This window comes from Pinus tabuliformis, chromosome 9, assembly GCF_031772625.1.
Source record: "Pinus tabuliformis cultivar Carrire ecotype Pingquan chromosome 9, CPIR1, whole genome shotgun sequence".
Taxonomy (NCBI): Eukaryota; Viridiplantae; Streptophyta; class Pinopsida; order Pinales; family Pinaceae; genus Pinus; species Pinus tabuliformis.
In genome coordinates, this window is record NC_142307.1 from 1,812,718,741 (window position 1) to 1,812,862,919 (window position 144,179).

Genomic DNA, 144,179 nt, shown 5'->3' on the forward strand with positions numbered 1-144,179 from the left:
CATCGTTATACCCCAGATCCACTGATGATTATAGAGCCTGCCATATAATATTTCAAGTCTGGCCTAATGGCTGGATGCGGGTTTTCTCGTATATTCTTGCATTTTTTGGGAAAAACATTAAAGTCAAGGTTTTTCAAAGGGAAGGCTTACATTGTGGACGCGCCAAGATTATTAACCACAATATATATATTATCGGGTCCAGAAGCCCCAATCACATATCGCAATCGAAGGAACCCAATAGTTTCATATAAGGTGTGCTGCAATATTCCAGACCCATCGATAATTATTAATTTGGATACATAAATTTTGAAGTCCGACTGTACGGCCCGACTGCACGTTTTCCCATGTGTTCCTTTATATTTTCGTTAAAACACCTTGGACCCGATTTTCAAAGGGAAGTGTTATACTGAAGACCCGTTGGTGATTATAGGCTTTGATACATAAATTTTGAAGTTCAGCTGTACGGCCTAGCTACAGGTTTTCACGTATATCCGTATGTATTTGATAAAACATTGCGGTCACGATTTTTAATGAAAACCCATATGGCAGACCCAGTAGGGTATAAATTCCCATCTATAATGTTTCAGGTCTGGCTATATGACATGAACATAGGGTTTTCTATGTTTTCCTGTGTTAAGCCCCTCCACCATTGATCCACCCCTCGTGGATCCAACAATCCACACAGATTTCCAGTGAAAGAGCTTCTCGAGGAATACCAGCCCGAAAAGCGGTATCCTCTTCCCTCATATATGCTATGTGTCACTTGAAGAATGGAATCGGGGCCTTCCTCACAATACTGGTTACCACTCAAACCCTTTTTGAAATACCATCTGGTTATGTGTTATTCCATGATTTTCGATATAAATCTGATTTGCACTCACGGGACTTAATCTAGGCATAAATTTAAAATCAGGGGCCGATTCTTTCACATTTGATGTAATGAACGTTCAATGGAGGTAATACTTATGTTTTAAAGCATTTTTGACTTATTTTTATAAGCTTGAATGGTGTATATTATCTCTGCAAGAAAGGAGTAACGGATGCATAAGAGGATCTGGAGAACCCATATATGCGGATGTGTTCTATTGAAGGAGCCGACCTTTGGAATTCTCGGTCAGTTTCCAGGTGTTTCCTGTGTATTCCGAAAGCAAAACTGCCCCAGATCTCATCATGAAGAGATGACACATAGTCATCCTCTTCTAATCAACACCTACTCATTTCCCCAGGAAATGAAGCGTTCCAGTGACATGAAACCCCTTCTATGTGTCAGAAATGACACTGGTGGCTCTACCTCATGTATTCTGATCAGTATATTGAAAAGAATAGGGGAAGATGAAAGATCATGGGGCCTAAGGCATAAATATCACCTCCAGATAGGAGATAAGGGATTTTTGTTTGCAGAAAAGCAACTTTGATTTATTGTGAATAAAGAGGACTGTTTGGTTTAAGAAGAAGCCTGTTGTTTCAAATTTGTTTCCCCTTTTCTCTCATATGTTTAGGATCAGTGTGTTGTTGTTGGAACGAAGATAAATGTGATTTTCTTTGTGCATATTGTTAACCACTAGTTCATGGTTGTTCTTGGTTAATTGAATGTAATTCAATAGCATCGTTAATTCACGAGAGGTTGTTGATTCCAGAATTTGTTAAACATCATTTGCAAGTGTTATTTGTATGGAAAGGAATGTATATTCCTGTATATGTAATTTCTTTGTGATTAGGATTTAATACAGCCTTGTTCTTATGTGGACTAGTAATTGATTCATTTAGACTTGGGATTTATATATGATGTTTAACCTCCTTTTGTTTTTCTCCTACAGGATAGATTAGGATAATTAGTATTAGATTAGAGTAGTTAGAAGTAGTGTAGACATGATTTAATACATAGTGGTTAGCTATTTTATTTTGTTGATTGAATTGAAGTCTTCTTCCTAGAAGCAATCTTTCAACACCTATTACAGTTCACGGGGTCCCTTCAAACCCGTTGGAACTAGCCATTCCAAATGAAAGCAGGCCTAATTGGGGACTGTGATCAGGTTAGTTCCCATTGTTGGTATAGTGAAAATTCGTCATGTCAACAAATTGGCGCTAGAAGGAGGGCCTGAACCATCGTCCACGGCTTTTTATGATTTCATTTATAAATGTCTACATGCACTTGAAAAGATTAATGCATGGATGGTGAAGGTCGAAAAGACCCTTCCTCTCATTCAAAAAACCCTCATTTCGAAGAAGAGACATTGTGGGAGTATCCTGTCACTCAGGAACAACTAGTTAGAAGACTTACTTGGGCTTATGCTCATTCCCTATCACAACTCCTATCTTTGAGTCATTACCTCTGCTAGCAAAAATAAAGCCAAGGGTCTATCACATAGATGAAGAGACATCCTTAGCCCCTTGTCTTGAAGATATTGTGCTTGATTCTTTGCAGAGTATCGACTGTCCTTAGGAAGAAATTCTTGAGGATTCCCCTTCTGAGGGCAATCCCTGGCCTAATTTTGAAAATCCTAACAAAGAAAACCTCAACCAGAACATCCCTATCGTCGATATGGCTAATATTCCTCAACCTGGTGGAAACCAACTCCCACCTCTTCCAGGAGAACTTCCTCCTTGGCTCGCTCAAGACGTCGTAGCAGTACCTTGGTAGCATTGTCCCTTACCTAAGAATGTAGAAAGAGTACTGCCTAAATTTGACCCTGAGTAGGGAGACACCGCTGAAAACCATATTCATTCTTTCTTCCTGGCCATGCGCATGTTGGGGGTAGCTGATGAAGATATAGTTTGTCACCTATTTCCTTTTACCCTAATTGGTGCAGCTTCCACATGGTACTTTAGCTTGAGAACAGGATCAATCACTTCGTGGGCTACGTTTCAAGAGGCCTTTTTAGACAAGTATGGCGATGACAAAACCCCTATCATGTTAGTTCTAGAACTATCCCATTTGAAAATGGAAACCAAAGAAAAGGTCAAAGATTTTAACATCAGGTTCAACACCCTGTTCAACAGAATCCGGCCACTGCTAGACCTAGTGAGGAGGTTCTCATGGAATTCTACATCACTACTTTGCCCGTCCCTACTTCGATGTGAGTCAAAAGGAGTAATGCACAAACTTTATAGGGTGCTATCAATGAAGCGGTAAAAGTCGAGAATGAAATGCTCAATCTTACAGCATGCCATCATATAGCTAAAGAAAAGAAATCCTCTCAAGCATCCAAGAAGAATAATGGGAGTGATAACAAAGGGGATAAAACCAAAGAAAAGGATACAACAGATGTAGAAGGTTTGCATCATATTATTAAGAAGTTGACAAATACAGTCATCGATATGAAAAGGAATTCTGGAGAGAGTACTAGCGGGAGTGGAGCAGGCTATAACAACAGAAAACCTTTCAAACCTTTCTATCATAAGAAGGCAGAAGGTGGTCATGGTCCACTTGCACTACCTGCTCCACCCAATGAAGGGAATTTAAGTACAGAAGAGCTGGCTCTTATTGGATTTCTCCTTAACCAAGAAGAACCTATAGTGGAGCTAGAGCTAGAACAAGAAGATGAGGAAGAATACCAAGTAGAAGAGCCCTTGGAAGAGGAATCTCAAATCAACGTACTATGGGATTTCTATACAAATGAGAATGATGATGACCAAGGAGACAGTATGGCAGAGATCCACACTAATAAAATCCACACACGAAGCAAGGGGCCACTTGCAGGTCTGATGAAGCCTGTAGATCAAACCAAGAAAGATGCCTGCCCTGTGAAGACACCCACTCCCAAAGTTCCTTTTGAGATGGGTAGACCTAGTGGTAAGTCCAAGAATATCCCATTGGAAAACCATCCAGAGAAATAAAATGTATCTCCCACTACAACGAAGGTGACTCAAAATGGTAAACTCCCACCTAAGGATGGAAAAACTCGTATGTTTACTCTGCCCTATCCTGTTTATAACATTGATTACGATATTGTGGATGATCTTAAGAAATCTAGGGCTAATATCACATACTTTGATTTGCTGAAATTAATGCAGCAAAGATATTTTCTCTTGAAAGCTATGAATGAGCGGAACTGCAAAAATACCACCATCCCAAGTAGTCAAACCCAAAAGTCCGTCTCTAGACCTATTAGTACTCCTAGCATAGCCCAAAAGTTAGCAGCCATGGAAGCCACCCTATCAAAATTGAATCGAAAAACCCAAGATGTCAGTGCAACCATGATAGGAAGGAAATCAAAATCCATGACTCCCCCTTTCCTTATCACATTTGAAATCTTTAACATGAACGTACATAATTGTTTGGTAGACTCAGGTGCCTCGTCCACTATGATGCCTTACGTTGTTGCTAAAAGACTTCATGTGATACCTGAGAAAACTACAACTTGAATCATGCAATTAGACAGGACGAATGTGAAAGTAATTGTGGAATTGAAAGATGTATTGATCTGGATGACTGCTAAACTACAATACACACAAGTCGTTGATATAGTGGTAGTCGATATACCCAAGGCTTATGGAATGCTGCTTAGTAGGGATTGGTAAACAAAACTGAATGGATATTTCTCAACTGACTGGTCCCGTCTCTTGCTGCCCCTAAAGGGGAAGGGTGATATGCTAAGAATTGATCATGAAAGGTACATGAAGCATGTAGTAATGGAGCTAAATGGCCCCAATGAACCTGTAATGTTTACCAACTCTATCCTTGGGAATTATATTTTCAATGCTTTTGTCACAGAAACCTGTTTTGGAGAATTTCATGCAGAAACAACTGAATCTGCAATAAACACACAGTTGGAAGCTCTCCCCTGTAATCCAACTGATGAACCACCTTGTAATATAGTAGATAATAGAACTAGTTTTGTAGGAAGCAATTCAATTAATGTGACACTAGACTCTATATTTTGGACACTCTATTTTGATGGCTCTAACTGCCTTGAAGGTGTAGGTGTCGGGAGCGTTATCATTAATCCACAAGGGAACCAACATCTGATGGCCAGCCGTTTGGAGTTCACATGCACCAACAACACGACAGAGTATGAAGGCTTGCTGCAGGGCCCGAAGAGATCCATTGATATGAAGGTGAAAAATCTTAAAGTCTTTGGTGACTCCCAAATAATCGTGGACCAGGTAAGGAAGAGGATACGCTGCAATTCGCCACACCTAGTGAGGTACCAACATGAGGTATGGGGCTTAATTGACAATTTTGATTCTTTCAATATCACATACATACCTCGAGGGCAAAACCAAGATGCTGATTTGATGGCTAGTATGGCTGCTAAACTTTTCCCAGATTTTGGATTGAAGAAGAATAAATGTTATGTTGAATTGATCTTCAGACCATCTGTGCCCGATAACATCTCAAACTGGTAGGTGTTCAAAGATGATGAGAAAATCCTTGAGTTCTTGCACTGTGAGAAGACATTCAAGAATGTAGTCATTGATGAAAATGAGCATGACAAGCTTATGAACGAGAGGGAAGATGAGAAAAGGGATCAGTTCAATACAATTCTCAAATCAGATGTCAAGATGGAGCACTTGTATGACCTGTATAGTAAATTCAAGAAGCCAACTAATTACAAAACACATATCTCATCCATGAAGTACGAATCGATCAACCTTCGGACCAAAGAAGACAGAAAAACTGTTAATTTGGGCTTGGGGTGTTCCCCACAAGAAAGGGCTGCATTTGTCAAGCTATTCAAAGAATACAAGGATGTGTTTGAATGGATATATGGAGACCTAAGAACCTTTGATACCAGCATTATGCAACATGTAATTCCTTTAGAAAAGGAGGCTAAGCCTTACCAACAAAAACTTCGCAAAATGCATCCAAGCCTGGAATCGTTGGGAAGAAATAATTGAACAAAACGATGGATGAGAAAATCATTTTCTTGGTCAGACACACCCGTTGGTTAGCCAATCTCATGCCAGTAAGCAAGAAAAATGGAGATATCAGACTATGTATCAATTTCAAAAACCTAAAAAAAGCATCGCGAAAGGATAACTATCTTGTCCCCTCTATGGAACACATCCTTCAGTGTGTTTCTGGGTCTAAACTGTTATCCTTATTAGATGAGTTTTTAGGATATAATCTAGTATAGGTATCTAATGGGGATGAGCTGAAGACAACCTTCAATACTAAATGGGGCACCTACACATATCATAAAATGCCTTTTGGACTTATTAACGTGGGCACCACATTCCAGAGAGCTATGGACATATCTTTCTGAGTTTTGATTAACAGATCAATATTGGTTTACATGGATGACATCACTATGTATTCATATCACAGAAGGGATCATATTTATCACTTGAGATAGATTTTTGAAAGATGCTGAAGGTATGGAATATCATTGAATCCTAAGAAGAGCATCTTTGTAGTCACAGAAGGGAAACTACTAGGTCATATCCTCTCTAAAGAAGGGATTGTTATTGATCTTGAAAGAATAGAGACCAACATGAGAATACAACCCGCTGCAAATAAGAAGGCCATGCAATTTTTCTTCGGGGAGATCAATTTCATTAGAAAATTTGTCTCAGGATTCGTGGAAATAGTACACCCCATGTAGTTGATGATGAAGAAAGACATTGTGTAGAAATGGAGCGATGAAGCTAAGAAATCATTTCAGCGAATCAAGGAAGCCATCGCAGAAGCTCCTGCATTGGTTAGCCCCAATTTCAACGAGTTCTTCTTGTACACCTTTGCTTTTGATCTTTCATATGCCACAATTCTCACTCAAAAAAATGATGATGGCAATGAAGTCCCTATTTCTCACATGATTTCTAATCTCCAAGGAGCATAACTGAACTACCCATACGTGGAGAAACAAGGCTTTCTGGTCTTTATGGCCATAAAACATTTCCGCCCTTATTTATTAAAGGCCAAGACTAAAGTAATCATTCCCCATCCTGCTGTGAGAGTCCTCTTCTTGCAGAAAGAAATGGGTGAACGGAGACGGAATTGGATCACCGCACTTCAAGAATTCGACCTCGAGATTAAGCCAACAAAGATAGTCTAAGGGCAGGGGTTGTGCAGGCTAGTAGCAGAAGCCTTAGCGGATAGAGAAGGGGCATTCGAGGAACCAGAAGTGCAAAGCATGTAAAACAAATGAGCAGAATGCAGGGAGGAGCCCCTATGGATTAATGAAGTGCTGATATATGAATGTGAAGCGTCAGAATCCCTTTTGCATCTTGAGTCGTGGTATTATGACATACGCTTCTATCTCACACGGGGGTCATGTCCTCAACACATGGATGCATCACAGAGGAGAGTGCTAAGATTGAAATTTAATTAGTATCACTTGGCCAAGGACACATTATACAGAAAAAATTGTGATGGAATCTGGCTGAGCTATTTGGAAAAGGATGGTGCCGACCATGTGTTAAAAGAAATGCACGACGGCCCAGCAGGTGGTCATTATGGCAGAGAGACCACTACTCACAAAATATTAAGAGCTAGATATTATTGGCCCATAGTGTTCAAAGACTCGCATGCCTATGCTCGCAAATGCAATGTGTGTCAAACTACCGTAGGATGAGAAAGAAAGCCAATTGTTCCCCTCAATCTGTTATGATTTATCGCCCATTCCAGCAGTGGGGCCTAGATATCATAGGAAAGATCACTCCAAACTCCTCATAGTAGCATAAGTATATACCCATAGTGACTGACTACTTCACCAGATGGACCGAAGCCATCCCACCTTGGAAGGTGAATGAGGATGAGGTAATATAATTTATTGAGAAATTCATTATCAACAGGTATAGCATTCCTGATGCTCTTATATTTGATAATGCTTCCTACTTTTCTTCATTGAAATTGACCATATTTTCTATTGATAAATAAATTAACATAAGGTATGCCTAAAACAATTACCCCTAGGGAAATGGAGTTACAAAGTCCTCAAATAAGAACCTCATATGCATAATATGTAAATCTGTTGCTGACAATCAGAGGAACTGGCACAACGCTCTAACTAATTCCCTTTGGGCCAATAAGGTCACCCCTAAAGTGGCCTTAGGAAACTCCCCATACTTCCTCATCTATGGATATGAAGCCATGTTGCCTCCAAATGTTACCCTTCCCTCCTCACAACTCTCACAAGCTTCAAGAGGAACCCCTTCAGCTTTGCTTCAAGAAAGGATCAACCAACTGATGAGGTTGGAGGAATTGAGAGATAAAACCAGAATTAAATTCAAAAATCACCAAATGATTGTGAAGAGGTGGTTTGATTTCCATCTGGTAGGAGATAGAGATTACCAAGTAGAAGAGCTAGTCCTGAAATGGGACAAGTTAAATGAGCCAAAAGGTAAACACACGAAATTTCAACACTTATGGCTGGGTCCATTCCAAGTTGTGGAAAGAATTGGTCAAGGAACTTAAAGGCTAAAACTTTACAGGGAGAAATTGAAAAACTCCCTCTTAATGGCCAACATCTCAAAAGATACTTCTAGTAGCCACCACATGGTGGTTACCTCCTGAGTAGTTTAGGATTTATTTTATTTTGCTGTTAGTTTAGTCACATTTCCACCTTTTCCTTTCTCATTTTTCTGCAAAGTTCATTTTCCTTCTACTTTGAATTATAGTCCTTTTCAGCCAACTAATTTCGGTCCTCTAGTCTCGCTTTTACCTTTTCAAATTTTCCATCATTCACCACCTTCAGGCTTTCCCTTCCTCATTAACCTGCTGATGATTCTGCTATTTCTAAATCCATGATTACCTTGCAAATCAAAAAAAAATTCAGTCAGCCCATCGGAACTTGAAAATTAGCTGTGGAATTCAAACCAAAACCACTCATTGGCATCTGTTGGGAACTGGGTAAGATCTGTTGATAACTTGGATATCTGGAGCATGTAGGGGCATCTTTGTAGAACAAAGATGTGTAACTACAGGTGGACTGGCATGGAGGGATGCTGCATTTTTAGTAAATCCCACTTAGACCAAGCCTATACTTAGCTGTAAGGTTTGTAGTGATTCTCCATTGGTTCCATCCACCACACTAAATTGTCCAATACTTGTTACCTACAAGTAAATCTCCTTTCATGGGCTAAACTCACTATCATATACCATGTGGCAAATCCAATGGTGCTCTACTCCTTGTGCCTGAAACTAGAAGGAGTTATTTAAAAGAGAATGAAATATCAAGTCCTTGTGTCAATCTGGGAGGACAGGTTGTTTGGGAAGCCAGTTAGAGTAAGGACTGTTACTGGGCTCAGAGTACTGGTTGACACAGCAAGCACAACCTTGCTTAAGCGGTTTAAAAATATGGCATGATCCATGACTGCGCCCCATTCCATCAATGAAAATATAGCACTAGAATTCTCATATAAAGTCCAGATAAACATATCTACATCAAGTTTGATGAGAAATAAATAGTTGAGGTACACACCTAAGCAGGTATGGACAAACCAATAATGGCCCCGAAAGGATTTTTGAAAGTAGGAAACAAGTAAACAAAGGTCAATAAATTCCATAAAATCACCACTGGAGAGTGCCTATCAAAACCCTATCAGTAAGTGGAAGCTATTTGTCTTTATCCCAACTGAAGAAACTAATGTTGAAGTGGAACCCATGCCTATTCATTTGTACAAATTTCATTTCAAGTTTATCATAACACCCTGATGTTTTATTGATCTGAGGTTTATTTGGAAACATAGATAATTGGTTTGCCTAGCTGTTCGCCATTTGTTTTGGCCATAACTACCACCCTACCAAAACCTGCCTTGGCCATAACTACCACTCTTCTGGACCCGATGGCTTTATTAACCACAATATATACATTATTTGGTGTGGAAGCCCCATCGCATATCGCAATTGGCGGGGTCCAGGTCCTATATATAAGGCACATCGTTATAACCCAGACCTGATGATGATTGTAGAGCCTAGCATATAATATTTTAAGCCTCGCCTAGTGGCCAGACGCTGGTTTTCTCGTATATTCTTGTGTTCTTCAGAAAAATCATTGAAGTTGGGGTTTTTCAAAGGGAAGGCTTACATTGCGGATGCGCCAAGATTATTAACCGTGATATATATATATATATATATATATATATATATATATATATATATATATATATATATATATATATATATATATATATATATATATATATATATATATATATATATATATATATATATATATTATCGGGTCCGGAAGCCCCAATCATATATTGCAATCGGTGGAACCTAAGAGTTTCTATAAGGTGCACTGCGACATTCCGAACCCGCTGATAATTATTGATTTGGATGCATAAATTTTGAAGTCCGGCTATACGGCCCGGCCACAGGTTCTCCCATGTATTCCTTTGTATTTTCATTAAAATGCCCCAGACCTGATTTTCAAAGGAAAGTGTTATATTGCAGATCCACTGGTGATTATAGGCTCCGATATGTAAATTTTGAAGTCTAGCTATACAGTTCAGCTGCGGGTTTTCACGTATATCCCTATGTATTTGATAAAGCGTTGCGGTCACGATTTTTAATGAAAAAAATCATATGGCGGACCCAATAGGGTATAGATTCCCATCTATAGTGTTTCAAGTCCAACTGTATGGCTCAACCATGTGGTTTTCTATGTTTTCCCGTGTTAAGCCCCTCCACTGTTGATCTACCGCTCATGGATCCAACGGTCCACACAGATTTCGGGTGAACGAGTTGCTCGAGGAATATCGGCCCGAAAAGCGGTATCCTCTTCCCTCATGGTTGTTATGTGTCACTTGAAGAATGGTATCGAGGCCTTCCTTGCAATACCAGTTACCAATCAGACCCTTTCCGAAATACCATCCGGTTACGTGTTATGCCATGATTTTCAATATAAATCTGATTTGCACTTGTGGGACTTAATCTATGCATAAATTTAAAATCAAAGGCCGATTATTTCAAATTTGATGTAATGAATGTTCAATGGAGGCAAGACTTATGTTTTAAAGCATTTATGTCATATTTTTATAAGCATGACTAGTGTTTATTATCTCTGCAGGCAAGGAGTAACGGATGCATAAGCGGATCTAGAGAACCCATTTATGTGGATGTGTTCTATTGAAAGAGCCGACCTTTGGCATTATCAGTCGGTTTCCAGGTGTTGCTTACATATTTCGAAAGTGAATCTGCCCCAGATCTCATCATGAAGAGATGGAACACAGTGACCCTCTTCTAATCAGCACCTAGTCATTTCCCTAGGAAATGAAGCATTCTAGTGACAGGAAACCCCTTTTATGTGTCAGAAATGAGACTAATGGCTTTACCTCTATGTATTCTAATCAGTATATTTTAAAGAGCGGGGGAAGACGAAAGGTCATGGGGCTTGAGGCATAAATATCACCTCTAGATAGGAGAGAAGGGATTTTTGTTTGGAGAAAAACAACTCTGATTTATTGTGAATAAAGAGGATTGTTTGGTTCAAGAAGGAGCCTGTTGTTTCAAATTTGTTTCCCCTTTTGTCTCATATGTTTAGGATCAGTGTGATGCTGCTGGCATGAAGATAAATGTGATATTCTTTGTTGTTAACCACCAGTTCATGGTTGTTCTTGGTTAATTGAATGTAATTCAATAGCATCGATAATTCATGAAAGGTTACTGATTCCAGACTTTGTTAAACATCAATTGCAAGTGTTATTTGTGTGGAAATGAATGTATATTCCTGTATAAGTAATTGCATTGTGATTAGGATTTAATACAGCCTTATTGTTATGTGGACCAGTAATTGATTCATTTAGACTTGGGATTTATATCTGATGTTTAACCTCCTTTTGTTTTGCTCCTGCAGGATAGATTAGGATAATTGGGATTAGATTAGAGTAGTTAGAAGTAGTGTAGATAGGATTTAATACATAGTGGTTAGCTATTTTATTTTGTTGATTGAATTGAAGTCTTCTTCCCAGAAGCAATCTTTCAACACCTATTACAGTTCACGGGGTCCCTTAAAAATTGTTGGAACTAGCCATTCCAAACGAAAGTAGGCCTAATTGGGGGCTGTGATTGGGTTAGTTCCCCTTGTTGCTATAGTGAAAGTTTGCCATGTCAACACGTTCTAAGGTTATAAGAAGGGGTCCTAAGGCTACAAAGCTCAAAAAGGAAGTGGATTGGTGAGGTGGGCCATCCTACCTCATTAATCACTTAGACACCAAAATGAAATTATAAAAGCACATGGAGGAGCTCATTCACACTCATTTGCACGTGTCTACCATACTAGCATCAAGATCCTCCCTCTCTTGTGCAAAAAAATGTGGTTCCATATTCATCACTGGAAAAAATTGACTTTTAATGTTCACAGAGAGCCTTCTTTGCGCACGTAGACAACACGTTGCGCAACAGAAGTCTTCGCTGCATACCTGAACAACACGTTCAACACAAGAATCCTTCATTGCGCACTTGGATAGCACATTGTGCATAGGAAGCCTTCGTTATGCAAGGGGAAGAGTTGTCCAAAATTGTTATTTGACCACCAAAATTCATTTTTCAAAGCTCCTCTTTAGTTGTTTCATCCTCCAGGCTCTATAACAAGTAAGTTTAATCATTTGCATGCCCTCCTTTGCCTCATATGTCAATAAAATGATCAAATACTTCTTCTTCTAGGGTTTACATCATTTCCATGGTTTTGATCCTCAAATAATGAGTTCTTGCCCTAGACCATATATTCCTTGTCCCTACACCTCTATTTGTAGCTAATACACCATTTCCATCCATCACAAAACCTTATCCCCTCATTTTCTGTCATTTTCCTCTAAACCGTAATCTACCCTATCTCTTTCTACGATAGGCTTGTGTTTTGGACTTTTCCACCTTCTCCCCTCACTCATTTCCCAAAATTCCCTTTTCCCCTACTCACTGACATCATCACCTACCCTCTTAAATTTCCTTACAAATTTAGGCAACTCCTATGTCCATCATACCACCCCATTCTCTCACACCATAAGATTTCACTTTTTTTGCTTGCCTTTCACCTAGGGTTTGAAGTATGGAGCCTAACTCATCACCATCAGAGAAGAGGGAGTGCAACAAGGGGGGAAGATACTGAGGTTTGAGACCTCTAATTGCAATGAAATAACCTCCTCCCCATTTGTCATAAAATGCTTTGAAGATGTCAATTGTTTAGGGTTTTGCAAAAGAGTGCTAGAAGTAGGTTACCATGAGCATCTCACATGTATATTTGGCCTCACCTTGAAGGAAGACAAGATCACCATTGCAGGGACTGATTTCATGTTTTTAGTGGATGCCATATTTCAAGCTATAGGCATACCAAACCATGGTGAAAACTGGTTCAAAGGCATGAACCTAGACCTACAAGAGTACAAACCCTACCTGAAATCACAATACAAAGGAGCTCACTCACATGTTTTCCCATTCAGATACTTGTTCGAGAAATATGTGATGAGCCGCAGAAATGGGTAATTCTATGGGCTCATTTTGTCTCTTAATTCGACTTAATCCACCATTCTCATTATTTTATTGCATGTTTTTTATTATATTTATGCTAATAGAGTGAACTGGGTTAGTCATTATGCCAAAAAGTCTAATGTGTGCTTTATGCATATTTTTAGTCAATTTTGAGACAAAATCAAAGGTTTAATGAGCATTTGGAAGCCAAATTCGAGGAAGAACAAGGGAGAGGATTTGTAGGAGGGTTTCCCCTTCATTTATGAACCCTTACTTCAAATTCTCCATTAGAAAAAGGAAGCACAAGCAACCACATTAGTGCATCCAAGGGGCAGCCGAGCAAGTAAAGAAGGAATGTTGTTTATCTCCAGTTTTGGGAAGCTCAGCTCCTTGATTTTAGGAGAGCTGTTGGAGGCTCGAGTTGTATAAATAGTAGGGCTTAGGTGCTCAGTTTTTTTGGTTGGATTTTAGCTAGTCATTAGTAGAACTTTCTCACTTTTGGGCAGCACTTGTTTAGCTCATTTTTGAGCTTCCTTTTTTAGAACAGTTGATGTAATGTGACTTCTATTTTTGATAATGGAGATGAAACAGTTTTTAAGCCAGCACTGATCTTTTTTTCAGAGGGCTGAAACTCTTGGGTTAGGGCCCAACCCAAGCTTCCCAGAACCTCTTTCTTTGTACTTATATGTTTTTTCTTCAGTTCATGAGTTAATTTCTGCTACATAGATTCATTTTGTTTCATTTAGATTAGGTTGCTTTTGATGGTTTGCATAGCTATTTTTGTTTCAGTTGCTCAAGTAGGTTACTCCAGTGACGGAATAAGATTCAAAGAGGCCAACAGTAGGCCTTGATCTCCTTTCTCCCTTTCTAGGACTATGATTTGAGGTCAAGGCACTACTGCTGCCACCAAAAACATAGTTTTGCTCTTCCACGCAATTTCTAGTGTGATGACTTGATTTGGAAAGATTGATATATTGATTTAGATTCAGTTGCCTAAATCATTTCCTGTTCTTTTACAATAGATCTCTTTACATGATTTTCTATTCAAAGGTTATTGTTCAACGTTTTCTGTTTGTAGGTCAGAAATTAGGTCAAGCTAGAGAAAGTTCTGTTTTCATGGTATAGTTAGTCCTTTCTTTGATCAGTTTTTGTAAGTAGATGTGAAAATATCTTGCAGGACACCTCAACTCACCATACAACCATAAAGAAGCTAGCACCAGCTCACTTCCCACAGATTTCCCAAGTCATTCGCAACATTTCGCCAATCTCCCCTAATTTCTGCATTTTTCGCCACAAGCTTCACTCTTGCCATTTGAACAAATTCAACCATCATGTTCCCTCTTGATCTACCTTGACAAGCTCCAGACCACTCAACACCTTTATCTAGCCTTCAGTTACCCTTTTCCATCATTTTTCCATGTTCAAAACTTCCAAAAATAGCTCTCGGCCTCCTCCTATAGATCCCCTGCAGCCTCCTGTATAGTTCCCTCTAAGTAGTTTTTGGAAATCCGATTGCAAGGGAAGTCTTTAGAAGGGTACTAGGGACTTCTTAGGACCTCTCCACACCTTCCTCCACCTCTGCAAAAACCAAGTCCATCTTCCTTCGCTACCAAACCTCTGCACAATCACAACCAGATAAATTACAAACATAATAATTTCACATAAAAACACTCAAAAGCACAAAAAGATGTTTTCTTCTCATTTATTTTTAGAAGTAGCTTGAATAAATGTAATTTACCTTTTCCAGTAGTCATTGGCACTCATCACATCAGTTTCTATCTATTTTTCTGCAAAAGTAGGGTTAGTTGGGTAAATTAGGGTTTGCTAGGGTTTGCCTTACATTCCAGTCTTCTTTCTCTTTTTGCAAGTAGAATAGTCATTGTAGAGTTAGCTTTCTTTCATCATGGTTAAAAGCTTCTTCTAGAAATCCATAGAAGCTGGTTTGAGCTCCTAGTGATCTTGTGCCAGCTTACCAAGTGACAGCCTACAGTAAGAGCTAGTACTTGTGCATACAACACCGTCACTTCCAAGTTTGTTACGAACTATGGGGTTGATAAAAGTAAAGCAGGAAGCCCCAGGAATTGTTGCATTATTACTGCAATACTGTTGCTCACCACCTTTTGGCGGCATTGCCGGGGAAGTGTCAGAGTATTTTGTGATTACTTCTTTCCTTCTATTTTCTAGTGCAACATTTTGCTAAATAGTTTATGTTAGCAAAAGTAGATTAGTTGTTTCGATTTTTGCATTTCCTTGCTTTCATTTCAATTCTGCAATTTCCATTTCAAAAGAGGTAGATTAGTTGTTTCAATTCTACAATTTCCATTTCAGAAAAAGTAGATTAGCCCTTTCAATTCTACAATTTCCATTTCAGCAAAAGTAGATTAGTCATTTCCTTGCTTTCATTTAAATTTTGCAATTTCTATTTCAGCAAAGTAGATTAGTCATTTCCTTGCTTTCATTTCAATTTTACAATTTCCATTCCAGCACAAGTAGATTAGTCATTTTCTTTCTTTCATTTCAATTCTGCCATTTCATTTCAGAAAGTTTGTTTCAATAGTTGCAATTTTTTGTTCAATCAATTTTAGTTTTGCAAGTACAAGAAGACAAAAAGAAAACAAAAACCAACCAAAAAGATTTCCTTTCATGCCTCGTAGGAGTAGAGATAATCCAGAAAAATGTTTGCCAAACACCCCCACTGCTTCACACGACCAACCTTCTCTCTTCTTCAGTGGCTGTAATCAAGAAACACCCTTAGGTAACAGCCAGACATATTTGAAGAACCTATAGGGGAGGAAGAAGAAGAAAACATTCCTCTCGAGCCAATGGCTGAAAACAAAAAACTTGGGAGCAATACCTTTTCTTCCAACTCATTCATTAAAGGTGAAATTGGAAACATGTGGGAAGACTTCAAGAGTGAGATGTTGTAGATTCTTGGCATGCATACCAAAAGAAAACAAGAGGAGGCAGAGAGGTCTTTGGCCATTTTTTTCCCTAGATGCACCAGGAGGCATCCTAAGAATGAATGCCCATTGAAATCTATAGAGGTTTGTTCTATCTGTGAAGAAAATCATTCTACAAACAAGTGTCCGTCCTTACCCGGACTTAAAGCTGTATAACAAGGGGCTAAAGGAGTCACTGAATGGATCTATTACATAAACGAAAGGAGGCCACATGGACCTAGACCATACTAGCAAGGGATGCAAAGCACATCCCAGGGATACTACAATCCCAACCAAGTCACTTCCATACCTTCTTGGGGTCCCCCTGCTCATCCTTCCTAGTCCACGCCTCCTCCTTGGTCCTTCACATCTCCATATCATGCCCAACCAGCCCCCCATTCATTTCAACCCTATCCTCAGCCACAACCTCAATGTAATGCATCTCATCAAGGGTGGAGGCCCCAGTACAACTCTCCTCCCACTCTTTTGCCTCCACCACCTGTTCAACCACAACCATTGCCTCCTGCTCCACCAAAGCAACCCCAAATTCCTACCCAGTCGAACTCGAACATGAACCACCATTTCCAAACCCACACATTGGAGTAGCTCAACCCAATTACAATGCTGAGGTACAACACTTCCAAACAACTCCTCTTGAGCTCAATGATATTCACCATAGCTCAGGACGAGTATTGTGAAAAAGAGATTATATCGATATCATTGAAGGACCACATCTAGCAGAAGAAGATGTAAAAGAGAAGATCAAAGAACCATGGGCTGCAATTGATGAAGAGAAGACATCAGAATCAGAGATCGAGAGAGCTCCCTCATGGTTACCATCAAATCCTCTATGTATTCAAGAGAAAAATCAGCAAAAATAGGAAGATGTGAAGGTCATGATAGAATAAGACATGAAGAATGATCCAAATCAGCAAAAGGACCAAGGACATCACAACTATATTCAAATATGGTTCCAGAAAATCATTAAGTTGCATCATCACTCTCTTCCTCAACTATGCTTGATCCCTTCAAAGTCAAATCATTTGGTCTCTGAAATCCAGATACCTATCAAAGAATGTCTTTCAAGCCTCCACATCATTTTTTCTATCATCTCAATATGCACATGGCTGCATTGGAAGTATTCTTATACTTGAAAATGATTTTGTTTTTCAAGTAGGGTGGGGTGGAGGAAAAATCTATGGTGAAAACCTCCTCAGAGGCGCCTCAGATTGGCTCATTGATTGAAAAACTCCATGAGGCGGTCAATGGGTTGGAAAGAAAAGAAAATAAAAAGAGAATAAGTCCCTGGGTGAAAACCTCCTTGAGGTGCCCTAGTCGTTTTCAAAAAAAAAGAGAGAGAAAAAGAAAAAGACAAATGAATTTCTAGTTGTATTGCAGGTTTGCAGGAGAACTTCAGGAAGCAACAGTAGGTTCCAAGAAAGCTCTGAAACCAATAACAACACCTATCCTACCTTCCCTGACCATTCTCCATCATTCTTAACATTCTTTCCACCTCACTGTGCTTCTAAAAACTGTGTTTTCTACAAGAGGCTCCTGTAGAAATTACAAAGAGCTAGAAATGGATTTTAAAAGCAGTTTGAGCAACGGGGAAGCTTCATAAAGGGTTTATAAATCCTCCTGTTGTCTTCAAACCTCTCTTCCATCATCTCCAAGCTTGCATCAAACCCAAAGCTCATTTTTCTTACTATCCAAAAACTGCACGATGCTCTGATACAAAAATACATAGAGAAGAAATTTATTTTTTTCCCTAATTTGAAAACCGTGCATCCATTTAAAAAACTATTTCATGGGGAGTTGCATAGGGATGATGAACATACCCAAGCAATTTTAGCCAATTCCAGTGCACGATTTCCATGAAATCAACCTCCATCACCTTTAGCCATTTTTGCATTTTCTCCATATCCGTGCATCCCCAAAAACCTGTTTCATGGGGAGATGCATATGGGTGATAGTAACATGCCCAAGAAATTTCAGCCAATTCCAGTGCATGGTTTCCAAGAAATAGACCTCCATCACCTTCAACCATTTTCAGTTTATCTGGAAATCCGTGCATCCATTAACCAAGAGTTTTCTATGGGAGGTGCATAATGATGATGGAAACATGCTTAGAAAATTTTAGGTCAATCCAGTCTACCGTTTAGGAGAAATGAACAAAACAGGTAACTGCCCCATTAAAATCTAGCATCAACAGCATGAGGGTGCAAATTTGAAGGTTGAAGCAGACTCTTGAAGATCAAATCGAGCCAAGAAGGAACCTACACACAACAAACAATCCACACATCAGGAGCAGAAATCATATAGTATAGGAGATATAGGCATGCAACAACTGAAATACGATCACGCATCAGCAAAAAAGAACCAAAAGGATGCCTCACAACTAATACATTCAATTTGCAGGTAAGTGTTTAAACATGTTCCTCTATTGCATCAGTATAATTCAAAACTGTATAAATGAATGGAATGGCTGAAGATTAAACCTGAAAGGTGGCCAGTTAACTGGCCACCCTCATCCAGTTCGACCATGCTCATCCAGAGATCACACTGCACGTGTGTCTAGATGTTGGGTCCCTATAATACTAGTGATTACCCCATTACTATTGTAGTTGTACCCCTTATTAATATTGTTGTGCCCCTATTATCCCCATATTGTTATTACTATGCCCCATAGAATCCCTCTATTGTTATTTTTGTGGCTTTATAATATTATTGTTAGGTCGGCTGGGTTATCTTGTGACTCCTTAGATTCCTATATATAGAAAGGAGGTTTTGTCATTTGAATCATCCAAGAGTTGTTCATTTATGTAATGTAAAGGAGGTTTCCCCCTCGAAGAGGCTGAATTCTAAGAAGTTGATCTATCTTTTCTATCTTTTTCTTGAGCTGGTTTCATAACATTTGGTATCAGAGCTTTGGATTCTAGGGTATCGTTGCTCCAAACAGGTCATCGTGGAATTTTCGCTATAACTCTTTTTCTATGACATTTCAGATGTTGAAAAAAAAACCTATTTGAGAAGAAATTGTGCTGAACCTTGGATCCGAATTTTAGAGTTGTTTGCGCTATATTTGAAGAGATATGATCTGAGGAATGTGGTCTTTTAGTAGACTCCTGAATTACATTCCAAATAGGTGACCTGGGGAAAAGCATCATAACTTTCTCTCTGGGGATCAAATTGAAATTTCGTAAGAAGGTATAGAAAGAGAACGGATTGTAGTTTCTTGTATGCATTTTTCATATCCAAAGGTCGAAACATTGACTCGTGGCAAGTCGTACAAGTTCGCTCTACTAAACTAGTCTATAATCAAGTCACTGTGGGAGATTTCGCATAAATCTGCCTTGGAGAATCCAATTTGGGTCAGACTTGTGGCATTGGAGAGAGGACACAGAGGGATACTTTAGGTCACAAATTCAGATCTAGATGATTGGAAAGTACAGAGATACATCAGAGGCAATATCGAGCTCCTACAAAGTGAAGAAAGGTGTGTAGATTTTCTCAAAATTTTGCTTAAGCTTGGTTTGAAAATTTATTTTGAAGGAATTCAAAGGGCATAGTAGAGCATTATTATTGGTAACTGATGCCTCGAGGAAAGAAAATGCAAACACCTAGTAAGGAATCTGAAAGCTCTAGCATGACTCATGAAGAAGAGGAAGAAATGCAACATGATATATCAAAATTACAAGACCAAGTGCAACAACTGTCCCTTGCACAAAAAGGAACAGAATCTAAGATGGATGGTTTAAAGAAATGCATAGAAGCTAAGATGGATTGTTTAAAGAAAGGTGTAGAAGCTAAGATGAATGACGTGGAAGCTAAGATGGATGATTTGAAGATAGATTTGAAAACGGACATGGAAGAATTGAAGATAAATATGAATAAGTTGCTACAAGAAAGGGTCACTAATGGTGAAAGGGTAGTAAAGGAAACTCATGATGAGAACAAAAGAAATGTTAATCATGATTCCATAGACTCTAATGTTGGATCAAAGACCCACCATATTCCAAGAATCGATATGAGGAAGTTTGATGGCAAGCATCCCGCAACATGGATATTATAGATGGAGCAATTTTTCGATCTCAATAATGTGAAAAACACACAAAAGGTACGTATTGCAACTTTATATTTGGAACCAAATCAGGTTGTATGGTATCAATGGGTTTGCTCTTATAAACAATTTATCACTTGGGCAATTTTTACGAAAGAATTGATAGAACATTATGAGGATACAAAAAGCAACACTTTTTTTAGCCAATTGATAAGTCTCAAACAAAAGGGTTCAGTAATGGAGCACATTGAGGAGTTCCAAAAATTGAACATAAGGGTAAAAGATATTCCAGAGGAGCATAGGATTGATGTGTTCATAGGGTCTTTAAAGGATAATATCCAACATGATGTTCGCTCTACTGAACTAGTCTATAATCAAGTGACTGTGGGAGATTTCGCATAACTCTTCCTTGGAGAATCCAATTTGGGTCAGACTTGTGGCATTAGAAAGAGGACACAGAGGGCTACTGCAGGTCACAAATTCAGATCTAGATGATTGGAAAGTACAGAGATACATCAGAGGCGAAATCTATTTCCTACAAAGTGAAAAAAGGTGTGTCGATTTTCTTAAATCTTTTCTTAAGCTTCGTTTGAAAATTTATTTTGAAGGAATCTAAAGGGCATAGTAGAGCATTATTATTGGTAACTGATGCCCCGAGGAAATAAAATGCAAACACCTAGTAAGGAACTTGAAAGCTCTAGCATGACTCATGAAGAAGAGGAAGAAATGCAACATGATATATCAAAATTACAAGACCAAGTGCAACAACTGTCCCTTGCACAAAAAGAAACAGAATCTAAGATGGATGGTTTAAAGAAAGGCATAGAAGCTAAGATGGAATGTTTAAAGAAAGGTGTAGAAGCTAAGATGAATGACGTGGAAGCTAAGATGGATGATTTGAAGATAGATTTGAAGACAGACATGGAAGAATTGAAGATAAATATGAATAAGTTGCTACAAGAAAGGGTCACTAATGGTGAAAGGGTAGTAAAGGAAACTCATGATGAGAACAAAAGAAATGTTAATCATGATTCCATAGACTCTAATGTTGGATCAAAGACCCACCATATTCCAAGAATCGATATGAGGAAGTTTGATGGCAAGGATCGCGCAACATGGATATTACAGATGGAGCAATTTTTCGATCTCAATAATGTGCAAAACACACAAAAGGTACGTATTGCAACTTTATATTTGGAACCAAATCAGTTTGTATGGTATCAATGGGTTTGCTCTCGTAAATAATTTATCACTTGGGCAATTTTTATGGAAGAATTGATATAACATTATGAGGATACAAAAAGCAACACTTTTTTTAGCCAATTGATAAGTCTCAAACAAAAGGGTTCAATATTGGAGCACATTGAGGAGTTCCAAAAATTGAACATAAGGGTAAAAGATATTCCAGAGGAGCATAGGATTGATGTGTTTATAGGGTCTTTAAAGGATAATATCCAACATGATGTTCGCTCTACTGAACTACTCTATAATCAAGTCACTGTGGGAGATTTCGCATAACTCTTCCTTGGAGAATCCAATTTGGGTCAGACTTGTGGCATTGGAAAGAGGACACAAAGGGCTACTGCAGGTCACAAATTTAGATCTATATGATTGGAAAGTACAGAGATACATCAGAGGCAATATCGAGCTCCTACAAAGTGAAAAAAGGTGTGTAGATTTTCTTAAATTTTTGCTTAAGCTTGGTTTGAAAATTTATTTTGAAGGAATTCAAAGGGCATAGTAGAGCATTATTATTGGTAATTGATGCCCCGAGGAAAGAAAATGCAAACATCTAGTAAGGAACCTGAAAGCTCTAGCATGACTCATGAAGAAGAGGAAGAAATGAAACATAATATACCAAAATTACAAGACCAAGTGCAACAACTGTCCCTTGCACAAAAAGGAACATAATCTAAGATGGATGGTTTAAAGAAAGGCGTAGAAGCTAAGATGGATTGTTTAAAGAAAGGTGTAGAAGCTAAGATGAATGATGTGGAAGCTAAGATGGATGATTTGAAGATAGATTTGAAGACAGACATGGAAGAATTGAAGATAAATATGAATAAGTTGCTACATGAAAGGGTCACTAATGGTGAAAGGGTAGTAAAGGAAACTCATGATAAGAACAAAGGAAATGTTAACCATGATTCCATAGACTCTAATGTTGGATCAAAGACCCACCATATTCCAAGAATCGATATGAGGAAGTTTGATGACAAGGATCCCGCAACATGGATATTACAGATGGAGCAATTTTTCGATCTCAATAATGTGCAAAACACACAAAAGGTACGTATTGCAACTTTATATTTGGAACCAAATCAGTTTGTATGGTATCAATGGGTTTGCTCTCGTAAACAATTTATCACTTGGGCAATTTTTACGGAAGAATTGATATAACATTATGAGGATACAAAAAGCAACACTTTTTTTAGCCAATTGATAAGTCTCAAACAAAAGGGTTGAATAATGGAACACATTGAGGAGTTCCAAAAATTTAACATAAGCGTAAAAGATATTCTAGAGGAGCATAGGATTGATGTGTTGATAGGGTCTTTAAAGGATAATATCCAACATGATGTTTGCTCTACTGAACTAGTCTATAATCAAGTCACTGTGGGAGATTTCGCATAACTCTTCCTTGGAGAATCCAATTTGGGTCAGACTTGTGGCATTGGAAAGAGGACACAGAGGGCTACTGTAGGTCACAAATTCAGATCTAGATGATTGGAAAGTACAGAGATACATCAGAGGAAATATTGAGCTCCTACAAAGTGAAAAAAGGTGTGTAGATTTTCTTAAATTTTTGCTTAAGCTTGGTTTGAAAATTTATTTTGAAGGAATTCAAAGGGCATAGTAGAGCATTATTATTGGTAATTGATGCCCCGAGGAAAGAAAATGCAAACACCTAGTAAGGAAACTGAAAGCTCTAACATGAATCATGAAGAAGAGGAAGAAATGCAACATGATATATCAAAATTACAAGACCAAGTGCAACAATTGTCCCTTGCACAAAAAGGAACAGAATCTAAGATGGATGGTTTAAAGAAAGGCGTAGAAGCCAAGATGGATTGTTTAAAGAAAGGTGTAGAAGCTAAGATGAATGACTTGGAAGCTAAGATGGATGATTTGAAGATAGATTTGAAGACAGACATGGAAGAATAGAAGATAAATATGAATACTGGTGAGCTCCAGTATTGTAGCAATAATGCTACAACTCCTGGGGCTTCCTGTCTCTCATTTTATCAACCCGGTAGTTCGTACAAACTTGGAAGCGACGGTGCTATATGCACAAGTGCTAGCTCTTGTCGCAGCTGTCACTTGATCAGCTGGCACAAGTCCGCTAGGGCTCAACCCAACTTCTATAGGCTCTCAGAAGAAGCTTGCTAATTGATGGACGAAAGCTATTCTCAAAGGAAAACTACCCTACTTGACAAAATGGACTGAAAGCAAATCAAAGCATGTAAACCTAGGAAACCCTAATTTAACTAGTCTAACCTCTACAATGCAAAACATGTGAATGAAACTTCTACCAATGCTGCTGTTACCTCTAATAAGTGCAAATGCATGGATCTAAACTACTTGCATCATCAAAGATATGTTTTTGTATTTTTCCCTTAAGTGTGTGGAATGATTGTGATTTTGTGCTAGCTAGGGTTTGATTGTGCAGATGGGATGGAGAAGGAAGGAAAGTGTGGGACAGGTTGGGGAGGCTAGGAGAGGTACCTAGGGATCCTTAGCATCCATCCACAGAGGTCCCTCACATTCAGGAGCTTGGCAACCGAGTGAGTGGCCTCCTACAGGACGTCTGCAGGGGATCCTACACGATACTCTGGTTTCTACAGGATGTCTACAAATGGCTACAGGATGACCTACCGTGAGTGTTTGGCGTGATGAAGGAGTGATGAAATGGTAGGGGGACATGTGTAAGGTAGGAATGAGGCTGGTGATGGCTGTAGAAGTGGAGGAATGGGATAGGGAGTGAATGTAGGGAGTAGGTTGGAAGATAGAGGGCTATGTCAACGAAAAGGGCTAGAGAATGGAAGTACGAGAGGAGTGAAAGACTTTGGGAGTTAACAGAGCAAAGTAGAGGTCAAAGATGTGTTTGCATGCGTGATCAAGATGGAGGACGAAGTAATGGAATGAGAGAAAGCAGTGTAAGTGAAACAAATGCTTATGATTGTCACCAAACCAAAAATGCATTAACCTGAACTACCTGTGCTTGTAAATTCAATGAACAGCAATCCAAAGCGCGAAGGAGAATGTGCATGAAGCTGTGATGAAGGAGTATGGTGCAGGTGTGAATCATGTGGAAGCATCTAATGTAACGTGACTGTGTTTGCAGCAATCATGAAATAAAGAAATGCGTATTTTTGGTGGCTAGTCATGGACTGCACTCCAATCCCAGATGAGACGGCAGTGAGCCTTAACAACCTTTTTGTTGGAGCTCCAATCGATTATATCTATCCTCTGCTACACTAAGCAAGTGAAAAAAAATTCATCATAAGCAACTCCTATCTAACTCATGAAAAATACCAACTTAACAACCTGTAATTCGAATTGCATGTGCAAATGAAAAGCTCAAAGTGCTGAAATGAAATGGAAATAACACTACAGCAGAGGGGATCTATGGCTCTCAGGTTGGGCCCTAACCTGAGAGCCATAGTCTCCTTAAGAAAACTCAGAGCTAGATCAAAATCTGCCTTCTTTATTCATAATCTGATATCATGCCAAATTGGCTTACAAAAAGGAACAAAAACTGAGTTGTGCTCGAAAATTACAATAGCAATACGAGAGTTTCAACAACCTATCCAAGGCTAAGGCCTCTACACTTATACAAAAACGATGATCCAACAAGTGTCCTTGATTTTAGGAGCTCGGCTGTCCAACTAGAGTTTAACTGCTGATCCTGTAGGACGGTCATAACTGCTGTTCTTGTAGAGCAGTTTATAACTGCTGTTCCTGTAGAACAGCTGGCTGCTTCTAAGCTCGGAGGGGAGATGGATTGGAGCTCGGAGTTCTTGGTGGGAATCACGAGGAATGTCCCCAAGACCGTGGACATCCTCTCCTAAAAGTCAGCAGTGCAACCTCATTGTCTCCTTGTCTCCTTTTTCGTTGTCTTTTGCTCCCTTTTAATGCCAAAACCTGGAATCACAATGCATTAGTCACGTAGATAGAGTGCCTACCCTTCTTCCTACAAACAACATGAATAAACTAAGAAATGCATGCATAAGCAGTAAAAAATGAATGGTTTGAGCAAGTAGAATAGGCCAAAATGAGCCAAAATTGTACCAAAATTGGGGCTCATCATCACCCCCCAGCTGAACCATTTGCTCATCCTTGAGCAACTTAGTCAAGATCCTCATCCTTCATGGCTTTCACTGCTCCCCTTACATCCCAAGCTTCTGTGGTGATGTCTTCTTGGTCGATATGAAACCCTACTGTGTTTTCCACTTTTTCCCATTGTGCCTGGTCATCCTTTCATGTACTTCCTTCACCCAATCCTAGCAGCAATGGAGGGCTGAGTTTAAGGCCAATCCAGCTGGCCTGAAGTCTTTGCACGGATTTCTTGTAAAGGTCCACTCTTGCCAATGCTTCCCTCATTCTGGTTGGGGTATGGTATTCCCGGATCTTCAAACTATGTGCCAAGGCATGCCACCTACGTGCACAAGCCTGGGCAGCAATTTCTCCCAATAATCTGTCCATGTCTTCAAAGTGGGCTATTGCTTGGGCTTGCTGGTCCATAAATTTCAAGGAAGCTGTGGGATCATTGGATAATTGTTGGCGGGCTGAGATGAGGGCAACCGGATCCTCTGGTTTTGCCCGAATGTATAGTGGCTCACTCACTTCTCGGCTCATGACCGATTTTTCTTCAGTGGCTCTTTGATCCTCATGATTCAGCCATGAAGCAAAAGCCATCAACTGCAGATCGCCCAAGGCGATATTGGGATCCCAAGAGACCTCATTGGGCAAAACTAGATTGTGGATGTAGAATTCTGCTAGCTTGGCTTTGTCCTCTGCTGAGCTAGTATTGCATATTTCAGAAAATTGCTGTGGGTTATTGATTTGCTCAATACCTCTTTGTGCTAGTGTGTTTATCTGGAACTGTAGCCACTGATCCTTTAAGTACAATTGGCCATGCAAGCCAATTGTGTTTCCTTTTGTTGCAGCTGTTCCTTTAAGGCTTGCACTTCAATTCTTATATGTTGTTCTTCTTCCTGTAGAAGTGTCTTTGGCCCTTCAAGATTGGTGGTCAGCTCCTTCTTGCCTTCTTGTTCATTTGTGATGCCCTTGGAGGATGTTTGTGCCCCTGCCTTGAGTTATTGTAGCTGCAACCTTAACTTCTGGTTTTCTTCCTGTAGAAGTGCCTGCTGGCAACTAGCCACATGTTTGGCCATGGTGAACTTGCTCCTGACCTCCCTGAGCTGATCTTGTAGAGGGCCTATGTCCCCCACCCCCTTTGATTTGGCAATTTGCATCCATGTATGGGAGCGGACTCTTTCTTTATCTAATTCAAAGAATAGGGGTACAGTAAATTTTTGTGGGATGACCTTGCCCACCTCCAAGAAGGTATAATATGAGTTCAGATTGGGTGAAGGGCTAGGTTTGGGTATATGTTCTCTTGCTATTTCTTGAGGTAGTTCTGCCTCATCCGCCCTTGGTGATGAGGGTCCTCCTTCTTCTCTTTGTTCGGTTTCCTGTAGTCGAGCGAAGGTATCCTGTAGGACGTTTTCAGCTTCCTGTAGCCTGGTTTTCTCGTCCAACAGGTCCACTCGGTCTTGCCATGTGCTCTTCTTCGGGCTTCCCTTTTCGTAGGTAACTGTGACCTTTGAGGGGGATTTTTCTTTGGGAGAAGCAGGGGTGCCCTCAATGACAATTGGGCTGCTGGACTGCTGCTGTGGTTTCCCTGTTTTTATCCGAACACTTCTCCGTGCTTTGAAGTAGAGAGGAGGGTCCCTCTTCCTCTTTCCTTTTGGCTTAGGTGGCGGACTGAGGCCAGCTAATACAGCCGCTACCTCTCTGGCTAAAACATCCACCTTCTGCTTCTCAGATTTTGGTTTTGCATGGCTTCCTGTAGAAGCCTGTTTTTGCACTTTTGTGCTTCCTGTAGAAGCTGTTATCGGGATTCCTGTAGAAGCCTTGGTCTTTGCTTTTGGGCTTCCTGTAGAAGCCTGCTTCTCACTGATCTTCGGGCTTCCTGTAGAGGCTCGCTTCTCCTTTCCTGTAGTGGTAGGTGTCTTTACTTTTACTTGCTTTGCTGTAGGGGTTTGATCCTTTTGTTTGCTTGTGAGTGCTGAAGAGGTAATTGGGCTGACATGGCCTGCCCCAGCTTTGTCTCTTCTGCTTTTTGACCTTATTTCTCTTGTTGACAGGATGGGGGAGTCAGCTTTTTCTTCAGCCTTCTTTTCCTCAGCCACCGCTTCCTTGTCTTCAGTGCTGGAGGAGCCACTATCTTCGATCAACATTTTAATGTCCCCATCTCGTGTTAGATTCCTAAATGACTCCCAGGAGAGGGGAACTTTATATGAGTGCAGTGCATCCTCCACAAGAAATTTTATTAACCCATGATGGGCTATCTGATCAGGGATGCCCTGTCTTAGCTTTGTAGCACACTCCATTAGGGACTGCAGGAGATAATAAGGGATGCTTAGTTTTTGCTCTACAGGAAGGTCAATTCCGTGCCTTAACTCAGTGAGGAGCCGAAAGTGATATGCATACACGATACTGAACCAGCCTTCACAAGTAATATATTTCATAATGTGCAAACTGACTTCGTTCCATGGTGGTGACAGGCTGGTCCTCCTCACCCCGTTTTTATCCTCAGAGAATTCTTCCTCAGGTGGGAAGAACTCCTTCTTTTCCTGCTGGCTCTGCTTCCGCTCTTCTTTATCCCACGGCAGACCCATGGGCAGTTCTGTGATTTGACTTATATGCTCTGGGGTGAGTTGGAGGCTGAGACCTCTGAAGCTTACTGTGCCCAGTGTCTGGGATTTAGGCTTCAATGCCTGCAAGAATTCCTCGGCTACTTCATCATCGTAGCCCTGTAGTTTATCACAAAAAGGAATCCATTGTGCTCTAGTGAAGAGCTCAACCACTGCCGGGTTTCTCCTTAATGCATTTGAATCACTGGGCTCTCGCCTGATAAACCCACCAGGCATGATGAACACAGTGGGTTTGACCAAAGGCGATAGATACAAAGGAAATTCAGTCTTATAGACAGAGCATGCAATGAATTCACAGACCACAGTCTAATTATACTGCTATCCTGTAGAAGCGATAGTATAGGCACGGTAATCCAATATTTTTTTATGACCAGACTGTGAATAATGATCTTGCCACCTTTGAAAGCCAATTGCGGAAGGAGTTTCAGGGTTACCTCTTTTCTGCCACCTTTTCTTACGTGAAGACTTTTCCTTCCTGTAGAGCTGCGTTCCTGTAGAAACTACTTCCTTTAGGACTGCGTTCCTGTAGAAACTGTTCCGGTAGGAGCAGTGCGCAGGCTTCGGAGAGAACGGTAGTTGGACTGCGGTTGAGGTGCGCTTCACTGGTGTTCAGTCGGCCGAAAGCTTGGCGTATCAACATGCAGAGGTATTCAAAAGAGTTACTCAAGTTTTGAAGTGGAGGTGGATGGATATACGTGCACAATCTAGCCGATTAGATTTTGAATCGGCGCAGCTCGTGGCGCGGAGGGTGAGCTGTCCCCACCGGACCATTGGGTGACGTCACCCATCATCCTCCTGCACATTCACTTGCTGCCGCATTCATTCCCACAGATCTGCCACCGCCCTTTTCGGTTAAAATCGTTTCTCGGTTGACGGGACTGATCTTCACGTGCGTGCTGCGTGTTCCCTTTGTCGTGGCTGCCACCCATCATCTGACTATCCCTTTACTAGCCAACGTGGCCAGTCAACTGGCCTTACGGCCGCTCAACCATTCATTTCTACGCCATGCAAACAAATCAAAGTGATACTCATGCGATTTGATGGAAGGAAGGATTAGAACACTTACCTGCACGCGTCTGCACATGATTTCCAGTTTTTGGACGACGGATCTACCTGCTGCATGTGGCTCACACAGTCCCGGAGGCTCGTGGTTACAGGATTCTGGCGCTGTAGTGGACGCTCTGGTTGCCTGCGCCCGTGTGTTGTTTCCAGATGGCTGGGCGATGAATTGTATCCACTCCTGCAGGTTTGACTACTACAGGATTCCCGCGGGGTGCCTTGTAACAGTCTCACCTCCTTGGGTGCATGCTACTTGACAATGGAGATGACCTGCTAATCGCGCTCACGAAGCTTCTGATGCTTGACATGGACATGGTATGAGCTCTCGGTGTTCGTTTTTCTCTGACAACTGATTTTTTCCACGAGAACTCATTGATCTGGTTTGCTGGTGCAGGGATCTTGGTTGCATGGCGACGAGGATGGTGGAGCAAGGTATCAGCGTCGTGCATGGGCCCAAAAGAGGTTTGCATGCGTCCACACCAACCCGTAGTCATCAGATCCGCTCATGAAACGCATTCTGGCTCGTTCTGAGCTTCTACAGGAAGTTTCCTGTAGAAGTACAGAGCTTCCTATAGACAGGCAGCTCTTCCTCTAGAAATTTGCACCTTCCTGTAGAAAATCTGTGTCTTCATGTAGAAAGACAACAGTTTCCTGTAGAAGATTCAAACCATGATAAAATTGCACATATCTTGAAAAACATAAGCATTCTTGGAGGAGGAGCTTATGAGGTGTCCTGGCTGCATGAGAGGGACCTTTGACTTTGACTTGAGAGGCTTCCTCTCCTCCATAGAACACTTGCAATCTACATGCAAATTTCACATAATAGCTTATTGATCTTGTTTTTTTTCTTTTTGTTTTTTTTTTTTTTTTTGAAAGATAGCAGGGGCGCCTCAATGAGGTTTTCACCCTTACCACCTGCCTTAAGCGCCTCAGAGAGGTTTTCACTCAAGGATCTTTATTTCTTTTTTTTTTTTTTTTTTTTTGAAAGATAGCAGGGGCGCCTCAGATGAGGTTTTCACCCCTACCACCTGCCTTGGGCGCCTCAGAGAGGTTCTCACCCAAGGATCTTTATTATTTATTTTTATTTATTTATTTATTTATTTTTTTATTTTTTTAGATGCTTCAGGGTGTGCCCAAAGCAGGGGCAGGACCCTTCTCTATGACCAATACTGCCTTCTCCATTGTTTTGATGAACTATTGTCTTGAGGGAGGCTTCCTGTAGATCTTCAATCGATGCCCATTGACATGCATGGGAATGGCTTCCTCATCAATGGTTCGAATGAGGACAGATCCATTGTCATGACACTTTTCCACTGAATATGGTCCTAGCCATCTGGTTCTCAACTTCCCCTTGAAATCTTTGTATCTGGAATCATACAACAAAGCCCAATCTCCCGACTGAAATTGCTTGTCATGGAGATGTTGGTCATGCCACACCTTCCTCTGAAGTTGAACCACTTCTGAGTGAAGGAGGGCCTGCATGCGGTGCTCATCCAGTCCATTCAGCTGCAATAACCTTTCTTGCTGTGCATGGCTGAGATCTAGGTCCAGCTGAGCTGCCATCCTCAAAGTGTTATACTCAAACTCAATGGACAGCAAAGCTTTCTTCCCATAGACCAGCTCATAAGGTGTGAAGCCGGTGGTGGTCTTCCAAGTGGTGTTGTAAGCCCATGTGGCTTCAACCAGGCGATCTGCCCAGTCCTTTCTGATGCTGCTCACCACTTTAGTCAAGATCCCTTCTAATGCTCTATTGGTGACTTCCACCTGCCCATTTTCTTGAGGATGATAGGGGGTGGAAGTCCTATGCTTGATCTTGTGATGAGCTAGTAGATCTTCAACCAAGTTGGATGTGAACTGGCTCCCTTGATCGGTCACCAGCTCTCTTGGGTAGCCAAACTTGTAGAAGATGTTCTCTCTTAAGAACTCGACCACTTTCTCTTCTGTTGCTGCTTTGATTGCTTTAGTCTCTGCCCACTTTGTCAAGTAGTCAGTACACACAATGATGTAGGATCTCTGCCTCGAAGAGGGATTGATTGGACCCACAAAGTCCATGCCCCACTTCTCAAATGGCTCAAGAGTCACTTGAGGTTGGAGAGGCATCTCATCCCTTTGGGTTGGTTTCCCCATTCTTTGGCATTGGTCACACTGGCTGACATATCTTCTGACATCTTGATGAAGTGTGGGCCAATAGTAGCCTGCCTGCAGGATCTTGAAGGCAGTTCTCTTTGCTGCAAAATGTCCTCCACAAGGCCCATCATGACAGGTGAGGAGGATGTCAAAGACTTCCTCTTCCCTTACACAACGCCTTAAGATCTGATCGAGGCCAATCTTGAACAGATTTCCCCCAATCCATGTAAATGAGGCACTCTTTCTGATGATTTTGCTCTTCTCTTTTGAAGAGAGGTGCGGAGGGAACTGAGCTGAAACAAGGTAGTTTGCTATATCAGCAAACCATGGAGAGAGTACTGAGATAGCAAACAGATGCTCATCAGGCATCTGGTCATCCACCGTCCCATCTTCATCTGCAGACAAATCCAATCTAGACAAGAAGTCAGCAACAACATTTTCTCTCCCTGCTTTATCAATAATGGTTAGATCAAACTGCTGCAATAAAAGTAACCATCTAATAATACGAGCATTCACATCTGGTTTATTCATCAAATATCCAATAGCAGCATGGTAAGTATGTACAAAAGTCTGGTAACCAGTAATATAATGTCGGAACTTGTTCAGTGCATGAACCACAGCTAAGAATTCCTTCTCGGTTACAGTGTAATTCAGCTCTGCTTTGGACAAGTTTTTGCTAACGAAGTAAATGGAATATGGAAGTTTTTGCTCAACTTGTCCTAAGGCTGCACCTATGGCTTTGTTCGAGGCATCAGTGTGGATGTGGAAAGGTAGGGCCCAGTTTGGACCTCTCAGGATTGGAGCTGACACTAACTTGTCTTTTAATTCATTCAAACTCTTCTGACAATCGTCAGTCCAATTAAACTCCACATCTTTTGCCAACAGACCAAACAATGGTGAGGCTAACTTGCTGAAGTCCTTAATGAATCTCCGGTAGTATCTTGCTAATCCCAAGAAACTTCGGACATCCCTTACTTTTTGAGGAGGTGGAACCCTCTTGATGAGAGCAATTTTGTTAGGATCCACCTGCAATCCTTGGGAAGAAATGGTATGGCCTAGCACGGTCCCTTCAGTCATTAGGAATTCACATTTCTCAGGGCTAAGGGACAAGTTCATCTCGATGCACTTGGTTAGGACCTTTCCCAAGTTGGACAATGCTTCCTGGAAGTTGGCCCCATAAGGAGTAAAGTCATCCATGTATATTTCCACTGCATCATGGACCAACTCCGAGAAGATGCTCAAGACAGCTCTCTGAAAAGTAGCAGGAGCATTACATAGCCCAAAGGGAAGGACTCAGTAGGCAAAGGTACCCCAAGGACAAGTGAAGGTGGTCTTATCTTGGTCTTCCGGGCTGATTTGGATTTGATTGTACCCGCTAAACCCATCCAGGAAAGAGAAGAACTTCTTTCCTGCCAGTCCATCCAACACTTGATCTATGAAAGGTAGAGGGAAATGGTCTTTCTTGGTAGCTTTGTTCAGCTCACGGTAATCTACACAGATCCTCCACTTCCCATTCTTCTTGGGAACCAACACTAGAGGGGACACCCATTCACTATCTGAGATGGGGTAGATGAATCCGGCATCCAACAGTTTTTGCAACTCTTCCTTGAAAATGTCCTTAAGGGCTGGATTCATTCTCCTCTGGGGTTGCCTAACTGGTTTAGAATCCTCTTTGATGTATATATGATGGGTACAGACCGAGGGATGGACTCCTTTCATCTCCTTATAGCTCCAAGCAAAAGCATCTAAGTGGCTGGCCAATAGGCTACACAACTCTTTCTCCTGGGAAGGAGATAGGGAGGAGCTGATCTTTAATGCTCTCTCAGGGCCGAACTCCACACTTTTGACTCTGGGAGTGACAGGGCTGGTTGTACAAAGGTCCACTAAGGTGCTAGCTTGGGCATCCTCCACCAACTTCTCTAAAGATAGTGAACTGGAAGGTGGATTCTGGATCAGGGTCTCAATCAAATCATCCTCGGTAGGAGGGTCTCTTCTAGTGGTATCTAGGGTGCACAGAGGTGCAGAGTACACCTCGTCTTCCTCTCCTTCCTCCAACCAGAGTGGTAAATCATGCTCTAAAGAAGGTTGGGCAGGAGGGTATAGGACTAGCTGCTTGGACATGGGACCATTTTTGATGGTCATGTTTCCTGCCCGACAACTTATGTAAGCATCTTCAGTAGCTAACCAAGGCCTTCCCAAGATGAGAGGATATCCAGTAAGTTTGGCCTTTGGTTGCAGAACCAGGAAGTCTGCAGGGTATTCCCAAGAATCGATAGAGACCAAGACATCCTCCACAATCCCTTCGGGAGTCACGGTGGAGCGATCTGCTAATTGCAGTACTGTCGAGGTCTTCCTCAAGGAACCCTGAAGATTGAGTTTAAGCATGGTATCCCTGGTCATCACATTGATGGCCGCCCCCAGATCAATCAAGGTGTGGGGGATAATGGTGCCATTGATGTGAACATCTACTACAGGACTTCCAGGATCTAGGTACTTTGGGCAGATGACTTGTCCTAGCATAAGGTCAGACAGCTGTCCTATGACATTGATAGTTGAGGCATCTTTCTTCCGTCTGCTTGGGTGTTTGAAACACTTCTCCTTAACCAGCTTGTTATATATTGGCACATCCTTGATGGCTTGGAGAAGTGGGATTTTTACACACAACTGCTTGAGCTCACCCAAAAGCTCATCTTCTTCTGGGTTAGGTTGTGTGGTGGCTGTTAGTCTCTCAGGAAAGCGTGGAATAGGCTTTGGTTCACTCTCCTGATGGTTTTCCTCATCCTCTGGGGGAGGAGGTTGGCGATCTGGAAGAGTCTTTCCAGATCTAAGATTGATCTCCTGGATCTCCACAGCATAGGTAGGGCATGAGGTCTCCCCAGTATATACCTGCTGGGCCTGTCTATTGTTGGGGTTCGGGTTCGGTTGAGCAGGCATTTGAGGTTGCCTTGGAGGAGCAGGAGGTAAAGGCTGAGGTTGAACTGGTGGTGGAGGCAAAATGGCAGGAGGAGTGTTGTATTGCGGCCTCCACCCCAACTGAGGAGCACTCCATTGAGGCTGCGACTGGGTATGTGAGTGATATGGATGAGAAGTAGGTTGAGTAGGGTACTGAGGTGGATAAGACCATGCAGGAGGCATGGACCAAGAAGGGTGAGCAGGGGGACCCCAGGAAGGCATGGGAGTCGAGTGGTTGGGGTTGTAATAAGCTTGAGATGCCCCTTTCATCCCCTACTGATAAGGTCTAGATCCTTGAGGCCTCCTTTGGTTGATGAAGTAGAGAGGTTCAGTGGGGGCTTCGGTTCCTTGGTACATGGCTTTAAACCCAGGTAAGGTTGGACACTGATTTGTTGGGTGGTCCTCCTCACAAACGAAACACACTTCAACCGAATGCAATGGACATTCGTTCTTAGGGTGTCTTCTGGTGCACCTAGGACAGAAGACAGCCAAGGCTCTCTCAGCTTCTTCTTTCTTCTGCTGGATCCTGAATGTGTCCAGCTGCATGGCAATGGTCTGTCTCACCTCACTCTTAAGATCTTCTAATTGGTTTGTAAACTCATGTTTGGAGAAAGGGACACCGGTGGAGAGGAGATTTCCTCTACCTAGTTTTCTAGCTGCCCTGGAATGATTTCGAAACACAGTCTTGATGTCCTCATAAGGCAGTTGGTAAATGTCCCCCCCAGCTAACATGTGAACGGTGTCAAAGAGATCTTGAGGGACTACTCAGAGTAGAACCAACTTGAGGGATTCAGGGTCAAGTGTGCACCTGGCCCGTTTATAGCTAAGTTGGAACCTCTCCTCATAATCCTCTAAAGACTCATCATTCCCCATGGTCATTCGAAAGATCTCTCCCTTGGTTTCCTTGGACCTACAATAATCCCTATAGTTGGTATTGAAGGCTTGCTACATCTGAGCCCAAGTAGCGATGCTATTCCCAGGTAATCCCATGAACCAGCGTAGTGCTGCATCCTTAAGAGTGGAAGGGAAAAGCTTCAGCTTTTGCTCATCTTCAGTATAGTCATAGGTTCTACAAAGGTCAACAAACTCAAACAAGAAGGTATCAGGATCCTCAGTGGTCAGTCCATGGAAGTGAGACAAGGCGGAGGGGCTAATGTTTTTCATTTTCATATCTCCATTGGTCTCTCGGATGGGGAAAGCTCCTTCTATTCTCTCATCTTCTCTCCTATTATCAGCCATGGCTTCATATGGAGTGGTTTCTAACTCTTCTTCTTCTATAGGGTCTTGGTATATCTCAGGATGTTCACCTATAGGTTCCTCTGGGTCACTGTCACCAAAGAAGAGAGAAGGGTGACTCAGTGATGTGGTGGGGGTGTTTGGTAGGAATTTGCGTGATCTATCTCGGTTCCTACGAGGCATGAAATGGAAAGGACTTTTCTTTTTTGAGTGCTTTTGCTTTTTCTTTGGTACCTGCAAAACTGAGACAAAGTGATCTACAACTAACTATATTGCTCAAATGAAATTGCAGAATTGGAAAGCTAATCTAGGAAAGCAAGAAAAATTACTCTAGGAAAGCAAGAAATATTAGTCTAGGAAAGCAAGAAATATTAATCTAGGAAAGTAGGAAATGCTAATCTATGAAAGCAGGAAATGCTAAGCTACTTTTGCAGAATGGAAATGAAATAAACTACTGAGCAGAAGTAAGAGTACGAAAGTAGAAGAAAAGAAACAATTACTAATACTCTGACGCTTCCCCAGCAACGGCGCCAAAAAGATGGTGAGCTCCAGTATTGTAGCAATAATGCTACAACTCCTGGGGCTTCCTGTCTCTCATTTTATCAACCCGGTAGTTCGTACAAACTTGGAAGCGACGGTGCTATATGCACAAGTACTAGCTCTTGTCGCAGCTGTCACTTGGTCAGCTGGCAGAAGTCCGCTAGGGCTCAAGCCAACTTCTATAGGCTCTTAGAAGAAGCTTGCTAATTGATGGACGAAAGCTATTCTCAAAGGAAAACTACTCTACTTGACAAAATGGACTGAAAGCAAATCAAAGCATGTAAACCTAGGAAACCCTAATTTAACTAGTCTAACCTCTACAATGCAAAACATGTGAATGAAACTTCTACCAATGCTGTTGTTACCTCTAATAAGTGCAAATGCATGGATCTAAACTACTTGCATCATGAAAGATATGTTTTTGTATTTTTCCCTTAAGTGTGTGGAATGATTGTGATTTTGTACTAACTAGGGTTTGATTGTGCAGATGGGATGGAGAAGGAAGGAAAGCGTGGGATAGGTTGGGGAGGCTAGGAGAGGTCCCTAGGGATCCTTAGCATCCATCCACAGAGGTCCCTCACATTCAGAAGCTCGGCAACCGAGTGAGTGGCCTCCTACAGGATGTCTACAGGGGATCCTACAGAATACTCTGGTTTCTACAGGATGTCTACAAATGGCTACAGGATGACCTACCGTGAGTGTTTGGCATGATGGAGGAGTGATGAAATGGTAGGGGGAGATGTGTAAGGTAGGAATGAGGCTGGTCATGGACTGCGCTCCAATCCCAGATGAGACGGCAGTGAGCCTTAACAACCTTTTTGTTGGAGCTCCAATCGATTATATCTATCCTCTGCTACACTAAGCAAGTGAAAACAAATTCATCATAAGCAACTCCTATCTAACTCATGAAAAAGACCAACTTAACAACCTGTAATTCGAATTGCATGTGCAAATGAAAAGCTCAAAGTGCTGAAATGAAATGGAAATAACACTACAGCAGAGGGGATCTATGGCTCTCAGGTTGGGCCCTAACCTGAGGGCTATACTCTCCTTACGAAAACTCAGAGCTAGATCAAAATCTGCCTTCTTTATTCATAATCTGATATCATGCCAAATTGGCTTACAAAAAGGCACAAAAACTGAGCTGTGCTCGAAAATTACAATAGCAATACGAGAGTTTCAACAACCTATCCAAGGCTAAGGCCTCTACACTTATACAAAAACGATGATCCAACAAGTGTCCTTGATTTTAGGAGCTCGGCTGTCCAACTAGAGTTTAACTGCTGATCGTGTAGGACGGTCATAACTGCTGTTCCTGTAGAGCAGTTTATAACTGTTGTTCCTGTAGAATAGCTGGCTGCTTCTAAGCTCGGAGGGGAGATGGATTGGAGCTCGGAGTTCTTGGTGGGAATCACGAGGAATGTCCCCAAGACCATGGACATCCTCTCCTAAAAGTCAGCAGTGCCACCTCATTGTCTCCTTGTCTCCTTTTTCGTTGTCTTTTGCCCCCTTTTAATGCCAAAACCTGGAATCACAATGCATTAGTCACGTAGATAGAGTGCCTACCCTTCTTCCTACAAACAACATGAATAAATTAAGAAATGCATGCATAAGCAGTAAAAAATGAATGGTTTGAGCAAGTAGAATAGGCCAAAATGAGCCCAAATTGTACCAAAATTGGGGCTCATCAAATACGTTGCTACAAGAAAGGGTCACTAATGGTGAAAGGGTAGTAAAGGAAACTCATGATAAGAACAAAAGAAATGTTAATCATGATTCCATAGACTCTAATGTTGGATCAAAGACCCGCCATATTCCAAGAATCGATATGAGGAAGTTTGATGGCAAGGATCCCGCAACACGGATATTACAGATGGAGTAATTTTTCGATCTCAATAATGTGCAAAACACACAAAAGGTACGTATTGCAACTTTATATTTGGAACCAAATCAGTTTGTATGGTATCAATGGGTTTGCTCTCGTAAACAATTTATCACTTGGGCAATTTTTACGGAAGAATTGATAGAACATTATGAGGATACAAAAAGCAACACTTTTTTTAGCCAATTGGTAAGTCTCAAACAAAAGGGTTCAATAATGGAGCACATTGAGGAGTTCCAAAAATTGAACATAAGGGTAAAAGATATTCCAGAGGAGCATAGGATTGATGTGTTGATAGGGTCTTTAAAGGATAATATCCAACGTGATGTTTGACTTTGGGAACCTAATTCATTAGAGAAGGCATTGAGGTTAGCAAGAAAAATGGAAAGAAAAATTATGGCAACCAGGAAGCATACCACTCACAACTATAAAGACGGAAGTGTTGATGCCGCTAGTCTTTCACAACCTATAAGGTTGACACCACAACAATTGGAAGAAAAAAGAGCAAAAGGGCTTTGTTACAGTTGTGATAGCAAATACACTAAAGGTCATAAGTGTGCTTAGAAGAAATTATTCTACATAGATTGTGAAGAGGAAGAATAAAAGGAGCAAGAAAGATCAAAAGAAGAGGATATACTCCAGGAACAAAGCCTAGATAAAGAAGAAATGAATCCGACCATATCTTGTAATACATTGGCGGGAATTACCACTCCTCAAACCATCAAGATAGAAGGAAAAATCAAGAAGAAAAAGGTAATAGTGTTGATTGATTCAGGAAGTACCCACAATTTTATTCATTGTAAGGTAGCAAGAGAATTAAATTGCTTCTTATATCCAGCACCAGAGTGTCAAGTGATGGTTGCAAATGGAGGAACAATAAATTTCTCAGGAAAGTGCCATAATATCATGCTATCCATGGGAGAATATGTATTGACTAACCCAATGCTTTCCATTCCAATGGGAGGTGTTGATGTTGTACTAGGAGTCCAATGGCTACAATCCTTGGGTACAATATCTTTTAATTTTCAAGAAATTTTAATGAAATTTTCTGTGGAAGGAAAGGAAGTTGAATTAAGGGGTATTGCAGGGAAACCCGGAAAGATAATCAGCTCTAACGGTATGACAAAGCTTCTAAAAAAGGAACAAAGAGGTGTAATTGCACAATTATGTTCGCTAGATGTGTCCACAGTGGAATCATCTATTTCTCCAGATCTCCAAAAAGTCTTGGACAATCTTTCCAAGGTATTTGAGACTCCCAAAGGTCTCCCACCTATTCGTGATCATGATCATGCTATTCATCTGATTCCAGGAAGTGTTCCTCCAAAAATCAGGCCGTACAGATATCCCTATGCCCAAAAGAGTGAAATTGAATGTATGGTTGCAGAAATGCTAGAGGCCGGTATAATTCAACCAAGTCAAAGTTCTTTCTCTGCTCCAGTCGTATTGGTGGACAAGAAGTATGGACCATGGCACATGTTTTTGGATTATAGGTTGCTCAATAAGCTCACTATTAAAGATAAGTTTCCCATTCCTGTCATTGATGAATTACTGGATGAATTGCATGGATCAATTTACGTCACCAAGTTGGATCTTCATTCGGGATATCATCAAATTAGAATGAAGATTGAAGACATTCCAAAAACAGCATTTAGAACTCATGAGGGTCATTATGAATTTTTGGTCATGCCTTTTGGCCTTATCAATGCACCTTCAACATTTCAAGGTTTGATGAATTCAATTTTCAAACCATTCCTTAGAAAATTTGTGTTAGTATTTTTTGATGATATACTAAAAAAGTCTTGGAAGGATCATGTTGAACATGTTGACAGGGTGCTACAACTATTGGAGGAGAAACAATTATATGCAAAAAGATCCAAATTTTGCTTTGGAGTACAAGAGGTGGAATATCTAGGTCATATTGTATCTCATGAAGGAGTTAAGGTAGACCCTAGAAAAATTAAAGCCATTAAGGAATGGAAAATTCCCACATCCATAAAGCATCTTTGAGGATTTCTCGGGTTGACAGGGTATTATCGCAAGTTTGTTAAGAATTATGGAAGAATAGCAGCACCTCTAACAACATTATTGAAGAAAGATGCATTTTCATGGACTCCAGAAGCAACAAAGGCATTCGAACATCTTAAAGAGGCAATGTGCCAAGCACCGGTCTTAGCTACACCGAGCTTCAAAAAAACCTTTATTATGGAATGTGATGCTTCAAGAAATGGAATTGGTGTTGTTTTAATGCAAGATGAAAGACCCATTGCTTTTGAAAGTCGTCCAATCAAGGGAAAGTTTTTACATAAAGCTATTTATGAGAAGGAAATGTTGGCAATACTCCATGCACTTGAGAAATGGCAACCCTACCTAATGGGAAGACACTTCAAGGTAAAAACGGATCGTGATAGCCTTAAATACTTTCTAGAACAAAGATTATCCTCTGAAGAGCAATGAAAGCGGGTCACAAAGATGTTGGGTTATGACTTTGAAATCATCTACAAAAAAGGGAAGCAAAATGTGGTGGAAGATGCACTCTTAAGAAAGGATGAGGATGTGGAAGCATTGTTGTGTGCCATTTCTATTATCCAACTTGATTGGATAAACGAAGCAAGGGAGGAATGGAAGAATGACGAAGAAGTGTGGGCACTTATTTGAAAGTTACAACAAGATTCCAGTATGTTTGATACATTTAGCTGGCAAAATGATTTGTTATGGTACAAAGATCACTTATACCTCTGTAAGAATTCCCATCTAAAACAAAATATCGTTATGGAATTGCATACTTCTCCCTTAGGAGGGCACTCAGTATTTTTAAAAACTTACCACAGGGTTAAGAAGGAATTTTTTTGGGATGGCCTTAAAGCAGATATTCAAAAGTTTGTGGCGGAATGTTTGGTTTGCCAACAAAATAAAGTTGAAACAATTAAGACACCGGGTCTATTACAACCTTTATCCATTCCAAGCCAACGTTGGGAGGAGGTTTCAATGGATTTTATCACAGGTTTACCCAAGTCTGAGGGAAAGAGTGTCATCATGGTGGTAGTTGACAGACTTACCAAGTATGCACACTTTTGTGCATTATCACATCCATTTAAAGCCAGTACAGTTTCTACTACATTTATGGCAACAATTCAAAAGCTACATGGAAACCCAAAGATTATTGTAAGTGACAGAGATCCCATTTTCACTGGAAATTTTTGGACAGAATTATTTTCTTGTCTTGGTACTCAGTTAGCTCATAGCTCATCTTATCATCCTCAATCTGATGGGCAAACTGAGATAGTAAACAAATGTTTGGAAGGATATCTTCGTTTCTTTATATTTGATAAACAGACACAATGGGTCAAATGGTTGCCTCTCGCTAAATGGTGGTATAACACTTCCTTCCATACAGCAACAAAAATGACCCCATTTATGGCACTTTATGGGTATCAGCCACCATCCATCACATCATATTTAAGAGAAAATTCTAAGGTTCAAGCAGTGGAACATCACATTGAACATCAACAACAAGTCCTCCAACTCTTAAAGGATAACCTCGTGTTGGCACAGAATAGAATGAAACAACAGGCAGATCAAAATCGTAGTGAAAGAAGTTTTGATGTAGGTGATTGGGTATTCCTACGGCTACAACCATATAAGCAAATGTCCCTCAAGCAAGCTAAGAAGGATAATAAATTATCACCAAAGTATTATGGTCCATACAAGGTGTTGCAAAAGATTGGTACTATGGCATACAAATTGGAGCTTCCTGCAGCTTCTCGATTGCACCTAGTTTTCCATGTTTCATGTTTAAAGAAGGTTACAGGCGACAAGATCCCAGTTCAAACAATATTGCCAGAAACTTGACGAGGAAGGAAAAATTATATTGGAACCCGAAGCAGTCACAGAAACAAGAACTCGACAGCTACGAAATCGATCAATTTCGGAGTATCTTATCAAGTGGAAGAACTTATCCGCTGAAGATTCCACATGGAAGGATGAGAATTTTATACAGAAGCATCCAGAACTTCTCAAGTGTTGAGGACAACACTTTTTTGAAGGAGAGGGGCATGTTGGGTCCCTATAATACTAGTGATTACCCCAATACTATTGTAGTTGTACCCCTTATTAATATTGTTGTGCCCCTATTATCCCTATATTGTTATTATTGTGCCCCATAGAATCCATCTATTGTTATTTTTGTGGCTTTATATTATTATTGTTAGGTCGGCTGGGTTATATTGTGACTCCTTAGACTCATATATATAGAAAGGAGGTTTTGTCAGTTGAATCATCCAAGAATTGTTCATTTGTGTAATGTAAAGGAGGTTTCCCCCTCGAAGAGTTTGAATTCTAAGGCGTTGATCTATCTTTTCTATCTTTTTCTTGAGCTGGTTTCATAGCGCTAGTCAACTCACGGAATATCCAAAATGATGGGTAGTGGTAGATGTTGAACTCCAATGCAAATAATGGGAAGTGATTGCAGGTAGAAAGCATAAAGTCTCATGATGACACTGTAGTAGGGACCAACAATCCAAATAATGCCAACGCACATTTTTGCCAGCTCACCATCAGTGGAAATATATCAAAGAAAACATAAGTATGCCTCCTCGAAACTCCTTCACGACCTTTTCTTCCATTTCATCCTCGTCCACTTAGCTAAAATAAGCACTATACCACCACCATAACCTCATAATCATGATCCTCTATTGTTTTTAGCCATTTTTCTACTATCAGCATTCTATAGGAGCAGTAACAGGTTCTACAAGAGGGCCAGTAAGCTATTTTGGAGAGGAAAAACACAGTATTTAGCACAATTCTCGGGCTACAGAGGTAGGTTCTTGGAATACCTCCATCGAATATAAAAATATGCTAACAGTGGTTTAGCTTTTGAGGAGAGAATACAACTGTTGGGTGGAGGAAATTCATAAAAAAATTGTTGCTTATGGTTGAAAAATACAGTCTTTGTTTCTCTGTTAAAAAAATAAAAATAAAATCTCTCCATTTCCATAGTTGGTTTTCCAAGGAAGAATAAACAAAACCACAGGAGGTTTTATGAGAAGGTGAAGAAACTGATGATTTAGAAGAATAAGAAGAGAAGAAGGAAGAAACCAAGATAGAGGAGGATAAAGCTGAAGAAACAGAGCAGGGACAGATAGAAACAAAGAAATAGGCAGAAGGAGAAAAAAAGGCAGAAGAGTAGACCAAGGGGTGGAAGACATTGCGCACATGGAAAACAAGTTGAGAGAAATGGCCAAGGAATTGAGCATGGTAAGACATACAGAAGCCATCAAAAGATCTCACTTGGAAGCAGAGAATGAAATATTAAGGAGACAACTACAGGAAAGAGAAGCCCAATTAGCCTGCATGGCTAGCTAGGCTATGGAGGCACTACAACACAGGCAACCAACCAAATCATATGCAGTTTACCTCAAAGACCAGTGGCTACAGTTTCAAATCAAGACCCTAGCACAGAGGGGCAGCATGCCTTTCCAGGATTATAGGCAGTTCATGGATTTATGCGAGCACAGTTCAGTAGAGGACAAGGCGAAGTTGGCAGAATTTTATTTACATAACATGGCCCTTACTGATATGAACTTATGGGACCCCAATGCTAGGTTGGGAGACCTACAGCTGATGGCCATGGCATCATGGATGAGTCATGAAGAGAAAAGAGCAACAGAAATAAGGAAGTTGATGAAAAAAGAACAAGATGAACCCTTGATAATCAAAGCAGAACCAGAAGACCCTATGGCTCTAATTAGCACTCATCAGCAACTTGCAACTGATCCTCAAAGTGCCCCTAAGTACATTAATGATCAGGCCTATGCTATTGCACATTTTGAGGACATGGAAGAATTGCGTGGAGATGACCGCATTCATGCCTACATGAGGAGGTGGAATACACTGGCACACAGCTTGTAGATCAAGGAGTATCACTCCCCAACCAGGATGAAAGAAGTATTGAGGAGAGTGCCCCTGTATAAGAACTCTATGCAAAGTTTGAAGGTCCATTGGATTGGTCTGAAGCTAAGTCCTCCACTGCTGCTAGGACCACTAGAAGGCACAAAGGAAGAAGAAGAAAAACAGCAGTGGGAAAAGTTGGATGCAAAAGATGGATTCCATGATAGGGAAGAGGATCTCAGATCTGAGCCATGGAATGTCAGGGAGGCCATCAAGGCAATCAGGGTTGAGAAGATGGATTAGTTGCTCAGAGGATGAACGACACGTTTAGTAGGGGGTAATGATGCGCCCCAAAAATGGGTAATTATATGGGCTCATTTTGCCTCTTAATTCAACTTAATCCACCATTCTCATTAGTTTATTGCATGTTTTTTATTATATCTATGCTGATAGAGTGAATTGGGTTAGTAATTATGCCAAAAAGTCTAATGTGTGCTTTATGCAAAGTTTTGGTCAATTTTGAGACAAAATCAAAGGTTTAATAAGCATTTGGCAGCCAAATTTGAGGAAGAACAAGGGAGAGGATTTGTAGGAGGGTGTCCCCTTCATTTATGAACCCTTACCTCAAATTCTCCATTAGAAACTTGGAGCACAAGCAACCACATTAGTGCATCCAAGGGGCAGCCGAGCAAGTAAAGAAGGACTGTTGTTTATCTACAGTTTTGGGAAGCTGAGCTCCTTGATTTTAGGAGAGCTGTTGGAAGCTCGAGTTGTAGAAATAGCAAGGCTTATGTGCTCAATTTTTTTAGTTGGATTTTATCCAGTCATTAGCAGAATTTTTGCACTTCTGGGCATCACTTGTTCAACTCGTTTTCGAGCTTCCTTTTTGAGAAGAGTTGATGTAATGTGACTTCTATTTTTGATAATGGAGATGAAATAGTTTTTGAGCCAACACTTATCTTTTTCAAAGGGCTGAAGCTATTGGGTTAGGGCTCAACGCAAGCTACCCAACACCTCTTTCTTTGTACTTATATGTTTTTGCTTCAGTTCATGAGTTAATTTATGCTACATAGATTCATTTTGCTTTTTTTAGATTAGGTTTCTTTTGATGGTTTGCATAATTGTTTTTGTTTCAGTTGCTCAGGTAGGTTACTACAGTGATAGAATAAGATTCAAAAAGGCCAACAATAGGCCTTGATCTCTTTTCTCCCTTTCTGGGACTATGATTTGTGGTCAAGGCACTACTGCTACAACCAAAAACACAGTTTTGGTCTTCCATGCAATTTCTAGTGTGATGACTTGATTTGGAAAGCTTGATATATTGATTCAGATTTAGTTGCCTAGATCATTTCCTATTTTTTTATAATAGATCGCTCTACATGATTTTTCAGTTCAAAGTTACCTTTCAACATTTTCTGTTTGTAGGTCAAAAATTAGGTCAAGCTAGAGAAAGTTCTGTTTTCATGGTATAGTTAGTCCTTTCTTTGATCATTTTTTGTAAGTAGATGTGCAGATCTCTTGCATGACACCTCAGCTCACCATACATCCATAAAGTAGCCAGTACCAGCTCACTTCCCATAGATTTCCCAAGTCATTCACAACATTTCGCCAATCTACCCTAATTTCTACATTTTTCTCCATAAGATTCCCTCTTGACGTTTGAACAAATCCATCGATCATGTTCCCTCTTGATATACCTTGACAAGCTCCAGACCCCTCAACACCTTCATATAGCCTTCAGTTACCCTTTTCCATCATTTTTCCACCTTCAAAACTTCCGAAAATAGCTCTCAGCCTCCTCCTGTAGATCCCCTGCAACCTCCTATAGAATTCCTTGTAAGTGGTTTTTCGGAATCTGATTGTAATGGAAGTCTTTAGAAGGGTACTAGAGGCTTCTTAGGACCTCTCCACACCTTCCTCTACCTATACAAAAACCAATTCCATCTTCCTTTGCCAGCAAACCTCTACATAATCACAACCAGATAAATTACAAGCATAATAATTTCACATAAAAACACTCAAAAGCACACAAAGATGTTTTCTTCTCATTTCATTTTAGAAGTAGCTTGCATAAATGTAATTTACCTTTTTTAGTAGTTAGTGACACTCATCGCATCAGTTTCTATCTCTTTTTCTACAAAAGTAGGGTTAGTTGGATAAATTAGGGTTTTCTAGGGTTTGCCTTACATTCCAGTCTTCTTTCTCTTTCTGCAAGTAGAATAGTCCTCATAGAGTTAGCTTTCTTTCATCATGGTTAAAAGATTCTTCTGGAAATTCATAGAAGCTGGCTTGAGCTCCTAGTGATCTTGCACCAGCTAACCAAGTGACAGCTTGCAGTAAGAGCTAGTACTTGTCGATACAACACCGTCACTTCCAAGTTTGTTATGAACTACCAGGTTGATAAAAGTAAAGTAGGAAGCCTCAAAAGTTGCAACATTATTGCTGCAATACTGGTGCTCACCAATATGCACCATTGATGAAGGTTGTCATGAATTTCTTCACATGTGAGGGCATATTTTCTAGGCTATATCAATACCACATAAGACTACTCATGAACTTTACAGCTAACAAGTCTCTAAATTTGTCTAGCTACTTGTAAAGGAGCCTAACCAAAATGTTTGAAATGGTGAAATTGAAAGTAAAAGTGCATTATCCCACCCTCTTTCACCATAGCCTGGTAAAGGTTATCATACTCCATTAGTTGCAAGAGAAGAACATGACATGGGACACCTTCATTGGGGCGTCCTTGAAAACGCATATAACCACTTCACCAAGCCAGGATCAAACCATGTCTGTACAACCCATGGAGGTGGTGTCACTAAGCAAACATGATAAGGTTTCCAAGGCACTAGGCCTAAGGTGACCAAAAAATATCAAAGAGGTAGAAGACTTGTGTTTTCTCCTCATATTGAGGAAGGGGCCAAGCCTGCTACATCAACAGAACAAGCATCACCATCACATCATGAGGCTTCCTTTCATGATGAGGAGCCCATTGAGCATGAATTTGACCTAGTTGACTTGGAGGGACATGATGAGAATCAAACCCTTCAACAATTCATCAAAGAGAAGGATTCTCAAATCATGGAGCTCAAGGAAAATTTGGAACATTTCATTCCCTGAGCAAGAAAACAGTGAACTTAACGCAGAACAACTAGTCATGGAGAAAGAGCAATTCAAAGCCAAGAAATAAGAGATGAAAGGAAAGTCATTGGTGGACCATGAGGACACTGAGAGCATGAAGGACATGTGGCAAGGAAGATACCAAAGACAATGGGTCTTAGGAAGGCACTTCAAAGGGAAAGAGAACAAAAGCCACCAATGGAAGAATTGACCTTTGAAGATAGGATTGCCGGGGAAATAAGTGAGGACAAGGAGTTTTGGCTTAACAAAGTAAATTTACACCTTGAGAAACTCCTTCACAAGGCCAAAAGGGATAAAAAGTTTCAAAAGAAAATGGCCATCCATTATTACATAAGGAATCAGGTTGCCAAGGTCAAAATCAAGCAGTTGAAGGAAAAACTCAAGGAAACCCTAATCAGACAAGGGGAGAAGGCTAAGTTAGATTTGCTTGATGATGCATCCATGGTTGCATAAAATACCTCATCAGCCATCTCTAGAAAAATTTTGGGAGGATTTGGAGAAAATTTTGTGTTTTGGTGCAGACTAGTGCAGACTTGCAATTTTTTTGCAATTTTCTATCTAGGAGCGCAACGAGCTCACACTACGCTTCTTCCTTAGGGCTCCAAATGATGGAAATTCATCATTTTTGGAAATCTTATGACCTCCTCTCAAAACCCATTTCCCCACTTTCCTAGTCCAGGGGTTAGTTTCTGAGAAATTTGCAAAAAAGAGGCTAAAAATCCCCTTTCTTCCCCTCTTTTTCCATTTCGTCGTGCACCTTGAGACATCTTGCGAGAATGGCCATATATCAACCAAAAATGGGTCATTTTGAGTGAAAAAAATACTCTGAAGACATCTAAACTCTCCCAAATTTCCATAAACGGCTTCATATCTAGATTTGGACTTCAAAAAGGCACTCAAAAGTGGCCTCCAACATCTCGTTGCACAGTTGTAAATTTCTGAGATGCTTGTAAAATTTTCACTGTGTAACTTTTTGTAATTCCTAGTTTAACTTTGGTAAAATTCAAAGGGGTGAAGTAGATGAATGTGAGGGGTAAAAGTAAATGTAAATAATGGTTGTTTATTCTTTTTAGGTTGTTTTTATTTAAATTTTACCTTATTTATGAGAGAGTTTGGAGTCAAAGTTAATTACAGAAGCTGTTTTTAACTTCCCTAGACATTAGGGTTTGGTTAGAACACCTCATGGAACAGTTCTTGGAGTTATGGATTCGACCCCTGAGAGTGGGGAGATTTTTTTTTGGTCTTCATGTATTAATTTCTCAATGATAAAATGGGTTTGCCTTCAGAGGATAGAATTATTGTAGCTTGTACTTGGACATTTTTTGGAAATCAAAGGACAAAGTTTTCAACTATTATCTAGGAATTCATGTGTAGTGAGTTTGTGATGTTATTTTTTCTTTGTTATAGCTTTATATGAAATATATTCATCTTCTCTTTCCATTCATCAATTATTCAATGGTTTTCCTTACTGTTTATAAACAAAATTCTTTGCATAAAGCTCTATTTTGATGGAAAAATCATTATCATGTGCTACTTTCTTTCTTTCTTAATGAATTCATGTTTCATGCTCATTAAGACCTTTTGCTTCTTCTAAACACTATACTACATCAAAAAACCCTAAGGTTCATCACTAAAGTAATTCTACCATGCTGCTTTATATCTTTGTTGTTGTAACCCTTTGATCCTTTGACCTAGCTACCTAGTTTTTCTCCCTTATCAAGCAACACAACCATAAATTTTCCAAAACCCACCTGAGCCTAGCTATCTATCCTTAAATAATTTACATTGCAGTCATCTCTTGTTTGTGATTTCATAAGGAGAGCCCTCTCTGGTTACCTCTATCAGTCTCCTCATCAGCTTGGGACATCGTGGAGGATAATAAAGGGCATGACAACTAGGGAGTGCCAAGGTGTTCTAATGACTGTAAGGTTACAAAGTCATGGAAAAATATAATTCTAGTTGTGAGATCATGACTGCCAAGGTGTGTAAGGGAATGATAGGGAATGCTAACATGTACCAGATAGTACGAAGACATGTCAAAGAAGCTAAGATGTGCCAAGTGCTGCGACATGCCAAGATGTATAATGGTGTGACAATGCATGCCAGGGACTGTCAAGGAAACAGAAGGGAGGAACAAGTTAAACTACAAGGGAATGAGCACATAATAGGGTTAATAAGTCATCGATTTGCCTTTTCCATGAGGGGCATGCTAGGCACACCAACACTAGGTGCCAATAGGTTTCAAGTGCTAATTGTCAATTCATTCTACATGCCAAATATTCCTTTGTTTCTTCTCATCTAGTTTCCAATAATTGATCTCAAATAAATTTAATATTAAACCATGCCAAAGCATACCAAGTCATCTCAATGCATGCCAAACATGATAAGACTTTCCAAGTGCCTGCAACACATGCCAAGTGCTAATGTTTGTTAGGGAGTGTGATGCATGCTATGAAGTGTTAGAGCATATTGAAGAGTGCTAAGGTGTGCTAGAGAGTGGCAATGAATGTTGAGGAGTTTTAGGGAGTACTAGGACAACACAAGGGAGCACTAGGTCAAAATTCATGGAAGTGAATGAATACGAGGGTGTCTCGGGGAGTGTCAAGAGTGTTAGCTATCATGCCAAGGAGGGAGTGACAAGGTATGCTAATCATGGGTAAGGCATGCCGGGGAATATTAGGGAATTTCAAGAAGTGCTAGAGTGTGCTAGGTAGTTCCAGGGTGTGCTAACATATGCCAAATAGTGCCAAGGCATGCCAGGTGCTAAGACATGCTAGGATGTGCAGGGTCCCAGAGTATCTCAATATGTGTCAAGAAGTTTCAATGCAACAAAAGGAATAACCAAGCTAAAATGCAAGGAAATGAACAAATAAGAGGGTTAATAAGTTAGGACTTTATATTTTTCAAAAGGGGCATGCTAGGCACACTAATAATATGTTCCAATACATGCCAAGTACCAATGTGTGCCAAGTGCTAATGTTTTTCAATGCAATATTATGCCAAGGTGTTCTAAGGCATGCTAGGGACTACAGGGCTTGCAAAAACATGATAGGGGAGTGCTATGATATACTAGGGCATGTCAACATGTGCTTGGGCATCCTACTCATGGAAATATGTTCTATGTACAAAGATGATCCATGTACAAAGATGTTCCAAGACATGCGAGGTGCCAACGAATGTTAGTGTACTATTCCAAAACATGTTAAGGTGTGTCATGAGCATTGAGGAGTGCTAGGTCTCTCTCATTAAAAAAATTGACAAACATTGATTATGTATTAAATAATATAGTTCTTACACACACTAGTGGAACTTTATTTAAAGGAAATTTGCTAGATAATAAACCTAATAGAGATAAATCATGTGTTGAGTCATAGGAAAACTATATTCTTATGACTTGAGGGAAATGATACACACTAATTACTTCTTAACAATTTGACTCACTATTATAACCACTATGACCTTGGACACATAATGAAAAATACTCCACAACAATGGTATTAAATCGTTATATTTTGACAAAAAATATATTAACAGGTACATAGCGTCATCAAAAACTCATTGGAATGATCAATGGTAATGAGCCTTTTTTTAGCGTCACCAAAAGTAACCAAAAAGATCATTGGTGAGTGTCAATAAAATATCATCACTAGAAGTGTTACCAAAGAGCAAATTAGTGATGGGCCTTTAACGACCCTCACAAAAAGTGTCACCAAAGACAGAATCAGTTATGGGCCTTTAACGATCCTCACCAAAAGTGTCATTGAAAATGACTTTGGTGACAAACCTTAAAGGACCATCACTATATACACTTACAACAACAATTTTTTAAAGACTGTCACCATATGAGACATTGGCAACAGACCTTAATGGTTCATCACAGGCTTGAAGTGTCATCAAAAACACATTGGAATGATCAATGATGATGAACATTTATTGACCATCACCAAAAGTAACGAAAAAGATCATTGGTGAGGGTCAATAAAAGATCATCACTAGAAGTGTCACCAAAGAGAGAATTAGTGATGGGCCTTTAACAAACCTCACCAAAAGTGTCACCAAAGAGAGAATTAGTGACGGGCCTTTAACGACCCTCACTAAAAGTGTCATTGAAAATGGCTTTGGTGACAAACCTTAAAGGACCATCACTATATACACTTACAACAATGCTTTTTTAAAGACCCTCACCATATGCGACATTAGTGACATACCTTAAAGGTCTGTCATAGACATGACCCTCACCAACGACCTTTTTCCTTGTAGTGTATTATACTAAGACTTTAAAATTGATTTATGACAATAACATTCTTAGTGATCATGACAATGCCTTAATCATCATTCTAGTAACAATTTAGCTTCAAAATGGTGGCTGTCAATTTTTCTTTTGTCCAAACCTATGAACACTTAAATTTATATGATTGGAAAATGAAGAGAAAGAAGGCCTCCAAATGCTAGAGGGTAGGAAATTGGACGAGTGGACATGGTGAACATTTGTGGTGAACATTGGTAAGGAAGAAATTTGTTTAGGGTGTGTTCTTCCATGTCTAAGTACTCTTCAGTAACATCGTAGGTAAGTTGTTTCTCCCACATTACATTTTGTTTTTCCATGTCCTACGTTACAAAGAAATTTTTTCCAGATTATATTTAGTGTGGGTTATCATTTCTTAGAAACTATATGAGAAGAAAAGGTATAACTAATTATCAAAATTTTAGTGGGTTTAAGTAGTTGCAAGGTGTCTGCATTGTGGCTTATAGATTTTCTTAACTTAAAATTTTTTGTACACTCACCAATGGTAATCGTTCCACACACAGGGTTTTATCATTATACAGAATGGGAGCATCATCAGCATTAGCTGTCATGTTCAGCCAATTTAATCCTGTTCAGGTCAGTTGTGTCTATGGTTATTCTGTTTCTCTGTTTCTTATTCTGTTGCAACATATTTTATCATGTACAATAGATTTAATTTTAGAGTAGAAAACAAGCCCTCTCTTCTTTGCAAAAGCGTCAAAATCATTTGGATAACAAATCCATGTGTTAAAAGAGTCTTCTTAAAAGAGAAACAAGCCCCAAGGAGGTATTTTATTGTCTTTTAATTTTATTTATCTTCTTTCTTTTGTAATTTTCATTTTTAGTCAACAAGGCATCTTTAGTCTCTGGAGTATTGTAAAAATTTCCCTTTTTGTTGGCTCTAATCCGTCTTTTGCCAAATCATACATCATTTTTTGGTAGTGCATAGATCCATCTCATAGACAACTATGTAGGAACAAGTCCATATATTTCTCTGTCCCTTGATATTGAAATTTCTCAACTTCCATTAGGCTTCAATTAGAACCGAACACCCAATCCTATAATTATGTCATAATTATTATACTAAGCCTTTAAAATTAATTTATGACAATAACATTCTAAGTGGTCATGACAATGCATTAGTCATCATTCTAGTAAGAATTTAGCTTCAAAATGATGCCTGTCAACTTTTCTTTTGTCTAAATATGTGAGCACTTAAATTTATATGATTGGAAGATGAAGAGACGGGAGGCCTCTAAACATTGAAGTGTAGGAAATTGGAGATTTCCATTGTGTGTGGTCTCAGGTCCTGAGAAGTTTCAAGTTCATCTTCTCTATCTCACATTAGAAATGATCCACATCGATCCATCCATGATCACGGGTCCCAAAAAGTTTCAGGTTCCTCTTCTCTATCTCGTATTAGAAATTCTCAACATTGAGCCAACCCTGATCATTTTGATGCAACATCCAAGAGGCGCCATGACAAGAGGAAGTTATGTATCAAGACACCCCTAAGCACTCTACAATGAAAATGCTCCACATTGAGACACCCTTGAGCACTGTGATGTAGTAGCCAAGAGGTGCCGTGGCAAGAGCACTTTGCAATAAAAATGCTCCACAATGAGCCACCCTTGAGCAGTCCAATGCAACATCCGATAGGCATGGGGCAAGAGGAAGCTCTTCTTTGAGCCACCCATGAGCACTCTACAATGTAACTATGCCTCATGTGCTTTTGGCATCTCTAGTCTGCTTCTGCTACCCCAGTATGTTCAATGGCATCCCTGGATTGGGGGAAGTTGGTAGGAGAGAAACTTCATAGCCCTGGTGCCCATGTCAAAATCCATTTTTTTAAAATAAAAAAATCATGCTATCAATTTTTACAACACTTTGGAATATAGACATGTACTAAATGTGCCTTCCCTGGGAGATGGGGCTCCATAGTACCCTTGACACGCAATATGATGTATAGAGCAAAACGAAGCCATGACAAAATTGGTAGCAAGGATCATGGGTTAGTTATGCCTCAACACACTAGCTGGGATTAACATGTGAGGCAACTATTACTTCACCAAAACAATGAATGTGGATGGAGCTTGTAAGTACTATTTTTTCTCTCTTCTTATTAATTCTTAGCTATAAGCATCTTGTTCATATGAAATTCATGTATATTAGGTTCAGAAACAAAACAATATTGTATGGGATTAATGAGAGACTAAAGTTTGACCACACACTTTACAAAATTAATATTTGTTGGATTACTTCAATTAGGAAAACAATTGCCACAAGCTGAATATCATTTTTGAATTTGAACATTCATAGTTTCGCCCTAGTTCTTATATTAGAAAAGGAATTTTATCAATGTACATTGAACAGGGACCTGAAATAGGGTTTCGTTATATTTTATTGGGAGAAACTTAGCATCCCAAAATGGTACCCTGATATCTGCCTATACATGGGAAAATGCCACATTTTCTGATTTAGTTATCAAAGGTTAAGGCTTCAACTTGACTCCACGTGTTTACCTTACATTGGCATAGGAGGAGTCCCTCTACCGAAATATTTCTTCCACTCCTATTCCTAAAAAATAGGAAAATTATCATCACGTGGCCAGTAGTAGAGACTTTGCATGAAAATGGGCTGTTGGTGGAGAATTCTTCCAAGATTCATATGGAAAATCATCGATTAGGGATGACAATTTTCATTCTACAAAGAATCCTTTCAACCCTAAAGATAATCATGCTAAGATTAAGTGAAAGTCCAAAACTGGTAAGGATTTCAAGAAACCCAAGCAGTGAATCTCTCCAGGAAAGAAGCTCACAAAATTTCTAAGTTATCTCTTTATGGCATTCTCTCTCCAAATTGTGATAATCCAAGCATCGATAATTTGTATAGAATACTAGTCAAATATGGTACCAATAAAGTTTGAAACTTCTACAAAGTAGAAGATTAAACAAAAGGACTTCTACAAAGTAGAAGTCCTTTTGTTCCATTTCCTTGACCACATTCCAATGAAAATCTCTATACTTATAAGGATTTAAGACATCATACCCTTCCTAAGAGAATGATAAGAATCTACATTTTATACCCATGATCTAGTCTACATACTCTAATGTAGTTGTCATCTTTCCTAGCAGGAACAGAAATGTGTCTATCCATGACTCCTAGTCTCTTTTTGAAGAAACATGATCTTGATATTACCAATAGGTCGTGAAAAGGATGATAGTCTGCTCATCCAATCAACAATGTTGGGTCTTGGAAGCTTTCCAATGTACCATATCAAAATAAAGTAGTAACCAATACTTGGAGCTGTTGTGGAACATGGTTCTCTAAAAAATAAATCCCACTTGAGAATATCACAGTTATACAACAATGGATTTCAGGATGTGCACAAAAGGCTCATTTAATAGCTTCTTCAACCAACTAGCTTCATAATAAGTCATACTTGCTGCTATATACATTCAACCTCAATAGTGATTCTAGAGCAACCGAATCAAGAGATATAGCACTATATGTGCTCTTTCAATTCTTTATACTGCCAGCTTAGACAACAATAGGCTCATCCATAGATAGATTCAGAGTCTTTATAGCGAGGCATATGATAGGTGTTTGTCAAGAACACCAGGGATATCTATATCTATATCTATATATATATATATATATATAGATATATATAGATATATAGATATATATCCAGACAAGAAAATTCCCTTTGTCATCAGAATTTAGAGTACAGGGAATAGTGCATCAAGGCTAGGTCTTCCATCTGGAAAGTCAATGTCATGTTTGATAAATGAGAGTGTAGACATCTCCAATAACTACATATTTACAATATTTTTTCCATAGTACCTTGTAAATGAAGGGAGAGTGACCTTGCCAAAACATAGACATCGAGCAATCTACAACCTACTACATTTCTTGTTATTATTCCTTTGGACATTGAGGCAAGGTCATCCAACTGTTCTGACAGGGATTTTATAGCTCCCTCTGAAGCCTTGCTTCAGTTGGTCATTTAGCCTTCATCAACCTATTCCTTATCTTATCACCAAATTTCCAATGCACTTGGAAGTCTCTTTCACGTGATCTGCCTGACAAACCTTAACAAAAGTATATTAGATGCCTGCTGTAAGGGAGGATGCCATACACTGTTTCTACTTGAAACTATTTCTGAGGAAGTAGTTTAACTGAAAATAGGCTAGACCTTTTCCTGTCACACTCCCTTGATTATGACTCTGATATTCCTCAGTAGGTGATGATACTTGATAACAACTCTTGATAGTTGTATATCAAAACAATGGACTAGTACCAATCTTCAAAAATTCAAAAATAAAGAGAATTCCTTGTATGTTGGTAATTTCCTTGCTGGATGATACACCTTGGATTAGGTCAGCTCCAAAAGAGCTCATACATATATGAATATGTATAGTACTATCATTGTTTGATGCTTGGAACAGATACGCCAAAACCACACCTCAACAGTTATAAAATTTATTCTTAAAGAATGATTATGAATTGATCACATTCAGGACTATAATAATTCACAGGGGTTCCATAACTTTATTGGATATAGAGAAATGAGATGAATATGTCGTAGACGTAACCACTTCATAATAGTTTCTTACTCTACCAACCAAATTGACATCTGCTTATGATGATATGCCAGAGAGGGTGAAGGGTCACAAGTACCTTTGCTATTCACAACTCTTTTGATGTTGGAACTGGTGCTCTCGATAAGGGTTGAGAGTTTGTAAATGAAGATATTGTGCCTTGTATTCTTTGATATTCCACAGACAAGGCTTCATTGAACCTCTACTCTCCTTGCAAAGATGGTTAATGGATGAACCTTTCAAAAACAAACCTTTTCTTTTTCTATGATTTCTATGCACGAGGTTATAGGGACATGTTGAGATCACTTAGGTTGTAGATATAACACGTTTCTTCTCAAAGATTAAAAAGGATCAATATTGTTGCAAAATGTAATTGGTGCCTCAGGATTACTATTGGAAGAGAATCTTTGTAAGATGATAAGATCAAGAGATGTTGGAAGACTGATGCTATAGAAGATCATCAAGACTAATTTCCCAACTGGGATAGTGACGTTAAATCTCATATATGGCTTACAATAATTTGATTTCTGAAGTGGCCAGTGAATTCATTGATTAGAACCATACAATATCAACTTCAATGAGTCATCAAACCCTTACACATAGCATACTAGAGCTAAACCTCAGTGCAACGATTGAGACTATTTGTCCTTGATAGAGGTTTCCAACATTATCATACTTAAGGTGATAGATGACATCTGAATCAATCTCAAAAATGGATTGCATCAGAAGCTCAACATCACTTCTCTGGAACCGGACCAGATTTAGCTTAGAACCGAAAATACTCCACAAGATAGCTTTATGAGCAAGACTTTATTGAATTGAATATGACTCAGAAATGTTGCAGGCCTACAATAAAGCCATACATGACTATAATACTTATGATCCTTTATCAATACATATCAAGTTATGTTGAACCAAAACTGATACATAATGCCAAAAGGGGTCATCCAATCATTATACTCATTCAAGATATATTATAGTGCCAAGGAAGACAAGAATAATCATTATACTATATAGCTTGTTGTAATAATGAACACTGATACCATTGAGATGTGGATCATACCAATATAAAAGATATGGATAGAAATACCCAATCAAATTCCTTACGAACTAAAAGGCTTGTAGTTGTTGAACATGCAAGACTGTCATAGGGGAGGGAATAGCTCAAACACAAAGATGAAAAGAGATATCTATAGTGCAAGCCATAGTCTAGAAGAGAGTGTGAGATCCTGAGGTAAATGACCCATAGATCAGAAACAAATGTGAGCTATTGTTATTAAATATTGGTCACTGGTATGAATTTGAATCACTATTCATATCAACACTTCTTTCTTTGATAAGATGCTTAGCCTTGAATGACAATTTGACATGCTCCTCAGAATTCTAGCCAAGAGATCATGGGAACTAGAACTTTACATATTGGACTGTGATTGAGTCTGTGATCAGTGCTATCAAAATTAAAGGGTTTCTCCCTTTGCTTCCATTCTTTCATATTTGAAGATTTCAAGACCCTCTTCTTTTATAGTCATAGAAAATGTGTATTCCACAACCTATAGGGTCTTTTCAAGAAAGTTCTTCCACTAAACAAAGTTCTTCCAATGATTTCTTTCCTTTTCACTCTTGCTTGGGCTTGTCCTCTCCTAGCTTTGATACCTTGTTAATTTTAGGTTAACATGTTCTTTGCTTAGGAAATTTACTTCAAAGATCCATATAGCCCATTTTACAGTCCATTATACTTCCATTAGCAATAAATAATTTTGACAGTAACTGAAGAAAGAACATAAACGAAAAATGTTGAAGACAAGCCAAGACAAGAGAACACAAGAATATCGTTCAAGCTAGGGGAAAAACCTTGATCAATTCTTTTTATTATTAATGTCAAATGGTCAGCAAAGAGAGAGAGTATAATAATACTAGGTCAAGATTGACTTGCCAATTAGGAGATGCACTATCACTACCCTCAATCATAGATGTACTTCTGAAGCTGACAAGATATACCTTCTTAGGTTGGTGACATATTGTAGAAGAAGTTTGGACTGGTTACGGCTACTTCGAGTCTATATAGGAGCTACCATAATCCAACCAATTAGGTCAATCATCCAACTAGCATTAAAGGCTACATAAATACATCAGATCTCAGGTTGTAGAATATTGTTGTTGCTAGCTACTCCTGGTTAGAGCATGTGGCACACTGCTTCTTCCCTTACGTATTCACCCAAACAGCCTTCTACAACTACAACTCTCCTCCAAGACAGTCAATCCTCTATCAGCTACAAGATAGGGCTTAGACCAGCCCCAAAAACACCTTGACACCAATCTGCCTTCACCAAAATAGGTTTGTTGTTTACCTAGGTAGGAATTTACCCTCATGGACCACTGTTCAGCAACATAATGTCTGCGGCCTGCCTGAGAGGAACTTTTGAAGGTATGACCTAATTAAGAGGGGGTTTTCACATCATAAGAAATATATCTAACCAACCCATCTTTGTCCTTATGCCTCGGTCAACCCCAGGGATAAATCGGACCTGTAATGGAAGATAAACATGCTCAGAATAGTTCATACATAAGCCCAAACTTTCCTCTAAGAAGCTCGACCTTCTGCCTAGGAGACTCAGCCCATCAAACAATCCTGCACAAACATCAACCAATCCCTTCTTCCTTCGCTGGAGAAACCTTCCTTCTGCGGCCATTTCAGAGAGAAGAAAATGTGTGATTGATGTGTCCAAATGAGGATGAAGGACACCTATATATATATATATATATATATATATATATATATATATATATATATATATATATCTATATATATATATATATATATATATATATATATATATATATATATATATATTTCCTTATCTAGGTGAAGCCGACTTTGACAATTGGAGGCAAATTTGAATTTCAAATTTTCAATTTTCCCACCTTAATAAAGTTATGACTTGTAGAATTTCTTTTAAATAAATAAATATTTTTCCTTATCCAAATTTGGTGTTCTTTAGGTCGATTTTGGTCCTCTCGAAAAGAGGAATTCAATGCCACAATTATCTTCCTCAAAGGAGCTGTCCAAAGTGGGATTTGTCCCTAGTTTCCAATTTTAAGAAATAGTCTGCGGATTGCAAATGATCAAGCCCTGTGACGACAACCTCCTAATTGCTTCCCAACTGGTTAATGGAGGAACACTTGGGTCATCTTCCATGCCTGTAGTTACATTTTTCAGGGTATTGCAGCTCTCTGGAGTCCCTGAAGGTTAGTGAGGTTTCCTGAATCTCTTGAGCCAGTAGGAGTGGAGAAATGCCGTCTCTAGAATCCCTCAACAATGATTGGGTGGGGGAGCTTAGCTTTGGAATCCTGGTAAAGTCCTAAATATTGGTACAGGGTGTAGCCATTATGAACCTTTAGAATCCCTAATTTGTTCCCCAGCTTGTTGGTGGCAGCTACATTAGCGATGTAGGTTTTAACCCTATACAAAAATCACTTGCATAAGAATTCTAAAAAATAGAAAATAAACAATAGTGAGAGCATAACACATAAAACAAATATACACAGAGATTTCCTCTTGGATCCCAAAACTAGGACTACCAAATTTATTTTTCATTATGTTCCTTTCAATGTTACAATACATATATATACATGCCGAAGAATCCAATACCATGGATGGAAAACCATCATGCCCAAAACCATGTGCGAAAACCATGCACAAAACCATAGGTAGGTCTACCCACCTAATATAGGGTCCAAAAAAAATTCCTCGGGGCGCTACCCCAAACCCCATAGAGGGGGGCTAACCAACCCCCTGGAACCCTCTATGACCCCCCACTATGCAATGGGTGCAATGAAAGGAGGGGGCTCCACCCCGCCTCTATCTCCTAGTTAACTAGGTGGGCTAGTCATGAAAAGAATATAACACAACCCAACATTTTCGCACTTGTTGTTTTATTTCCACAGTGAGGCACAGGAGAGATTAGTCATTTATCCAGCCCTGCAATTCCCTTTGTTTCTCTACACCAAAAGAACTTCTCAGAGCTCACAGAATTTTTCAATGCATCAACAATATTCTTCAAAGTGTCCACCTTTACCAGTAACACCTTTCTGCCTTCTATCATATCCCTCACAAAGTGATACTAAACACCAATGTGATTTTTCTTTGAATGATAAGTAGGGTTCTTTGGCATGAAAATTTCACTTTGGTTGTCACAGTCTATCCTTATAGCTCCCTGTACTAACCCCATACTTGAACACAATCTCTGCAACCAAACGGCTTCCTTGCTTGCATGAGTGGCTGCCATGTATTTTGCCTCTGTAGTTGATAGTGCCACTATAGATTGTTTCTTACTCATCGAACTAATTGCAACTCCAAATAGGTTAAACACATACCCACTTGTAGATCTTCTCTGATCCATATCTCCAGCCTAGTCTGCATCAAAAAAACCACGAATATCCAACACTCTGTCCAATCCTGATCTTCCTTGGTATCACAAACTATAATCACCGGTGCCACAAAAATACCTAAAAACCTACTTCACTGTTGTCCAGTGCTCCTTCCCTGGTTTTGACATAAACTTGCTCAATACTTCCACTGCATGTGCAATGTCTGGTCTAGTATAGACCATCGCATACATCAGGCTACCGACTACACTTGCATATGGAACACAGGACATGTCCTCTTCCTCTTCTTGTGCCTTGGGACACTGTTCAACATATAACTTTACACCTATAAGAATAGGAACCTTCACCGGTTTACTATCCTATATATTAAACCTTTGCATTATTGTCTCGACATACTTCCTTTGGCTTAACCAGAGCTTCCTCTTTTCCCGATCTCTCTTAATTTCCATGCCCAAAATATAGTTTGCAACACAAAGATATTTCATCTTAAATTTGGAGGACAATTAGGTCTTCAAATCCTGGATAATCGTTGGGCCTCGAGTATTCCCATTTTTCCATCATACAAAACTGCCATTTATAACCTAAATTCCGATGCATGCATACTCATTTCACATCATAATTCCATTATTTTTCACCAAATCACATCCTATGCCTCGTGGTTGATTATCATTATTTTTATTTGCTTTTATATGATTAAAGATTATTATGCCATGATTTACTAATGATGGTCTTGCTAATCTCATTTTCACAGGGTTCCATCGCCGAATTTCTTCACAAGCCAATAGAGTACGAAAATGAGCAATTTGGGGCCTTGACAATTTCGGCATGCTTCCGGAGAAACTGAGAGAGGTTATTGTCAAAACTAAAGTTTTAATACCTTACCATAACCTAGATTTCACCCAGGTCACTCATGTGGGTCTATAGAAGGAAATTCACAAATTTGCCAAATTTGCAATAATTTTCAATCTTCCAAATTCCGCCTAGATTTCTGTGCCAGTGAAGGCAAATGAAGCAAATCTGGAACATCTATTTTGGTCCCAGTATAGCCAATTTACTAAGCCAGAAATAGTTTTCTACAATTCCTTACGGTTTGGAAGATATGTGGAGTTCTCTACGGCCCATTTATATAAATATCTAGATTTGTACTTAATAGTCAAATTCAGATCTACCCATTTTTATGCCATAGTTATAGTTTTACATGTTCTTGTCCTCCATCCATGCATTGATCAACATGAACATCAACCATTAGCTATTCGAAGGCCATATAGAGAAGTCAAAAACAACATGAATTTGTTTGTTGTCCCATTTCATTTAGAATGTAATTAATCAACAACATGTATAAAAAGCAGAGCAATAAGCATAAGAAGGGAGGGGAGAGAATAGAAGAGAATATTGTCATTTGTATCTTTCATCTACAGACTTATTATTTTTAATTGAAAGGTTGTTATGTTGGCTATGTATTGAGTTCAGATCAATTTGTTCAATGGTTCGTTGTGGATTAATGAGTTAGTTGTGATTGAAGTTTCTCATTCTCTGTAAGTTAATAAGCTCCCCAGGTGTTGCCAGGCCCACCCATCTAGGAGCAACTCTGTACCATTGCGTAGGAGCACAAATGTGTGATAGACATAATCACTTTTTGTTTATATTTGGTTCATCACTTGTTTACATGTGGTGTGGATATTTCTATTGATTTCAAATGATTTTATTGTGCTTATGATATTATGTGTTTTCAGATCCCTTTGCTTCAACAATCCGAATATATGACTCTCTTGTGATTAGCTCTCTTACTTCCAAGGTAGGGACATACTTTGTTCTCTGAAACCACAAATCATATTACCTTGACTGTGTTGTCATAGATGCATATAAAACTTGTTTGAATCACATTGTCCATTGAATGCCTATGACGAGTTGGTCTAGTTATTGAGATTAGAGAGAAGCCCTTTAATGTCGAAATTGGATCACATAATGAGTAATCAGAGTTGATACGATATGAGATTAATTATAAATTATATTGTATTCAACCAATTTCGTAATCGCATCTTCTTGTTTCTTTCAGTGATCGAATTGAGTGATTTCCTTCTGAAATTGTTTCCATAGATGCGTGTTGGTTAATTAGAATAGTATGACTTGTCGTGAGTTTGATCTAGTCTAAAATTGATTGGTTTTTCTGCTAAGTTATTTACATAAGTATGTATACCATAAATTCCCTTCTTTCCAGAGTAATTGATTCAAATGGCTTATCATAGTTTAGGTTAGCTTCATTTATAAAATGGATTCTCTGTTTGTTAAGTAGAATTCATGGATTGATTTTAGAGTGCAAAAGAGTGATCTAGTTTTAGTTTTCAAAGCGATTCCATTTATTTCATTAGGAATGCTTGATTCCCCTTGTTTCATTTGGAATGCTTCATTATATTTCCATAGCTTAGAATCTTGATTGAGTCAAAACGTAGCTCAAATTAATCCCCGTCAAATGCATGCTGGATTGGATTTTGAAAATAGAGTGTTGGTTTGTGAAGGTTTCAAATAGGTTTACTTAAATTTAATTTGACTATTTATGCTACTGTAGGGTATTTCTTGAGTAAAATTTTTCATAGTTGCTTCATCTGTTTTCCATTTTTTAATAGAGTTAATGGTTGAAGTTCTTGTTTGGGTCATGATCGATTAGGAACATGTATGCAGCTTAGTTGAGGGTAAGAAGTCAAGTTTGTTTGGTTAAGTGTGAAACAGAGTATCTAAATTAGTGCTCAACATCAAGATTTTTGGTTTTTTTTCAAGCTAGTAGGGTTAATGAGTCATTGAATACAGTTTGATTACTTAGCTAGAGTAAAATTACCATTACAAGTAGGGTAAATCTTTAATTCTTTTATGTGAGAATTGTAAGGATTAGAGCTTGGGTTTTGATTGATTGAGTTTTGTGTGCAGTCTGTTTGACTAGGGATTCATTCTCATAATCTGGAATCTATGCTAACGAGTCAAGTCACCTTTTAAGTCCATATTTCAGTTCCAGTTCTGAACAGGTTAAGTTTATAGAGGTTTTGAAGTCTTTGAATTAAATTTTATTATTGATTCTGCATGTGCTAGCAAGATGGTTTGATTTCTTTTGAGTTTGTGAGCATTTGTGTGTTTTATTACCCAGCTGATCATCATAAAGGAAACATCAAAAATCTGACATAGAATTGAATGTAGAAAGTGCAATACAACTTGTGTTTACGAGCCCAGATTGACATATAAATATTAGAGGATTAATTCACCAATTAAATTTCTCAACATTTTGGCGTCGTTTCCGGGGAAGTTGTAATATATTATTCAGGTAACTATTATCATCAGAGTTTCAGGATTTTGCAGGACTGTCAGAGGGTGGAGAGTGTACGGTAATATGTGAGTGAAGGGCCTTGCGTCCACTTTTGTCGGGTTGCTCCAAAGTCTGACCGATTACTGCTTGTTCTTGAGTTTCTATTTCCTTTATCTTTATGTGTAGAAGTAGAAGTGGTTTGATTTCATTTCCATATTTCATGTAATTTATAGAGTTTTTAAATCTCTCAGACTTATTAAGACATATATACAGGAACCATAGGTAAGCCTCACAAGCAACATAGGCCTCAGAATAGTCTGAAATACTTCATGAGAAATTTAATTTCCGAATTGTTTTTCTTTTAATAGATTAAATAGCGTTTTGATTCACTCTTAAGTGTGGTGAGAATTAAATCAGTCAATATAGCTTTCAAATTCATCTTCAGATTCCAATATTTAATGTTATATGATTTTTGGGTGCTGTAAGAACCCCCGTTACTAATATGTGTGTGGAGACAGGGACTATCAATCAACCAAATCGACTTGAAGATGATAAATATGAAGGACCTCTCACAAGCCCTTGCAGTTGCTAGGATCTTGACCTCTACCTCTTAGGAAGAGAACTTCATGGCAATATTCAAGAACTTGTCCATTTATCCACCAACACGAGAGGATTTGGAAGTCTCTTTTGATTTCCCTTACTAGTCATTTAAGGAGACAAGTGAATCATTCACTATAATCAACGGAGAACACCCACTAGAACCTAAGATTGAGGAGTTCTTGACATTTCTATTAGCAGATATGGAATGTAATCAAGAGACTACTCACCCTACGGAGAACAATCAACATGACATCGAAGAAGAGGATGAGTAGCATGGGCCAAATCAAGAAATGGACCAAGAATACCATGATTACATCGAACATTGGTTTCAAAAAATTACTCAGGCAAGGAAGTATTCTCATCTTCTAAAACTCTTGTTGTCATATCAAGTACATTCGTTGGCTCTTCATGCTCACGTACACTTCCAAGTTTATATGTTAAATCTAAGCATGAATATCTATTTGTACCTGCTCCGCACATGGCTTCATTGGAAGTAATCCTTCACTTGAAGGAGTTCATCTCCATTTCTTCAGTAGAATAGGGAAGTTTGTATTGTAAATAAATAAATGAAAATAGTAAAGAGAAAATAAGTCCTTTTGTGAAAACCAGCTTGTCTGGCGCAACTAGGAAAGGACTTTGCTTGAAAACTAGGTAACTGGCAGGCAAAGTTCCCAATAATGGTTGTAAATTTGTATGAGCTTCAAATCATTATGTCTTGTACTTGTATTGGTTGATGTGGGATCCCTTAAGGCCCACTTGCCAAGAATATTTGTCCCATCAACATCATCAAATTATCTGGGACCAAGGCTAGATTTAGATCAGTTATTTAGGAGCTTGCATGCCTTAATGGTAGGTATCCTTGTCATCTACCAAGGGAATACATCAATGTTTCTTGGTGGGTGAATTATGCAGTCCATTCAACTTTGACAAATTTATTCATGGCTAGCAGAATGTACCTAGTGCCTTGATTCCCATTAACATTAAAGGTGGGATATCTCGCATTGGTTAACAATCTCCTCAATGGTCGGTAATCCAATGATTCTTGCTTATGTTCGACATCAACACCATTTATTCACATAACTAGGATTGCAAACGTTGTGTAGCGGTTGAAGACTATATGTTTTTGTGATCTCAATACAGATTTGAAGCAGTGTGAACATTTGCAGTAGCATTTCCTTTCCTTGTAGCAGTCATCTTCTTTCAATAAAGGTTTCCATATAGCAGCTTGATCATCATGTGCAACAATCATGTTCCTTCTTTGTTTAGGGACATAAAACTCCTTAGGCATGTGGAAGAAGGGATCCTTCATTTTTCAGCCTCCTTTACTATCTCCAGTTCAGCCTCCTTCAGCAGATCCATATTTTTACAGATCCATTTGGGCACATCACTCCCATCATCTAGATTAGTGTTTTAGGGCTCATCAAAACCTAATTTCAATTGCTACATGCCCTAAACAAGTCAACCTTTTGGATGCTTCCTTCCCAGACAGTTTCATGGCCTGAAGACATCCCGAAATGACCTCTAGAGGGACTAGTGTAGGTAGGCCCATGAAAGGGTGCACTGTAGAGCAGTTGAGGTCCATGCAAGGATTCTCTACAGAGCACTTAGGCCCTCCTTGACCTATGGTAGGTGAGATTGATTGAAATTAACATAGGATTTGGGGAATATTATTATCTTCTGGAGCCTTCTAGATGATTCCCACACTTATCATCTCCTATGAGCTTGATAGTGGATGAGGAATGAATTAAGATACATCCTATCCTCTCATCCCTTCATCCATGGAACTACTTCTAAGTATGAAAGGCCATTCAATACCTTCATTGATGACAAAACCTCCTCCATATTCCTATAAATTAACCACTCATCTAAGTGATCAGGGGATGTAGGTTGATGATTGTAAGGAGATAATGTTAGTTTGAGAATTGAAACTATTGTAAGTGTCATTATGTTGTCGGATTGTCATGCTTATGATGTGATGTGGATGGAAGCAAAGCCGGAGGAGTGACTTCGAATCAGGCTTCATGGTTGTAATTCTTCCTTCTATTCAATAAAGTATTTTCGCCTTTTTCCATATGCTTATCTTGATATGTGATGCTTATATGTGTGAATGTATCTGATTCCTTTTACTTATAATCAATAGATCTTTTGCTTTGATTGATTCTTTGTCTTCTTTTGATGTTTACAGGTACTTCTCAAGCATGTTAAGTACGGGAAGGAGCAACAAGAACGATAAGGAGACAAGAGGAAAATGAAAGTACAAAATGGTCCTCTCATTCTCTTTGTCTTATCTATTGTTTATAGAGAAAGGTTAAAGTGCTTTAAACTGTTGTTCAAGATATAGCTACTGTCTAGGGAATTAATATTTATCCTTACATAGCAAATTCTTCATAACGAATTGGCAACCATACTGGGGAACGATCCTCATTCCAATAAGATTATCACATCCTAGGACACTCTAGCAGACCTTACTCCCTTTCATTGATTTCATTTCAGTCTTGTTGAAGTGAATTTTGGTCAAAAATTGTGTTTAGTTGCCTCTTGAAATGGCTAACTGTGACCAGCGCATGCTTGTGAGGGACATAGTGAACTAAAAAGCACCCTTGTCTTAGGAATAGTGCTCTGAAGCACACTGTCTCCCATTCAGGGCTGCATTGATCCTCCTTGGGTTAGTTTTCCACCTTTGGATATGATTTTTCACCAAATTTCTTCTGTTTGATTACTTGTTGAATGATCAATGAATGTCATGTCTCTAAAATCAACATTGTATCTCCTTTGCTAGCCCTACTTTGACTTTATTGATTAATGTTTCTTAAATGATTTCTTTGTCATTGTTGATTCATCTTCAAAGTTAGATTATAGTCGATTAATCTTTGTTTGAAAGAAAGTGTGGTAAAAGTCTTCTTTTCCTTCGAAATTTAACTTTCGTAAAGTGTTCATTCTTATAAAAAGATTGATTTATTGTATGTGCATTAGTTTCCTTTTTGTTCATCATAACATTAAGGGAATCAAAAAGAGAAACTTGCAATGTGCATTGAAAACGTTTGTGTGTGCTCATAGGAATAGTTTAGGGAAATTGCATTAGGTTGTGCTCTTTGCTCTTTGATGGAAAGAAATCTAATCACTCTATCCCTACTAGATAAGATTCTCATTGATAAATTGAATGGAAAGAATGCTTATCATGTTAGTTGCATTCTAGGAATTGAAAATACATCACTTGGTGAATTCTGAAAGGAGAATTCTTAAGCAAGATCAACTTAAAATTAACATCAATTTACTTAATGGAGCATTGTCACCTAATGAAAAACATTTAGAGGTTCTAGGCTAGAGACGTGTTCCGGCATCATAAAACATAGCAGTTGTTGCTAACTTGTTTGCAATACATCCCGAGTGCGATATATCATTCCACGTATGTGAGTATATCATAGCTCGTCCACATACCTTCGGGTATATATGGCGGTGCTACAGTACGTAAAATATATGGGAATGCTCTCACTATGCGATTTTTCATTAGAAAATGCTAATACGGATTGGGCCTCCACGTACTTTCAGGTATATATGGGAGGACAACACTAGGTTACTATCCATCCTCAGGTAACCGAGTCAGATTCCTTGTACACTGTGATAAACCGAACAAAACATTTGGGGAGATTGTCTACTCGTACTTCTTGGTTCGCCAAGAGATATTTTGCAGTTCACAATTGCTTGGTAAACATTTTGCCTAGCATACCCCTTTTTCTTTATTTATTTTTTGTAATAAAATCAATCAGTAACCATGGAGGAAAATCAAACCATACCCCTTTGTTCACAGAGAGCAGTGAGTAAATTGACTTTACCACCTGAAGCTTCACCTATTCAGTCAAAGTGGTCTCATTTGACTGGATCAAGTACTTCAAAAGCATATAGTTCTTCATCTAAATTACCGATAAGTACTGACCCCAGTTACTCCTATGGTTACTGGTACATCTGTTACTGAAGTGGAATTTCCATAATTATCCGAGGAAACTAGAACTGAATCTACTGAAACAATAACCCAAGTCATTCAACAACAAATTGATTCTCAATCCGAAGTTGTTCAACAAGAAATTACTTCTGAACCTGAATCTGTTCAACTAGAACTGGATCCTGAACCCATCACTGTTCAATCAGAAGTTACTTTTGAACCAAAAGTTATTCACGAAGCCCAACCTGAATTTGTTCTTTTACCAGAACATTTGGATCTTGAGGTGGAACAATCAAAATTTTTTACCCTACCAGAAGAAGATTGACCGTAGATCCTCATACATCCGTAACTATCAAGACTTCCTCTTTACCTCGGCAACAACCATAAATCTATTACAGACTAGATGGTGAAGTTCTTCCACCTGGTTTGGTTTCAGTTGAAGAGGAACTTGAGGTAGAATCACCCAGAACTCCATTCCATTTTGGAACTAGATTGCATATGTATCCTTATACTCCTCATTTTACTGCTCCTTTTTATATTCGTTACTTTCAAACACCTTTTGATTCATTAGGAAACTTATTTGGACATTTGAATATGGCAAAGTTGACATCCTAGACCATACCATTTGTTATGGCTATGACATAATCTTTTGTCACAACCTCTTCGATTTTTAGTATGACACCTGAGTCAAATTTGTATGGTGTTCCTCCCGTCCCATCATGTTACCAATCTTTATCGGGAACCCACTCAGTTTTTTCTTCTAGCCCTTGGTCTTCACCAATGTCCTCTACTAGAACTTTATCTGGTTCCTCATTTATAGGTACCAAACAGTTGGACCCAACAAGTTCATATCAAGTTGGTTCATCTGTTTATCATCCTCCATATCCTCCTAACACTGGACTACCCCCATACAGAGAAAAATATGCATATTCTCCTTATCATCCATATTCTGGGGGGGAAACCATATGTTAGTATGCATCATCTTTAGGCCAGCTTAGAATGACTGTTTGTCAGTGGCAGCCAATGCTGCTCGTTCAACCTCGGCTTGTGTATCCATCACAACCTATGCAATCTATCTCATCCACACCTACAACACATGTTGTTACAAGTGTGCTGTAGTCACAAGCCCATATTGTTGTATCACAACCTGTGCAAGCTGGCCCTTCAACCTTAGAACCCCAAGTATCAGGTATATAGATCCAACCTTCTTAGGTAGTTTTACAATAACCACTTGTGTCTGGAGCCCAAAAACTTTAGGCTAGTTTACCTCTTACTGGAATGACATAGACTTACACTGGTTTAGTGTATTCACAACCTTGTCAACCTTACATTGGTGGGCAACAACAACTATTAAACAAACAACCATTGTACCAACAACAACAACAATTGATTCAACAACCTTGGCAGCCCCAATATGAACAACAACAATTCTAGCAATACCAACCTCAACATGGACTTAGACAACAATATCAAGTTGGGTTTGGTCAGCAACAAGTTTATCCAAGCCCTGTTCAACAAGCCTATGCTGGGTTTAGACAACAACAAGTTTACAATGGTGCACAACAACAACCTTGCACTATGTTTTCTAAAATAACTTACCCATATCAAGGTTACCAGCAACAGATGCCTTATGTTTGTATGAAAAGGCCCATTCCCCAGGAAATTCCATCTTATGCAAGATATGCTCAACCTGACCTTAATAGATAGTTTCCTTTTGTTGCGACACTTGAGTTACCATATCTAAATTGGCTCACCAATGACCCAATTATTTATGCACCTTCGTGGTCGGTGATTCCCCATAAGTTACCTTCTGATATTCCAAAATTCAATGCAAATCATGGAGAAGACCCGTCCAACCATGTTATGACTTTTCATTTATGGTGTTCATCAAACTCCTTGAATGATGATTCTGTTAAACTTCGTCTTTTCCATAGAACGCTTATTGGTCTAGCTGCCAAATGGTACATCGAATTACCATGAGCTTCTTTCGATAACTTCACTTCCTTAGCTACAACGTTTTTAACCCACTTCCAGTTACCCATACGATATGATACTGGAACGGAACTATTAATGATATTTAAACAAACTACTATTGATATCTCTCATCATGTTCATGAGTGGTGTCGTCATCATCGGATGGTTAAAACTTATGTTCCTGGTCAGCTTTTGGCTAAGTGGTTTATAAAATCCTTGCTGCCATCTATCGCTGAGGATGTTGCAAAAGGTTGAGTTGTCACAGAAGAGCAAGTAATTGCTCGTGCCCAATATTTGGATTTGATTTATACACAATCTGGCTCACACTATGACAAGATCCCGAATGCACACCGACCAACTTTCACTGTTCCTCCTCCACCATCGATTAAGGACTCTCATGCCGGTGATGGTGTGATTGGTTCTTCGAGCACACAAACTACAAGTAGACGATATCATCAAACACTTTCCATTACCATTGAAGCTACAGATAAACCTGATAAGACTCTTACTTCCAAAATAAATACCATGTCATCTGACAAGGGAAAGAATGAAAAACAACCAAGAGGTAAGAAAAAGGGTAAAAACAAGAAAAAACAAAATAACTCCCCTTAAGAGAAATCATTTGATTCCTCTTATTCGGCAAGGAAACCTCGTTACCCGTGTTTGATCTGTAATGATGAGCATTTTACGCAAGATTGTTTGCATCGCTCCGAAGTCTCAAAGCTTTCAAAGACTTATAATACATCTGCGGTATTGACTGATCCTTTTCCAAAACCAGAGACAAAGATAGTTGCTAGAGACCAAGATTCCACTTCCTAAGTGCTTATGCTATCGACCTCTAAGCTGAAAGATGATGTTTTCTTATCAACACGAAGTAAATATTATGGAAATCAACCGTCATCATTGAATAACTGGGTTGATCAACCTAACCCTTCGACTACAACTTTGAATGATCCTATTCCACCACCTATTACTTCAAAGTTAAGAATAAATCCACTTAATGGAGTTGTATGCAAATCGACATTTAACCCTCAAGCTCAAACTACACAGAATTATAACATAGTAGAAGATTTGGCTCAGTCACCTTCTAATATGTCTACGCTTGAGGTGCTACAATATTGACCCTCCCAAAAGGAGGCATTTTTTTCAGCAATTGGTGGAATCGATCCAACTGATTCCAATCTTATGGTTTTCAACCATGTGGGTTATACACCATAGTTACTAGCACAATTAGCATTTCTGATATAAGCAAACGCTCTCAATAAACTTGTTCATCGAACTATTATTGACAAGGGGGTATCTACTTGTATAATGTCTATGAGTTTCTAGAAAGCACTTGGTTCATCGCCATTGTCATGTTCACCAACAACATTAAAAGCTTTTAATGGTTGTACATATACACCTTGTGGAATATTGAGTAATACGTAGATTGAACTAGGAGGCAAAATGGTAACTGTTGAAGTTGAGGTAGTTGATGGACCCCTTCACTACAAAACTTTGATAGGAATACTGTGGGTTTATGCCATGGCTGTTGTGGTTTAAACATACTTGTGTATGATTTCATTTCCTCATAAAGGTGAAATCACAGTTATTGACCAACTCGCCTTCCTTGCCTCTAGTTCACAGATTACTGGAAGAATTTCGTTGGTACATGAATGCACGCTATCTCTCCAAATCATTGGTGTAGGTCTCTTTAAATACTCTTCCATTATGAGTACTTTTTCACTACCAACACCATAAAATTTGGCGCAAGTGGAAAAAGTGGAGACTTTCAACATGATATCTTCCACTTCATATGACTTAAGGAAGATTACAAATAGTTTTGAAGTTAATAGTAATTTTGAAATCATGCCGCTAAGCCCTATTGATCTAGCATAGCAATCAGTCTTTCTGGCTTGCGTAACAAACCCAAATCCATTTTTGTCAATCGTATGGGTAGATCGTTCATTAGAATTTGGTATTTCTTTTGATACTTTTTCACATATATTTTCTACTGATGAAGGAATCGTCCAATCAATGATAATGGAAGGAGAACCATGGGAGGATTATCATCATCATTCCCATCTTCCAGATCACATCAAAGATTATTCAAATGAACTTAATCACCCTTCAGTTGTCGATTTCCTTTCGAATTCTATTTTCATAGATACAGTAGATTATGAGCAAAACCTACCAAATATTGAAGAGACCATTTCTATCAATATTTCAACCAAACCTAACATTGTAGAAAACATTCATGTTAGAAAATCTTGTTCTCCATCAGAACTTGATATTTATGTGCTCTCTTTCGTGAATTTTTGAGATATATTTGCATGGTCATATGAGGAGATACCAGGTATAGACTCTAGTATAGTTGAACATGAAATTAAAATGTATCCTAATGTCAAACCAATATGACAATAGCTCTGACCTGTTCATCGAAAGAAGGTTGCTGCCATTAAGGTGGAAGTTGAAAAAATTTTGCATGTTGGTTTCATTTACGCTGTTCCTCTTACTGACTGGGTTTCTAACATTGTTCCTGTCATGAAGAAACAAGGGACAATATGAGTGTGTGTCGATTATAGGGATTTAAATCAGGCTTGTCCAAAAGACAACTATCCCACTCCCTTTATTGACCAAATTATTGATGAATGTCCCAAATGTGAAATATTCTCATTCATAGATGGATTTTTCGGCTATAATCAAATCAATATCTGCCGAGAGGATGAATCAAAAACTTCTTTTATTTGTCGATGGGGCACATTCGCCTATCGGAAACTCCCATTTGTTTGAAGAACGCAAGGATGACATTTTAGAGGCCAATGAATTATGCCTTCCATGACATCAAACATATTGTTCAACCTTACCATGACGATTTACCTGCTCATTCACGAAAGCGGATTGATCACACGCAGCATTTGAGAGCTATATTTTTACGGTGCTGACACTACAGAATATGACTCAACCCACACAAATGTGTGTTTTGTGTTGGTTATGTTCATTTTCTTGGTTTCGTAGTGCCTAAGGAGGGAATTCGACTTGATCCATTTAAGGTTAAGGCAATCCTTGATTTTCCTCCACCTTTAAATATACTACAGTTATAGAGACTCCAAGGGAAGGCCAACTTTTCGAGGAGGTTCATTCTTAATTATGATGAAATGGCTAAAGGATTTACTCATTTATTGAAAAAGGGGATACCCTTCCATTGGGATCAGGTTGCGCAAGCTTCCTTTGATGCTCTTAAAGATACCTTGATTAGATATTATGTATTCCCCGAATTATCAAAACGACTACTTCTTGTATCTCGCCACTGCAGATAGAACCATTGGAATGGTTTTAGTCCAAGAGGAAGATGGGATTGAACATCCTATATATTATTTGAGCTGCAATCTCAATAATACAAAAAGTAAGTACTCTTATGTCGAGAAACTAGATTTGGCAGCTGATCAAGCTCTACAGAGATTTAGTCACTATATCCTGCTCCAAAAGACCATTTTCATTTCGGATTGCAACCCTATGACATATATTTTGTCACCTCAATTGCTGGCGGGGAAATAATCAAAATGGATAGTCATTTTTCAGGAGTTTGATCTAGAATTCATCAAGTCCAAATCAAAGAAATCTATAGTTTTCGTCGAGATACTTTGTGACCTTCCCTTGATTTCTATCGATTAAACATCAGAACCATCAATTCTAGATGAGTCTTTGTTCCCGATTTCATCATCTGACACGTGGTATGGAGATATAATGATTTATCTCCAGATACAAACTTTCCGACCAGATACCTCTCACTCGCAACAATGACATACCCGATACCAATCCAAAGATTATCTAATCATTGGTGACAATCTTTATCGTTGTGGTATCGATACAATTTTATGAAGGTTCCTCACTCATGAGGAAGCTGAGAAAGTTTGGAATGATTGCCATTCAGGTGCTTGCGGTGGACACTTATCTGGTTATGTGACCGCGTGGAGAATTCTCCATGCTAGTTACTTCTGGCCTAATATATTCAAAGATTACATAATTGCCGTCATAAACTGTCACACATGCCAGATCTATGATCGTAAAGCTAGATTACCACCTAAACCATTTCATCTTGTCATTATTGTTGGACCATTCGTCAAATGGGGCATTGACTTCATGACATTTAACCCCACTTCATCCGGGGGGCATGGGTACATTATAGTTTCCGTTGACTATTTTACCAAATTGGCTGAGATGATGCCAACATTAAACAACAGTGGAAAAATGACTGCTCTTTTTTTTTTCAACCACGTGGTTGTCTAGTTTGGTGCACCACAGGCTATAGCTATAGATCATGGGTCGAATTTTCTCAATCACATGATGGCTGAGTTGACTGCTAAGTTAGGACTATCACATGATAGTTCTACCCCTTATTATCCACAAGTGAATGGACAAGTTGAGGCCATCAACAAAGTCCTGAAGCGAATGCTTCAAAAAATGATAGGGGTTCATGAACGAAACTAGCATTTAATCTTGTACTCTACCTTGTGGGCATATTGAACCTCGATGAGAAATGCAACCGGATTCACACCCTTTCAATTGGTGTATGGTTTGGAAGCAATCTTGTTGATACAATGCAAAATTTCATCTCTCAAATTCGCGATTAACCTGTTACCCGACACTTTTGAAGAAGAAGCAAATTTCTTGGAACTTATCCATCTGGATGAAACCCTTCATGAAGCCGCATTAGCTAACAAAGCACAAAAGAAACGAATCAAGGTGCAATATGAAAGAGATGTCAAGCCTTGCCTTTTCTCAAAAGGAGACTTGGTCTTACTTTACGATCAAGAAGCTGATAAACTTAGAGTAGGAAAATTTGAACCGCTTTGGATGGGTCCCTATATTGTCAAGCATGTTTTGGCAAAAGGAGCTTACGAGTTGGTGTATTATGATGGAATCCCATTGTCATAGCCCCAAAATGGGCTATATCTAAAACGTTACTATTTTTGGCATTATGACATAGGTTTGGCACTATGACACAGGTGTTGTCCTTGATGGCAACTCACTCAGATGGCAGATCATTGTTCAGGCTCTCAGAATGAAAGAAAAGAGATATATGCAGGTGTCCTTTGACGAAGTCGCGTATACACGCGGGATTTCCGTTCAAAAGTCACGTATGCGTATGCACGCACTTTCATGCATGAAAAAGCACATACATGTGGGAAAACTTATTTTTGGTCCATGGTATTTAGTCCTTGGTATTTGGACCTATGGTTTTGGACCATAGTATCTCGTCTGAAGTGTTGAACCCAGGTATTTGATCCAAGGTATTGATTCTTTATGGTTTTGGACCATGGTATTGTAAGGCCTAAGACTATAAAAGGGGAAGGAGATCATTAGGCATGGACATTGACTTAAGCATTGAATATCTGATGAAGAGCTAAATCTGAAATACTGGTCATTGGGTTATGGTGCATAGCTAGATCTGAATCAAAGAGGAACCTGAGCACAAGAAGAAGGATAAGTACTATTGATGGGTCAAGATCTTAAGGCTTGAATAGTAGTATCTTTGTGTGATTTTGATCTATAATTTTGGCGCATGACTTGATCTATAAATCTGATAATCTAGGTATAATTGATGTTTGAATAAGTGAAAAGGATGAATTATCTTTTATAGATTTGTACACAGGTTCAGCGAAGCAAAGGCGCGTATACACGCTGGTTCTGTGAATCAAAATAGCGTATACGCAGGTTTCCCTTAATTCAGAAGCGTATGCACGTAGGTTGTACACATTGAAGTAGCATACGTCTCTTGATATATGTTTTAGCTACTTCTATTTATTACTGCAGTGTTATGGGTTCAGAATTGGTGTCTGGTTACTGTTACTATTTTCTGAGTACAACATTCATAGAAGTGACTATTTGATTCAGTTTTTTTTGGTGCAAAAGAGATTGGTTGATGCAGATATACTTGATTGATGTTATTCATGGATCCAGTCTGAAAATTTATGAAACGTGGTCCCTATAAGAAAAGAGAAGGTTGTAGCCTTCTGTAGGTCAACACCTATGTACTAGTACCTCAGCTAGTACAAGAGCTAACGGGGTTAGAGCTCCCTTCTAGGAGAAGCTGGAGAACGAGAGAAGGTTGTAGCCTTCTGTAGGTAGTAGCCTACGTACTAGTATAAGACTGCACTAGTACATAATCATTGCAAAAGAAGTTTCTAATTAAAAGAAGATAGAGACAAATTGCAGTAGGTAGTTTTCACCCACATTGGATTTCCACCTTATATCTTTGTGTCCATGTGTGTGATGATCTGTTCTATTTTGCTGCTCTTGTTTACTATTCTTATGATCAATGATGTCTTGATGCACTGATTAAAGATCAACAATTAATGAATCTTAAGTTTTTTGATATACTCTGGTTTCTTTAGACACAGTAGCGTATATACGCAGGTTCCCATAGCTGAAGTAGCATATACAAATCTGATTGTGAAATGAAAAATAACTTATTTAATAATACTAATTCACCCCCCTCTTAGTATTATTTCCAACAATTGGGATCAGAGCAGGTCCTTCAGAAGAAGCTTGATCGCTTGAAGGAAGATCTATCATCATGAGCAACTACGAAAAAGAGGCATTGATCAGGCCACCAATTTTTTATGGGAGCAACTTCATCTATTGGAAGGTAAGAATCACAACCTATCTTCAATCTGTTGGTACAGAACTCTGGGATATCGTGGAAACAAGATACGCGTTTCCATCAGCAACTCCTACAGATACGGCTGGTAAGAAGCAGTATGAAACAAATGCAAAGGTTGTCAATACTGTATTAAGGAGTTTATCTCAATCAGAATTCATCAAGGCTATGCAGGTCAAAACAACAAAATAAATATGGGACAAGATAGTTTTGAGCTATGAAGGAGATGATCAGGTAAAACGAGCAAAAGTACAAACTCTCAGAATTCAATATGAAAATCTCAGAATGCACAATGATGAAAGTGTGGCTAACTGTTTCTTACATATAGATGAGATTGTCAATTGTATGAAAAAATTGGGTGAAGAAATAAAAGAAGTTGTTTTGGTTGAAAAGGTACTAAGATCTTTGTCTTCTAAGTTTGAATCAAAAGTCTCTGCCATAGAAGAAAAATAGAATCTACAGAGCATTACAATGTCACAGCTGCACAGAATCCTAACTGCTTTTGAAATGAGAACAGGAGGACCATCAGATAGGAGAGAAACCGCATTCAAAGCCTCAAGAAAAGGATATTACAATGATTCAGGACATATGTCAGAACGAGAGGAAGAATCAAACTTTGTCAAGAACCTTCAACGGGGTTCTGGAAGTGTCACACGGAATGAGTCGTTCTTGCAGACAAGACCGACCTCCCTAGTATCTAATGATATCTAGTGACAAGCAAGCCAATCAAACTCTATCTTTCTCTAAATATGCAATTTATAAACAAAGGCAAACAAGTGTTTTAGGCCTACCTTGGGTCCAATGCAAGTTTGTGGAAGCCTCGCTCCGTAGATCCAAATGAGCTCCCTTGTAGCGAATCTACAAACACAAACAAGCACACAAATTAAATAGCACCTGAAAAGCCAATATAATAAAGCATACTTATCATGATGATCAAGGAATTCATGAAAAAAATGACATAAGACAATTTGTTGAGAAAAATGAATCTGATTGTATTAATTCAAATCAAAGAAGAACTTTACAACCTTTGCCTTGATGCTGTACAAGCTCCTCCCAGGGTCCAACAAGAAGTCTCCTCTACTTTGACAAGTTTCCGTCTCTTCCCAATGAAGCCAAAAAGGTATGTGATCTCTCCTCTCAAGCTTAACTAGGAAGTCTCAATTCCACCAGCATTTACCCTAAAAAATGTTTAGCTTCTAACCTCTCTAGCAACCAGCCCAATGCCTTAATTTATAGTGCAATGGAGGGAAGTTACTAGGTCCACCTTCAAAGGGATAAAGCCCTCCTTCAAAGGGATATCTCCTTCAAAGGGATAAAGCCCTCCTTCAAAGGTTCGATATGCCCAAAGCGCTGAAAATAGCATCTTATGCCAATTCGACCTATGAATCCCAATGATTCGTCGGATCATGATGACTAGAACTTTGTTAATGGCTTCAACCAGACCATTAGCTTGTGGATAATATGGAGTTGAACTGTCATGACGCAAGCCAAGTTGGCCTGTAAGTTCAGTCATCATAATGTTTCGAAAATGACGCCCATGATCAGTGATAATCGCTTGTGGAACACCAAACCTAGCAATTATATGATTGAACATGAAAATCGTAGCAGTTTTACCGTCTGCCTCAAATGTAGGCATCGCCTTGGCCCACTTGGTAAAATAATCTACCACAAGGATAATATATGCATGCCCCCCGGCCGAGTGAGGGTTACATGTAATAAAATCGATACCCCATTTCGGAAACGGATCGAGGACAATTACAGGGTGGAGAGGAGCAGGTGGAGTGCGCATATTTCGATCAAAAATTTGGCAGTTGTGGCATTTTTGGACCGCGTTAATACAATCTTTAAACAAAGATGGCTAGAAGTAGCTAGCGCGCAATATCTTTTGGGCTGTGGAAAATCCAGACATATGACTGCCACATGCTCCAGAGTGATAGTCATTTAGAACCCTTTCAGCTTCCTCATGAGTTAAACAATGTTGAAAAATAGAGTCCGCCCCTCGACGATAAAGTCTATCTCCAATAATTTTGAATTGTTGGGACTGGAATCGTATTTTTCTTTGTTCTGACCTTGAAATTTCTGGCCGAAAGGATTGGGTCTAGAGATAGATGATCATATCCCCATACCATGGATCTAAAGTGCTGATTAGAAACAAGGATTCATTGGCAATGGGCTTCTCTGCCACAGTTTCCGTGTCAGCACGCGGGAAGTCACACATTAACTCCGCAAAAACTAAAGATCTCTGCGACTTAGACTTTTCAAATTCCAAGTCGAACTCCTGCAGGATGATATCCATTTGGATTACTTGCCCCCTAGCAATTGTTTGGTCAAAATATAGATCATAGGCTTGCAATCATAAATTACTATAGTTTTGCGTAGTAAAATGTAATGACGAAAACGTTGGATAGCTTGAACAGCTGCCAATGCCAATTTCTCCACATGTGAGTATTTTAGCTCAGTTGGATTTAAAGTTCAACTAAGGTAATATATCACATGTTCAGTACCGAATTCATCTTCGTAAACTAACACCATTCCGATGGTGGGATGGGAGGCGGCGAGATACAAGAAGTAGTCCTGGTTGTAGTTGGGAGGATGCAATAACGGTGCATGGGTCAACGTGTGTTTTAGTGCATCAAAAGATTTGTTAGCTATCTCATCCCAAAAGAATGGAGTATTCTATTTCAACAACCGGGTAAAACCCTTTGTGATCTCGGTGTAGTTAGGAATGAATCGACGTAAAAAGTTTTCTTTCCCCTGCAAACTTTTGAGTTGGCGAAGACTCGAAGGAGGACGCAATTTGACAATAGCTTCAACCTTCGATGGATCGACGTGAATGCTAGCTTTTGAAACAATAAACCCCATTAACCAACCCGTTTCTATAGAGAAAACACACTTGTGTAGATTCAACCTAATTCTATAATGCCTATACCTCATAAAGATTGCTCGTAAATGGATGAGATGATCAGCTCGATGTAATTGTTGAGCAGGTAAATCATCGAGATAGGGTTGCACAATGTGCTTGATATCATGAAACGCGTTAGACATGGCCCTTTGAAAAGTTGCCCCTACGTTCTTGAGCCCAAAAGGTAATTTGCAATAAGCAAATGTTGCCCATGGACAAATGAAAGCCGTTTTTGGTTGATCAGTAGGTAGAATATTGATTTGATTGTATCCGGAAAAGACATCCATGAAGGAGAATATTTCACTACCAGCACAATCATCAATGATTTGATCGATATAGGGAGTTGGGTAATTGTCTTTTGGACAGGCTCGATTAATGTCCCTATAATCGATACATATTCTTATTGTCCCTTGCTTTTTGTTAATAGGAACAATATTCGATACCCAATCCGTTAATGGAATCGGATAAATGAAACCTGCTTTGAGTAATTTTTCAACTTCTGCTTTAATAGCAGCAACTTTTCGCGGGTGGATCTGACGCAAACGTTGCCGGACGGGTTTAACATCCGGGTAAGTTTTGATTTCATGAACAACAATTGTTGGGTCAATTCCTGGCATTTCCTCATATGACTAGGCAAACACGTCGCGAAATTCTTGAAATAGGGCCTTATATGTTTGATTTTCATCTTCTGTACAAGAGGCACCTATATGAATGTTTTCAACAATTCCAGGCTTAATCGAAATATCAATAGGAATAGTTCGAGAAATATTCCCCAGTGGAGTGACCATTTTGTGACATGGAATGAGTCGTTCTTGCAGACAAGACTGGCCTCCGTAGTATCTAATGATATCTAGTGACAAGCAAGCCAATCAAACTCTATCTTTCTCTAAATATGCAATTTATAAACAAAGGCAAACAAGTGTTTTAGGCCTACCTTGGGTCCAATGCAAGTTTTTGGAAGCCTCACTCTGTAGATCCAAATGAGCTCTCTTGTAGCGAATATGAAAACACAAACAAGCACACAAATTAAATAACACCTGAAAAGCCAATATAATAAACCATACTTATCATGATGATCAAGGAATTCATGAAACAAATGACATAAGAAAATTTGTTGAGAAAAATGAATCTGATTGTATTAATTCAAATCAAAGAAGAACTTTACAACCTATGCCTTGATGTTGTACAAGCTCCTCCCAGGGTCCAACAAGAAGTCTCCTCTAATTTGACAAGTTTCACTCTCTTCCCAATGAAGCCAAAAAGGTATGTGATCTCTCCTCTCAAGCTTAACTAGGAAGTCTCAATTCCACCAGCATTTACCCTAAAAAATGTTCAGCTTCTAACCTCTCTAGCAACCAGCCCAATGCCTTAATTTATAGTGCAATGGAGGGAAGTTACTAGGTCCACCTTCAAAGGGATAGCTCCTCTCATCAAGGGATTAGCTCCTTCTCTTTTGGGATGCATGAACCACCTAAGAGCGAACCATCCACGTCAAAATTTCTTCTAGAATCATCTAGAATTAACCCCAAGTGAGTTTTTTAGAATAAACTTGTGCCTTTTTGACTTTCACAGGGGTCCGCACCCACTACTTTAGAGACAGAGTGGGCAGGTCCGCAGGTAATATGAACAGGGGGTGTGGGACTGCAGGTAACAGTGAGAGAAAGTGCGGAACCAGAGCTTTAATGATTTTTAAGGTCTTTCTCTCATTTTCAAAGCTTGACATGAAAAGATGAGGTTTGAGACTTGCTTAGGAGGACAGTATGAATGATGATAGACCCATACTGACTGCAAATAGTCATGGTGACAATATTTTGTGTAACGGATTGCCCCCTAATGTGCGAAGTCTGTAGTAGATGAGGATTTCATTTATCGTCTAGGAAGATTGAAGTACTTTATCATTTCGAGGATCATCTTGTGGAGAGCCCGGTTGGAACTTGTAAAAACATTCAATGAAAAATATATATATGAGATCATATCATCGCTGAGGTAGGCATTCCCATACTCAGATCAAAACTGACTAGAAAACTAACTACTGCTCTGATATAGGAATGATCTTGTAATACATCACAAGTATAGACACATGTAGACACAGTACGGACGCAGCCATCTGTTTATGAATAGTCCACAGTATAATGAATACAAAATTCCTCGCAGCCTGGATGGCGGAAACTAGATCCAGGGTCTTCATTTCTACGTCCCGAAATAGTACGATTCTATCCATGCAAATGAATGTGTTGAAGTCAAACATGGTAGAAACCACTTGATTACCAGTCAATGATGTAAACTGTTAACAAGTGTGAGAGAAACCACCAGTAATGTCAATGGCCCTCAAAGTACTCAGTACAATCCATGAAATGTGAATAGATGTGTTGATGTCGAACATGTCACGGAATCCTTTGATCGAAGGTCAATGATGCAACCTATCGTTGAAGGCGAGAAACCTGCCATTGAGGCATGTAGATCTCAGGGTACTAACGATTTCTAGATCATCTTTCTAGATAATGAGCTGAAGTCGATAGAAAGTGATCCGTCATAGGAAAGCCTACAACATGAAATCATAGATCAAGTTTGAAGAAATTTAGTTGCAAGGACTGACTCAGGGATGGTCAAAATGGCTGACAGATATTTTGCAGATGAATGGCTTATTTGCACTGACCTCTTGAACACATAATGACACAGCAGATGGTTTGGTGAAAATTGACCCAAAGTTAATACCCAGAAACTAGCTGAAGACTTTCAATATGGTTTGATCAATTGTTAGGTAAAGGATTTCCCAAGCCAGGTGAATAAAAGTGTCATGTTCAAGAGTGGTTACAAAGTATGACAAACATGCTCATTTTTCTCTCTTTTCCCCCACCATTTCTAGCAAGTACCTCTTTATTTTTGACAAGCTTGAGGAGGATAACATTTGCTTGATTATAAGCTCATCCTTCGGATGAGTCGAACCCTAAGAAGGAGTGGTCCGTTCCTATTTGTAATTGAACAAGTCCTTTACTATTAAATTTTAACGAGTCCGGTATAGGAGAAACTCGACGTTTTTCAATTTTAGAGAGTCTGAAAAAACTTAAGACTCCATGGTTGTCCTTTTTCATAAATTTGTGTCTCCCAAGCCCAAAAAAGTATAAAATAATACTTGAGAGAACCGCTTGATCATTACGACGAAGGAGTAATTTTCGTAATTAGTGCCTCTGATCCGAAAAAGTAAAAAAGCGATCAATGACACGTCGTTTTATAACCAATATCGAATTTGAAATGACAAAAATCCGACAACCTTTTCATGTTTTTACGGTCAGAAAAAGAGCTGTAAGTGGACTGGCTTTTTAGTTCCGTTTTAACGAACTTAAAAAGAAAAACTCGACGATCTTTTCATATTTTAGGAGTCAGAAAAGAGCTTAAAGGTGACTCTAATGTTTTTTCGTCGAAAATGACCGATTTCGCCCTAAAAATCCGTTATCCTGAACAAAAACTAAAACATTACTCATACCTATTTAAAATGGATAAAAACGCTGCAAAAGTTACCTCTTTAAAGTGAAACATAAACAAATTGAAAACTCATTTATTCAAAAAACTTATAAAAAGGGCTTTTGTAAATTCATTTTTACCGTTTGAGTTTTGGGTGAGAAAATAGAGCTTTTGGTCAGAAACTTCACGTGAAGATTGCGGAAAATCCATTCGTTGGAATCGAAAGCCATCTCCTCCAGGTAATCTACGTCATCGTACTCTTTAATTTCATCTTTTAAGGGGTTCTTAGGTTAGAAACCCACGCGCGGGGGCCCGCAGGCACAACACAAGTAACCTGTGGACTCCGACTTTTTCGTAACGGAAAAAAATTCAGGGGTCCACACCTGGCGTGAAGGCAATAGGAAAAGACAAGACCGAACTCCCTAGTATCTAATGATATCTAGTATGGTCGCCATTTTATCACACGGAATGAGTCATTCTTGTGGACAAGACTGACCTTCGTAGTATCTAATGATATCTAATGACGAGCAAGCTAATCAAATTCTATCTTTCTCTAAATATGCAATTTATAAACAAAGGAAAACAAGTGTTTTAGGCCTACCTTGGGTCCAATGCAAGTTTGTGGAAGCCTCGCTCCTTTGATCCAAATGAGCTCCCTTGTAGCGAATCTGCAAACACAAACAAGCACACAAATTAAATAGCACCTAAAAAGCCAATATAATTTGATTGGCTTGCTTGTCACTAGATATCATTAGATACTAGGGAGGTTGGTATTATCCACAAAAACGACTCAATAGGAAAAGACAAGACCGACCTCCCTAGACCGACCTCCCTAGTATTCCAATGGGTCGGAAAACGACTGCACGGCCTGATACACAATTTCATATGGACTCAAAGGTATAACATCACCAAATGAGTCTATCTCAGATTCGTAAGGTACGATCCAAGGATCATCATAAACAATAGTGTCTGATGAAATCATATGAATGGTTGCAGTAGAAGACGATGCGTTGATAGGAGGAAAAGGAAAAGTTCCCAGTAAACCAGAATCTTTAACTAGTCCTACTCCAACATCCTTATACGGGATAGTTGTTTTGCCGACATGTTGAATACTTTCAGAAGAGGCTGGGTCGGATGAAAAGTAAGTCAGCTGGTCTATAGTTACGATCTTTCCATTATGAGGGAACTTTATAAGCTGAAAGACCGATGAAACGACAATTGTCATAGCGTAAGACCAACTACAACCCAAGAGAAGGTTGTAATCTAGAGGGGCATCAACCACCTCCACATCTAGATTAACAGTTTTTCCTTCCACCCCTATAGGTAAATCCTGTAGAATGCCAAAAGGATGAAACCCACGACCATCAAAGGCTTTTAGAATCGTCGAGGATTGATTTAGCATAGGAGAACCAAGCGATCTCCAACACTGTATCGACATAATACACGTTGAGGCTCCCTCATCAACCACAGTCCTATAACAAGGTATGTTTTTGACTAACACTAGGATCTGGAAAGCCATTTGATGAGGTAGGCACGGTGTACTATTTTCTAGATCGAAAATTATAAGGTTCGAGTCCTGAATGTCAACAGCTCCTATAGCCGACAATAGTAATTTACATTGTGCTGGACATGATTGCAGCGCTTCCAAAGCCGACATTACTAAAGGTGAAACAGCCAAATCTTCAACAATGTTATAGTTCTGAGCTGCTCTCCCATGTGGATTGAAAGCTGACTTTCGAAGTATACCCTTGGCGGGCAGTTTGATTACTAATTCTGGGTTAGGTTTCTCGATCTTTAGTGGATCAAAACCGGGAGTTGAAGTTCATGGGTTCGAATGAGAAGATTCTACTTCTTTACCATCAACAGGAATTTTACTAGCATAATCATGCGATCAAGTCACAATCCTAACATGGGAGATCATCATTATGGGTTCTTCGGAGGCATTTGAGGAAGAACCTATCATCTTACTATCTTGACTAAGAAAAGGATCCTTCAAAATAGCAGGCGTTTGGGAACCTTTGACAATTTTCGCAACCTCTGCACGATGAGGGCAGTCTCTTGTAAAATGCTCTTCGTCATAAATGAGACAACGATAACGAGGTTTGCATTTCTCATCAGTTGACTGCGCTTTTTCTGGTTTCTCTTTCGAATTTTTATCTGTTTTATTTTTCTTCTTCCCTTTCTTCTTACCGCCAGATTTTGATTTGGCTGTAGATGACTCTACAACATGAATATCGGCATAAATTTCCGTGGAAGAATCTCCTATCAGGGAATCTGGTAAAGTTATGATAGGAGAAGAATTCTTGGAAGATTTCTTCTTACTTTTGGTATTAACTGTACCAATCATACCATCAGCGGCATGAGACCATGAAGGAGCTGCAGTTATTTGATTTTGCTTAGGAAGATCAGGGATTTTCTCGTGTAACGTACCTGACTGCGTATAAACTAAGTCAAGGTACCGAGCTTGAGCAATTACTTTCTCCTCAGTAACGACTCGGGCCTTAGCTACATCCTCAGTGATCTTTGGCAATAAATATTTTACAAACCATTCAGCTAAGATTTGATCCGGGATAAAAACTTTCACTAAACGTCGTTGACGTCTCCATTCATGAATGTGATCTGAAATGTAAGTGGATGTTGACTGCTTTAATGAAGCTAATAATTCCGTGCCATTGTCATATCTGACTGGCAACTGAAAATGTGTTAAAAACAAAGTAGCTAACTGACTAAAGTTATAAAAAGTGGCTCACGGTAACTCAATGTACCACTTGGCCGCAAGACCAATTAGAGTATGCTGGAAAATCCTTAAATAGATTGAATCATCTGAAATGGAGTTAGGCGCACACCAAAGGTGATAAGTCATCACATGGTTTGACGGGTCCTCTCCTGATTTACCTTCAAACATAGGAATATCACTAGGCAACTTATTCGGCATTGGCGGCCAAAACGAAAGATAGTTAATGGGATCATTCATAAGGCGCGACAAGTCAGGCAAGTCCAAAGTTGCAATAAACGGTAACTGATGATTAGGGTCCCTGAAACCCTGGGTCATGAGACCAGCCCCAGGAGGAGGATATCCAGGATAACTAGGAATTGGAATTGCATTTGGGATATTACATCCTCTCGGAAAACCAGGATTAACCAGACCATACTGGGGTTGTTGAGGTTGCTGATATGTATACCCAGGGTACGGTTGATACTGATAGACTGGCTGCTACACAGCAGGACTGAATTGGTACTGTCCCTGGTACAGTTGATAAGTAAATTGAGGTTGACTTGTGACAACCGTACTTGGACTAGGTTTTCATACAGGCATTTGAACCGAAGTCTGAATTGTGGATCTAGACTGAGGTAAAGATGTCTGAGGAGTTGATACAGGAACAGTAGAAATTAGCACTGTTGATACTCCAGAAGTAGGTGGGGTAGATTGAACATATGTTGCAGCAGTTGCAACAGTCATTTGAGGTGGAGTGCGAGGTGCACTAGGCCCAGACTGAGAAACTACAGAAGGTGGAGAAGTTTGAATAGTAGACTGGACAGGCTGCTGGGGTGAACCAGAAACCAAGGGTTGTCCAGTTTGAGATGACAACTGTACATTCGGTTGCAAGACCTGTTGAGTTTGAGATGGATCCCACACTAAGTTCATTCCGGGGTACAGACCCATAACAGGTTGAGAATATTGAGGACCATAACCGGGTTGAGGGTAGGGTTGATAATTCAAAGGTACATTTCCAGTTCCTTGGACATATGATTGACCGGAAGGTGGTTGGAAACCTTGGGTTGGGTACTGACCTTGAGGTTGATAACCTTGAGGCACGTACTAATACTGGGGTTGACCTTGAGGTACATATTGATACTGGGGTTGACCTTGAGGTACATATTGAGTCTGGGGTTGACCTTGAGGAACGTACTGTCCCGTAGGTATGTACTGTCCTTGAGGTTGCCCCCCAAGCAGAAATTGGGTACCTTGAAGTTGCCCCCCAGGCGATAATTGAGGGCTTTGAGGCTGCCCCCCAGGCAGTAACTGGCCACCTTGAGGTTGAGGATTAGGAATAGTACCTGACATCATGAGAATATCTTCTACACTCAACAGCTTAGTTCCATTATTTCCAGTTAATAACCCTTGTTCAATAGGTTGAGGAGACGCTCCCGAAAAAGTACCAGTAAGCGACTGATACCCAGAGGGAACAGAAGGACCGTCGTATAAAAAGGTTTCTGGAGATTGAGAAAACATGGACGACTATCTTGACATATTTAACAGAGGATAGTAACCCCTAGGTGTTGGGTGAAAAGGAATACGAGGTGGTGAAAAACTTAGTCCCGGGTTTTCCAAAAAATTGGTCAATGAAAGATACCAAGCGTTGCTCCTAGGTGGAATGTAAAAGATCGATTCATGCTCCCTAAGTTCTATAACAGGTTGATTTTCAGGGATAGGGATACCTTCTTCTTCCGGAGTAGCAAGTTCTTTAATAGCTATAAGTCCAGAAGGAAGATTTTGGGTAATTATTTTTTCTACCCTAGGTGAACCAGGACCACTAGAAGTTGGATAGGAAAATCTCGACGTTGGCATAGTAGCAAATTCAGTTTCAGGTTCAGATATATCAGGTTCCTCACTTTAATCACTAGTAGATGAAAAACTACCAGTAACTTCGGAAACAGAAACAGATTGTGGATTATAATCTGCTACTAGAGCTTGATAATCAGGATGTACCACTAAAGAAGATTCTCCTTCTTCAGGTGACCCAACTCTACTGTCTCTAGGAGTTACAAGGGCTCGTAACCCTTCAGGCTGGCTCGGTGAAAACTCAGGAGGTTGGCCCCAAAGTCTACGGGACTTCCTCGGTAATTCAGCCACGATTAAATATTTTAACTACTTCACATGAAAACAAAGAAAAATCTCAATGAAAACCACCTAAAGCCTCTAAAGAACCAAACAACTTTGAATCACACGCCTAAAGAATCTAAGAGATCAAACCACACACAAACAGTAACTTTCCGTACTGAAAACACTAGTTGGTGATAAAATCCAACGTCGCAGAGTTCAGTACAGAAATAGCAGTTGGAACAGTTACCCCAGCAACCTGCTTAATGAATAGACTGGCACAAGTTTCTCCACTAAATCGTCTTGAGTGAAGAGAACCCCCCAGAAAATCCAAGTGAGTCTAGTCGACGTCTGCTCCAGGTACAGTGGGATCTTCCCTCCACCGTCACCTTAGGAAAGAATCCTATAGAATATGGTAACTATTGTTACCAACGGAAACAAATATACCTGGGGGAACAGTCTACGATCTGATATGCACGCAAGGGCAGAGTAACAAGCTCAATCTCCTTGAAGGCTCCTTGACATAATCCAAGGTTTACCAGCAAGTGACCCCAGGCTCCTCGACAATGGTTAATCCAAGGTTTACCGTTTTTAATACGTGAATATCTGGCATCATTCCCAATGAGGAAGGATTGATTCCCACACTGGTTCGGACGCGATCTCGTGCTTCTCCTTCAAGAGGAGCTTTCTCAGAGCATAGATGTAACAATTGGATTTTTCTCCTACAGCAAGATACAACTACTTGTTTGTTTTACTATCTTGGAGAGTTAATTACTCCCTACTCCAAGATACTAGCCTAAGCTATGTTGGTGTAATAGAGCCCTAGAAATAAAAAGATTACTAGATAGATTTTACTTTAAGCGTTATTTTTATTGGTTTTTCTTTAAGTCAAGAGGTGCAGAGATGAAACTTATGGTGTGAAGACTCGACTCGAAATCACTAAAAAATGCACTTAAGATGATAAATAATCTTTTCCCTTCAATGAATTTCTAGCTAGGAAAGAGTTGAGAATGCAAATGCTTGTAAACACAAATCTTTTCCTTAACAAACAAATCAAAAGAAGAGCTTTTTGTCTTTTCCAATGCACTCAAAACAAGACAACTAGTTATGTTCACAAAAAATTCCCTTTTCTTTCAAACACTCAAATACTATAAAAACAAACTTTTTCCAAAAGATATTTTTTTTATTTTTATAAAACACTCAAAACTATGGAAAAATCTAATCTTGAGATCTATAAATTCTAAGAACTATTTGAAGTAAAAGCTTACAAGATTTCTTTTCAAGGATGTTTTACTTAGCTATAAGCAAACTAAGGACTAATTTGTCCAGAATCACAAATCAGTCAAAAAACAACCAATTTTTGTTTTCTTTTCTAAAAATGAAATCCAAAACTTTTAACACAAGTCTTTTCGAAGTTTCGCAAAGAGAAACACAAGATGGGTTCCTCAACAAAGGTAGATTTTGCAAATGGTTAGACTCATAAGAAGGCCAGTAAAAACCAAGGTGATCTGAGGCTTCTAAGGCTCCTAAGCTCTCAGCTACTACAAGACCAAAATGAAAACCATGCCCGACAACCAAAACTTCTAGTAATTTCACCTAAAACCCTAATACCAATGGAATTAACCTAAGAAAAGTTCCTGACAAACCACATGCAGGTCTGGGTAGGGGATAACAACACCTAAACAAATCCTAAGCTGACTGAAAGAGAAAATCTTAAGTTTTCCAAAATTTTGACAAGGTTCGTAGGTCCGTAGACCACACAGGTGCGGTACCGCTCTGTGTGTAAAGCAAAAGCGAAGACAGGTCCGCACTGTGTTACAAGAAGAGGGTGCGGTCCTCTCCCAAAAGTATTAAAAATAAAAAATAATCCAAGATCTACTAAATCTACCCAATTCCACACACAATAAGCCAAAAACAAAAACAAAAACACAGTTTCTCAAGTCAAACTAAAGCAAATCAAAAAATCAAGTCCCCAGTGGAGTCGCCATTTTGTCACATGGAATGAGTTTTTCTTTCGGATAAGACCGACCTCCCTAGTATCTAATGATATCTAGTGACAGGCAAGCCAATCAAACTCTATCTTTCTCTAAATATGCAATTTATAAACAAAGGAAAACAAGTGTTTTAGGCCTACCTTGGGTCCAATGCAAGTTTGTGGAAGCCTCACTTCGTAGATCCAAATGAGCTCCCTTGTAGTGAATCTGCAAACACAAACAAGCACACAAATTAAATAGCACCTGAAAAGCCAATATAATAAAGCATACTTATCATGATGATCAAGGAATTCATGAAACAAATGACATAAGACAATTTGTTGAGAAAAATGAATCTGATTGTATTAATTCAAATCAAAGAAGAACATTACAACCTGTTCCTTGATGCTGTACAAGCTCCTCCCAGGGTCCAACAAGAAGTCTCCTCTACTTTGACAAGTTTCACTCTCTTCCCAATGAAGCCAAAAAGGTATGTGATCTCTCCTCTCAAGCTTAACTAGGAAGTCTCAATTCCACCGGCATTTACCCTCAAAAATGTTCAGCTTCTAACCTATCTAGCAACCAGCCTAATGCCTTAATTTATAGTGCAATGGAGGGAAGTTACTATGTCCACCTTCAAAGGGATAAAGCCCTCGTTCAAAGGGATAGCTCCTCTCATCAAGGGATTAGCTCCTTCTCTTTTGGGATGCATGAACCACCTAAGAGCAAACCATTCATGTCAAAATTCCTTCTAGAATCATCTAGAATTAACCCAAAGTGAGTTTTTTAGAATAAACTTGCGCCTTTTTGACTTTCACAGGGGTCCGCACCCACTCCTTTAGGGACAGAGCGGGCAGGTCCGTAGGTAATATGAACAGGGGGTGCGGGACCATAGGTAATAGTGAGAGAAAGTGCGGAACCAGAGCTTTAATGATTTTTAAGGTCTTTTTCTCATTTTCAAAGCTTGACATGAAGAGCTGAGGTTTGAGACTTGCTTAGGAGGACAGTATAAATGATGATAGACCCATACTGATTGCAAATAGTCATGGTGACAATATTTTGTGTAACAGGAAGATTCAGAGGTAAGATACCTTTTAAATGCTTTGCTTGTGGAAGAATCGGTCACTGTGCAGCCAAGTGTCCTCATAAAGATAAACTTGACAAAGGTAAGGAACCAGTTAGATGGAACATAAAACATAATGTAAGTAAGAAGAGCTATTATGCTCATGAAGACAGTGATGGATTTTCAAATAGTGATGAAGATGAACAAGATAATGATTATAGACTTTTGATGGCTTTTGAAGATGATGATTTCTTAGATGCTATAGATGAAGAAGGCCTTTATGAAGAAATTTCTAAACTTAAATTTTTTTTAGAAGAAAAGAATATGATTATAGATACTCTGACATTCCAACTTGCTGAAAGGGAAAAACACAATGAAAAGTTTGAATGTGATATTGTGGGACTTAGAAAAGATACTAAGAAAACAAAAGCTCTTACTCTTAGATTTGCTAAAGGAGATTATCAATGTACAACGTTCTCCTCTAATCAAGACAGGTCTTGGGTATACTGAAGAAACATCTCAAGCACAGAAGCCATCTACCTCCAAACATTATCTTGAAGCTGCAAGGAGAAGTGAACAGGTTGACAATCAACGACAAAGGCACAATGAAGATCACCAGGTAAATCAGGGACAATTTACTTCAAGAATGAATAGAAATCACCAAGTAAATCGAGGGAAATCTACTTCAAGGATGAACAGAAGCTACAACCAACCACAGGTAAATCATTCTCAATTTGCCTCAAGAACGAATGGCTATTACAATCATCTAGATGGAAGGTTTGATGATCGCAGGAATTTCTTCAATGGCCAATGTTTCTCTTGTCATAACTTTGGACATAAAGCAGCTCAATGTGTTGCCTACAAGACCATCATGACCAGAGAAGCATGAAATCAAAGGAGTGTGACTGGAATCATGAAAAGAACCTACAATAACTTTTCTGCTCTTGAAAATGAAATAGAATGTTCTATTTGTAACAACTTTGGTCATAAAGATTCTGAATGCAGGAGTAGGTTTCGGCAAACAACTCAGAAGGAGCAAGCTTCATTGAGCCCCAAAACATGGAGGAAGAAAGAAATGCAACCAGAAAGATGTGGTATAGCCTTATATGTGGAAGGGCAGGAAAACCAGTGGTACATCAATAGTGGATGATCGAAACATATGATAGGTGATAAAGAACAACTTCAATCATATAGTGCCTAAGAAAAGGAAAACAAGGTCTCATTTGGAAATGACACCCCTGCATTCATAAAAGGTAAAGGTTCTGTTGTTTTTAAAGAAAAGGTCAAAGCTATGAATGTTATGTATGTTGATGGTTTAAATCATAATCTATTAAGTGTCAGTCAAATGTGTGATCAAGGAAATGAGGTAATATTTCGATCAAATGGATGTATTGTTCGTGAGCTTGATATAGGAGAAACAGTGATCAAAGGCATAAGAACACCAAATAATTTATACATAATGAAGGGAGGACAACAACAATGCTATCTAAGCAAGAATGATGAACACTGGCTATGGCACAAAAGATTGGGGCATCTAAGCTTCTCTCATATAAGGAAAGCATGCAAATATCAGGTGGTTTGTGATCTCCCTAACATTGGAATTCCAGACAATACAATATGCAAATCATGTCAGTTTGGGAAGAAAACTAGAACTAATTTCCCTGAGAAGGAAGGATCAGCTAGTAGGCCACTTGAACTTTTCCATACTGATGTATGTGGTCCTTCTAGGAAAAGGTCACCTCGAGGAGAAGAATACTTTATATTGCTCATTGACGACTTTTCCAGGATGTGCTGGATAGGACTTATGAAGCATAAAGATGAAGCTTTCAAAAAGTTCAAAGCATTCAAAGCCTTGGTTGAAAATGAATCAAATGCCTCAGGTCTGATAGAGGTGGGGAATTTACCTCGAACTAATTTTTTGATTTTTGTGAAGAACAGGGAATAAGAAGGGAATTCTCTACTGCTAGGACTCCTCAGCAGAATGGAGTAGTAGAAAGGATGAAAATAATAGTTCAACAAATGGCTTGAGCTATGCTTGATGAGTTTGGAACTCTTACAACCTTCTGGGGTGAAGCTGCATTTGCTGTTGTCACTATTCTCAACAAGACAAATGTCTGGGTGAACAGCACTCAAACTCCTCATGAACTTTGGTATGGTAAGACTCCTACAGTAAGATACTTCAAAATTTTTGGAAGCAAATGTTACATCAAAAGGACTGATGAAAACCCTGGCAAGTTTGAACCAAGAGTAGATGAAGGCATTCTTCTTGGCTACTCTCCCCATAGAAAAGGATATAAGTACTACAATAAAAGACTTGGAAAAATTGCTGAAAGTATTGATGTGGTGATTGATAAGGAAGGAAACACTCCAAGGCAGGTAAAATCCGAAGATTTCGAAGAAGAAACCTATGAGGCACCAGAAGAACAGATAAGGGTGGACGAAAAGACCCCATCCAGGTACGTCCAGAAGAATCATCCAAAGACTCAAATTTTGGGGCAGAAAGAGGCAGGTGTACAAACAAGAAGAAGTATTTCTGAAGCTTCAAGCTATCTTGCATTTCTCTCCTCCATTGAACCACAAAATGTAAGAGAAGCATGCAAAGATGAATGCGGGGTCAAGGCCATGGATGAAGTGCTTGAGCAGATTGAAAAGAATAACACTTGGGAGTTTGTTCCTAGACCAAAGGATAAGAATATCATGGGGAAAAAATGGATATTCGAAAACAAGCTGAATGAAAATGGAGAAGTTATTAGAAACAAGGCAAGACTTGTTTGTAAAGGGTATGCTCAACAAGAAGGTATAGAATTTGAAGAAACTTTTGCACTAGTTGCTAGACTTGAGGCCATAAGAATGTTCCTTGCTCTTTCTAGCTTTTAGAAGTTCAAAGTTTTTCAAATGGATGTGAAATCTTCATTTTTAAATGGAGACTTGGAAGAAGAAGTGTATATTGAGCAACCAAATGGATTCATCCTTGGAAATGATCCAAAACTTGTATGCAGACTTAAGAAGGCACTCTATGGTCTTAAATAGGCTCCAAGGGCTTGGTATTATCATCTGGACAAATACCTCCATCAACAAGGTTTTTCAAAAGGATCAGCAAATAGCAATCTATATGTAAAAATTGATAATGATAAATTGCTAATAGTTGTTGTGTATGTTGATGATATCATCTTTGGTAGCAATGAAGAAGCCATGAGTCAAAAATTTTCTTTGTTAATGTAGAAAGAGTTTGAAATGTCCTTGCTTGGTGAGCTAACATATTTTCCTGGTTTACAAGTCCAACAAAATAAAGACGGTATCTTTTTGTCACAAACCAAGTACCTCAAGGAGATCTTGAAGAAATATGGCATGGAAGATTCAAAACCAGTATGTACCCCTATGGTAACAAGATGCAGCCTCAACACCAATGATGATTCAACAACAGTACATCAACAAACCTATATATCCATGATTGGTAGTTTGCTCCATCTGACAGGTACCCGACTAGACATCATGCATGCAGTGGGAATAGTTGGAAGATTCCAGGCAAATTTGAAAGAGACACACCTTCAAGCAGTTAAAATAATCTTCAAATATCTTCAAGGGACACAAAACTATGGCTTATGGTATCCTAGAGATACGGATATCACACTTCATGCATATACAGATGCATATTGGGCAGGAAGCGTGGATGACAGAAAAAGCACTACTGGTGGTGCATTGTTTATGGTTTCCAGATTAGTCTCTTGCTTCAACAAGAAGAAAAGTTCAATTGCTTTATCTACAGCTGAAGCAGAATATGTTGCTACTGCATCTTGTTGCACACAACTCCTTTAGATGATGCAAATCTTGCAAGATTTTCAAATCACTTGTACTCCACCTATCTCTATTTTATGTGATAATACAAGTGCAATCAGCATTTCAAAAAATCCAGTCATGCATTCAAAGACCAAGCACACACCTATCAAATATCATTTTCTCCGAGAACAAGTGCTTGAACATAAGGTCAAACTGGAGTATGTTCCTTCCAAGGAACAGGTTGCTGATATACTCACCAAACCACTACCCAGGGAGACATTTGAATGCCTCAAACAGAAGCTGGGAGTAGTTGATGCATCATCTTGCTGTTGAAACTTGTCTGTTTCAGAGAAAAGTGGTTTTACGTGAGTTTAATGATGAGAATCTACGTACATATGCCGGTTTATGTGGATATAGTCGCGTATATGTTGGTTTGAGGACAAACACTGGGCCAGGATCAAGATGAAAGGAGTTTGATATGGGTCTGACAGAGACCATCTAGCACAGGTTCAAGGGGAGCATATATATTCTTCTAATAATGCATTGTTGGCATTATCCTAGAAGATCTTGGTTCAACATCACAGTGTTTTGGTTTCAGGGGGAACAAGTGCAGAAGGAGAACATGGTTGCTGATCTAAATGATGAATGACAAATGTTGCCGATGATAGTTGTTGATAACTATCATAGTCTGGTTGTAGATATTTCATCTCTATGTCATGTATTTCTTTTCTTATCAAGGTCATGTAATGGCCTACCTTGGTTTCCCCACTATGCCTAGGATGGATAATGTAATGTTCTTGTTTTATCTTGTGTAAACTTTTGGTGTATCCCCACTTGGTTGGGTGAATGAGTTAATCCCCACTTGGTTGGGAGATGGATGTATGTATGAGTCTTTGGTGGTAGGAAGGTCATTTATGATGTATAAGGTTATGTATCCTCTTGTAGAACATCTTCTTGTAGACCTTGCCTATAGTTAAGGGGAGCATGGACAGCACAACAGAGCAAAGATTTCAGCATGAACTCATGTGGAGCACAACCCTTTGACCTTGATGTCAAAGGGGGAGAATGACTTTGAGTGAATTGGGGTTGCCATCAAGTCCAAAGGGGGAGATTGTTGGCATTATGACACAGGTTTGGCACTATGACACAGGTGTTGTCCTTCATGGCAACTCACTCAAATCGCAGATCACTGTTCAAGCTCTCAGAATGAAAGAAAAGAGATATACACCGGTGTCCTTTAACGAAGTCGCGTATACATGCGGGATTTCCATTCAAAATTCGCGTATGCGTATGCACGCACTTTCATGCACAAAAAAGTGTGTACATGTGGGAAAACTTAGTTTTGTTCCATGGTATTTAGTCCTTGGTATTTGGACCTATGGTTTTGGACCATAGTATCTCGTCTGAAGTGTTGAACCCAGGTATTTGATCCAAGGTATTGATTCTTTATGGTTTTGGACCATGGTATTGTAAGGCCTAAGACTATAAAAGGGGAAGGAGATCATTAGGCATGGACATTGACTTAAGCATTGAATATCTGATGAAGAGCTAAATCTAAAATACTGGTCATTGGGTTATGGTGCATAGCTGTATCTAAATCAAAGAGGAACTTGGGCACAAGAAGAAGGATAATTACTATTGATGGATCAAGATCTTAAGGCTTGAATAGTAGTATCTCTGTGTGATTTTGATCTGTTATTTTTGGCGCATGACTTGATCTATAAATTTGATAATCTGGGTATAACTGATGTCTAAATAAGTGAAAAGGATGAATTATCTTTTATAGATCTGTATGCAGGTTCAGCGAAGCAAAGGTACATATACACGCTGGTTCTGTGAATCAAAATAGCATATATGCAGGTTTCCCTTAATTCAGAAGTGTATGCACGTAGGTTGTACACATTGAAGTAGCATACGTCTCTTGATATATGTTTTAGCTACTTTTGTTTATTGTTGCAATGTTCTGGGTTCAGAATTGGTGTCTGGATACTGTTACTATTTGCTGGGTACAACATTCAGAGAAGTGACTATTTGATTCCGTTTTGTTTGGTGCAAAAGAGATTGGTTGATGCAGATATACTTGATGTTTGATTGATGTTATTCATGGATCCGGTCTGAAAATTTATGAAACGTGGTCCCTGGAAGAAAAGAGAAGGTTGTAGCCTTCTGTAGGTCAACACCTACGTACTAGTACCTAATCTAGTACAAGAGCTAAGGGGCTTGTAGCTCCCTTCCAGGAGAGGCTAGAGAAGGAGAGAAGGTTGTAGCCTTCTATAGGTAGCTGCCTGCATACTGGTATAAGACTGTACCAGTACAGAATCATTGTAAAAGAAATTTCTAATTAAAAGAAGTTAGAGACGAATTGCAGTAGGTGGCTTTCACCCACATTGGGTTTCCACCTTATATCTTTGTGTCCATGTGTGTGATGATCTGTTCTATTTTATTTCTCCTGTTTACTGTTCTTATGATCAATGAAGTCTTGATGCACTAATTAAATATCAACAGATAATGAATCTTAAGTTTTCTAATATACGCTGGTTTCTTTAGACATAGTAGCATATATATGCAGGTTCCCATAGTTGAAGTAGCGTATACAAATCTAATTTTGAAACGAAAAATAATTGATTTAATAATATTGACTCACCCCCCCTCTCAGTATTATTTCCAACAACTATGCTTAATTGAGTGTAGTAAAAATCAATGTATATATGCTTTAATTACATGTGTGTGTGTCAGCGTGTCTTTTAGAATTTTTATGTGGTTAAGTAATTTGCTTTGCATTTGTCGCAGATGTCAGAACCTTTGGAACCATTTGTTGGTTACGCAGATGGTTCTAGTTGTAGTACGTAGAACCTATCCTCTGGAGCATGGGCCATTTTCGCTCCAAGTTGAAAGTTAGTGAGTTTTGAAGGGATTTGTATCAGTCGATCGACGAACAATATCGTTGAGTATAGCACGTTGATCGAAATTCTCTCTCGTGCCATTTCACTTGGCATCCACTCAGTCATCATTAGTCTAGATTCACAACTTGTTGAACTACAAATAAAAAACATTTATACTATCCAAAATCCAACAATTCGTCATATGTTCCTTAGAGTTCATCTTTTCTAGAGACATTTTGAGTACATTCAATATCAACATATTTATAGAAGCTTTAACACATTAACCGACTCATTAGAAAAATATGTGTTAAATCAACATTTGTGACACATGTAAAAGTAAAATTTTCAATTCACATCATTAGCTAAATAGTATTGCATATAGCCATACATACAAAAACTCTGAAAGTAAAATATACAGATGTTTTAAAATTTTTTACAAAATTTTTCTCCAAGACACGTTTGGTCATCTGAGCTAGAAACTCAAAATGCATGCAAAAACATCCTAAGTAGAGCTATTGATGCTCATGATAACAATACACAGCCTGAGCTATCATGCACAAGAGCCGCATCCAATGGTCTGGAACATCAATAGTATGGCACTGCAGCGTCATGGGTAACTCCTCAATCTAGACATTCAGAATACCAACGGTTAATCACTCCACATGATCCTACAACTCTGCCAAGGTCTCGGACAAATCCAAATCCTGGAGAACCACTCTCCCAATGTTCATCCTCACTGGTCCACCTACCTCCTGTTGGAGCCTCATAGGTTGAATAGTGCCCACATTTGCATGCATGAGAACAATGTTAGTTTAGTCTTGGAAACATTAAAAACAAAAAAACATGTAGAAACTTGAAAATTAAAAACATTTTGGTCAAAAAATGTACCTATAGCACCCCATTGATTTCCCACTAGTAAAATCAAATCTGGATCTCCACAAAAATCCATCCCTGAGTATGGATTCTCCTCGACGACAATGTGTTGTAAATTGAGGCAGCTAAAGAATGTAGTGGAAAAAATGATTGTTTTCTGACTCGCATGTCTAGCCATCAATTCAACCCACCTTTGCATCCATGGATCTCTAGGACCAGCTACACCTAGTGCTACATGCTGTGGTTGCATCAATGGAATTATTTTCAAGGTAAAATCGATTAAGATCAAACCATAGCTAAGATTATTTGTCTTACCACTTTTTTACTTTTTCAATTGTTCTTTTAGTGAAGAAAGTACGACCTCACACCAGTTGAATACTTTTGGCTCAAGACACTCTAGTTCATATTGCATATATGATCTGTTCACCAAATGAAGTGTCACACTGCCAGCCAATTTTGCAATAGTGAAAAGGATAATTCTCAAAGGAAAATCACTTACATCCCTGATGTTTATTTTCCCATCCTTGCTAGGCTGTGTACCTAGCCAACAAAACTATTGAATATAATCTCTCGTCGATTCACCTCCATGGGAAAATCCTGAAAGTGAGATGAGGAAACCTCACCTTGATAGTATGGTAAGAAATTAAACATCATCTATGATAATAGGGACCACTTTGTCCCCCATGTGAAAAGCCTGATCTGTCGGATCCCATGCATGAACAAGGAACTGCAATAGTTCTATTTGTTACCTCATTCCAGACAACCTGAAGTATTTGAGCAACCCACATTTTTTTAGGGTCTCAGCTATACATGGATTATTTAGGGCAATCATCTCTTGTTCTTCATGCTCTCTTTCTCACCAAGTAATGGTCATTGTGATCTAATGAAAGCCTGTAATCAAACCACAAGCTTAATTAGGATCCTTTCCATGCTAAAAATAGGACAAATTTTGGAGCAAACTGGTGAAACAAATTTTGGAAGCTTGTCCAGTGCAGCCCAGGCAATTAGACAGTGTGCTACAGAGCAAGCAACCTTCTATCTAGGTGCTCCTCATTGCAGTTTTCAACATGAAATCCTGCGTTGATATCGGGGTGAAAAATCAAACCCCAAAGGCACCAAAAACCCCTAAAAATTCCGTGAAACAGTAAAAAAATGATAGAAAAAGAAGGAGAGGTAGATCTCCTACCTAGTCTGGACAGCTTGAGAAATCATCCACAGAATATCTCATAATCAGCTGCTAATGTTCGAGGTAAAAAACTTTCCCAGAGCACAAAATTGAATGGTAAATATCAAATGGTAAAATGACATGGTAAATACTTGTTTTATGTTTATTTCATGTTAATTAATCAACTAAACCTTTTTATTTATCTATTTTTACTCATAAAACAAGTATTTTTAATACATTTGGTGTTGTTTTGAGCAGGTTTTATTAAACCTCTAAATATTGTCTCAACATACTTACTCTCATTTAAACAAAGTTTCATCTTTGCCCCATCTCTTCTAATTTTGATTCCTATTATAAAATTTATAGAACCAACCCTCTTTCATGTAAAATTTACAAGATAATCGGGTATTCACATTATGGATAATTTCTTTGTCATTTACAATCAGCAACATATCATCCATAGAAAATACCAAATAAATAAAATTATGACGAAGTAATTTAAAATACACACAATGATCTTCTTTCCTTGTTATGAAGCCAAGTCCCTATATATATGTATCAATTTTTATACCACACCCCTCGTGATTTATTTAACCCATATAGAGACTTTTTTATATTTCCTACCATTTCTTTCTTACCCTTACCTATAAGGCCTTATGGTTGTTTCATGTATATCTCTTCTTCTAGATCCCCATGTAGGAATGTTGACTTTCAATACATATGTTCTACCTTAGAGTCAAAACAAACAACAACAAATAAAAGGAATATAATATAAGATAACTTGGAAGTAAGAGAAAACGTATCACCAAAGTCAATTCCCACCACCTAGGAATAACCTTTTTCTACTAACCAAACTTAGTATTTATCCACTTTTTCTTCATTCAACTTCTTCTTAAACACTCACTTCCTACCAATAGGTTTTATTCTAGACAAAAACTCCACCACACTCTAGGCCTCATTCTTGTCTCAAGATGTCATTTCCTCAACCACAATGCTTCTCTAGAGTTTTTCATCCTCTAAATCTACTTCCTCCCTAATAGTTCTAGGATCATTATCAATAATAGATAAAAAAAAAATTGAAGATAATCCAATTGGAGTATACCTTTATGGTTTCCTTATTTCTATAACTATACTCCTAAAAACTTAAGTGTTTGTTTATTCTTCTTCCAATCCGTGTTCTTCTATGGAGTCAGATTCTTCATCCTTCAGTTCAAAATGTATCATCCATGGTTCCTTTTCCCTTTGTAGGACTTCCTATTTCATGGCATCCTAACTTTTCTAAATACCACATCTTGACTGTAGACAAACTTCTTTCCTTCTAGGTTAGAAATATTGTAACCTTTTAAACTATTTTTGTACCCAATAAAGATGAGCCTTTCATATTCACTATCTAACTTGGATATTTTCACCTTTGAAACATGAAAATATGCATCACAACCAAATATTATGAGATGTGAGAGAGAGTGTTTCTTAAAAATCAATAAATCATGTTGATTTTTATCCTCCAATGTTGACTAAAATGATCTATTAACCAAGTAACATGTAGTATCTACTTCCTTCACCCAAATTTTCTTTACTAACCCAACACCAAAGAGCACATTCCTTGATTTTTCCATCAGTGTCTTAGTCATCCTTTCTTCAACATAGCTTTTATAAGGATTGTGTGTAGTCTTCTATTGTTCTATACTACAGTTCTCACATAACTATTTGAATTCCTTCTTATATATCTTTCCAATTATTTAAACCTATCCAAGAATTCATATTTCTTCCTAAGTAAATACATCTATATATTCCTCAATAAGTCATTGTTTTACTATGCATATTAGACTATATCATCGAACATTAAAGTCGTTGTGTTACTACCTATGGAAACAACCAAACTATCCCACGAGTTGAGTAAAGAACACAATAAGTTGAAGCACTTATATACTCTTCTGAAATCTTAATATCAACAAATAATAAATAACTTACCAAAGTATTGAGGGTGTTCATATGCTTAATCACTGAGTCTGCATCCTTCATCCTCATATTATATAGCTTCTTCTATAGAAACAATTTATTTAGCATGGACTTTGGCCAATACAAATTTCCTAACTTCTCCCACAAATATTTTGTTGTAGCTTCTCCTAAGACATTCATTAACACTAAATCTGAGAACATAATAATATGGTTCTCTTTTCCTTCGGATCCAACTTGGTTGAGCATTTTGTTGACACTTTTATTGGTTTAGTACCTACATCCACAACAATCCATTGGTATTTATCCACCAATGGACCCTCCGTCTTGAGTTTCTAAAGATCAAAACTCCATCCATTGAATTTCTTGATCTCTATATTTTCCTTGTTCGCCATTTCCTTTCACTACAAGAATCAAGCCTACATATCTCCCACTATAATAAGGCTAACCACAAGCCTGAGAAAAACCTCTTAGCCACAAAGGTGTCCATTTGAAGCCAAACCTAATGTGATACCAAATGTAGGTTTTAATAATGTACAAATAATAATTGCAAACAAATTCCTAAAATAATAGAAAAGATATAATGGCAATCATAAAAATATACACAAATATTTTTCTGCTAGCACCTGAAACCTTGAAAACTAGATGGCTTTTTCATTATACTACTTTACAATGTTATAATACATTTTATAGATACCCAACAAATTCTACAAATTTATATTGGACATTTTATGTTTAAAACTTATATTTAATATATGTAGAGTTAGGGGTGTGGGTGTAGAGTATGTATAGTTTTGTGATTTTTAGTAGCCAAATTCTTATGCAAAAAAAATCCTTTGTCCAACAAACAAGGAGTCTCGTATAACCATTTGGTGCCTAGTTTGTTCCTTACCTTAAAATGAGATAATGATTATTATTATTATTATTATTATTATTATTATTATTGTTATACTCTAAAAAAAAGTATTCACATCCTAATAACTTTTGTCCATATAGTCTAATATGGTTTATTATTATCTTTTGAGACTTTATATTTTTTGCCTCAAAACTGTAGAGGGTTATGTGATTTTCTAGTTAATCTAATGTGGTTTATTACTAACACATTCACATTAGTAAATTTGGTTGACCTATATCGATAAGCACACTTTTTCACCTTTTGTACAGTAATCGATATTTTTGAATGTGATTGTGCTAGATGATTACAATGTCTATTGTTAAGATTACTAGACGATGGTTCATTATAGTTAACTATGGATAAATATGTTTAATTTATGATTAACGAGGGTTTTATATGGTTAACATATAATTTATTATGGATGACCATGGTTGTCCACAACTAATTATAGTTCACTATGATATATTATGATTGACTATGTTGGACACAGTCATTTATGTTTGATGATGGGTGACCAGGATTTCCCATGGTTGACTATACTTGGGCATGTTGACCATTTTGATCATATGAAAACATGGTTTGATCACTTTGACCGTGCTTGACAATATCTTTTTATCATATACTATGGTTTTCGATGTTTACAATTGTTGGCCATGGTTGGCCATGTTCGACAATGGTGACCTTGGTCAAGGATGTTTGACCATTCTACCATGGTTGAAAATGGTTTTCCATATTGAGCATGGTTGAGAATGCGTTAACCATTTTTTTCCATGGTTGACTATGGTTGTAGAGAGATTGTCATCATTTTTCATGGTAGATCATATTTGATTATGATTCACTACGGTTGACTAAGGGTAACTAAAGTTGATGATGGTTGATCATGGCTAACCATGGTAAAATATGCTCGACAATTGTGACCAGAGTCAGCCATGGTTGATGACGGTTGACCAATCTAACCATAGTTATCTTTGAGTACTATAGTTGAATATGGTGAAACATAGTAAACAATGGTAAGCATAGGTGACTATGGTTGACCACAATAACTATGTCTAATGATAGTCAACTATAGTTGAAAATGTTTTACTATGGTAACTATGTTGGATTAAAGATGACCGTGGTTGGTCATGTCGATTTAGATTGCCCATGGTTGATTATCGTTAACTAATATTGACATGGATGACTATGGTCAAATATAATCAATCGTGATCAACTTTGAAAAACCATGATCAACCATGGTTTGATTTTTGTTTGTTGCATTATAATGTCAATTTTTATTTGTCACAATGCAACGTTATTTTTTTCTCATCAGAAATGACATCAAAATTTGTTTATTACATCACAATGTATTTTTTTTCGTTAGATTACGACGTTGATTTTTATTTGATACATTGTGACATTGATATTTAATTGTCATATTATGATCAAATTTGTTGAACATGGTTGTCTATGGTAAAGTGTGGTTAACTATGGTTAAATATTGTTGGCCATGGTTGTCAATATCAAACTTTTGTAAACTATCATGGATATTCCACTCAATAGCTCATCACACCATAGCTAATAAATTATACTTAGAAAAATTTGAAATCTACGCTACGAAAAATTACTCCTCTTTATATTTCCAGGTCTGTAAATTATTGTTTATTTGCATTCATGTAAATTATATTGATCCAAAAAATAGGGAAAAATAAATAAAAACTCAAAAACCATGATTGACATAAGATATATCTTGGGAAAACCTTTTGGGGGAAAACCGAGCTAGAAGGCGAGTCTGCTCTACTCCCTTTCTCTAACTAGAAAATGGTTATAAGTACAAATAAGTACGGATTGTGGCCCATGGGGTAATATGGGCTAGAAATCCTCTATTTTTGATATCTCCCTATCCCTCTCTACTACTCTTTTGATCTATGGAACAAGATATATTCAAAAATAATGGAACCCATTTTCCTTGTAAGTTCCCAGTTATAGCACAAGCCAATAGCCTACTAGTGGTTAGGTTTGACTCTATCATGTCTTAATTAGAGTTACAATACGGACTCTTACAAAGTCCTCTTCATCATTACCATGTGGATAGCCAATTTTCCTTGAGTAATGGGTGTTGATGTGACATCCTCTCAAATTACGGTGGACAAAATAGGAAGGTCAACTTCCCAGTGGCATAAATTTTGCATACAAACATTGATTTAGGAAATTTTTCCACCATTGCAAAGGTATCTATTTTTAGAATAGGAAAAATAAGTTCCATTCTAAATCAACAATTTTTTAGCCCCAATAAAAGCCATATGATTCCTCAAAATTCTCTTAAAACATCTTAGACCATAATTTTCCAAATTGGGTCCCATTGGTAAAAACGGTCTTGTTAGCTCCTTCACTTTTTTCAACTCTAAAATCATTGAGATGGATGAGAAACAATATGATTATCCATTATGAATATCACCTCCCCATTTTTGGAGTCTTTTGGTCCCAAAAATATTATACTTAAGGAGGTGAGGAAATTTTCCTCAACCTTTTCTTAGGTGTACCATTTATTATTGCATAGAAGTTTTCCTTTCAACCCAATCTGCAAAATTTCATGTTACCACCTTCTTATAGTTCTAGACCTCTTTTGTAAAAAAATATCTTATTTAATTCAAGGAAGAGACACCTACATCATCCATGCTGCTTACATAAATTAGATTTCCATCCAATCCTGGAATGTGTAGAACACCGAATGTTCTAATTGTTCCACCTATCAATTTCAAGTTAACCTTTCTTTAACCTATGATTATTTTTTTCCTCTCATCAACTAAGAAGACATCACCACCATCACATCCCGTGTACTCGAAGAACCACTCCATATGGGGTCTCATAAAATGCACCTAAGCCAATCAACCATGCCTCATAATCTACATTTGTACTTGACAAAGCTAAGTACACATCCCAACCTTCATTTGCGGTGGTTTTAACTTTTGCAAGAGAATCATCATATCCCGTTCCTTTTTAATTAGTTCTGGATCTATAATATTTCTCGTAATGTCCTCATTTTCCACATTTCCAACATAGCATTACAAATTTTCCTGGACAGTTAGATCTTGCACTTGAGGACTTTTTTTATGTTATGGTAGCATCCTCTTACATAAAAGGAATTTCCAGTCTAGCCTTCCATATTTTATTGTCTTATCTCCTCCAACAACACGGATGATACTATATCATTAAACTTTAAAAAACATTGTTACCACCTATGGAAATAACCAAACTATCCCGTGAGTCTGTTAGAGAAAACAACAAGTTGATGCACTCATCTTCATCTAAAATATTAAAGTAAATGGATAATAACCGACTTACCATAGTAATGAGGGTGTTCATATGCTCTTTCACTGAGTCTCCGTCCTCCATCCTCAGTTTATATAGCTTGTTTTCTAAGAACAATTTCTTTACTAGCGACCTAGACTGATACAAATTCCCTAAACTATCTGACAAATATTTTGATGCAGCTTATCCTTAAACATTCATTAATGATTAATCTGAGTACATAATTGTATGGTGATTTTTTTTCTTCCAATAGAACTTGGTCCACTCTTTTGTCGACATTTTCATTGGTTTATTACCAAGATCCATAGTAATCCATTGATCTTTATCCACCAACAGATCCTCCACCTTGATCTTCCAAAGCTAAAAAAAATTCCATCTAATTTCTCGATATCTATCTTTGACTTGTTTTCGGTTTACTTTCACCACAAGAATCAAGCCTGTATACCTCCAATTAAAACAAAGTTGACCAAAAGCCCGAACAAAACCCCATAGCCACAAAGGAACTCCCTTGATAAATAAGTTCTCTCATAGCAAATGTAGGTTTTAAACTTGTACCATTAATAACCTCAAAACAAATTATTAAAACTAACAGAAAAGATTCAATGGCAATCACAAAAAATATAGACAAATATTTTTCTCCTAGAACCTAAAACCAAGAAAACCATATTCGTTTTTCATTATTTTACCTCACAATATTAGATTACATTGTATAGATATCCAATATATGTTATGGATTTATACATGACTTTTCAAGTTTAAAAATCAGGTTTTATACAAACATACATACATATACATATACATATACATGTACATACATACATACATATATATATATATATATATATATATATATATATATATATATATATATATATATATATATATATATATATATATAGTAGTCAAATGTTTATGGAAAGGATGATCTCTTTACCAGTTTGGTCTCTAGTTTGGCCATTACCTTAAAATTAGATGATGATTATGATTATTGTTATTATTATACTCCCAATCATTTTTTTATTCACATTTCAATATCTTTTGTCCATATAATCTAATATGGTTTATTATTAGCTATTGAGGATCATTCCTTTCCCCAGATGGATTGTATTGGGTGGTTTGATTTTCCAATTAATATAAGGTTGTGTATTACTAGGATATACACATTAGTGTATGTTGTTGACATATGGCAATAAGTGTGATTTTCCACCTTTTCTACACCATTTAGTATTTGAAAATAGAACTAGTTGGCATATGTCAACCACACTTATGAATGTTATTGTGTTAAATGATGGCAATGTGTGTGGTGAGGATTAGTATATCATGGTTGACTATAGTTAACTATGGATAAATATATTTAAGTTACATTAAAGGGGGGTTTGTTAATGTTAAAATATAATTGATTATGGATGACCATGGTTTTCGACAACCAACTATAATTCACTATGATATTGATTGAGTATGGTTGGCCATGGTCTTTTATGATTGATCATGGGTGACCATGGTTTCCCAAGTTTGACTATAGTTTGGCATGTCAACCATGTTGATCATAAGAAAACATGGTTTCAAAAATTTGACCATGGTTGACCATAATGTTTTATCATAGACTATGTTTCTCCATGTTTAAAATGGATGGTGATGGTTGACCATGTTCGACTACAGTGACCTTGGTTGAGTATGTTTAACCATTCCTAGCATGGATGATAATGGTTTTACATATCAAGCATGGTCGATCATGGGTTAACCATTATTTTCCATGGTTGACCATGGTTGGAAAGAGAGGATTGTCATTGGTCATGGTTGACGATCCTTGATTATGCTTGACCATGGCTCGCCATGGTTAATTATGGCCAATAATGGTGACCAAAGTCAACTATGGTTGATGATCATTGATCATGCTAACCATAGTTATCTATGAGTATTAAGGTTGACTATGGTCAGCCATAGTAAGCCATGGTAAGTATAGTTGACTATGGTTGACCATGGTTTACTATGGTGATTATGCTTGTTTGAATATGACCATGCTTACTTATGGTCAATTGAGATTGTCCATGGTTGACTATGGTCAAACTTAGTCAACCATGAAAAACTTCGGTAAACCGTGATCAACCATGGTTTGATTTTTGTTTGTCACATCATAATGTTGTTTGTTGTTTGTCACATTCTAGAATGATTTTTTTCTGATCACATGTGACATCAATTTTTTTCATTACATTACAATGTTTATTTTTATTCATAAGCCCGTGACATTGATTTCTTTTATACATTGTGACATTGATATTTATTTGTCACATTGCAATATCATTTTTCAAACATGGTTGTCTATGGTCAAGTGTGGTTGACTATGGTTAAATATTGTCAACCATGTTTATCATTTCTAAACTTCTGTAAAATGTCACTGATATTCCACTTGAAAATTAGTCATAATAGATATAATAAATTATACCTAAAAAACATGAAATTTATGTTATGATGGTTTATTTCTCTTTAGATTTATGGATCTATAAATTATTGTGTAGTTCACATCCATGTAAATTCTAATTATCCAAAAAATAGATAATAATGAAATAAAAAATCACAAACTACGATCAAGGGAAACCCTCTTGAGAGAAAACATAACTGGAAGGTAAGGTTTCTCTACTCTCTTTATTGGAATAGAAAATGGATGAAAGTACAAAAAGGTATTGCTTACGTCCCACGGGGTACTAAAATGTACAAATCCTCTTTATCTACTCTCTCCATATTCCCCTCTAGTACTCTGCTCATTTATGGAACATGTTACACTTGAAAAGAATGGATCCCCCTTTCCTCGTAGAGGCTTGGTTATAACACAATCCAATAGCCCACTAGTGGTTAGGTTTGAGTCCCTAAAATCTTAACGAGAGTTACATTATGGACTCTAATAGATTCCCCTTCATCATCATCATGTGTCTATCCCATTTTCCTTAAGTAGGGATCGACATGGCATCCACTCAAATTATGTTGGACAAAATAAGAAGGTAAAATTCCCAGTGGAATAATTTTTTCCTACATACTCTGATAGAGGCTATTTGTGCACCGATGGAAAGGTCTCTTTATGTAGAATAGGAAAAAAAGCTACCATGCTAAGGAAATAATGTTTTACGCCTAATAGAATTCATTTGATGCCTCAAAATTCTCTTCAAATATTACAAACCCCAATTTTCCAAACTCAGTCCCTCTGGTAAAAATGCTCATGTTAGTTGATTCTTCCACATTCTCCATTTTAAAAACATTGAGATGGATGGAAAAAAATATGGAAGTCTAATCTGGATCACACCTCTCTATTTTAGGAGGCTTTTTCTCCTTGTAATCTTATATTTAATCAAGTGAGGAAATTTTCCTCCACCTTTTCTTGGGTGTACCATTTATTCTTTCCTAGAAGTTGTCCTTTCAACCTAATTTAAAAAAGGTCATTATATCCCTTTCTTGTAGTTCTGAACCTCTTCCACAAAACCATATCTTCTTTCAACTCTTCAAGAGCATCTGGTGCCAAATCCTCCACATAAGGTAGGACCTATTCCTCTTCCTGATTTAGCATGGAAGGGTCAAAGAGTTTCATATTTTCTACATTCACAACTAAGTAAATGTACATATATGGGGGTAGACTAAGTATATATGTATTATTTCCCACCTTTTCTAGTCTTTATGGGGGACCATAAATAGGTACTTGGTTTTTTTACTAATACTCATTAACATATCCTTGTTCAATTGTGACCATACTTTGTCTCCCGCCTTGAAAAACTTCTATGTCTTGTGTTGATCATTCCTTGACTTATGTTTTTCTTATGAATTTTCTAGTGCCTCCTATGACTCTATATGGATCTGTGCAATCTTCTCAAGAAATCTTCCATCACTCAACACATCCCTTATAAAGTCCTCCCTTACTCCTCCTTGCCTCTAATATGAAATATCCAAAGGTGAAGGTGGAAAATATCCAAGCCAAGTTTTAGATGAGGACTTACCATTATAAGTGTGGACTACTTTGTTATAAAAGTGTTGTATATATACCATATTTTCATCCCATATCTTTGAATGTTTCTAATTTAACCCTTCAAAAGATGCACCAAAGTATTATTGATGACTTTTGTCTGCCCATCCATTTGAGGGTGGAATGTTGTAGACGTATTCAACTTTATGTCCATATTCTCCCTCAAGGTAGTCCAAATGCACTAATAACTCTCATGCTCCTATCCTAAATTATGCTCCTTGGTATCATAAAGTGCACCTAGACATATCCAAAGAACAATTTTGTTGCTTCTCACGCACTAATGGTATTTTTATAGTGAGTTAGAACACACATATTTATGAATTTTCCAACTACCAGGAACATGTACTCAGTTCCATTTATGTTTGTTAATAAACCTATCACAAATTCCATGGAAATTATTTCTGGGATAAGTGGGTACAAGTAAGGGATGATGTAGATTGTGTTTTCTGTTACTAGTTTTTTTGCCACAAACTAACATGCATCTTCTTATGAATCTCACTACATGTTCTTGCATCATGCGCCAATACACATACCTATATAAGTTGTTTGTTATTCTCTCTACACCATATTTCGCTACAACCTTGGATGTGTGAACTTCTCTAATTAGTTGCAATTACTCACCTTTGGGAACACATAACCTATCTATACCTTAAATTAGCCTACCTTAGAGATGGTAGTCAACTATGTTGTCATCATCATGCACATGACTTTGGCTATGAAACTATTGAAATGGATTCTTGAGGTCCTCATCATCTGAATATGCTTCTCCATATGCATCATAGGTGCATGGATCTATGTCAGTTTCCAAAGCTATTATATTTTATGTGGGTGGCCTTGAAAGTATGTTGACTCACTTGTTTGTATCGTCCTTATTATACTTCATCACTTAATGAAATTGTTATAGAAACCTCGTACACTTCTAATTCCTAGTCTGTTATAGCTTACTTTGGGTGCGTAGGTACTATATTGGTCGGTGATATGTGTGGATTACTATCTCCTTCCCCATCATATGTTCCTTCACTTCTTGACACCTTGCACAAGGACATAGAGCTCCTTGTCGTAGGTAGGGTAATTAGGAAATACCCCATGAAACACTTCAAAATTGTAGCATATAGTCCTTCCTCCTAATATCAATACCACTGCAATAACATACCCACTTGCATATTTCTCCACTTTGAAGGGTTGCTACAAGTTGGGTAATGCCAAAATTGACCATTAACTAATGTTATTCTTCAACTCCTCAAAGGTTCATTATTGGTCCTTTCCCCACTAGAAACTCTTTCCAGTTTTTCTTATGGCATAAAGTAGTAATGATACTATTGAAAATGAGGCTATGAATTTCCTCAGGTACTTTGATGCCCGAAACAAATCCTAACCTCAAAAAGATTATTATGACACAACCATTTCATGATGGCCTCCATCTTCATAGGATATATCTTTATCTCTCGTCCACCTATCACGTACATGGATACACCAAACACTGTTGTGTAAACCCACACTTTATTAACTTTGCTAGTAGTTGGTGCTTCTTTAATTTCTCCAACACCTATGTCAAATGTGAAATATTCTCCTCTCGGGTAACACTATATACCTATATATTATTCAAATATAAAATAACAAATGAATGTATAAAAGGAAAATTTATATTATTAATTAACCTCATAAATGTATTTGGTGCATTACATAGACTAAATGACATAACTAACCACTCATACAGACCTTACTTGATTTCCAAGATGTTGGTATTCTAGGCATCTTATTATCTAACTCAAACCTAGTGATATCCAAACAGTAAGTCTAGCTCGACGAAGTATTTCATTTTATTGCAACCAATATAACAAATCAAATATCTTAGAAAGGAGTACCTCTTCTTCAGTGTAATTTTATTCAGTTAAAGGGGGGTTTGTTAATGTTAACATATAATTGATTATGGATGACCATGGTTGTCGACAACCAACTATAATTCACTATGATATTGATTGAGTATGGTTGGCCATGGTTTTTTATGATTGATCATGGGTGACCATGGTTTCCCATGTTTGACTATAGTTTGGCATGTAAACCATGTTCATCATAAGAAAACATGGTTTCAAAAATTTGACCATGGTTGACCATATTGTTTTATCATAGACTATGTTTGTCCATGTTTAAAATGGATGGTGATGGTTGACCATGTTCGGCTACAGTGACCTTGGTTGAGTATGTTTAACCATTCCTAGCATGGATGATAATGGTTTTACATATCAAGCATGGTCGATCATGGGTTAACCATTATTTTCCATGGTTGACCATGGTTGGAAAGAGAGGATTGTCATTGTTCATGGTTGACGATCCTTGATTATGCTTGACCATGGCTCGCCATGGTTAATTATGGCCAATAATGGTGACCAAAGTCAACTATGGTTGATGATCATTGACCATGCTAACCATAGTTATCTATGAGTATTAAGGTTGACTATGGTCAGCCATAGTAAGCCATGGTAAGTATAGTTGACTATGGTTGACCATGGTTTACTATGGTGATTATGCTTGTTTGAATATGACCATGCTTACTTATGGTCAATTGAGATTGTCCATGGTTGACTATGGTCAAACTTAGTCAACCATGAAAAACTTCGGTAAACCATGATCAACCATGGTTTGATTTTTGTTTGTCACATCATAATGTTGTTTGCTATTTGTCACGTTCTAGAATGATTTTTTTCTGATCACATGCGACATCAATTTTTTTCATTACATTACAATGTTTATTTTTATTCATAAGCCCGTGACATTGATTTCTTTTATACATTGTGACATTGATATTTATTTGTCACATTGCAATATCATTTTTCAAACATGGTTGTCTATGGTCAAGTGTGGTTGACTATGGTTAAATATTGTCGACCATGTTTATCATTTCTAAACTTCTGTAAAATGTCACTGATATTCCACTTGAAAATTAGTCATAATAGATATAATAAATTATACCAAAAAAATATGAAATTTATGTTATGATGGTTTATTTCTCTTTAGATTTATGGATCTATAAATTATTGTGTAGTTCACATCCATGTAAATTCTAATTATCCAAAAAATAGATAATAATGAAATAAAAAATCACAAACTACGATCAAGGGAAACCCTTTTGAGAGAAAACATAACCAGAAGGTAAGGTTTCTCCACTCTCTTTATTTGAATAGAAAATGGATGAAAGTACAAAAAGGTATTGCTTACGTCCCACGGGATACTAAAATGTACAAATCCTCTTTATCTACTCTCTCCATATTCCCCTCTACTACTCTGCTCATGTATGGAACATGTTACACATGAAAAGAATGGATCCCCCTTTCCTCGTAGAGGCTTGGTTATAACACAATCCAATAGCCCACTAGTGGTTAGGTTTGAGTCCCTAAAATCTTAACGAGAGTTACATTATGGACTCTAATAGATTCCCCTTCATCATCATCATGTGTCTATCCCATTTTCCTTAAGTAGGGATCGATGTGGCATCCACTCAAATTATGTTGGACAAAATAAGAAGGTAAAATTCCCAGTGGAATAACTTTTGCCTACATACTCTGATAGAGGCTATTTGTGCACCGATGGAAAGGTCTCTTTATGTAGAATAGGAAAAAAAGCTACCATGCTAAGGAAATAAAGTTTTACGCCTAATAGAATTCGTTTGATGCCTCAAAATTCTCTTCAAATATTACAAACCCCAATTTTCCAAACTCAGTCCCTCTGGTAAAAATGCTCATGTTAGTTGATTCTTCCTCATTCTCCATTTTAAAAACATTGAGATGGATGGAAAAAAATATGGAAGTCTAATCTGGATCACACCTCTCTATTTTAGGAGGCTTTTTCTCCTTGTAATCTTATATTTAATCAAGTGAGGAAATTTTCCTCCACCTTTTCTTGGGTGTACCATTTATTCTTTCCTAGAAGTTGTCCTTTCAACCTAATTTAAAAAAGGTCATTATATCCCTTTCTTGTAGTTCTGAACCTCTTCCACAAAACCATATCTTCTTTCAACTCTTCAAGAGCATCTGGTGCCAAATCCTCCACATAAGGTAGGACCTATTCCTCTTCCTGATTTAGCATGGAAGGGTCAAAGAGTTTCATATTTTCTACATTCACAACTAAGTAAATGTACATATATGGGGGTAGACTAAGTATATATGTATTATTTCCCACCTTTTCTAGTCTTTATGGGGGACCATAATATAGATACTTGGTTTTCTTACTAATACTCATTAACATATCCTTGTTCAATTGTGACCATACTTTGTCTCCCGCCTTGAAAAACTTCTATGTCTTGTGTTGATCATTCCTTGACTTATGTTTTTCTTATGAATTTTCTAGTGCCTCCTATGACTCTATATGGATATGCGCAATCTTCTCAAGAAATCTTCCATCACTCAACACATCCCTTATAAAGTCCTCCCTTACTCCTCCTTGCCTCTAATATGAAATATCCAAAGGTGAAGCTGGAAAATATCCAAGCCAAGTTTTAGATGAGGACTTACCATTATAAGTGTGGACTACTTTGTTATAAAAGTGTTGTATATATACCATATTTTCATCCCATATCTTTGAATGTTTCTAATTTAACCCTTCAAAAGATGCACCAAAGTATTATTGATGACTTTTGTCTGCCCATCCATTTGAGGGTGGAATGTTGTAGACGTATTAAACTTTATGTCCATATTCTCCGTCAAGGTAGTCCAAATGCACTAATAACTCTCATGCTCCTATCCTAAATTATGCTCCTTGGTATCATAAAGTGCACCTAGACATATCCAAAGAACAGTTTTGTTGCTTCTCACGCACTAATGGTATTTTTATAGTGAGTTAGAACACACATATTTATGAATTTTCCAACTACCAAGAACATGTACTCAGTTCCATTCATGTTTGTTAATAAACCTATCACAAATTCCATGGAAATTATTTCTGGGATAAGTGGGTACAAGTAAGGGATGATGTAGATTGTGTTTTCTGTTACTAGTTTTTTTGCCACAAACTAACATGCATCTTCTTATGAACCTCACTACATGTTCTTGCATCATGCGCCAATACACATACCTATATAAGTTGTTTGTTATTTTCCCTACACCATATTTCGCTACAACCTTGGATGTGTGAACTTCTCTAATTAGTTGCAATTACTCACCTTTGGGAACACATAACCTATCTATACCTTAAATTATCCTACCTTAGAGATGGTAGTCAACTATGTTGTCATCATCATGCACATGACTTTGGCTATGAAACTATTGAAACGGATTCTTGAGTTCCTCATCATCTGAATATGCTTCTCCATATGCATCATAGGTGCATGGATCTATGTCAGTTTCCAAAGCTATTATATTTTATGTGGGTGGCCTTGAAAGTATGTTGACTCACTTGTTTGTATCGTCCTTATTATACTTCATCACTTAATGAATTTTTTATAGAAACCTCGTACACTTCTAATTCCTAGTCTGTTATAGCTTACTTTGGGTGCGTAGGTACTATATTGGTCGGTGATATGTGTGGATTACTATCTCCTTCCCCATCATATGTTCCTTCACTTCTTGACACCTTGCACAAGGACATAGAGCTCCTTGTCGTAGGTAGGGTAATTAAGAAATACCCCATGAAACACTTCAGAATTGTAGCATATAGTCCTTCCTCCTAATATCAATACCACTGCAATAACATACCCACTTGCATATTTCTCCACTTTGAAGGGTTGCTACAAGTTGGGTAATGCCAAAATTGACCATTAACTAATGTTCTTCTTCAACTCCTCAAAGGTCCATTATTTGTCCTTTCCCCACTAGAAACGCTTTCCAGTTTTTCTTATGGCATAAAGTAGTAATGATACTATTGAAAATGAGGCTATGAATTTCCTCAGGTACTTTGATGCCCGAAACAAATCCTAACCTCAAAAAGATTATTATGACACAACCATTTCATGATGGCCTCCATCTTCGTAGGATATATCTTTATCTCTCGTCCACCTATCACGTACATGGATACACCAAACATTGTTGTGTAAACCCACACTTTATTAACTTTGCTAGTAGTTGGTGCTTCTTTAATTTCTCCAACACCTATGTCAAATGTGAAATATTCTCCTCTCGGGTAACACTATATACCTATATATGATTCAAATATAAAATAACAAATGAATGTATAAAAGGAAAATTTATATTATTAATTAACCTCATAAATGTATTTGGTGCATTACATAGACTAAATGACATAACTAACCACTCATACAGACCTTGCTTGATTTCCAAGAAGCTGGTATTCTAGGCATCTTCTTATCTAACTCAAACCTAGTGATATCCAAACAGTAAGTCTAGCTCGATGAAGTATTTCATTTTATTGCAACCAATATAACAAATCAAATATCCTAGAAAGGAGTACCTCTTCTTCAGTGTAATTTTATTCAGTTCATTGTAATGAATACAAATCTTCCAAGTCCCAACCTTATTTCGTACAATGATAATGGGTGACCCATAGGTGATGTACTCATTTGAATGACACCTTTTTCCAATAATTCTTGCAATTTTTTCTTCACCTCACTTTCTTATATAAAAGAACTTATTATGAAACCCAATGTTTTCCAATGGGGAGTCCAACAATATTTGAATATCGTGCTCCACTTCCCTCTTGGGTGGTAACCATTTAGGCTCTTGAAACATGTCCTTGTATTCCTATAGAAACTCTTCTATTTGTTTTTTTTTTATTTCTTAATACACCCTTGAAGGGATGCATTTCCTATTACTGACTCTTCGACAAATTGATTTTGTCATAAAAATAGTAAAACATAGTTCTTGCTTGAACTTGTCAGTTTCTTGGTTTGGGTTGAAATTTCCAACAAAATTTTTTAATTTCCTTTGTGCACATTGATTATAAATAATTTTACATCCTTGATGAGATAATATTGGTTAGATGTCTACATAAATATTTCCAAGGAAATTTTTAGGGGCTAATATTCGCAAGTGGGCTAATTTTGCACGCTTTTTGCAAATAAAAGATTTGCCAATTTTCTATTTTTTATAAAAATAATTTTCCCAAATTTCATACTGCAAAATCATTTAACCTCAGAAATCACAAGAAAAACATATAGACTAATATAAAATCATTAGAGATATAAATTGTTTTACAAAAATATTACCAAACTTTTTATAATTTGCATATTATGGACTAGGAATATTCACCAAGGTTTCTAAACTTTAATTTAAAATTTCACTCCATTAACATCAAGCAGAACTACCTTTAGTTCTACTTCATCAAGAAAATACACTAATAGAAAATATAATTTTTCATATTTTTTTTACCTTTAACTATACATCCTTGTTTACCCATCCCATTGGATATTGGCTTGGATGAACATGAAATTGCACTCCCAATTTTTTTACCAGCTTTGCTATAATGAGATTCACCTATGATTGTGGGTTAAATGGAGAATCAATATTTTTCTTCTTACCCTATATCTTTATGTGGAAATTGAAGGGTACTCAAATTTTCCTCCTTCTACACTAATGTAAAAATGATCTTCTCAGTCATGTCTAACCCACTTTCCACCTAGTTTCTTGAATCTATGGCCATGAGACAATTCTTCTTATTGTATTTCATTTTGTTCTTAGACTTAAGCTCCAAATGAAACTTCCAACAGTTTTCCTCTGTATGACCATATATATTATGGTTGCTGCAGTGGTTGTAGGGATCATTACACTGGTATTTTGTGGCTATTATCTTTTCCTTGCATTCTTTGATCCACTTGATTACCCTTTCTTTAAGCATATGTTCTCAAGGTATTGTTCATGTACATTAGACTCACACATTAATTTGGGCTTAAACATTATCACTTGATTTTGTAGAGGGCTATTCAGACACCCCAGATACTTGAGGAGTACATCTAGGTTCTTAGGGGAGATACCCGTCATTATGCCTATCTTTCTAAATTATATGGTGTACTCCTATACACTGCCCCTGTTTCTGTCTAAATTAGTACTATCAGATCCAGTGGTCCTCTACATAAATTATGGGGTAAAATTGTGACTTTATTAGGGAATTAATGTCCTCTGACTTAGTCACTATAGGATATCCCTCCAACCTCAAGTTAATTTTGTGGTTTTCCCACCAGGTCAGGGCATGGCCATGTAATTTTAGTCATGTAAAATAAATATTGCGTTCTTCATCTATATGATGAACATTGAAATAAATTTCTAATTTCTAAAAGTAGTGAATTAGCTTTAGAGCATTCATCTGAGCTTGGTACGACTTCATATCAATGATTGCTTCCATTTTGAATAGGGACTATGAATGGTTCACAACACTCGAAATGGATTGATCTCTTTTAGGTCCATTCTTTGGTTTGTTCTTAGTTTCTTCTCGATTAAATGATCTCTCCTTTAATCATTCCTCTACACTAAAACCCCCATATTCTCTAAATATCCAAAGCTTATTTCATAGGTCCGACATGAGAAGATTCACATTATGGCTTATATCTGTAACTTGTGCTTCAAAACGTGAAAACCTCTACCTTACAAGATCACAAGGGTGATTCATAGATTCGTCAGTCATGAATAGGCTTTTATGACTTTTGGCTTCATCAATCTAGATTCCATACAAATATGAACATGATCTAGAAACCTTTTATAATACTAATATGATCCATAAAATGAGTGGATATTCCACTACACTATTTATCACAACAGATATGTTAAATTTTACTTACAAAATATGAAATCTATGTTATGAGGGTTTATTTCTCTTTAGATTTCTAAACTTCTAAATTATTATTTCTTGAGCATCCATGCAAATTATAATTATGAAAAAAATAGAAAACAATGAAACAAACTCAAAAACCATGATTCAAAGAAGATGTACCTTTGGAAACCATTTAGGGAGAAAACCCAACTAGAAGTTGTGGCCTTTCTTCTATATGACCGTCGATATTACAGTGGTTGCAGTGGTTGCAGGGATATTTCACTGGTGTGTTGTGGCTATTGTCTTTACCTTTTCACTTCTTCTTCCCCTCCTTATAATCGTCTTGTTTCTCCTTCCTCTTTGATCCACTTGATTGATCTTTCTTCAAGAATATGTTCTTCATTTATTATTCTTGTACATAAGGCTCGCCCATTGATCTAGTCTAAAACATCATCACTTTTTTTTCTAAATGGCTATGTAAACCACCTCGATACTTGAGGAGTACATCTAGGATTTTTATGGACATAACTAGAATTACGGCCATATCTCTACACTATATTCTATACTCACGTACACTCTCATGTCCATGTTTCTATATGAAGTGGTGCCATCAGATCCACCTGTCCTTTACATAACTGATAATGTAAAATTGGAATTTATGAGAGTTTTAAAGTCCTCCCACTTAGTCACTATAGGATATTCCTCTAATATTAAGGTCTTCAAGTGTCTTTCCCACCAGGTCAAGCCATGGCCATCTAATTTTTAGTCACGTAAATGAAACATTTTGTTATTCCTCTATATGATGAATAATGAAAACTTCTAATTGTTGCAAGAAATGATTTAGCTTCAGAGAATTGATCTCACCTTGGTACAACTTGATATCAACCTTTACTTTGATTTTGAATAGGGTCTATGGATTCTTCACAACACTCAAACTAGGTTGATCTTTTTCGGGTCCTTTCTTTGCCTCGTTCTTAGTTTCCTCTCAATTTCTTGATCTCCCCTTTGATTATTCTTATGCGTTAAGACCCCAATCTTCTTCAAATAGACCAAGATTATTTCTTAGGGCCGACATGAGGAGATTCACATTATCGCTTATATCTGCAACTTGTGCTTCTACACGTGAAAACCTCTCCTCTGCAAGATCAAGAGGATTATTCATAGAACCAACAGCCATGACTAGGAATTTATTATCTTTTGCTTTGGAGATCTATATTTTGTTGGGATCATGATTGTTGTTAGACAAAAGGCCATAGGTCTAGTGAATGATCGCATCACCAGACATTAGGATCCATGAGAGATAGTTAGTCCATGTTGCGAAACACATAGGGAGCATTGGTTTATCTAATGTCCAATAATCTGCCCCGAATGGAATTTGGGTGTTTATCCAACTCGTGACCTATGCTTTGATACCACTTGTTGGGATCACGATTTTTGTTAGACTGAAACCCACGGGTGTTAGTCAACGATCACATCACAAGAGATAAGGATCCATGAGAGGTGTTTAGTCCATGTCATGAAACAAATAAGGAGCATTCATTTATCTAATGTCCAATAGATTCCCTACAAATATCCACATGATCTAGAAACCTTTTATACCACCAATATGATCTGTAAAATATCGTGGATATTCGACTACATAATTTGTCAGGATAAATATGAAAAACATTTCTTACAAAATATGAAATCTATATTATGAGGTTTGATTTCTCTTTAGATCTCTAGATATGTAAATCATTATTTCTTGAGAATCCATGCAAATTATAATTATAAAAAAACAATGAAACAAACTCACAAGCAATTATTGACATAAGATATATCGTGGGAAACCCTTTAGGGAGAAAAATAAGTTGGAAGGTGATGCTTCTCTGCTCTCCTTATCTTAATAGGAATTGGAATTGAGTAGAAACATGTATTCTCTATGGACCATGGGATACTACAGTGAAAAAATCCTCTTTTTATGTTGTCTCTTTATCCCTCTCAACTACTCTTCTGATCTATACACTTGAAAATATTGGAACCACTTTTCCTCCTAGTGGCTTGGTTATAACATAGTTTGATATCCTACTACTGGTTACATGTGACCACCTCAACTATTAATGAGAGTTACAATTTGGACCCTTATAGAGTCTTCTTCAACATTATCACATGGCTTGCCATTTTTTCTTGAGTAATGGGGGTTGACATGGAATCCTCTTGAATTATGGTGGACAAAACATGAAGGTCAACTTTTGTGTGTCATAAAGTTTACATACAAAATCTAATTCACATAATTGTTGTTTCATTGGAAATGTATTTGTATGTAGAGAAGAGAAAAAGGTGTCAATGAAGAGGAAAAATTTTACTACCAAAAAATGTTGTTTGATGCCTCAAAATTCTCTGAGAAGGTTTGAGACCCCAATTTGCCAAACTAGTCCCGCGAGTAAAAATGCTTATGTGAGTTGATTTGTGCACATTTTTACACTCTGAAAGCATTGAGGCAGATAAAAAACAATAACATGATCTAATCTATATCAATTAATTAATCATATTCCCCATGGTGACCATGGTTGAATATCGTTGCACTATTGAAAAATGTTATATAAGTTGTATAAGAAATTAAATATTGAAAAGACTTAAATATTAAATAAATCTTGAACCTAAAAATTAAGCCTTATTCATAAACTTTAATATTAATACTATTAATAATATTCATTATTAGAGTCTCTTAATATTAATATTAATGTTTTTATTAATCCTTTTTAAATATTAACATTAAATAAACCTCAAATCTTATTAAATATAATCCTTAATAAACCTTACTATACATTATTTTTAAACCTTATTAATATCAGTATTAAAAAACCTTTCTAATCATCCAAATGGGCATAGGAATAGATTGTGATGGGTGTACCATTAACTCACTTCGCGATGTCAAGGTAACGTGTTCGAAACTCTATGGGAAAAAATTCTACCATGTTAATGCTAGTGTGGTTAGGGTCAGGTGTCATCACTGGTTGATTTTAACAGCTTAGATTCCCTTGTATCATGACTTCTCAAGGACAGGTTAAGCCTGATGTAGTCTCTAGAGAACTTAGAGAAATTACAGACAAAAAAAAAACTTTCTAAACCTTGACAATGGTTGAATAAGGTTGACTAATGTGGACAATGGTTAACTAAATTAAACCATGGTTGACTAAGGTTTACTATGGTTGACTATGGTCAACCATGGTTGGTTATAGTTGAATATGGTCAACTAGTAGGTAGAATGAGTTTGACTATGGCAAACATGTAGTTGAATAAGGTTGAACATGGTTGACTATTTAAATGTTAACTACAAAGGTTGACTATGTCGTCATGTTGTAATATTGTTATTTATTTTTCATAGTCTGACATAATTTTCCTATTCATCTTACAGTGATGTTCATTTCATTTTCATCATATTATGATGTTGATTTCTTCCTTTTCACATTGTGACATTGAATTTTTGTTTTGCTTATTGTGACATTCAATTTTTGTTTATCATATCATGACAATTATTTTCTATTTCTCATATTGCGACATTGATTTCTATTCATTACAATGCATTATGAATTTTGTTCTCACCACGTGCATCAATTTTTTTCATCGCAGTGTGATACCAATTTTTATTTATTAGATTGCGACATTGATTTTTATTTGATATATCACAACATTGATATTAATTTCTCACACTACAATGTAAATTTTTGGACATGGTTGTCTATGGTGAATTATTTTTGAATAAAGGTGAACATTGTTGATCATGGTTACCAATGTTTATGTATAGACGAATATATTTTACCATTTTCACTATGCTTAACCATGTAAACCATGGAAGACCATGGTCAACATGTCTGACCATATTTGAGCTAGTTTGACCACAGTTGAATAAGAATGTACTATTAAAAAAAAATCTTAAAATATTCATATTAATATTAATATTAATATTAAACCCCTTTAAAAGATGACTATGGTTTTCTATGGTTTGACTAAGGTTGAGTAGTGTTGACTATGGTCAACCATTGATGACTATAGTTGAATATGGTCAATTAATGTTGACTAAGGATCATTTAGGTTGACTATGTTTGCCTATGACATCATCTTCTGACATTGCTATTTGTTCATCTCAAAGTGACATCGTTTTTTTGTTTATCACGTACCAATGTTGATTTTGGTTCATATGATGTTGATTTTATTGTTTGTCACATTGTGATGTTGGATTTTTGTTTATCATATTGTGTCATATTTTTTTTCTCATCACATGTGACATCAATTTATGCTTTTCACATTGTGATGCTAATTTTCATTCATTATATGGTGATGTTGAACTCTGTTTGATAAGTTACAATGTTGATCTTTATTTGTCACATTATGATGTCAAATTTTGAATATGATTGTCTATGGTCAATTATAATTAACTATTGGGGAAATTATTGACCATGGTTGTCAATTTGCAACTATAGATGATTATGGTTGTCCATGGTCATAATGGTAGACTGTGGTTGAAAATAATTGAGCTTGTTTACCCATAGTTAAATATGGTTGCATTGTTGAATTATAAAAGATATATTAGTAATCAAATATTAAAAAAATATTAAACAATATGAAATTTATTATTTGAAGTTATGAAAGTTAAAGCTATTAATTGTAATAATCATATTAATGTCTATGGCATTATTGATGATGGGCATGATGCTTATGGTTAATTATGGGTATGCGGGACATAATTTATATAATTAACTATTTTCATGTTGAACATAATGTCTAATGTTAGTTATGGATAGATATAATGTCTCTATTGAATATGTTTGATAAGATGAATCACAATTAGAATGCCCTAAAATATAGATGAATATATTAATCTAAAATCAATATCTTAATATAATTCTTGCACCAATATCATAATGTTTAATAATTGACCATAGACAACCATGTAAATAAATGAATTATTAATGTGTTAATATATTTATTAATATATAGTTATTAATGTATTATTCTAATATTACTAAAGTCTAAATAATATTATAAATTTATTATATCATTAACAAAATTATTAAACCTTATTAAGAAATTTTTAATATTAATGTTACTAATAATATTAGTTATACATTAAAAAAAATTATATCCTTAATTATATTTAATTAATTGTGTTATCTAATCTCATTCAAATTTGATAGTCATATATTATTATAAATTTCTTAAATTATTAACCTATATTTTCATAATTACGTAATCTATGATGACCGACTAATTTTAATGTAGACATAGAAATATAATTGATCATGATTGACCAACCACTTTTAATGTAAATATGGAGATATTGGAACACATGTGGATGTGACAATATTGGATTGTCACTTTCAAAATATATTAATATTGGGTTGTCATTTTTAAAAGATATTAACAGGGAACACTAAATAGTATTCAACAATTTGTTGAAATGGTATAGTTCATTTAAATGTTTTTTTTTTTTAAGTTAGAAATTTTTTGTTTACATAAGTTTAGGGTGAGGTTGTTATGACTTTGTTTAATTAGAAAATCTTATAAATAGAAACGTATAAGAACAAGTTAGTTATTCCAAGCATTCACATAGATTAATAGGAGAAGGTAAAAGTACTATTAGTGTTGCAAGAAAAAAATTCAGCGATAACAACAATTAGGAAGAATCTTGAGGAATCTACGTTGGTTGGTCATTACTGTCATCTAAGAAAAAGAATGTGTTCACTAATCTCTTGGCTAGAATGGTTAGTTTGAATTTTATACTATCGTTTTTTCCTCTAGTTCTACCAATTTGATAGAATTCTTTTGTCGACTTCTCATGCACCTCCCTATGTTGCCTTCAATATTCAAATGACAATTAACTTTGTTTTGGCTACATGAAATGATATATGTAGTGATGAGAGTGCATTCAATGTGCCAAATAGGAACCATTTGTCTTTCATGTGAGCTATCATCATATCAAGATTAGGAAAAATGCTTACTCATAAAAACCCTCATTAATAATAATATTTCATTTATATGTTAGAATGAAAACATTAAACATTAAAATATATTAATACAAAGAATGAATAAAAGACATTCAAATGTATTAATACAATAGAATAATGCAAACTTAAAACATTAACACAAATTAATAATATTTCATCTATATGTTATAATGAAAACATTAAACATTAAAATATATTAACACAAAGAATGAATAAAAAACATTCAAATGTATTGTATACAATAGAATAATTCTAACTTAAAACATTAACACAAATGATTAAAATGTATTAAAATAAAATATTTATGTAAATGTATTAATCAAAAACAATTATTATTGAGGATGACAATGATCATAGTGGTTAACATCAATTGAGACCAAATTGGTCTATCGGACCTATAATTTTCTTAGTTTTTAATTGTCTGGCTCCTCATCTTTCTTGGCGAGATTGGTGGTGTAGCTTTCTTTTTTTTTTCTCTACGGTCTTCCAAATTCCTTTATCTTGCATCTCCTTCATCTCTTCTGGTTCTTGAGACATTGGTGTCTTAGCTTTGTGATCTATTGTGTTCGTCCTTTTGAAGATAGTCGGAGAAGAAGTTTGATCTAGGAGATATACTTTGCTGTTAAATGAACATTTATTTTGTGCAGTATTCGAATCCTCATAACTGTGGATGCTTGAGGGGTTGTCGAGTTCACTTTTTTGTTGTTGGGTGGGACTTTCTCCTTGCTTGTCTTGAGAGTTGTTTCTTTCTTTCCAGATTTCTTATGATTCAGGGTTTTCTCTAGAGTATTTTTCTTTGATGAAAATGTAGTGTTCTTTTTCTGCTCCTTCCCGCTATGTAGATCTATGGTGGTTTTTTCTAACAGAATTTTTATGGGAGGTTTTTCGGCAATTTTTGGCTAGATGGCCTATCTCAAAGTAGGATCGACACCTGAAGAGGACACTTTCGTAATCGACTTTCTAGTTCCACACATAGTCTTTAGTTGTTAGGTTTATTTCAGCTAGGAATCTGACGGTGAAGTCCGTTTCCACACAAATGCATGCATAGGTGGTTCTAGCATATTCCTCTATTTCTGGGCACCTGCAGTAAAATTTCCCAATTGCATTTCCAATGGCTTTAAGCGAGGAGAGATTCCAGAGATGCAAGGGTAGGCTTGGCAATCTCACCCAAACTGGTGCTAAGGTTATGACTACTGTTGAGGGATTGAATGATGGGTTCCATGGCTTCATGAATAAGCCTGAGTTTTCGCAAAACCAAGGGTCGGAATCTAGAATACATTGTCTACTTTCAGGATTTTCAAAATCTACTATAAAGAAACCCTTAGCAAAGTGGTAGATATTAATTTCATCGGAAATGACAGGATTCCATACCTCCGAGATGCAATTGTGGAGAGTTGTTAGCTGCGTCGTAAAACCATTAAACTGACAAACTAGGGAACTTTCAAAAAAATTCAAAGCCTCATCGACTAAGGCCTGGATCACCTGGACAATGGGAGTTGGGGCGTCACTGATGATATGGGCAGGAGCTTGCTGTCAAGAAGTAGACGAAACTGAGCCAACAACTATTTTCACGAAGCTGGGAGCCATATTTTACTTGCCCGTAGAACCCAGCCGCAGAGAAATAAGGTAGAAGATTAGCTCTAGATCTAGCTGCAGAAGATTGAACAGGTGGTTCATCTATGAAATTGGTTGTTGCCATTGATAACCCCATAGCGTGAGAAAGTGGAGAGTGTCGAAACACAGCTTGGGAGCCGAGACCCAGCCCCAGAGAAATAAGGCAGAAGATTAGATCTAGATCCAGCCGCAGAAGATTAAATCTAGAACCTAGCCACAGAGAAATAAGGCAGAAGATTAGATCTAGATCTAGATCTAGCCACAGAACATTAGATCTAGAACCCAGCCGCAGAGTCTCAGTAAGCGCTTTAATCTACAAGAAAACAAAGATCATCAGAAGCTTCAGCCACTATTATTAGGAGGTGAAGCTAGTGGAGGACCACTATTATTAGGAGGTGAAGCCATTGGAGGAGAATATGCCCCCACGAGTGGCCTCCTCTTCATCCAAAAACAAATCGTATTTGTTTTCTATCGTTCTCAAAACCCATGCCAGCAAGAGCGTCAGGACAGTGACCATGGTCAGCCCTGCCAACATAGCCTTGTCATCGAAGCTCCGGTTGAAAACCACGAGTGGCTCACTCTGGAAGAAGTACATCATGTACCAAGTGACGGCTATAGTGAGGACCACGAGAAAAGAGAGGGGTTCACGCAGGAGGCTGCAGAGCACGAGTGCGAGAAGGACCTCAGAGGTTGCATAATTCAAACTTAAACTTCAAATCTTAACAAAATAATTAATGAATGCAAACTTAAAAGATGCAATATTTTGTTGAAATTCCATGATAAAAATGGATGAAAATGATGAATGCAAGTTCTTAAATCTATCATTTCAAGTGTATTTTATTTTTCTTGATTTTTATCTCTTATTTTAGATTAATAAGAAATTTAGTTTATTTAAACCGAATTAACTAAAATTAAAGCACATTAGTATTAAGTATTAAATGCTTTAAATGCTTGAATATTTGTAAAACACGTCCTTCTTCAATGTTAAATATTTGAACTGGATTCCGTGCCTCCACTTTGATGAAAATAAATTCTTAGAACAAGGTTTAATAATATTATTTTTTGGAGGTTCATTTCTAAAAAGGTTTGGAATTTTTATTTATATACATTTAGAAAATATAAAAATAATTTTCATTAAAAATACAATCAAATACATTTAATATGTCTCTCGCTCTCTTCTAATTTAAGTGTACTTTTCATTTTAATGTATTTATAATATGTTTACTTAGGAATAATGAAGAAGGTTGTTGTATTGTTTCGATTACATTTTTTTTTAGGATTTATTTCTTATTATTTTTGAATCCTTTTGATCCTTCTAAATAAATGTACTCTTATAAATTTGTATTGTTTGTTTTTTATCATTAATGTGAGATAGCTATGTGGCAGCCTCACGGGCTCCTCACTTGAGGTCTATGAAGTTACATTCTATTGGTTTTGTCTTACTAATTTTGAGTTGGAATTAGAGTGTTAGGTTTGAGTTGACCCCTTGTGGCTGAGACTGGTGGGGTGAGACCTTGTGGCTAATACTAACGCGTTGAGCCTTTGTGGCTGAGTGAAAATAGTGAGTGTGGAGCCTCCAATGTTAGTGAGTGAAAGTGTGAATATTTGTTGGCAGAGTCAAGATATGCCATACTAATATATGGAGAAGCATGATTATATTGGAAGGTTGCATTTTTCGTTTGAGGATCAATTAATTGTCGTGCACAGAGTAGAGCATAGTGGATCTTCATGTGGACCAGTGGAGGCGATCAAAGTTGGGATTTGTTAGGCAAAGAAAGGTTATAGTTGATTTGCACACCCTCATTCAATTGTACAATGCACAAATTTGGTAGATTGCCCAACTTTTATTAAGAAAAAGTGAGCAAATTTGGACAGGTACTATTAAGGAAAAGTATATAGATTGTGCAGCTTTTAGGAAGAAAAAGTGAGGAAATTTGTGTAACTTTTATTAAGGAAAAGTGTGCAGATCCCATGCTTTTTCACATTATGTTTGTGGTAAGAGTGCACAGATCCATATTTTGTGGAATGTATAAATTGGTTAAGCTTCATTTGTTTAAGTTTTGAATCTTTCTATAGATTTAACTTGAGCAGGGCGTGGAACCCGAACATGGTCATCATTGGAGTTGTGGATCTCTCGATTAGGGATTCATGGAGCTACTAGATGTGCTTGTGTAATGTGGAGCAAGAATTTGTGCCTTGTTGAGATTGGTATTTGTTAGAAAAATGAGTAATCCACTTACCGAGACATACCTGAATGAAGCCAATAAATTGGATGGAACCAACTATGTTAACAGGAAATTTAATCTACAAACACTGGTGGAAGGTTGTGTCGTTTGGAAAATCACAAAGGGAGAAAAAGAAAAACTTGTTCTAAGCATGATAGTTGCATCAATTCAAGACTAGAAGAAGTGAGTGAATAAATACAAGGTATTATTAAGGATGTCTCTTAAAGATAATATACTCCCTCACATTTATGAGTGTAAAACTTCTAGTGAAACTTGGACTACACTTAAGGATCTATATGAGACTAAGAATACAAATCGAGTTCTCTTCGTAAAAGGTAAGCTCTTGTATATTAAAATGGAAGAAAATGAATATGTTAGTGGTTTTTCTTCAAGAATCAAATATTTGAAAGATAAGATGGGAGACATAGGAGAATCAATACTTAGTATTGATCTTGTGACAATCACTTTAAATGGAATGTCAAAGGACTATCAAATGTTTATTACAATTCTTAAAGCAAGGGAGAAATCTCTTACTTTCGAGGAATTGACAGGTATGTTGACACAGGAAGAAGAGAGGCACATGGATTTTAAAGCCTCAAAATCTAGATTTAACACTGTTAGCGAAAAATAAGTTCTTCGAAGGGAACAAGGAGGAGGCAGTAAAGGAGGAAGTTTATCCAAGAAAATTCCATTTTCAAAATCAAATCAACATATGCCATCTGTTAGAAATGATTATGAAATAAATTTTTTCTATCTTGGTAGAAGTGGGCATCTTGCTAAAGACTACTATAAGAAGAAAAGTGATGAAGCTAGGCATAATAGGCACATAAGACATTCAAGACATTTTGAAGGAGAACAATTGAGCTCTGATCTTAAAAATCTTAAGTTTTCTATGGCTAATGTTGCACTTTCTGCTGAAACATATGATTTTAAAGCTTGGTTTGTGGACTTTGAAGCTTTGATTCACATGACATGCAATAAGGACTGATATGAAAACTTCAAGGAAATAAGCAATGGCGGAAAAAGCTACCTCGGAGATGATCGTACACATCTGATCATGGGATATGGAGATATTCCAGTGAGATTACCAAATGGCAGTGTCAAGTGTATTCGTAATGTTATGTATGTGCCCGGGAACAAGAAAAATATGATCTATATGTCCACAATCATAGATCAAAATATGAAGGTTCATTCTTTAAAACACACGTCATAGTAAATTACTTGTTGGATTATTGCAAATGAGTTGCTTCAGGAGTTAGGGTTGGAGGCTTGTAGAAGCTTGATTTCACCAGTAAAAACCATCAAGCACTAACTTCTACACCAATTTCAAGAGAGAGTCTTTGGCACTAGAGGTATGGTCATATCAATTATCGTGATTTGTTATTCTTACAAAAGCAAAGTATAGTTCTAGGACTCCCTATATTAAAGAATGATTATGTTGTTTGTGGAGTTTTGCATTAGGAAAAAATTGCACAAGTGAATTCCCCTCTAATTTTGATAAGAGAATAAGATGTATTAACACTTGTGCATTTTGATTTTTGTGGACCTACACAAATTATATCCCTATGAGGTGCTTATTATCTATTGTTTATTAAAGATTTCACAAGCCACACTTTGGTGTACTTCCTTAGGAAAAAGAGTGATGTCTTTGATTATTTCAAAGAATTCAAAAACATGGTAAAGAAGCAAACATGGAAGTTCATAAAGATCTTTCCTTCAGATCAAGGGGTGGAATACAAGTTGGGGAACTCCATCAAGTACTCCAAGTATCATGGAATAGTGCAACAATTTACAGTTTCCTACACTCCATAGGAGAACAATGTTGCAGAAAGGAAAAATAGGGTGTTGGTGGAGTGTGCATGGAGTATGATCATAGATAATAACATCTCAAATTCTTTTGTAGAAGAGGCCATTAGTATTGTTGTTTATTTAAAGAACATAATTCCAACAAGGGATCTTGATCTCAAGACCTCGTTCAAAGACTTGTATGGTTTTAAGCCAACAGTTCATCATTTGAGGGTATTTGGGTGTAAGACCTTTACACAAATTATGAAGGAGAAAATAAGAAAACTTGATGCTAAAGGTATCAAATGTATTTTTGTAGGATATTGTTCATAATTTAAGGCATATAAAATGTTTTATCCATCTAGTAACAAATTATTTGCGACTAGAGATGTAATTTTCCATGAACAAGAAGATGAAGGAAACAAAAGCATTAGCTATAAAAGGTGGAACACAATTTCTAAAGTTGAAGAAAATAAAGTAGGTGCATAAAACAATGAGAAAAAAAAAATTTCGAGGAGGAATCCAGTGATATGGACATCACCAATAGCCAGATCCCACCTAAATGTGGAGAAGTAACTTCAGAGAACATGGGTGAATATAGTGAAGTGTGAAGGAGATCCACTCGGAAGATTAGCGTACCTGTAAGGTATAAGGACCATTCCCTTATGACTAGTGTTTTGAATGTCAAAACCCATGAGTTTTAATGAAGCTAATGAACATGAAGAGTGGAGAAACGTAATGGAGGAAGAATATACATCTATAATTAAAAACAAAATGTAAGAATTGAGTGAGTTGCCTAAAGGAAAAGAGCACATAGGATGAAAATGATTATATAAACCCAAGTTTAAGGAAAATATGAGTATAGATAAATATAATGCCAGATTGGTGGAATAAGGGTACTCCCAAAAAGAGGGTATTGATTTTGTAGAAACATTTTCACTTGTAGCTAAACTAAATACTCTTAGATTGTTAATTGCATTAGCTACAGAGTGTTATTGAATTTTGCACCAATTAGATGTAAAATATTATTTTCTAAATGGTGATTAAAAGGAGGAAGTGTATTTGACATAACGTGGAGGGTTTATGGGAAAGGGTTAGGAACATTTAGTTTTTAGTTTAAAGAAAGCTTTGTATGGGCTGAAGTGGCCACGTAGGTTGTGGTATGAGAAGATAGATTCCTTCTTTCTTCTAAAGGTTTTTATGAGAAGTCAAAGTGATATGAATTTGTATACCAAATTTGATGCAAATGGCATGTAGTATTCATTTATTTATATGTTGATCATCTAATTATTACAGGAAATTTAGTCAAACTAATTCATGTAATTAAGGAGAAAATGTCACAAGTATTTGAGATGAAAGATCTTGGTAAGTTACATTACTATTTAGGCCTTGAAGTGTGGAGAGATGTTGGTCATACTTTTGTATCTTAGAGTAAGTATGTCAAACATTTTCATAAGAAGTTTAAGATGGATTAGTGCATAGAAAATTTTGTTTTAATGCAATAGAATGCAAAACCTCATTTTGATGATGCCTCAAAGGAGGTTGATGGTACATTTTATAGGTAGCCAGTTGGAAGCTTGAATTATCTTATCTCAACCAGACATGACATAACATACTTTGTTAGTGTGTTAAGTCAGCTTTTGGCTAGACATATAGAAAGTCATTAGAGAGCACTGAAATAGGTACTTAGGTCTCTTAAAGGAACAATTGTTTTTGGTCTTATGTATACTGATTCATTTGATGTTGATTTGACAGGTTACTCAGATTCAGATTGGATGGGTAATCTAGAGTAGAGAAGATCTACTACAAGTTGTGCTCTTAGCATTGGATTCAGGATTGTTTCTTAGATCAACAAGAAACAACTATTGAATATTTGTCATCTATTGAGGTAGAGTATAAAGCTTTATTTGAAACAACTTGTGGATTTATTTGGTTAAGGATAGTTCTTCATGATGTTAGAGGAGAATAAAATAAAACCACAATTATCAAATGTGACAATGCAATCTCGATCAACTTGGAAAATAATCTAACATTTCATGCATGAATAAACCATGTTGATGCCAAATTTCATTTTGTTAGAGGGAAGATACAGTGTAAGGAATTTTTTTTTAATGCTGTAATACTTGGACTAATGTTGCTCATATTTTCACAAAGCCCCTTGGGAAGATGAAATCTAAATTGCTATGGGAGATGTTAGGTGTGGAGACTAATCCTTTATCAATTAAGAGGGAGAGAAAAATTGTTGTATTGTATTTCTTTTATCATTAATGTGAGGCAACGTTGTGGCAACCTTAAGGGCTCCTCACCTAAAGTTTGTGGAGTTACATTCGATTGGTTTTGTCTTCCTAATTTTGAGTTTTTAACTTATCTCTTTCCAAATTAACATAATTGGAAAAATAAACCAAAAAATAAAAGTGTGCATGGGAGCCTGATGGACTATGGATTCAAAGGTTATCATATGAGTCTTCCATGCACTGTGGAATACACAAGTATAGGGAAATTTAAGTACTTCTATCAAAGGCCACCTTAAGTGTAAATGGAAGCCCAGCAAGACCTATCTAGAATGCACATATTGAGAAAGATTCTCTGTAAAGGATCTTGAATATTTATATAGTTCTATATAGAAAACTTTCAATTTTGGGTGATATTTATAGATATGTGTAAAACTCACTGACGACAAAAATTCCTTCAAAAAAATGTTTTGGATTATACTGTGTAAAGGAAGGAAGAGGAAACCTCGATGTTATTTTAGTTATAAATACTAATGATAAGAAATTGTATAAGTAGATCATCAATGTGTAGCTGGCGCTAATACAATGCACAATCAAAATAGTTGTCCTAGTGAATGAGATCTACAATATGCAGAGGTCGCTCAGAAGATGCACAATCAAAATAGTAGTCCTGGTCAATGAGATTATCAAATTGATTTCTTTGGCGTTCTGCTACATCATTGTTGTTGTACATTAGGAGGGTATCATTCACCTCCCAACCTCTGAAATTTGATAGCGATGATGAGGCAGATAATAATTCAAAGAAAAATTACAGCAAATGCCACTTTGAATGTCTTGCACCTCAAAGTTGAACCTGCAAAACAAAAATGCCAATTGAAATACAATTTCACCAAACCTACAAATGAAAAGTTGCAACTCGAAATTCATATTATACGCTATAATCTAATATGAAGCTCGTTAATTTGAAACCAAAATAATTGATTCTCAACCAAGCCTTCAAATTTGAAAATGGCCCTGGACAACGAAACTAAGGAATGTCAACAATCAAACCCTCTAAACACTATGGTTGTCTATGAAAATGAAGTCAAAACATAGGGCACATCCATACGGGTGTCGCATATCTAACCTAGGAAAACAAAAATGCGCTTTTTGCATGCACATAGTAAATGAAGCAACCCCGCACCTTGATTGCTGAGAGTACCTGGAGCATCTCGACACCTGATCATTAAACTATTTGGCGATAATTTTTAAATTGTAAACTGCCAAACTTTCAATATTATGGTATTAGTTTAATTAGAAAACTAAATCCCTAGCATTCATCTAATTTTATTTTAAAATGTGTATCAACAAATTATCTATTGAGACTTTATCTTTCCCAACTGGGAATTGTACGTGGTGATGTTCATTATCAAGTAGTTTCTTAGAGAAGTTCGCGAAGATCTTTTGAAATCTCAATCTCAGATAAAATATAATGCTATGGACTTGATTAGATTAATTTCCAAATATTGTGATAGAGATTTTATATTAGGTCTCTACTAAAATGTCACTTTTGAATGCGAGTTTCCTTGTACAAGAATATTCTTTAATTATATGTTTTGTATAGTTTATAAAGTGCTTTAACTTTTGGATTATAGTTGAAGAGATATTTGTTTATGATTATGGATCCATTTTAAGAACACATTTGTTGGGTTGTGTTATATTCTTTCCACGACCAGCCCACGTAGTCAACTGGGGGGGTTAGAGGGGGGGCGAAGCCCCCCTTCGTTGTGCCGATTGTGTAGCGGGGGGTCACAGGGGGTTTAAGGCATCCATGTAACCGCACTTTATGGGGTCCGGGGTAGCGCCCTAGAAAATTTTGGTTTTGGACTGTAGGTTTTAACCTCGTACAGAAATTACCTACATATGAATTCTAAAACACAGAAAATAAACAATTCGAGAGCATAACATGTATAAAACATATACACAGAGATTTTCACACTGGATCCCAAAACCGAGACTACTAGCTTGATTTTTCATTTTTTGTTTCTCTCAATGTTACAATACATATTTATACATGCTAAAGCATCCAATACCATGGACCAAAAACCATCGCGTCAAAAATCATGGACCAAAAACCAACGCATCCAAAAAACGTGTGCGAAATTCATGCACAAAACCATAGGTGGGTCCGCCCAACCTAACATAGGGTCCAAAACCAAAGTGGGGTTACGGGTACCCCTCAAACCCCTTGTGACCTCCCCCACTCTGAACCCCGGTTAACTACACGGGCTAGTCGTGGAAATAATATAACACAACCCAACATGGACCCTATGTTAGGTTGGGAAGACCCACCTATGCTTTTGTGCATGATTTTCGCACATGTTTTTTGGATGCAATGGTTTTCGCTCCATGGTATTGGATGCGATGGTTTTCAGTCCATAGTATTGGATGCTTCGACATGTATAAACATGTATTGTAACATTGAAAGGAATATAATAAAAAATTAAGCTAATAGTCCCAATTTTGGGATCCAACGGAAATCTCTAGGTATATGTGTTTTATGTGTTATGCTCTCGCATTGTTTATTTTCTATATTTTAGATTTCATATGCAGGTAATTTCTCTACAGGGTTAAAACCTACATTTGGTATCCGAGTAGTTTTGCTTTTAAGGGGATGCCTTTGTTGCTCAAGAGTTTTGATCGGTCCTGTGGTAGACCTTGTTCAGTGGAAGATCTGCGAGATTGATTCTGGGGGTGAAAAAAGATGGCGAGCAGTGGAAAGATAGAGATCAAGAAATTTAATGGACAGAGTTTTGAGTTGTGGAAACTCAATATGGAGGATCTGTTGGTGGATAAATATCAGTGGATCGCGGTAGATCCGGGTACTAAACCAACGGGAGTGTCCAATGAAGAATGGAAGAAATTGTATTGGAAGGCAAAGAGCACAATATGATTGTGTGTCTCACCTTCAGTATTGCTAAATGTATTAGGGGAAGCTACAACGAAGGCTTTGTGGGACAAGTTAGGGACTTTGTACCAATCTAAGTCTCTGGTGAATAAACTGTTCCTGTGGAAAAATTTGTATAACCTGAGGATGAAAGATGGGGACTCAATGACAGAGCATCTCAACGCATTTAATACTGTGGTAAGTCACTTAGCATCTGTTGATATTAAAATTTCAGATGAAAATAAGTACATCAGTTTGTTGTGCTCTCTACCAGATTCGTGGGATAGTTTGGTTATTGCAATAGGTAGCAATGCAACTACCATGCAGTTTGATGAAATAGTCTCATCATTGCTGATGGAGGAGATGAAACGGAAAAATATGGAGAGCTAGAATGGTGATGCCTTGTATGTATGAGGACGGTCCCAGTATAGAAACAAAATTAATTCATCGAGTAGGAAATCTAAATATAGAGGGATATCTAAATCTCGAGGAAAACCTGTAAAGGTGGTGTGCTGGAAATGTGGAAAGGAAGGGCACAACAAAAGGGATTGTAAATCTAAAGCTATTGATTAAGGAAAGGGATCTGATGATGCTCCTTCTATAGAGGCGAAAACCATCTCAAATGAAGGTGGGGATGTGTACTTGGATTCTTCAAGTACACATGTAGATCATGAGGCATGGTTGATTGACTCAGGTGCATCCTTTCACTTCAATCCCCATAGAGAGTGGTTTTGTGAGTATGAGAAATACGATGGTGGTGATGTATTCTTAAGGGATGATAGGAAGGCTAGAAACATTCATTGCGGAAAAGTAAAGTTGAAGTTGCAAGGTGGAAGGGTTAGAACACTTCCGGGTGTTCTGCATATTCCTTAATTGGCTAGAAATCTGATTTCTGTAAGCAAGCTAGATGATGCAGGTGTAAAAGTAGTGTTCGAGAAGGATACCTACAAAATGGTTTAGGAAGCAATGGTATTGATGCGGGGAGTTCAAGTTGTAACTCTGTACAAGCTGCAAGGTAGCACTGTTATTGATGGGTGGAACAATTCTATGGTTCTTGAAAGTGGAGCAGAAAATCTAGTGGTCTCTGGAGAGAAGACCATGTTGTGGCATCAAAGGTTTGGACATGTTGGAGAGAAGGGCCCTCGAATAATTCATGGTAAAGGTATGGTAGAAGGTATGAGTAATAGCTCTCTGTATTTTGACTCTTGTGAAAATTGTGTATATGGGAAGCAAAATCAAATGAGTTTCCCCTTTGGTAGTAAGAGGGAGAAAGATATGTTAGAACTTGTGCATAGTGATGTGTTTGGACCTGTGAAGGTTCCATCACTGGGTAAGTTTGTGTACTATGTATCATTTATAGATGACTTCTCAAGGAATACATGGATATATTTCCATAAGAAGAAATCTGAAGCCTTTGACAAGTTTAAGGAATTTAAGGCTCTCGTGGAAAATCAGACAGAGAAGAGGATAAAGGTGTTGAGGATAGATAATGGTGGAGAGTTTTGCAGCAAGGAATTTGAAGAATTATATAAGATGTGTGGTATAACATGACAAAAGACTACTCCATATACACCTCAGAAAAATGGAGTTGTAGAAAGAATGAATAAGACGTTGATGGAAAGGGTAAGGAGCATGCTCAGTGCTGCTGGGTTAGAACAGGAATTTTGGGCAAAGGTGGTGGATACTGCATGTTACCTGGTCAATAGGTCACCTTCATCAATGTTGGAGGATAAGACTCCACAAGAGGTATGGACTGGTAAGAAACCCTCTCTTTCACATCTGAGGGTATTTGGATGTGATGCATATGTACATGTTCCAAAGGAGAAATGAACCAAGTTGGATAGTAAATCTGAAAAGTGCATTTTTATTGGGTATAAGGATGGTTTAAAGGGTTATAAGATTTGGAACTCAGTCACATGGAAGGTTGTGTACAGCTGAGATGTGGTGTTCAGAGAGGGAAAAGATGTTATTAAACATGAATTATAACCAAAGGAACCTAAGAAGATAGAGTTTGAGCTTAAGGAGGAAGAATCAAACTCTACAACAGAGGAGGAATCAGAAGATGAATAGCCACAAACTCCTGGTGTGAGAAGATCAGTTCGAGAAAGAAGGCAGCCAGAAAGGTATAGTCCATCTGCTTTCTATTCAAATTTGGCTTTATGTATTACTGATGATGATCCCAGAACTGTGAATGAAGTAATGGATTCAGAGGATGGAAAACTCTGGAAAGAGGCCATGGTTGATGAAATGGCATATTTGCACAAAAATGAGGCTTGGGATCTAGTGGAGTTGCTGACTGGAAGGAAACCCATTGGAAGCAAATAGGTGTTCAAAAAGAAGACAAATGCAGAAGGAAAGGTGGAGAAATACAAAACTTGGTTGGTAGCAAAAGGTTATGCCCAGGTGCCGGGAATTGATTTTGGTGATATTTTTTCTCCTATTGCCAAGGTAACTTCTATTAGATTACATTTATCTGTTGTTGTTGCTCTTGATTTTGAGGTAGAAGAGATGGATGTGAAGACATCATTTCCTCACAGGGATCTAGAATAGGAAATATACATGAAGCAACCTGAAGGCTTTGTGGTGAAGGGTAAGAAAAAAACTGGTATGCAAGTTAAAGAAGTCTTTGTATGGGTTAAAACAGTCACCAGGGATGTGGTATCAGAAATTTGATACATTTATACGGTGACTTGTCTTCACCAGAAGAAAAGTAGATCACTGTGTGTATTTTAAATAAATTAAGGACCGTGTTATTTATCCGTTCTTGTATGTGGATGATATGTTGCTGGCTGGAAATGACAAAGAAATTATATAGGATTTGAAGACCTAATTGTCCTCCAAATTTTACATGAAAGATCTTGGTGCTGCAAACTATATTTTGGGCATAGAAATTAAAAGAGATCTGGCAAAGAGGAAGATCTGGTTAAACCAGAGGAGGTATGTCGAGATAATACTTCAGAAGTTTAATATGTAGGATAGTAAACCGGTGAAGGTTCCTATTCCTGTAGGTGTGAGGTTATCTGTTGAATAGTGTCCCAAGACACAAGAAGAGGAAGAGGAAATGTCTCATGTTCCATATGCAAGTGCATTCGGTAGCCTGATGTATGCAATGGTCTGTACTAGACCAGACATTACATATGCAGTGGGAGTATTGAGAAGGTTTATGTCAAAACCAGGGAAGGAGCACTGGACAACAGTGAAGCGGGTTTTCAGGTATTTGCAGGGCACTAGTGATTGTGGTTTGTGCTACCAAGGAAGATCAGGATTAGACAGAATGTTGGATATTCGTGGCTTTGCTGATGTAGACTGGGCTGGAGATCAGGTTTAGAGAAGATCTACAAGTGGGTATGTGTTTAACTTATTCGGCGGTGCAGTCAGTTGGATGAGTAAGAAAGAATCTGTAGTGGCACTGTCAACTATAGAGGCAGAATACATGGCAGCCACTCATGCAAGCAAGGAAGCGTTTTAGTTGCAGATATTGTGTTCAAGTATGAGGTTAGTAGAGGGAGCTATAAGTATAGACTGTGACAGCCAAAGTGCAATTTTCTTGGCAAAGAACCCCGCATATCATTCAAAGACAAAGCACATTGTTGTTCACTATCACTTTGTGAGGGATATGATAGAAGACAAAAATGTGTTGCTGGTAGAGGTGGACATTTTGAAGAATATTGTAGATGCATTAACAAAATCTGTGAGCTTTGAGAAGTTCTCTTGGTGTAGAGAGACAATGGGCATTTCAGGGCTAGAAAAATGACTAATCCCTCTTGTGGCCCCCTGTGGAAAGAAAACAACAAGTGGGAGAATGTTGGGTTGTGTTATATTCGTTCCACGACCAGCTTACCTAGTTAACTGGGGGGGTTAGAGGGGGGGCGGAGCCCCACTTTGTTGCACCGATTATGTAGCTGGGGGGGGTCACAGGTGGTTTGATGCATACCTGTAACTGCATTTTATGGGGTCTGGGGCAACGCCCTGGAAAATTTTTGTTTTGGACCCTATGTTATGTTGGGCGGACCCAACTACGATTTTGTGCATGATTTTTGCACATGTTTTTTTGACGTAATGGTTTTCGGTCCATGGTATTGGATTCTTCAGCATGTATAAATATGTATTGTGACATTGAAAGGAATATAATGAAAAATCAAGCTGGTAGTCCCAGTTTTTTGGATCCAGAGGAAAATCTCTTTGTATATGTGTTTTATGTGTTAGGCTCTCGCATTGTTTATTTTATGTGTTTTAGAATTCTTATGCAGGCAATTTCTATACAGGGTTAAAACCTAAGACATTTAATCTGAGCAGAGATCAAATTTCTTCATTTACAGACTTATTTAATTTGTAAAATAGAAGATGTTATTTTTTATTGTTTAAATTGAGTTTTTAAATTCTACAAAGAGTATATATAGTAATAATAGAAACTTAATTATTTCATAGCATAGAAGTTTTTTTAAATGATATATAATATATACATAATTGACATTTAAATAATTTACGACATTTTATAGTGCAAATTAAAATGATTTTTTTATTAATAATATTTTTTAATGTTTATTTGAATATTAATTCATATTAAAATATTTTATTGATAATCACATTGAATCTTTTTTTTATATAACATTAAAATATTTTGTTTTAACAATTTTTTTATTATAGATGACATTATTTTTTATTTAGAGTATAGTTTTTATTTTTATTTTAAAGGGGCATTTGTCAAATCAAGAGATGAACATACTAACACATCCCCTCCTGTCATGCCCCTACACCTGTGGTAGTCTTCCAACTGCTTATAGCGAGGTGCGGCACCACCGAACACTTTCTTTTCACCAATACTTATGTTCGTGGACTACGCCTACTTTCAGTTTAACATTACTTAGCTTGTGTTTCACAACCAAGTAAACATACATTTATCATGTATACCAATGAAGCCCATACTCATTCATTATCCATAGCAATTATAACAAGAACAACAACAATTGCAACAATATAAAGGGGAGGGGCAACTCCCCGTAATGTGAGTCTGCCCGAATCAATATATTATATAATCATCATTTTTACAATGTACAGACTAAGTCCTTGGGAAACCCCAAATTTACACTTAGCCAAATTTTCACAACTTCGGCAAACTCGGTTGCCCAGCTCGTCGGCACCTCCTCACGATCGCCGCACGACTCACCAACCCGTTGTTCACCTCGTCGCACGTCTTTGCCGGTTTGCTCTTCATTTGGTCGCAAATGCCCAAACCGTGCATCCCTGCCCACACGGAGTCCCGCTTTCCAACTCTTGACAAACGCCCATATCGTGTGCACAACACGTAGTACCGCCTGCCCAACTCTAGGACCTCCGGTTCCAACCTCCGTTTCACCTTCATGCACACTTGCACGGTGGGCGGGTGCTCACCCGAGTTGCCAAGACACCCACGCCAAGTCGTCGCAAAAACGCCTTCACACAATCACCTCGGGCACGCCTTGCCCAACACATCCACCTCTCACCAAGAGCGCCTTTCATCAAGTGTGAACCCACTAGAGGAGCGCATGAGCTATGCGCTCATCCTCCTAAAAAATGAACACTAAAGACTCTCTTCCAAGAGCGAAGATGAAGTGCGAAGTTGGATGATTGAAATGAGCTCCATCACACTCATATATATACACATCGCAAGTTTGGTGGTGGCTCGCCCAGTCGACCACCATATCTTCGTTTACGCACACCTTCGCAACGTTCAACGCCCACTTCTAAGTCATCCTGCCATCGCAAGTCAGCTTTAAGCCAAGCGCTCCATGCTCCAAATCGCCATATAAGAGCATCACACTTCTATTATTGTCGCATGTTCGTCGCAAGGTTTCGTCGCAAGCATCTCGCAGAAACGTCGCACCGTCGTGCAGAGCGCGCCTGCCCATCAACGTGCCCGCCTGAGGTCCTTACATCCTCCTCCACCTGAAATCGTTGTCGTCCTCGACAACATACCATCCTGGTAGCCATCCACCAAGATCATCCATGATGCCAACTCCTCCACATACTGCAAAAATCACTGTAACATATGTAGAACCACCGTCTCCACCATGTCTCGCCCCGGCAACCATCTGTCACAAAGATGACCATACCAAGGTATACACCTCATCGGTATGTCATCCATCAAATATCATCTCAATCCATGATCATCGACCCCTCTGCCACAATCTCCACTGCAACATCTCGTGTCGACCTCATCATGTGTCACCATGTGAACTGCTGCCATGATACTCCAACACAATGCTAACACATCTCTGCACATTGAGCTCCCTCATGTTTGAACTAGTCGGATGGCCAATCCAACTGCCACGCTCAATCACGAGAATGCACATCCTCATGCCACCATCAGTTGTTTCTCAAAACATTCTGTCACATCCTTAACTCGATCAAGAATCCACCTCCATACAAGTGTAAGCCATGCTCAGGTCCATGAAGTAGCCCTCATCTCATCTGCAACATGTTGTCCAAGGTAGTTGAGTCTCGGCTCAACCCATGCCCAAGTGTTGCCACCAAGGCATCATCATCATTGTAACTCCATCACTCCAAAGTGTCTCATATCGATCATCCACACCAAGTCACTCTTCCAAGCCATGCCCATACATGTACTTTGAAAGTATGCATCCCATACTGCATCAAAGTCTCTGACCTCAACTCCTCAATGCATCAAATCCTCTAAGTCCACCATATATGAAGTCCCTAAAAGTCACAACCTCATGTCATCATGAGCTCCATGAGTTATCTCCAACCAACATCTCGGCAAGCATACAAGTCTCGGCCCAAAGGTCCCTACAAGATACCTGAGCTCTCCATGTAGTAGGAATGCTCCATGTCTCCAACTTGATTTCCATGACTATGTTGTCCATGTAGCCCAACCAAGTAGACCCATCACAACAATCGGTCATCCTCATCCAAGCTGCAATCTTCGGTTTAGTGAACTCAGTCACCCAACCATATCATCATGTCATGAGTCCCTCCATCATAGCTCCTCCACCAAAGTGTCCACAAGGACTATCTCTTGGTCTCGGCCATGAGAAGTCCACCCAAGCATCATCATCATACCTAAAGTGTGTGTCCTCCTCAATTTGTCCATTAGTCATGCCAGGCATTTAGCCATGTGGCTAAAGCATGACCCATTCCTCCACAACGATCATCATGTTCCTCCCTTGCCACGGGCCTTTGTACCTTCTACCATAAGGTCACAAACAACCCCAACAAGTCTTGCAACAATCAACAATCCTTTCCCTTCATCATCATCATGAGGCTCTTCCTCATTCATCCATGTTTGCAAACTGCACGATCCTGGTCCAACTTGATCAATCTCAAGTTCATCCTCCATCGTTGTCATGTCTGCAACATCTTCAAACATCATCACTTCCTCTTCCTTGATAGCACAATCTGCAACTTCATCTTGCTCCATTGTCCATCCAAGTTGAAGAAGTTCGTCTTCAGCATTCTTTTCCAAGACTTCAAGCTTTTCTCGAATTCGGGGATTCTCTTCTTTCAACCTCTTCAACCTGTATAAGGTAAGCAATAGCCTCCCTTCGCATTCTTCCAAACTTGCCATGTCTTGTCGTTTAGCTTGGTCCATGCACTAAGCTTCACCTCTGCTAAACTTCCATTGTCACGAGCAACCCTACTCAAACTGAGTCTTGAAACTACCTTCAAATGCTTCAACACCTGAACCTTGTTCAAGCCTCAATATCACCTGTCATCAACTTCCAAGTGTATGCACACTTGCTTCACCCAGCTTCCTGCAAGACTTCTCCAAGTCTTCAGACCTGCTCTAATACCACCTGTCATGCCCCTACACCTGCGGTAGTCTTCCAACCTCTTATAGCAAGGTGCACCACCGCCAAACACTTTCTTTTCACCAATACTTATGTTCGTGGACTACGCCTACTTTCACTTTAAGATTACTTAGCTTGTGTTTCGCAACCAAGTAAACATACATTTATCCTTTATACCAATGAAGCCCATACTCATTCATTATCCATAGCAATTATAACAAGAAAAACAACAATTGCAACAGTATAAAGGGGAGGGGCAACTCCCCGTAATGTGAGTCTGCCCGAATCAATATATTATAGAATCATCATTTTTACAATTTACAGACTAAGTCCTTGGGAAACCCCAAATTTACACAGCCAAATTTTCACAACTTCGGCAAACTCGGTTTCCTAGCTCGTTGGCACCTCCTCACAGTCACCGCACGACTCACCAACCCCTCGTTCACCTCGGCACACGTCTTCACGGGTTCGCTCTTTGTTTGGTCGCAAAACGCCCAAACCGTGTATCCCTGCCCACACGCATTCCCGCTTGCCAACTCTTGACAAATGCCCAAATCGTGTGCACAACACGTAGTACCGCCTGCCCAACTCTATGACCTCCGGTTCCAACCTCTGTTTCACCTTCGTGCACACTTGCACGGTGTGTGGGAGCTCACCCGAGTTGCCAAGACACCCACGCCAAGTTGTCGCACAAACGCCTTCGCACAATCACCTCGGGCACGCCTTGCCCAACAAATCCACCTCTCACCAAGAGTGCCTTTCATCAAATGCGAACCCACTAGAGGAGCGCATGAGCTATGCGCTCATCCTCCTCAAAACTGCGCACTAAAGACTCTCTTCCAAGAGCTAAGATGAAGTGCAAAGTTGGATGATTGAAATGAGCTCCATCGCACTCATATATATACACATCGCAAGTGTTGTGGTGGCTCGCCTAGCTGACCAGCATATCTTCATTTACACACCCCTTCGCAACGTTCAATGCCCACTTCTAAGTCGGCCTGCCATCGCAAGTCAGCTTTAAGCCAA